At 41.4% G+C, this 108435-nt stretch overlaps 2 long non-coding RNA genes across 4 annotated transcripts; one reads left to right on the forward strand and one right to left on the reverse strand.

Moving 5' to 3' along the window:
* Positions 1-359: 359 nt before the first annotated feature.
* On the forward strand, positions 360-106926 carry LOC106843964 (uncharacterized). 3 transcript variants are annotated; one of them, XR_011495049.1, is made up of 5 exons: positions 360-602; positions 30510-30623; positions 84440-84540; positions 86823-86893; positions 106527-106926. It is a non-coding gene; the product is annotated as an uncharacterized lncRNA (long non-coding RNA). The 3 variants fall into 3 exon arrangements; XR_011495048.1 differs by lacking the exon at positions 360-602 and adding an exon at positions 22295-22605; XR_001401326.3 differs by lacking the exon at positions 360-602 and adding an exon at positions 25393-25530.
* LOC123278029 (uncharacterized) lies at positions 16692-25526 on the reverse strand. Its single transcript, XR_006515279.2, has 3 exons — positions 25388-25526; positions 18776-18983; positions 16692-18385 (listed from the first exon to the last, which is right to left on the reverse strand). It is a non-coding gene; the product is annotated as an uncharacterized lncRNA (long non-coding RNA).
* Positions 106927-108435: the final 1509 nt, after the last annotated feature.

Consider the following 108435-nt stretch of genomic DNA (forward strand, 5'->3'; position numbering starts at 1 on the left):
ATGCATATCATTAGGGTCTGTCTATAAATAGACCCCGGGAGTGTGTGCATCGGGACTGAGTCCCCAAACGGGGTTTTCGAACGTGGGTGATGAGTTCTTTGCTCTGATCAGTTACTCAGGAGGTGCCTGAATGTGTGGGGGTGGGAGCGTGGGAGGGGGGCTGCCTCCTCTCTCTCCTCCTTTCTTCTCTTTCTCTGTCTCCCTCTCCGCTCACCTCCCCTCTCTTCTCCCGCTATTCCTCTCTCATTTCCTCTCTTTCTCTCTCTTCTCCCTCTCTCCTTCAGCCTCCTCCCCCCTCTGTCTTTCTCTCCCCCTCCCTCTCTTCTCTCCCCCTCCCTCTGCCCCCCTCCCTCTCTCTTCCCTCTCCCTCCAAGTCTGGCACTGATCGCGAACTGTTTTGCTTTGCTCCGGGAAGAGTGCAGACACATAACGTGAAATCCCGAGCTTTTTGCGTGGTGCATTTAAAATGCTTCCTTATTTATATTACCCTCCTTCCCTCACCTCTCCCACCCCCTCACCAGTCCTTCCAAATTTCCCTAGAAATCTGTGTAAAGCGTGCCGAGGGGAAAACATTTGCACAAAAAGTGAAGGAGCTCGCCAAGGTAGGTGCTACCATGCACTGTCTTGTGTTTGGCTTTTGCAAAGTTTATGATGTCAGTTGGTGAATGTTTGGAGGAGTAGATCTATATGACTGGCCATGATTACTGTCTTTTTCATTGAACAATTACCTTTGTACAAATTGCCTAGACTTCTTGAGCAGGCTTTCCTGGGGTTGTGTGTGTGTGTGTGTGGTTTTTGCAGGAGGCACGTCAGTTGGGAGACAATCCTTTGGTGGCAAACTGGGGAGAGGATGCTGTCTTGTCTCTCCCCATCCTAATGTCTTGTGGTAGGGGGGTGGGAGGGGGGAGGGGAATTCTGCAGTGGGCAAGTGCTTCTTCCACTTTGTCATATTTTGGATTGATTCTCATTCACTAAGTGTCTTCATTCTGGTCATGATTTTGCACGTGAAAATGCAGTTCCAGAAAGGCTTCATGAAGTCGGAGCGAAGTGGGGGAATGAGAGGAGATAAGAGAGCCAGGGCATGGTGGCGGTGATGGTACTGATAGCATTTCTTGCCTAGAGCATTTAATCTTCTCTCTTCCCACTATTTGGAGAAAATGCGAAGTCTTTAGAGCGTGCAAGCAAAATAATTTTTCTAAACCCCTATTAGTGAGTAAAATGAAATTAAAAAAAAAAGAAAAAAACACGTTTCCATTGCAAGAGCAGAAACTGCTACAGCTCACAACCACCTGTAGAGGGAAATCTTTATGCATGATTTCTTAGGGCCGGTTGTGTAGAGAAAACCGCCTGAAAAGGAGCCTGGCAAACTTTGCAGCATGAAGACAAGAGAGGCTGAACTCCGCAGGGCGGAGGAGGGTTAAATCGCGGGGGCGGCGGCGAAGGAGGGAAAGGCTGGCGCCCGGCCAGGGACTCGCAGTCTGGGGAGCTGCAGGGTTGGCGGCCTTGCTTTGAGAGGCTGGTACGAAGATGGGCCCAGCTTGAAGTGGAGAAGCTAACTGGGGGCGGGGGCTTGCAGGGTATGGGGGGTGGGGGGGTGGGGGTGGAGGGACGGGGCGGTGTTCTCTGAGGTCAAGGGTTGTATGGTGCCTGGTGTCATGTGGCGAAGGGGAGGTCAGAGGCCAGTTTTTCCAGCCGGGCCCTGGTTTCTCTGCTGCCGCACAAAGCAAGGTGGTTATCAACAAGTGTTTCTCCTGAGAAGATTAGTTTTGACAGAGACTTCAAGGGGTTCTCTAATCTGGGTAAATCCACCAGGGCTTTATTGTGTGTAGCAAAGAGAGTCATTCTTTGTTGGGAAGGAGCTTGGGGAAGAGAGGCGGCGGGATGGAGAGAGGGGACTTTTGAACATCAGTCATTTGACCTTGAGGGCCAGAGTTCAAATCCTCCAGAGGGTTGAAAAGGCTGAAAAGGTATGTTAGCCCCTTCTCCCGCCCCCGCATCTTTCATCCTGAGCTTTATGTTTAATGAGAAAAATTCAGCGCCTGGTGTTGGCCAGACCTCGTCAATGGGAATTCCATGTGTCTGAGAGCAGGATTTTTTTTTTTTTTTCAATCTAGGCAAGCAGGCTGCACTCTCAGCTCTAGTACTGTGTTTTTCCCCTGCAAATGATCTTCTAGGAAAGCTGAATCACCTCCACCCTGAAGAGCAGCCGCTTCTGGGAGGTGGAACACAAGTGTCTTTGGAGGAGGGAATACCCCCTCCCATGGTCATTAAATATAGATGTGGGGGCACTATTTGAATATCTGCTTAAATGCGCTTGGAAATATGGGGAAGGGAAAAAGGCAGTGGTCCCTTGGACTGGGCTGGTGGAAGCGAAGACCGCGGGGATGGGAATGTGATTCTGAAGGAGTGAGTGGCTTTTTCCTCTTGGGGGCGCTGTCGGGTTAGCAAATTAACGTGAGAAGTGAATCTCTTTCAGCAGGGGGTGGGAGATTTGGGGAGGGTGCTTGAAAGTTCGAGTCAGTATGCCCTTGTCACAGCCCCAGAGCTAGAATAACCCAAAAACAAGGGTTATTCTAGACCTAGAAATGGGATTGGAGGTGAGATGGGGCACAGACTAGGACGAAGCCTGCTATTAGGATGAAGCGTTGTGGGGCTGAAGAAAGCAGTGGGTATCTGCACCATCCTTGTGGATCTGCTGCTATGGAGTAAAACCAAGCCAGCATGCCTGACAGCCGCTGTCCACATCACTTACGTGCCTAGTTCAGGGCTGCCCCCTCATTTTTGGTCCAGTGGTGAAAGGGGGGATAGTCTTTCACAGCCTAGGATGCAGTAGGGTCACTTATGTGCCTCTTCTCAGAAGGAAATTGTTTCTGCTCTTTACCTAATTCAACAAGTGTTTGTCTCCTTTTGATGTAAAGGGAGAGGAGAGTGGTTACAAGAAAGATCCTGGAAATACAGGCATACCTTGGAGATATTGCAGGTTTGCTTCTAGACCACCAGAATGAAGCAAACATCACAATAAAGCGAGTCACACAAATTCTTTGGTTTCCCAGTGCATGTAAAAGTTATGTTTTCACTATACTGTAGTCTATTAAGTGTGCAATAGCATTATATCGTAAAAATACTTTACTATATACTTTAAAAATATTTTATTGCTAAAATATGCTAACCGTCATCTGAGCCTTCAGTGAGCTGTCATCTTTTTGCTGGTGGAGGGTCTTGCCTGGATGTAGTTGGCTGCTGACTGATCAGGGTGGTGGTTGCTGAAGGTTGGAGTAGCCATGGCAATTTCTTAAAATAAGACAACAATGAAGTTTGCTGCACTGATGGACTCTTCCTCTCATGAGCGATTTCTCTAGCATGTGATGCTGTTTGATAGCATTTTACCCATAGTAGGAGAACTTCCTCGAAAATTGGAGTCAATCTTCTCAAACCCTGTTTCTGTTTTATCAACTAAGTGTATGTCATATTCTAAATCCTTTGTTGTCACTTCAGTAATCTTCACAGCATCTTCACCAGGAGTAGGTTCCATCTCAAGAAACCGCTCTCTTTGCTCATCCATTAAAAGTTTTCATGAGGCTGCAGCAATTCAGTCACATCTTCAGGCTGCTCTTCTAATTCTTGTTCCTTTGCTGTTTCCGCCACATCTGCAGTTACTTCCTCCACTGAAGTCTTGAACCCCTCAAAGTCATCCATGAGGGCTGGAATCACCTTCCTCCAAACTCCCATTAATATTGATATTTTGACCTCTTCCCACGAATCATGAATGTTTCTAATGGCATCTAGAATGGTGAATCCTTTCCAGAAGGTTTTCAATTTTCTTTGCCCAGACTCAAGAGCAGGATCACTACCTATGGCAGCTGTAGCCTTACAAAATGTATTTCTTAAATAATAAGACTTGAAAGTCGAAATGACTCCTTGATCCATGGGCTGCAGAAAGGGTGCTGTGTCAGCAGGCATGAAAACAACATTCATCTCATAGCACAGCTCCATCAGAGCTCTTGGGTGACCAGGTGCATTGTCAATGAGCAGCAATATTTTGAAAGGAGTCTTTTCTTCTCAGGGGTACATCTCAATGGTGGGCTTAAAATATTCAGCAAAGCATGTTGTCAAGAGATGTGCTGTCATCCAGGCTTTGTTGTTCCGTTTATAGAGCACAGGCAGAGTAGATTTAGACAATTCTTAGGGCTTTAGGATTTTCAGGATGGTAAATGAGCATTGGCTTCAACTTAAAGTCACCAGCTGCATCAGCCCCTAACAAGAGAGTCAGCCTGTCCTCTGAAGCTTTGAAGCCAGGCACGGACTTCTCCTCTCTAGCTATGAAAGTCCTTGATGGCCTCTCCTCCAAATAGAAGGCTGTTTCGTCTACACTGAAAATCTGTTGTCTGGTGTAGCCACCCTCATTAATGATCTCAGCTAGATCTTCTGACTAACTTGCTGCAGCTTCTCCCTCAGCACTTGCTGCTTCACCTTGCTCTTTTAAGTTAGGGAGATGGCTTCTTTCCTTAAAACCTCAGGAACTCAGACTTTTCTTCTGCAGCCTTCTCGCCTCTCTCAGCCTTCACAGAATTGAAGAGAGTGAGGGCCTTTCTCTGGATTAGGCTTTGGCTTAAGGGAATGTTGTGGCTGGTGCGATCTTCCATTCAGAACACTAAAACCTTCTCCCTCTCAGCGATAAGGCGTTTCACTTTCTTGTCATTTGTGTGTTCACTGGAGTAGCACTTTTCATTTCCTTCAAGAACTTTTCCTTTGCATTTGCAACTTGACTGACTGTTTGGTACGTGAGGCCTGACTTTCAGCCTATCTCAGCTTTCGACATGCCTTGTCAACACGCCTTTCTCACTAAACTTCATCGGTTCTAGCATGATTTCTTCTAGAAAGTGAGAGACATGCGACTCTTCCTTTCACTTGAACACTTAGAGACCATCCTAGGATTATTAATTGGCCTGAACCGAGAACACTTGAACACTTCACTTGAACACTTAGAGACCATCCTAGGATTATTAATTGGCCTGGTTTCAATATTGTTGTGTTTCAGGGAACTGGGAGTCCCAGGGAGAGGGAGAGAAATGGCCAGGGGGTGGAGCAGTGAGAACATGCATAACATTTATTGACTGAGTTCGTCATCTAATAAGGATGCTCCAAAGTAATTACAGTAGTAACGTCAGAGATCACCGATCACAGATCACCATGACAAATATAATAATGCTGAAAAAGTTTAAAATGTTGTGATAGTTACCAAATGTGAACATAGAGATAAAGTGAGCAACTACTGTTGGAAAAATGACACCGATAGACTTGCTCGACACAGGGTTGCCACAAACCTTCAATTTGCAGAAAATGCGATATCTGCAAAGTGCAATAAAATGAGGTATGCCTGTATAGCCATGTGTCCTCCAAAGTCCCCCAAGCCCATCAGTATCGCTTTCTGCTCTTAGCTGTGGTCTCCTGAGACCCAAGTTCCAGAAGGATACCAGGCAGATGTATACATATACTCCTTGATACCTTTTTTGCACTAGCCTTAACGGTGTTTCATGTCCATCAGCCAGCCCTCTGAGACCCATGCAAAGACCACCTCTCTCAGGTTATACCAGGTGCCCAAGCACACCTCACATGTAAACACATATGCGTAGTACTCATGCCCATATGTGTGCCAAGACCACAAAAATACACGTGTGCGTGTGGGTGCAGATTTCTCTCCACACGTGAGCTCACAAGCAACACACAAAAGAGTGGACCATCTTCATCTTCTGTCAAGTCTTCTGTCAAGAAGATGCCAGTGGAGAAATGCCGCATCCGGTTTAGGGGTGGATCTGACGTCCCTGAGTGTATGTGGTGAACCTGAATTTGCCTTGGGTTTCCTCATATTCATTCAGGAGTGTCAGTTCCCCCTTCACTCACCGTTGGAGAACATTCCTGCAAGCAGAGTCTACCCATTTAGGAGAAGAATGATGTCCACCTTTGCCCTTCATCACCTTGGATGGGCCGTGGTGCTTCGCCTCTGTTTCTCAAAAATAAAGGCAGGAGCAGGGCCAGCTGCATCATTTGTGGGGCCCAATAGAAAATGAAAACGTAGGGCCCCTTGTTCAAAAAGCAGAAAAAAGTGCCATTAAGACTAAAATATAAAGTTTTTTTCATTTCTTCCACAGTCTCTCAAGTTGTCATGATGTTTTTTATTTGCTGTTTAATATCGTGATAAAAAAATTAAAATTTTTAATTATTAGCATAAATTTTACCCTCCATGTTTATATTGTGCAATGTTAGTTGTAAAGGCATTTAATTCATTTGCAGAATTATTGAAATTACACAATTCGTATTTCATAGGTCATACAAGCATGTGTATTTCATTCTTATCAGAACGATGGAAACGTGGAACAAAGTGAACTGAACTGCTTCTATTTCACTCCTTATTCACGAACGTTCCACCAGTACTCTCCGACATCAGCTTGCTGATGAGTCAGAAAAGACTGAAAGCAAAAGGGACTATATAGATTGCTCTACCCTTCCCTTTCCTTCTATGTCATCATCTTTAGCATGGGGTGGTTGGCAAATACAGGGAAGGAACACGAGTAAGAAATGATATGATGGGGTTCCTTGGTCACAGTATTTTGTAGAACCCCAATTCCTTCTTTCTGCCTATGAAGCAAGTTGTGGTTCAAACAGCATGACCTCGTGCTCCTATCAATGCCCCGCTTGCTCGTAAACTTACCTTTTACTTACTTAGAGTCTCACTGAGCTCCCACTGGAATTCTGTGCTCTCGGGGTACTGCCAACACTCTGGGGCAGCAAGGAGTGGTGAACATGCAAATTGTGCGAATCTTCTCTACTCACGCATTCTCCATTGTCCCACAGACTTTACTTACGAAACACAGTTCAAAGGTAAAGTTATTAAGAATCTCAAGACAGTGACGGCAGAGTATTAAACCAAGCACAAGACCTTTCTGAGCACAGGGCCATGTGTGACTACACAAGTTGCACCCCCATGAAGCCAGCCTGGGCAGGAGGAGGTGAGAGGTAACCCAGATCCCAGACTGAGAAGGCTGTTGCTCATCTTCCCTCATCAAGTGAATAATCCATCTGCAGCAAAAGAACTTCAGCAGCTTCCATTTTTGATCCATTGGGGTTTTCTCCTCTAACCAAGTCCTACTCTGTGAAAAGTCCACCACTTCCTGGTGATGGTGTCACAGCTTTGAAGAGAGAATTCATCTGCCGATCTCTGCTGAGTCTGCTGAAGCCTTGAGTTAGAGCCCAGGCCTTGGAACTGAACTATCCATCCAGTGCCTACCCGCCGCTTTCAAGCTTGGCTCCATCAAGCCTGATATGTGCTTAGATTTCACCATCTACAAATGAAAAAAAGAATACTTAGCTTGCTTCATGAATAATTGTGCTAATTATTTAGTACTTATTATTGTTAGCTATTACTTATCTCACCACTGCTCTGAAGTCGGCCCAGGGATCTCTTGGTCCAGGATGGCAGGCTCTCAGAAATGAATTTGGCAGTAAATTCAATCGATGTTGATATGGAAAAAGACTTGAGGCTTAAAGGGTCAAGAGGCTCTATATTCCTGATGGACCCCAGTAGAAAGGGGATTTTTTCCTTCCTTCATCAGTTCTTCCCTACTCCTTACTCTCTAAGGAGGAAAGCTAGAGGGCACCTTAGAAATGTGAGGTGGAGTGGAGTGGAAATAAGACGGCATTAAAATGCATCCAACCTAGAGAAAGAAGACCCTCCGTTCTGTTGGCTCTCCATCCTTGGTTCAAGGACTTTGCGAGTTGTGTTTTTCAGGCTTAATCTAGTTTTTCTTTCTTGCTTGGTCCATTAAGTGACAGCAACACCCTTTTCTGAAATATTTAGCTTGGACTAAGCCACTCAGAATGCCTAGAGAAAAGAGGAAAAGGAATTACTTTTATTATTTTATATAACTTTTCCTAGTCTTGGAGGCTGCTACAGTGACAGCCCAGTTAGTGGACTGGAAGACCAATCACTGAATAAGTATTTACTGTTTGTGAATGAGCCTAGCACAGTGCTTGATCCATGGTGGGTGTTTAATAAATGCTAGCTGTCTCTATGTCTCATTATTGCGGCCTATGTTATAGTGAAAGCCATGGATTTGGCATCAGACCACATAGATTCAAGCAACCAAGGGGACATATGATCTTGAGCAAATTATTTAGCTTCTTTGTGACCCGCTTGCCTCACCTGAACAATGGGAGTATTCACATTATAATACCTACCCCATTGAGAATGAAATGAGAAGTGAGGTGACTTATCCAAAATGCACACTAGAGTGCTCTACACATGATACGTATTTTTGTGCGTATGTGTGTGCGCAGAGGCAGATGTTAGCATTTTTTTAAGTCCCGCTTTCCTCTTTTTCCCAACTCATTCAGCGATAGAGGCAGACGTAGGGCTCTGATAGGCTGGAGTCTCACAGTGCCCTCAGTAAAGTATAATGGCAAACAGTTCAGGCTTTGCAGCCAAACAGACCTGGGTTCAAATCTTGACTCCTGTATTTGGTTGGTTATGTGACTTTTGACAAGTTATTTAAACTCTCGAAGCCTCAGTTTCTTTTTTTTTTTTGAGGAAGATTAGCCCTGAGCTAACTGCTGCCAATCCTCCTCTTTTTGCTGAGGAAGACTGGCCCTCAGCTAACATCCATACCCATCTTCCTCTACTTTATATGTGGGACGCCTACCACAGCATGGCATGCCAAGCGGTGCTGTGTCCGCACCTGGGATCTGAACTGGAGAACCCCGGGCCACCAAAGCGGAACATAAGAACTTAACCGCTGCACCACCGGGCCGGCCCCTCAAAGCCTTGGTTTCTTGATGCTTAAATTGAGTAGTAATAGTATCTATCTCAAAGAGTTATGATGATGACTCATTAAGTTATTTGCAAAGGACTTGGCACAGAGCCTGATACATACCAAATGTCTGATATGTTACTATTACTTTTTATTGTTATTTTTATTATTATATCTCTGGTCATTGATGAGCCCAAGGAAGCATCAGAAAAGTGACTTGGGAGCATCTTCTCATAGCATGTTGTGGGGTGGCATTCCGACCATATGCCCTTCTTTTCTGGGGAGATTCTTCCATTTCTGAAGCCAGCAAACTCATTCTTAGACCTTTCCATGTACACAGGGACTCCTCTTGGGAAATGCTGGGTAAAATCTATCTTCCTCCACCTTACCCTACTGAAAGCCAAAGGAACTGTACTCCATTGACCCTGCCAAGCAAGGGACAAGCCTGGGAAACTTCCCTGGACCTTTCTCTTCAGCTCAGAGCCCATAAATCCTTTTCCCCTGGCAGCCCCAAGTCTTGAAAGAGGAGGCTTCCAGGTAAAGAGAAAGGTGCCAGTCCAGGCTTAGCACAGTTCTGGATCTCAAGAGTGTGAGTGTAAGAAGATCATCTGCATTTGACTCACTGGAGTCTAGAGGCAAGACTCAAGTCTCCTTCTCTCCACTGGGGCAAATGTTCCAAGTCCTCTTGGACATTGTGAGGGTCCCTCAGTGATTCCTTGGAGGCAAGTATGACTATCTACTCCTCATCAAGGTCTTGATTTTCAATGACCTCATTCCCTAGTGAAGAACAGAAGAAAGTAATCCCTTACCTGGTCTCCATTGCCTCATCAAAATTGGGAACTCAACAAAGATTCATGAAGAGTTCACTAGCTATCAGGCCATACACTAGGCTCTGGAGATTCAGACATGACTAAGACACAGATCCTGCTTGCCACCATGGCACTCATAGTCCAGAAGGTGAAGGAGGCCTTAGCAGCCCACATTCCTCTTTTTGTAAGACCCATACCAACCCTGGGTTCTTACAAACTTATAAAGCCCTTGCCTGATCAATAAGCCATCATAGGCTTCCTTTCCCTGTTCCAAACTTACCTGTCCTGTGTCCCATTCTATCAGGAATCCTTTCATCCATAAGTTTATATGAGCATGTTAATTGGAGTGGATGTACCAATTGGGAAAGAAGAACAATTAAGATCCAGAGACTCTTGGTGAGCCAGGCTTTTGTGGCAGTTCATCCTTTTGGAAGCCCATGGGCCAATTTTGTTAGGGTTCATGGGTCCCAGATCATACAACCTACCTTGACCACCACATCTTGGTATTAAGAACTATAGAGCCTGAGAAGACCTGCTTTGCAGGGAGTGGCCTCAACCTAGCCTCAGTCTTGGGCAGGAGTTAGGATCCCAATTCACTACAAGGGATATTTGCTGCTATTTACTTTTCCACATCAAATTCACACAGATTTAGAAAACAGAAATTATTCAAGGAGGTGATAAAAGAGAAAAGGGAAGAGCAAAATAGCCACTGTCCCTCCCTGAAAACCCTTCATTAGTCACATCCACTAAAGCAAGAGGATTTTTCCTAATCTACATTGACCTACTGACTCAGATTTTTAAAAGCTTAACCACCTATGTCGTCTTCAGGGAATCTGGTGAGCTGGCTACTTGGGAACAGAAATCAATAAACTCATTCCCCAACTCGATCTGTGACCTGGGGCACGCTGACTCTCCCTCCAGGCTTCAGTTCCCCTCAACAGATTAGAGGAACACCTCCCTTTCTTCTTCTAGAACGTAGGGTCTTCAGTAGCCTTCCTCATCAGCAACCATTATATTCTCTTATCTGTCCCCCAGTCCTCAGAGACCCTGTGCTCAGATAGGTTGACTGAACCAGGAGTCAGACCCAGGGTTCTAGTCCAGAGTGTGCTGCCTTAACCTAGTGAACTTAGGTGATTTACTGGCCTCTCTCGACCTCATCTCTAAAACAAGGGGATCAGAGTCAACTAGCCCTATAATTTTTGTAATCTCATGCCTGCAGCACAGAGCAAGTTGAACAATTCTTGTCCTTAAGGAGCTTCTAAGGTGTTTGGAAGAGTAGACACACATGAGTTGAAGGTACTGTTATAAGTCTTTTTTTATGGCCCTGGGTGGAGTGGTCAGTGGTTGCTCAGGCCTCAGACAACAGGTTTCTCTGTGCCCTTTCATCCCCAGGATGTCTGGCATTCTACAGACTATCCATAGCAAATACAACACCAGACTGAGCATGGGTCCCTGTTCATTTGGGACCTATATATGCCCAGCCCCCTGACAGCACCTTGGAGATCATCCCATTGAGAAGTAAGAATCTAGTGTAGAGCTCAGAGTATGAGCCAGACAGCCTAGATGAACATCTTGCCTCCTTAATAGCTCTGAGACCTCAGACAAGTTCTGTAACCTCACTGTTTCCTCCTCTATAAGATGGGAATAATAACAGTACCCACCTCCTAGGGTTATGATGAGAAGTAAATGAATACATATGAAGTGCTTAGGACACTGCCCAGCGTATAACCAGTGCTCAGTGAAGGCTTGCTATTATTTTACTGTTTCCCCCATTCTTAAGGCATCTCTGTCCTTAATACCTCACCCCTTTGGATCCCTCTTGGGAGACTGCCATGCATTTAAAGGGGATTTCAAGGAAAACGTAAATACTCTGTAACTAGTTTGGCTCTGGAGGGCTCTAAGCAGGATGCAGATGAAGCAAGTTACAGCATGATGAAGGCCAGTCTCTGCTAAGGGCTCGGGGCATTCCCAGTCAGGGCCCGGAAGTAAACCGGAACATAAATCCCTAATCAGAATGGACCCCTCCTATGCATGAACCCCAGCACCAATCAAAACATTAGTAGTTTTCCTGAGTTACGATCCAGACCAAAGTTGTGTGTTGATTGGTAACCAAACATATCATTTCAAACCAATGGAAACCTATATATTTGCTAATACTGCCCAGAGAAGCAAGTTATTCCATGAGTGAAAACATTTGGTGTCAGCCCTAGAGATGAGGGAATGAGAAGACAGGGCAGGACAGGCCTGGGTCTGAGTCCGCTCTTCTTCCTGTTGCCAGTGGCTCTCAGGCTCTTCAAGGTAATAGCTCCTTCATTTTTTCTCCTCCTTGTCATCAGAAGCCCACCTTCTCACTGGTCAGCTTCCCTCTGGTGACTTCAGGAAGCAAGGGCTGAAAAGGAACAGCTAAGCTCATGGGGTGACTGAAGGTAGGGGCCCTGTCATCTGCAGTTAAAGAGAAGTGCCTCCTGTGATGTCAGTTGTACAGCCTCTGCTTTCTCTACCTGGTCCAAAGCCTATGTCAAAGGAGCCAACACGGACCCTTAACCAGAGGTGGGGGAATAGAGCCCAGCAAAGTTTCAAATCAGGGGGATGGAGTAATGGCTTGATAGCTGCTCATAAAATCCATTACCTACCCTCCCCCAGATTATTCTCAACAGCACTTCCCAAAGAGTCATTTCCATTCAGACATGGGACCTAAAGAAGTCTACTCTTGAGCTATGTCCCCAGCTGTCAGTCTTCCAGCTTATCCCACAATTATAAAAGCCCAAGGCATTTTCCGATGATGTAATGAGTCCCTTTTCTTCTCTGTGGTTTGGCCAGGTGTCTGAGGGATTATCTTAGAGAGGGAAAAGGAGGTAAACTGCTTCATCCTGGTGGTAATTTTTTCCTCCTGAGACAGGTTGCACTTGCCCTGTGGAAATGAGACAGTGGAACGAGAAGGAACATCAGATGGTTCCATCGGTCCTGGTTGGGACACAACAAGGTGTATCTCGCTGCCCAGGTTCCCCATACCTGTGAAAACGTCTCCTAATGCTGAAGTGAACCAAAATTATTGTCTGTTTGGAGAACCCAGCTAGGGCGTGAAGAGGGGCTGCTCTGTATTTCAAAATACCAGCTACTACGCTTAATAGCTCTTTGGCTTAGAGCAGGTTATTTAACCTCTCTAAGCTCTGGCTTTTCAACTTTAGAATGGAAATTGTAATAGGAACTGTTTTATTGAGTTGTTGAGGCAGCGAACAGGATAATGTATACATACCTCTTAACACAGTACCTGAGATTAATAAATACTCAATAAATATCAGCCATTGTTACCCTTGATAGCATGCCAGCAGAAGGAGGGAAAGGAGCTCTCCTGTGTTTTTAACCTTCTCAGATGGCAAGTCTTTGCTTTATCTGGGTTCCTCCTGAGCTATGTTTCATCCTCTAAGTAGGTGAGGAGGCACAGAGCCCCTTGGGTACCCTAAAAGAAACGAGGTCACTGCTAATCAAAATCAGACTGTGAGCAAACGTTAACTGTAAGAAAGACTGGAAAGATCTCCCACCATCTCTTGGGGCTCCTACTATTGCATTGATTAACTGTGAGCCAGAAAATAAGTGCGAGGAAAAAAGGTTTGTGCCCTGACAGACGAGCCATCTGGTTGACCTGAGGAATCTGAGCAGAGAAGGAACTGTGGAAAAGCTCTGCTCAGAGTCTCAGTGGAGTCCATCTTGACACCTTTTGGCAGCCATTTTAGGTCTTTTCTCTGAGAGGGATGCCATGGCCGTCGTGTAGTTTCTCAGAGGCTTGCCTTTAAAGAGCAGACTCCTAAGGGCAGGTAAGAGCTATTTCGTTCACTTGCTGCTTGACAGTGTCCAGGCTCCAGGACTGCCTTATAAAAAGTTTCTAATAAGGTCCTTTAGGGACTAGGAATCTAGATATTTGTGGAGAGAGGAGGACTAGAAAGCTAGAGCATATTCAAAATTCCAAAAGCTGGAGAAGTGTTAGCTTCAAAATCTCAGTCCCAGATCTCCTGGGACCAGCCCCAATAGGAACTACCCTTTCTATGCCCCATTGCAGCTAGAGCTCAAGAGCGGAACCTTGGCCTGGGACTCCAGCTGTCTCCCAATTTCAGGAACCCCCGCGTTCTCTGAAAGCAAGACTGGGTCCAGGTCTTTTGCTGAGGGTTCCACTTTTCTCTAAGTGAAAAGTTTCTGGTAGAGAAGAAGTCCGTGGCCACTGAGCAGAGATTTGTTTTATAGAGAAACGAAGGAAATGTAGACCAGAGAAGAGCAGTTTTACTCGGGGGCTCCCTCTACTGGTCCTTTGGTGGAAATTCCACAGCAGTGTTCTGCCCAGCCCTGTGGGTAACAGTTTGAGGCATCTGAGGATCCTGGTGCCTTGAACCCGAGGCACCAAAGAAGACGAAACTCCGGAGACTGGTTTCTCCTCTCTCCTTCGTAATTTCATCTAACATCTATTGGGTGCTAAGCATTTTACTCACAGGATCTCACTTAATACTCACTGCAACCCATATGTCAGGGTTTTACAAATGAGGCAGCCAAGACCTGGAGTGATTAAGTTAGTTCCTGGCATTGCCAGAGACTAGCAGATCCCCGCAGTGGCCCTCATTGTTCGTAGAATTCTCCTGAGAACTCAAGAGAAGCAAGAACCAAGGGACCCCATGAAACTGGAAGTGAAACTTGTTCTCATCATTTCACATGAACAAGTTGTACCTGGCTCTGGAGTTGCCCCATAGGCTTCCTGGATCCTAGAGCATTTCACCCTTACTTTGTAAAAAATTTGGCCCACGGGGCAGTTAATTACACGGCAATCCTCGTCCAATCTGTGCTCTCCCTATGATGCCCAGACTGAAGACAGCGGAGTACCTAGCACAGTGACTGAGAAGAATTTGTGTCACAGAAGTGAGGCCTTTTTGAATTTGTGGAACATGTTCACACTCATGCTTTTACAAATAAAATCCTGTGAGGTAGGTGGGGCAGGCAGCAGTACACACATTTTGTAAGTTTGGCATTTAAGATACTGAGTGACGTGTTCCAGATTTTGATTAAGAGCAAACGGCAGAGTCAAGACCAGAATCTTCGCTCTCAGCTTAAGTTCTGACTTTCTGGTTGGCGTCAGTTGAAAGTGAGGTCTAGATTGGGCTTTGTAACTGCAGAGAAGTAAGAGTGTGAAACCACCTCCTTGACTTACCTACGGATTCTGTCCTGAGTCACCGCTTTCCCTGTTTCGAGTTGGTTCATAACTGAGCAGTCTTGATACTGAGTCATTTGTGAATTAGGAATTACACAAGCCACTTATGTTTTTAAGGTTGGTCTCTCACCAGGCCATATTTTAAAGGTATCTAGGTCCCTGGGAGAATTCCAAATATTATTCCAGCTCTCCTGTACCATACAAAGATATAAAACTTTTCACTTCGCGAAGGAGAACCTCAAAGCATTTCCACATTGGTTCTTCCTAGGGATTTGAGACATGGGTAAGTCACAGGATTCCCACTCCTCTTTGGATTGGGTGCTGGTCTCCAATTTCACTGCTGTGCCTCTGAATCTACACAATGGGACGGCAGCCACACCAGATATTACCTGGCTCCCCCCGTCCCTGACTCAACACCTCCTTCCCCCTTCCCCTATAGGCAGAGTGATGTCATATTGGGATCAGAATGGTACCTGCTGATAACACAGCAATACATGAGCAGACTTTCTGCAGTGCCTCCAGAGCAATTGGGCTGTCACTGTCCTAAACAGAGTGTTTGGGTTAAAAATATTTGTCTGTGACGTAATCACCTGGCCCTCAGCTACCAGAGGAAGCAGCCCTCTCTCGTTTGACCTGTTATTACTACAGTCTCTACCAGAAATGTGACTTCTTGATGAACAGTTGGTCCAGACCTGCCAATTTGGAGTGAACTCATATTTGGCCACTTGCTGGTAAGGCTGGGCATCCTTTTACCCAACTGTAGCCTTCAGCATCTGCCCCTCATGTCCCTACCCCCTCCCCGCCAGGGAAGCCAAAATGATACCACCGAAGGAGGGGAGGGGAGAGCCTGGAACTGAATGCTCACAGGGAACTGTGAGGCATGGAACGCAGATTGCTGACACCATATCCCTTTCATTCTTGCTTGTTGTAGGACCGCCAGCGACCAAGAGGAGACCAGATGAGTTTTCAAAGCAGTCCTCAAACACCCAGGACACACCTCATCCTTTGCCTCATGCTTTCTGCAATGTTGCTGCTCACTTCATCTTCCTGTTAACCCTTGTCATAATTACCTGATCACCATCCTTCCTCCATCCACTACCCACTCAGCTCTTTCTCCGAGGGGCCTCTCTTAGGGGCAGTGGCTTTGCTCTCTGTTTGGCAAGTTCCCCTCTGAGTGGTGTCCAGATGGCTAACATTAGTTTCCCTCTCTCCTACCCCTGCCTCATGCCAGACTCAGCCCAGCGTTCAGCCCCCAGGTCAGGAAAACCACAGCAAATCCTACCTCTTCCAAAATGGAGTTGCAAGACTCTCTTCCAGAGCAGTCACACTCAGTGATGGTACCCAAGGTATCTGAGTGTGATGTAACTGAAACCAGATGGAATTCCCTTAATCCCAGTCAGGTGTAGTGAAAGAGCTTACTCATGACTATTTGGACCGATTGAGAGTGTGGGGGTAAGGAGGAGAGAAAGAGAAAGATCCTCAGAATTGCATTGTCCCTGAATACAGGATGGAATCATCTAGATTTTTTTTTTCTCCAATTAAATTTGCATCTCATTCTACCACATTGCAATGGCTTCACTCTAGACATTTTCATTTGAGACCCAAGGCTTTTCTTCATGGGGTCTGAGCCACAGATTCCCGGATGGTGAGGTAAGTGACATTTGCAAGCACTGTCTTGGGTGATTTGTAGCGATCCCAGAAACTCAGTGCTGATGTGTCAGATCCACCCTGTTAGGCTGTAAGACTCGTCCTCTATTGGTTCCTATTGACCCGAATGCCCCTGGGGACCCCCTGCCCAGCCACAGATGTTTGTCTCACCTCATGATGTTACTCTAGACCTCTACAAGACAGAACAGACCCCCAGGATTAACCAAATCAAAATTTGTTGAGGTCCGAGTGCTCTTTTTCTCAAAGACAATCAGTACAAAAAGTATGGTTCTCAGAAAACCCACTATACCTAGAAAGTGCATTTTCTCCACCTCCCCCACCCCCCCATGAATTGCACCTCTAGGGGTAAGCTAGAACTGCTGGAAGATGCCAGGTTTTCATATGTGAGCTGAAGGTCTCTCTTCTTAGGACAAGGTTTAGACCCAATTCGTTATTTAACTCATAGCCTTGCCAATAAGTACAAAACACTGGCCAATCTGGCAGATATGTTACTCCATTCTTCCTCTGTTCCACACCCTATATTTATTTGACTAGGAATTACAGAAATGCAATGCCTACTTTTTACTATTGGCCTATCAGACATAGCAATCCAAGCCCAGTAGGCCAGCAGCTAATTTCAAGGCTGCTTTAATAGTGAAAGGATAAAAAGTTCAGCTAATTCAGACCCCCAGACCTCCCATGAATTTGTGATTGAGTTCCCTGCCCCCTGAGTTCAGGTGGGACAGACAAGTCCACCAACCACAAGATTAAGGCCAAAGTCAAGCAGGAATCTTGAAACACCCCTCAGATTGTTCCTTTTCCCCCCGTGGTCCATGCTTTTCAAGCTCTGGTCCTTTTCCTTTTAGCCTCTGCTAAACTAAAGCACTCTGGCATCCTGAGCCCTACCCCCGCAGTCCCCTGTCATGCTTGCTCTGGCTTCCTTGTCTTTGCTTAGATCCTCACCATGAAAACCACTCTAGATATTCCTGGGTGACCCTCTGGGTCCCCATTCTCCCAAATGTGCCTATCACCTGCAAGGCATGGGAAAACCGATCATCTGGTTCTCCAAGGTGTCCAGCAGTTAGAGTGGTGTAGGGAGGGGAGGGGGGCATTTGAAAGAGCTTGCGCCTTGATGATGGAGATGTGCAAAGTTAACTGTTCTGAAGTTGAACACTGTGATTGCTTCCAGGTGGATAGAGAGTTGAGACTTTTGAGCGCTAATGGCAACAAAAAGGGGCGGGGGGGGGGGGAGATGGAATTCTAGTCACTTTTCTCCAGCATGCAAGTGGTCTTTAAAAATATCACCTTCAACCTCCAAATATGCTGGCTTCTGAGAAGTGTTTCCCAAGACCGAATGTACCTCTTGATCAGGGTAAGTGATGAAAATGTGTGTTTAACAGGGGAAGGGGATCCCAGAATAGCTTGTATTACGCATGCGGTGGCTCATCTCCCCCACTGCGCTAATGGCTTAGCCTCTAAAGTTTTCAGAATCAGCAAAACAACCATGCCGGTTTCTAAAGGGGTGAAGGAGGACTCGGATGCCTAGCCAGCCCAAACGCAGAGTTGCTGCTGTTCTCACCTTAAGACAGCTTTCTTAGAAGACTGAACTGGGGAGTTCCTAACTCCTTCCCAGTGCCATGCAAGGGGCTTCCTCAGTGGAGGTGGAAACATGGTTGGGTGTCGCAGTGAAGTCCCCTGCACCTCCACTCCACGCAGGCTGGCTTCGGACAAATCCCTTGAGTTTCAGACGAGGCTGAACCAGCTGGAGCTTCCTTGGTACAGGATGGAGGGAGCTCTTCTCACAGGCAGGTAGCTTTGCAGGGGAGTGCGTGGGTTCTACTGGCTAAGATGCTCCTTAGGAGGAATAAGTCCGTTTTATTATTCAGATCACTTCTGAGAAAGTCCCAGACATCTCCACTTCCAAATGATGGGGCCTAGAACCGGAAGGTAAAAGAGGAGACATTGCAATAGAGGCAACATGGTGGAGTGGTAGAGGCATGAGGGTTGGAACCCCCCAGGCACGAATGTGATCGGACCCCTAGTTATACAACTTCAAGCCCTAAGACTCTGGGACAAATCACTTAAACTATCTGGTCTCCGTTTCCTTAACTTGAAAGTGGGAAAAATCATAACTAGTATTTTTGGAGTGATTTCTGTGCTTAACAACCCACCGGGGTAGGTAACATTATTATAATAACCCCCATAGAATGGCCTTAAGTATTATATAAGATTATTTATGTAAAAGCACCCAGCACAGTGTCTGGCACATAGTAGGTCCTCAAAGACTGTTGGTTTCTTCTCCCCCTACCCTGTCTCTTACTTACCCAAACAGTTCTGTTCCCTGATGGAGACACCATCAGGCAAAGAGGAATCTCTTTCCCGGACTTTCCCTGATAGACTCCCCTTGGTTGATTTCCTGGGAGCTGGGTTTTTTTCCTCCTCTAAATCCAGGTCTTTACCTCCTGGCATTTTTCTTGGTGCTTGGAGAGGAGACAAGAGACAGAGGCAGGACATTTCTGGGCTTCACTGACCCTGAAAGAGAGGAGACTCAGTTCTTTTCAAGGGCTTTGTGACAGCAGCCTACTCTCACAGGCCCTCTGGGGAGCGTTAGGGAACACGAGTCCTCTTCATGCTTGGGATGCCCAGGGATGGACTGGCAGTGCAGAAGGCGGTTTTCATCTTGGACAGATTCCACATCAGTCTATTAATTCCCCAGGTCCTTAGCTTGACTGCTCAGACAGGAATTGGGCACCACAACTTTTAGCAAAGAATGGAGGGACAGCTCGGAAAGCCAAAGTCACCAGCTGCAGTCCAGGCATGTACCAAAAGACCTGACCGGTGTGTCGGAAAATGGAGATGCTGGCGCCGGAGGACTAACTTGCTGCAAATGAGCTTCCCAGGCAGCCTCCCCGGAGTCTAACTAGTTAGCTTGAGGACAGTTGCAGACAGGGACAAGGCAGAGGGGCGCCCTCCTCTGGACGCCAAGCAGAGACGCTGGGTCCACCAGGTGGCCAGGGTTAGATTAGTATTTTGGCTGCTGCTCTCAAATTTTTGACATGCAGAGTCTGAGCACATTTCTTCTATTTCCAACTCTACCTTATTTGTTAGGGCTGGGTTCAGGGTTTGCTGAAAGCTGACCCTTAAGGGGCCCTCAAAGTGATCTTAAATGAACCTGCCTTGGTCTCAACATCAGACAAAATAGCACCCAACCACCACAGAAAGCAGGTTATGTTATTCTAAATGACCTCTTCTCTCTATACTTTATGTAGCCTATATAAGAACTATATGATTTCTGTGAACGTCCCCACCTACAAGAATTTATGCTTACATATATCTAGTCTCATATCTCTAAAAACATACTCTGTGCCTTTAAAAACACATTTTCATTAATCCAAGAAAACTTCATTGAAGCGTTGCCAACACAGGATGGGGAAGTTATCCCATCCCTCGGCCACCTCTGATGATCCCAGGGGATAAGCCACCTACGGTGCAAAACCAGGGCCACCTCCCTCCCATTGATATTTCTCCTGACTGGACGCCTCCCCACTGCAGCAGCATTCTCACATGCATACATACATGCATTCCTGGAGCTAAAAATAAACAGCTGCTGATCGGCTGCCAGAGGGTGTCCTCCGTGCTGAGCAGCCATCTCCCCGTTTCCCTTTAGTAGGCAAGGCTTAAGCCACAGGCAGGAATTGAGGGTACAAGATGGGCTTAAGCTTAAACCAAAATCTCTAAAGCAAGTTACAACAGCAAGGAGGACATGAAGAGGAAGATGAGAGGATATTAAAGATCATGCTGATTAAAGATCAGCCCTGGGATCACTCTCTCCCAGGCCTTGTGCCCCAAATCCTAGTGGTAACCTCTGAAAAATTGTTTATTGGCCTCAAGGAAAACCATTGTCAGGGAAAGCTGATCATTAGGGTTAATAAAGGACACGAACCATGCATCAAGCCACAACTGTAACTAGCTCTCAGCTTTCCGGCTTTCCCCCCACTCAGGGCAGAGGTGATGCGAAGTGGATCTGGAACGCCGTGTAGATTTGGGGAGAGTGATATGTGTGTGTGATTTTGTTCAGATCTTCCAACCTGCAAGAATTCCTCCCACCTCCATCACTCCAGCAATCCATAAACCCCTTGCCGTGCTGAGGTGTGGCATGTCTTCTGCTGGAAACCTCAGACTCCAATACAACGCACACAGACATGCACACATGTACACACACTTTGTCACCCTCACGAAACAAGCTCTATTCAGATTGGTTTAAAAATAGCACCAATCCATTGAGCTCATTTTTCAGGGACGTTATTTTAAGAAAAAGAAAAATAAGATCCCCTGGTCTTTGAGAGGGAGAAAGGGTAAACCGTCACCTAGTCTTAAAAAGTCCTGATAATGTCGCTGGATATGAAGCATGTGCAGTCTGTCGAAATCTCTCCTCCTTCCAGTCAACTAAAGTTGCTTATTCGCTAATACCCTGCCATCTGGGTATTTATGGGGGGGAGGGGGGGCGTTCCTTTTCGGGTGTTGGGGGAGCTGCGGCAGCAAGCCCCGTCCCTAGCCTCTCTGTCCCCGTCCCTCCTCCCAGCACTAACTCGGAGGCCTGAGGATTTGTGAATCGCTGCCCCTCCCCCCACGCAGGGGAGCCCCTAAACGCTGCTGGCCGTTTGCAAAGGGCTGTGCATATGTGTGTCTGTTTAATTGCAGGTTTATTTCTTCTCACCCTGTGAGTCTGTCTGTCTGCAACTCGGATTATTGCTCTCTGGGAAGCTGTAGCTGCCTGATTCCGTGGGAGACCAAGCAGGATGCGTGGGCTCAGGAAACAGAAAAGGGAAAAGAAGCGGGGGGGAGGGAGAAGAAAGAGAGCAGAGGAGAGAGCGGGAGCCGTAGAATCTGTTATTTGCGTCACTCGAGGAGCCGGGGCTATCTGCCCGACAAACACACAGAATTAATCCGAGTTATAGCCATAGCTGTCTCTGCTACAGTGGCCAGTCGCGAAAGGGCGGGGAAAGGACGTTCGCCCCAGTCTGTGCGGAGCCGAGTTGGCACTGGGCGGCAGAAGGCGTCTGGGGAGGGGGCTGCCCTGCTGGACACGCCCTCGGGGCCCCGCACGCCCGGTGCAGACGAGGCTGCAGCCTCCTCTGCAGCTGCCCAGCCCAAGCCTGGGGTGGCGCCCGCCTTGGTCGCCTGGCCTGCTCAGTGGCTGCGCCGAACACAAAGCGCTGTCTCTGAGCAGAAGCCTCTTCTCGGCTGAACCAGACCCACCAAAGAGGAGAATCTGCACGTGACGTCAGTAGCTGATGACTGACGCAGGCTGGCAAAGGAGACTCAAGGCGGCTGCTCCGCGCTGCCTTCATGAGTCTATTTTCTCCAACCCCGTCGTAGTGAATTACTAGAACGAAAAATACACACATATGCAGCTTTCAAAATATACATTTCCAAAGGCGATGTGTTGCAAACACAGCGCGATTTTGCAAAGCATGGGTGGGAAACGTGGGAAGGGTACAGAAGACTTTTTTTTCCCCCTCATTTGAGAATCTCCACCGTGGATGGCATTAGACTCTAGAGCTTTCCTGAGAAGCTCCTCTGGGGAAGGGGCCTAAGCACTCTGCTTTTCCCCAGCATGTAAGGAATCTGGTCAATGGAGACATGCAGCTCTAAAAGAATACAACCACTCCACAGCCTTCTGCTCGGGGAGACTGCGAGGAGCTTGCAACAGGCAGAGGCAGACGGGAGTTAATGGGAGGGAGGGAGAATATAAGAAATATTTGGGTATGTTTCTGCTTTGAAAAACATCATCTGCTGTAACGCAAGTGAGTCTGGTGGTGCAGGAAAAAGTGGGGAGGGGGCGCTTAATGCACATTTAATGTTTTGGACGTAACGTTCCAGCGAAATGCCTTTGTGTGTGGAGGTTTTTTCAGTACTTGCTAAAAATAGCATCAGGGTTTGATCGTGTTCCAGAAATAGACCGAGGGCTGCACTGGGATAAAAAGCCGGCGCGGGTGGAAGAAAACCTGGACATCACCGCATTCCCCCCGCCCCCCAACTATGTCTGGAAATTAATTGTTGGATTTTTCCTCTCCTGTCTCCCTCTCTCTCTCCACTTTCTCTTCCCTCCCCCTATGTTTCTCTTTCTCTCTCTTAAGGAGTTCCCGTTTGGGTAAGTAATATTATGTCATGTGCATGCCGCAGACTGTGACTATGAGCTAAGGCTTACTTTGTGCATGCTCTGGGGTTCTTTTTTGGCTCTCTTTAACTCTCTCTAAAGAGGAGGGTGGGACTGAGTAGGGGGTGAGGGACATAGCTGCGCGTGTGCATAATGAATTTTGGGCTGCATGCAAAGGAACTGAAAGGGGGAATTCTTGCAGAACCGGGAATCACCCTGACGAATCTCTGAATCAATAGCTGCTGCAACTCGCTCGCTCTTTATGGGTCGGCGCTGTGGAGCCCGGTTCTTTCGACTGCCCCCTCCCCTCCCCACTCTCTCTGTCTTAAAGGGTGCCCAGATACGACTTAATGGAGACGATGCGATATGGATTAAAATTGCATGGATGGGGCTGGGAGGTAAAGAGAGGGGACAATCCTTATTCCTTTGACGAACTTCCCTGCTCGCTCCGGTCCGGGAGCCCGAAGACCGCGACCCTGGTGCCGGCTGGCCCAGGGCGCGGTAGCTGTCCACAGAAGGCAGGTGCTGAAAATTCCTTGGTCCTCAGCGAGTTCAGCTCTGAGCGCCAGGGGGCAGGATTGGCGCCAGCTGCGGGTAGCCCTGCCCTGGATGCAGAAGAGGGATACGGAGAGGAGGGGGTTAAGGATGTTCAAAGGGGATAGTCGTGACTTCGGTGAAAGCTTTGGGGGAAAGGAGGGTTGAGTGGCAAGGAAAAGAAAAAAAGAAAAAAAAATTTAAAGGAGGGGGAGCAAAGTGTTAGATTCGAGGATGAGCCAAGGCCCAGCGCTCCAGGAACCGAAAGCCGGTGGCTCACCGGCTTTCTCCGCAGAGGCCAGGCACTATCTGGGTCTCCATTCCCAGGCGCCCGCACCTTCCCGCCAGTGGGTTTGAAAGACTTCTCTCCGGTGATGGTGACTCTCAAAATAAGAGGCTATAGGTTGCTTTATTCGGACCCTCGTCCCCTCCTACTTGATGCCCCCACGTCCCCCCATTCTGCAATTCCCATGAAGTGTGTAAGGATGTGTCGGTGCATTATGGCATGTTTCTTACTATTCCCCCTTCCTTCACGTCCTAGTCATAGGAGCCCCAAATGAGTTGGTGGAATGAATGATTTAGAAGCCAAAGCACAGGATTTGCTGGTGTGATGCACAGAGAATCCAGGCTTGAGAACATCGTGCGGTGTCTTAAAGCCAAAAGCCAGAAGGGTTTCTGAAAACCGGCTCCATGGGAAACTGGGGAGAGGGGGTTCTTCTCCAAGTTGCCAAGTGTTACTGGGGAGACCATCACCTCCCTGGGGTTATGGGCTTGACCCAGAGTGAGACTCTCTGCAGTCAGCTCCAGACGCTCTGGCCAAACCTGTAGCCAGACAGGTGAGGAGGGAGGAAGGTTATCAGAGGCCAGAGGGGGGATGAATATCACGCGCACACAAAGACATTCATACTGATTAACTCCTCAGAGAGGAATAATAAAAATGCATCCTCAGACCGGCCCACGAGGGTGGGCTGTAGACGGAGGAGGAAATGAAGCAACCTTGCAGATCTGCAGTAAGCTTGTGTGCATGCAAGGGTATTTCCTATATAATTAAAAAATAAATAAACTCCGGACAGTGAGGTAAGTATCTGAGGGCGCTAGCCTTCAGGAGAGAGAAAAGGAGAGCCCAGGCACTCTCTGCTCCCTCTTCCCCATCCTAATTCAGCAACAGCCTCTGGCTTTAGAAACCTGACCCCCACGCAGGACATCCGAAGCGCAGCACTGGGGGGGCGGGGGAAGAAAAAGAGGGTGGGTCGAGCTATTTTTAGCTCAGAAGTAGTCCTTCTTTGGGAAGACTCCCTGGCTGAGACTGAGTATTCGTCAACTCATAATAGTAACAAGGACTGTTACTGATGTTGTAGAGAATAACACAAGTAACGCTGCAACCTACACTTTGCCTTGACAATTCAGCTCAAACCAAAGCTGCTCGCAGCCTCTCGGCCCACCCCTCGGCCTCCTCGTCACTTACCCAGACCTACTTGTTCCCCTTCCCAAGCCTCGCCCCTGTCAGCCCCGCAAATTGCGTGGCTGTGTTTACAAATTCTGCCATATTTACAAAAGAAATAGCTGGGGGCGGGGGGAGCGGCCGAGAGGGGTGGTATCGCAATAAAGCACTTGCAACACGTGGAGAGGTTGGGGAGGGGGATCCTAGAGTCATGAAGGGGGAGGGGAGAACGCCCCACGTCCTCAATTTCCCCCGTACCCCCTCCTTCATCGCTTGGCACAATGCATAAGTTTACCCCCAAACTGGATCCTATTAAATAATTCAATGGTAGCGGTGTAATTTTGGTTGGAACCAGCACGGATTCCCAAGTCGTGACTGCAAAAAGTGAGTAATGCGCGCTGGCTGCGTCATGGCTCTAGTCACAGTTCATTCCGAACTGAGAAGGAATCGTGACTTCGCCTGGAGACGTCCCCTACATGGGAGACGGGGGGGTAGGGGGGACCAAGTCAGGGGGGGACGGGGGTGGGGGGGAAAGACTTATCCAATGAAAACCGCTGCCAGGGGGGCATTTGAACTCCGCCGCTCGCTGTCTCGCTCTCCCCAATCTGCCCGGTGCACTCTCACCCCTCCGGGCCGGCGCGCTCTCCGGCGCGCTCGCTCGCTCGCTCGTTCGCTCTCTCCCCGCTACCCGACGAGTCCTCAACAAGTTGGAGGAAGGCCGGAACGCAGGGGTTAAGCTCGGAAAGCCTCAATTACCAAGATCGTGACCCTCCCACACAGTACAATAACTTATATACTTACCTGGATGAGCCTCCTGTGCAGCTGGGCAAACACTCGTGGGGGGCAGGGAGGGGCAGGAGGGAGCGGGCCGGTTGGAGACGGACTCCTTCAAGCTGGCTGCAGTGCGGACCGGACCAGCGCGCTCCCGAAGCCTCCTGCCCGAGGTAAGGAGAAGAGGGTTGATGCACTGGTCGGCTGGTGGTCGGTATGCTCACTGGTCTGCTGAGCAGAACTTTTTTTCCAGTTGCCGGGCGCCGCCGCTGCGGAGGGCGCGGACTGTGGAGCCCCCTCTGGCGCGGCGGGCGCGCCGACGCTCGGAGGGTGTGTGCGTGCGTCTGTTGGTCGCCGAGCCGAGCGGATCCTGTGGGAGGGTGGGTGGGTCGCAGAGCAGCAGGAGGGTGATGGATGGGCGGAGGGGGTGGGTCGACAGGGACTTCGAGACAGTAACTACTTCGTCTAGATACGTTTTCTCCGAGCATGCTGAGCAAGAGTCTGTGTGCGCGCCCGTGGCCGCCCGCACGTCGATTCCAGGTGGCAAAGAACAAATATGTCAACTTTCTTGCAATATTTGCAACATCCCACCCTGGCTGAGTTTTTCCTCACTGGGGGACTACCACTGGGGAGGGAGACGGTCGGAACGTTCTTTTGCCCACACCCATCTTGGACACTGATGGGGGTGGCAAGAGAGGACACGTGAAGGGTGGCGCTGCACTGGAAAGGAGAGCAACCCCTCAAAGTTTGGATGGATGGGATGGTGGAGGGAGCCTAGACAGAGAGAAGAGGGAAGGAGGGAGAACGAAGGAAAGAGATCTCCTCCCTCCTCCTTCCACCCTAGTCTCCCTTCCCCTCCGGTCTCCTTCCTCCTGAAGATGCTGGAAACTCCCGTCGTTTTTGGAGCCGGCGATCAATGAGGGGCTCGCCCCTTGTTGTTCCGCTCAACATTCTGCAGAATGGGTAGTAGAGACCGGGCGCGGGGTGGGGGTCGGGGGGCGGCTGCAGCAATCAAAGGGCACCTAAGGCGAGTGGGCCATTAGACACCCAATATCTAGACCGGTTTGGGGGAGGGTGCGGAGGGAGGAGCTGCACCCTTCCTATTGAGCATTCAGAACTTTTGGGGGCGGGGACGGGGGGTGGGTTGAGACATTCTCATTTTTCTAGAAATAGGCTGACTAGCGTGGAGTTCGGGTTTATTTCATGTTCATCTTTGCCTGTCATTTTCTGTCTGAATCTCCTGGCTTCAGTCTCGTTGAGAGAGGTCGCTGTCTTGACCCCCTTTTCTCAGTATCTCGCGCCCCTCCGCTCACCTGGGCGGGAATGGGGGTAGGCGTCCTGGCCAGCTTTTTTGCAACAACAATATTTTAACGTGTTCCAGTCTGGGTTTTGGTGAATAATTAGAAATGGAAATATTTTTTTTCCTCCCTCCCCCTTCTGAAAAAAAAAAAAAGGGAAATGTGAGCTCTCTCCTGATTGGTGGGTGACGATTTTAGTCCGCACCAATGAGCTGGCGGCCTCGTCTGTATTTATTTAGTGCTCTGGGGGAGTTTTTCTCTTTACGCAGCGCCTGTAGTCACGGCTGGAACCTCTGCTGGGGGACTAGAAGGGACAAGAGGGGGTTCAGGGGGAGTCCGAACTGTACCTGTTCGGAGATCTGCGACCTTGCAGCCAGGGCTGGCGGAACCCTGCCAGAAGGGAATGGGGGTGACAGGACCGATAGGCGGGGAGGCTCAGGGTGCTGGGGCTACGGGAGAGGGGTGGAGGCTGGGCGCCGTGATCCCTAGTCCCCCTCTGCGCCCCTCTTCTCGCCCTTCACACACCTCGCTTGCGGCTGTGCGGGCTGAGTTGGGGGATCGCGGACGGTGTAGAGAAATGGAGGCATGGGTTGGGGGGCGCGGGGAGGGGCGGGCGGCGCGCGAGGTGGGAAGGCTGAGCCGCGTTGGAGCGCGCTGGGGAGACCCAGCCGGCTCGGCTCCGGGGTTCGGAGACATCCTGGGCTGAAGGCGGCGGCTGCAGCGGACTGAAGAAGCCGACAGACTCTGCCCTTCGCGAATCTTTTTGCGGTCTGGGCTTGCTGTACATAACTCAATAGCCGGAAGCCCTTACCCCAAAAAGCATTCGCGGAGGGCGCGCTCGTCGAGAAGACGGCAGCCACGAGCGATCGCCGAAGCCCGCGCCTTCCCGAAGAGGCTCGAGCCGAGCCTTTCCCAGCCCTTTCCCCGTTTTCCACGGAAGCATCAGTCCTTTCCCTCCCGTCCTTCCCGCGCTCCCTGAGGCTTTGGTCCCCTGCCTGTCCTCTGCTCGAGTCCCCCGCCCCCAACTTTTAAATCGACTTTGTATCACAGGGGGAATTGGAACAGGCGGTGTGCGAGTGTTTTCGGAGAACTGGGAAGAAGCTAAAATACAATAAAAGTTTACAGAAGTTGTGTCTTCCCCCCCAGCCCCCGCCCACACCCCCAATAAGCCCATTCACACGCTGCAAAAAAAAAAAAGGATCTGGTCTTAGGGCCAAATCAGTACCTGGAATATAAATCAGTTTAGGACATTTTCTGGTCATTCTTGACCCTAATGCTCCAAGTCTGCAATATGGGGGTGGGGAAGCCCTTGAGGGAGGGGCAGGAGGCCTCAGCATCCTCTGTCCTAGCGCGGGGGACCCGGAGGGGAGGCGAGCCGCCGTGAATTGGGTAGCCCCGAAAAAGAGGGAAAACACCCAGGCACCGCCCGCTCCCCGGAGTCTCTTCTTCCCCCTGCACCTGCTTCCAACCTAATTTGGGGCGTTTTGCAGCCTCGGGTCTCCCCTATCTCGTCTTTTTCAAAACTAAGTACCTCGGAAGGGGATAAAACTGGCGAAAACTGGGGAAACCCCCGCAGAGAAGGAGCTCTGGAGAAAGGCAATTGCGCCCGACTCAGCAGCTAGGCAGAAGCAGCAGGCAGCCCGGTCCTGGCCTCTCCAGGCGCCCCGTCCTGGGCAGGCAGGCAGAGCTGCAGGATTGGGGATTGTCTGTGGGTCCCTGTACTCCCCTTGCACTCCTTGCAGTAGTGATCACTTCAGTTACAAGTGCACAAATCAGGCCTTCACCACGCTCTGCGCCCCGTGCCCTTCGCTAGCTAGAAACACTGCTAGACGCCCTTAGGGACTAGACCAGAAGGACACACAGACACACACGGGTGCCCAGAGGGATGAACACGGATAGAGGATGAGTCTAGGGATCCGACAGTCCAAGACCCGAGGGCTACGAAGCTTCCCATTTTCGGGGAGGGCCTGAATTACCCCCGCACCCCAAACACCGTTCTTCCAGCAAGCTAAACGCCCACCATCATTCCAGTCTCGGTTAGCTGAACGCCCAGCCTCGACCCTCTCCGGAATAAGGAAAGGGCTACGGAGTCCGAGAATGCTGGACAGAGTCAATCTGTTCTAACGCAGCCTGCGAGAAGGCACCGAAGGCGAGGACTCCACGTTCTGGGGATAAATCAGAGTCCTTCTCCCCAGATAAAGGAGATTTCCCCTCCCTGATTGCTTTTGCTGAAAGAGTAAAAGGGTCCCTAAGATCTGCAAAGGAGAATGGAGCAAAAGCAAAAGCCCTGGGGGGGTTCCTCCCTGCCTCTCACCTGGGGCCGTCTGTGGAGCGATTGCTTCGCGGAGTGAGACGCAGACGAGCCACATTAGATTAAAAATAGCTTCACCCTGTGTCCCTTCAGCTCCTCTTTTGTCTTTTGCTTCTTACATCCCCCTCCTCTCCCCAGCCAGAAAGCTCTCCTCTCTCCAAAAGCCTTAGCCTCCACCACATTGGGGAGGGAGGTGACCTGAGAGAAGTGAATTTGCACAGAAAGGGTTGAGCCACCGGAGCGCAGGCGGCTCGGGGTTCCTGCGTCCCTAGTCCCCTCACTTCTCCCACAGAGGCTAGGTTTGGGGCTGAGACTTCAGAGCCCGGGAGCGCCCGGCCGAAGCCGGCGTCGTGCGCTCCAGAGCGAGTCCTCGCCTCGCCTCGCCTCAGCCAGACAACTGTTGCTGCCTTGGAGCTACTCCTGCTGCAGCCCAGCTGCTGGGGCGGCCGCATGCCCGGGGCTGGCCTCTCACTTTTGATCTGGGCCGGGGGGCTTGCGGAGAGGGTGTCTCATTCCGGATGGGATCAGAGAAAAGGACCCCCTCCCCTTTCCCTTCACAATAAGTGAAAATCTGTGGCTTTGGGTGCGTGTTTCCTTTCCTCCTTAGGGAGGTTGCGTCAGCCTGAGGCCAGTGCGAGCTGATCTCCCCCTTTCTCCCCACCTTGCCTTTGCTGAGGAGGGAGGGCGGCGGGGGTGGGGGGAGGGGTGGATCTCTTTGAACCCTCAAACTGCTAATGCACACCTCTCTTGAAAAAAGCCACGTCATCTAGTAAGCCAGGGGCCTGATGGAAACTTCCAGGCACTTGGATCTGATGCCAACCTCTGGAGCCCCTGTCGGGAAGGGGGCAGCAGCTCAAGACCCTTTCTCACCCAGTCTGCTTCTCCCTGGGGAGGGGGAAGTGTCCAGGAAGCCGCTGGGGAAACTTGGTCCCTCGAGCCCAGTCAACTAGCTTAACTTTTGCTTGTGTTAGAAAATTGAGACCAGGGGTCGGCTCTGGAGCTAAGGAAGGGGCGAAGGCGCCACGGAGCCCCCTCCCCGCTACCTGCCCCCTAGTGGCTGGACCCGGCTAGGGGGTTCTGCATGCTCTCACTCTCAGGCCCACGTCTGGCTGCTCTGCATCTGCACTGCTCCCCTCTGCCTCTACTCCCCTACCCGAGGCTAGAGCCAGATTCCCTCCGTGTGTCTGGGTCTTTGGCCCCTTCTGTCCTCTTTCCAAGACCGGTGGTTGCTTTGAGTCCCTCTGCCTTACCTGTCTTAGGCTGGAGACAAAAGAAGGGATTGAGTCAAAGGTACTGGGCACATTTGCTGCAATCTCAGACCGAGACCTTCTCTGTCCCGAGACTTCTCAAACTGTTGGCATCTCTGAAAAGCTCTCCTCTTGCATCAGTACCTCTGCCTTGTGGCTTTTGGCTCCTCTGCCCTTTTCCTTCCCTTCAGCCTCCCCACTCCTTGAAATGACCTATGAAACGTCCCAGCCCCCAACCTCTCCCATTCTTCTCCCGAGCCAGCAGAGTAACCTTCCCCATCTTTTTGCCCTTTCAGGTGGTCAAACCTGTCTTAACAGCTGGAGCTCTGCATGAGGGTGGCCACTGCAGGAGGGGGTCTCAGAGACCACAGGAGCTGAAGAGTCTTTACCGGTGAGCCCTGGAGTCCCAGGTAAGTGCAGAGATGCCTCAGCCCCCGGCCCCTTGGCCTGGGCAGACGCAAGGGGCCTCCGTACTCTCTCCTCACTTGGTAATGAGACACAGGGAAGCCAGGGATCCAGTGCTTGGGGACTGTCCTTGATGGCTGAGCTTTTGGCAAAGAAAGGCACCCGTGATAGAGGTCATAAGGGAGGGCACAGTGCTCCACGAGGCAGACCCTCCCTTCCTGTCTTAACCCCTAGCAGGACTTTGGCCTGGAAGTTTGGGGACTTCTGAACCCCTAGTACTGAGGGCACAGGCCTCACTCATTGGGCCCACAGTTCCCTCTGCACCCCTGCTTCCGGGGCTGTTTCAGGCCTCTCTGGGCCCAGAGGTGGTGGAGCCTCGAGAGGTCGTTTGGTGTGCTCGGTTTCTCTGAGGAAACCAAAACGTTGAGTTACGTCTCCTTAACTGGAGTTCAACATAGGCTAGGTAGGAAGAGTTTGAGGTTATTGATTTTTCTTTTGAAGGATCAGGCATTAAACTCTAAATACATTTACTTTTCCTATGCACCAGCAAACTCCTTGGCTACAGAGATTTGTTTAGCTGCTTTCTGAGCCTCAGAGTGATACTGTGATTCTTATTGGGGAAGTCAGTTCAGAGCTTGGCAGAGAATTTTGAAAGCCCAGGGCTGTGAGCTTTGTGACGAAGGGAGCAACCGAGCTACCTGGCTAATCCTTGGATGCATGTGAGCAAAACGTAGGAAGCTGCCAGAAGTCTTAGAGGGAGACTTGAGGCTCGTGGCAGAACAGAAGCACGTTATGTGGAAGACCTGCAGATCCTTACAAGTGGACCCATCTGGTATATTAATTAAATGACTGTGACATAGGTTAGGTGAAATGTTTACATTTTGAAAGTGGAGCTCAGATAATAAATAAATTAACTGGAATCCTCTATCATCCCACCATGGAAAGCAAGGGCGAGGTCTTCAAACCATTGACTGGACGTAACTTCTTTTAAATTCTCCTTTTGAATATAAGCATCTGAAGTTTGCAGCATCTGTCTTAGAGCAATAACATTGTTGTTCATTCCAAGAGGTTAATATCTCCCCCTTCCCTCCCCTTTAATTGATATTTCAGTTGTGTTGTAGAGAAATCTAAGAAAATAATATGAGCAGTGGGGTTTTCTTGCCTGTAGGGTAACCTCTTCTAATCACGTTTGAAAAATCTGTTGATGGGTTAAACCTCAAACTTAGATATAATATGTAGCCTGCAAAAGCTGGAAAGAGCTGTAGATGATATAGAGACCAATTTTTTATGTCAAGAAACAGAGGTTCCAGGGCTGGCCCCGTGGCTGAGTGGTTAAGTTCGCGCGCTCTGCTGCAGGCGGCCCAGTGTTTCGTCAGTTCGAATCCTGGGCGCAGACATGGCACCACTCATCAAACCACGCTGAGGTGGCGTCCCACATGCCACAACTAGAAGGACCCACAACTAAGAATATACAACTATGTACCGGGGGGCTTTGGGAAGAAAAAGGAAAAAAAAAAAAAAAAAGTAAAATAAAACCTTTAAAAAAAAAAAAAAAAGAAACAGAGGTTCCGATAGGTTAAGTGATTTTACCAAAGTCACACAGCTGGGACTCAAACCCAGGTTGTTTATTGTCTACTCCGGGATCTTTCTTTTTCAGTAAATATTTCCTAGCACTACAAATAATACAGATAATCGATAACTACAATCCAGGACGTTGTAACAGATTCCTTTCCAAAATGACTTGCATTTAGGATGCCAAGTTTCAAAGGAGAGTTTACCGAAAGTTTCTTCTGCTGGTGATTAGCATTCCAGGGGCATCCCTAGTTTGGGCAGGGCTCTCTTCTCTCCTCTTACGTGGCCGAGACCTCAGAGCCTCCACGTTGGTCTCTGTCTGCTGAGGAAGTCGTCAGCACAAGAAATCTGCTGTGTCATAGAATCCGAGTATTGGTCTCTCTCCCAATCTCCTAGCTGAAGCGGCTCCATGAGACCTAGGCCCCTCTCCCTTATTTCTCTCCTCTGGGTGGCAGTTTGAGTCTCTTCCACCTTGCCTGCTGGTCTTGATTGTGAACTGTTAGGAGGATAATAAAGCCCAGTCTGAATTCTCCCAGGATCTCCTCGTTACTTTACAAGCAAGGAAGACCCTCAAGAGGAGCTTTCAAACCAAGCAGGGGTCCATCTGATTCTGGCCCCAGATATCTCTTGGAATGCTGCAGGTCACCTGCTCATCAGACAGCTGCTTGGCCTGGTTAGTTTAAGATTTTCTGCTACCCCTCCATCTAATGCCACAATTTCAGCTTTACGTATTTCCATCAACGGCAGCCATTTCGATGCCGTATTAATTACGTCCTCAGCACACAGGGATGGTATGTGTGTGCCATCACAAATGAATTATCCTGGCGGCCTTTTTCATCGACTCTCCCCACTGTCTGCTCCCCCACCTCATCTTCAGGACATGCTCTTAGAGGCAACTTTTTACCTAGGAAACAAGATGCAATTCTCTGCTTGAAAAGAAAGGGATTGGGAGGGAGAAAAGTGAAATGGAGTGAAAGACACAATTAGGTTAAAGAGGAAAACAAGAAGACTGACTAGCTGTGGAGAGAATTAAAAGAGCTAATTCTATGAGATCCTGACCACTTAGGTTTATGACCTTTTGAGGCCTCCATTTCTCCGTCTGTAGAATCCAGCGCTTTAGAACTCAGACCCCCTTCATTCATTCATTTATTCAACAAACGTTGGATGTTTGTTCAGCAAATGTTTATTGATGTCCTTCTATGTATCAGCCCTTCTTCTAGGCATTGGAGATATAAATAAATTTTTCTCTCTTTGATAACCTAATGAAGCTATGGACTTTCTTCCCAGAAAAACAAAACAAGCAAAAAAAAAGGGAAAAATAAAAGAAAAACACCGATATTTTACATACAATTTCAGGGAGTTCCTGACCCCCCCTAGGCTCCATGGACCCCAAATTAAAATGTATTTCATCTAGTGTCTTTAACTAATTACAGTTTTACAATATTAAGGTTTGCAGTTTAGGTTGCATCGTTAAATCTTGATTTTTAGCTGCTCCCCATTTTTTTTTTTTCCTAGTAGCCCTCGCTTGCATTTTTATCATGATTTTTGGTCCCCTTTTTTTGGAGAAAGAATATTTGGAACTTAGCTCATACTGCAAATGCCTAAAATAAATGCTGACCAGAAAATCAGTAATTGAAGGACAAAGCAGGCATGGGGCTGCGGGTCAGAAGCCGATGGGAAGTTTTAATGACCACACCTAGCCCAGTCCTGCAGGATTTCAAAGTGACAACCCATCTTTTAGGCTAAGTGCTCTTGGCAAAGTCTGGTGATTTGGTGGAGGGAGGCGAGGTTGGCACTGGAGCTGGACAGTCTAAGATCCCAGTGTGAGGACTAGTAGCAAAGATGGATTTCCTCTGGTGCTTTTGACCACCAGGGAAATCAGAGCTAGACAGGACAAGGATTCCTTGAGAATGAAAGAAACAGTCCATTTATTGGATTAATAGGTTGGTAGACGGGCCAAGGTTGGGGGGCTCTGTTGGGTTTATAGACTGCTTCTTCATAGCACAGCAAGGGGCTTTATGGCTGGCAATTCTGCTGAGGTCTTCAGTGAGGGAGAAGTTGGGAGTCTTTAAGGCCCAGAGTGGACACGGAGAGGTCAGTGTGCGAAGGTTTCGTCCTTGTTCCAAGTGTCTCAGAGCCTCCTTCCTGCCTTCCCTCAGCGCCCTCAGAACTCCTTGCAATGAGGAAGGCTGAGCTTTGTCACTTAGGCCAAAGGGCTTTTACTGACTTTAGTACTGCTCAGATACTGATGCAAACTTGACTTTCGGGAAGGGCTAGATGGTATTATGCAACACTAGCAGGGGGATCAGCCAGTGGAAGTCGCTGCTGGAAGATGACTCCGGAAGTGAAAGGTCTGCATTAGGATCTTAACTTGTAAGGACCTCGTGTTAGACTGTGGGAAGAGAGGGTGAAGTGTGTGAATTTCTACTTAAGCAAGAAAGCCGAAGCTCGCTGCTGCTGAGGTTAAGTACAGAAAAATCCATCTAATTACCAACTGGTCCTTTTCATTGTCTCAATTTCCTCATCTGTAAAATGGGGATAATCACAGCCATAAAGTTCTGGAGAGAATTAAGTGAGATTATGTATGTAAAGTGCTTCATACCTGGTCAGTGCTCAGTAATTGTTAGTTTCTCTTCTTATTATTAATATTATAGTTTTTTTCCTGCCTGACACATATAGCAATGGCATACAAGGCTTAGATCATAGAGTCAGCAGTCATAGGACCTGAGCTGTTTCCCGAGTGACAGATAAAAGATAATCTTTTCTGGAAGCATCTGTCCATTTGCCCTATAGCCTGCCAGTGCCCAGGATTATTCCGTTGGGAGCAAATCAGAAGGGCGGATAGGAAAATCTTTTTCTCTCCTTTATGCGTCCCTACACGAAGATTATCTCTCTGTAGTTTAATTTCTCTTTAATTCCTTCCTTTCAAGTTCTTTTTAAAATCTATTGAATTTAATCACAATTGTTTTTGCAAATAACTCTCTTTATACTTTTTTTTTTTTTAACTTTTTGATCAGGGAGAAAAAGCAATTCACCCAGGATACTTGCCATTCACCTGTTACTTTCAGCTCATATCTAGTCCTAAATTTTCAGTTTAAGAGATTCCCACAAAGGAAAGGAGTAAAGGAAAAAGAGGACAAGAATAGATAATACTGTTTGCTGTCATAAGTGATGTTTTCTCTTTCCTTTTCATCCATATTTTATCTTTGTTCATTCTTTCTTCTAGCTTCACTTTTCACTGTCTTATAAATCTTTTTGTCTCTTCTGACCACCCCCCCTCTGAAAAACGATCTTTGCTCTCCTCCCTTTAATCCACTTAACTTAACCTATCAGGCACTTCTTTTAAGTCTTGGCTGAAAACTGCAGGGGTGACTCTGGGAACAATCTGGTGTGGTCTCTAAATTTCTCGATAACACCAGCAAAAGAGGGCCAGGGCCACCATTTGTACCCCCGAACCTGTCAAGCACTTCTGAGGCCATTCCAAAGAGAAAGGACAGGATGTTTTTGGTTTTTAGTTATTTTATTTAATTTTCATAGAAACTGGAGCTTTCTCCACAGACCTTTCTACATTTTAACCCAGAGCCTACCCATTGCTTCTACTCAGTGATTTTTTCCTCTTTCTTTTTTTAAAAAATTATAACAAAAAGTTCAAGGGACACGTCAGACGCCGTCAACACAGTGGTCCTTGCTGTCTCTTCTTTGAAGCCTTTTACGGGGAGGATAAAGGCAGCGTAGCTGGAGGAAGCAGTAAAGCCTAATGGTCAAGAGCCGTGGGCTTTGAGGCCAGTGGCACCTAGAGTTACTCCCCAGTTCTGCATGCACTTGAGCAAGTTCTTTCTTCGAGTCAGTTTCCTCCTCTGCGAAATGGGGATACTCAAGTACCTATTTCATAAGGATGTTGGGAAGCTGAAATGAAATGTCAGGAAACACACAGTACATACTTCAGGCAGGTGGTATGTACGCAACTGATCTTAACTGTCATTGTTAAGACAGGTCCCTGCAGACCCAGGACTAAATATTGTCCTAGACTAGTGGGAAGAGTTGAAATAGGAGAAGAAAACGGGAAGGTATAGACACCAGGAGTCGTGAGGTGGGAGATGAGGCTGAAGTCAGGGAGCGTCCGGGTCTTACCAAGATTTTCCAGACGTTGTGAATGGGCTGGGAAGGGGTCTGGAGCTGAACAAATGGGGACAGCATGAGGGAACGTCTCAGGGCCTCCCGGCCTCTATGGAGAGCTGGTCGTTCAAGCTGCAACGCCTTACACCATGCTGGCCTGTCCTACCTCAACATGCACGTTACTTCGATTAACCCTGTAAGGGAGTCATGATCCCCAGGGTCAACTCATCTTTAAGCCCCTGATCTTAGGTTAGTAGAAAAAAAATCAAATAAAGAAATAGTTTCACTATTGATTTCAAGGGGAAGTGAATTATTATTATTATTATTATTTTTAATTAAGGGGTCGCCTTCACTCTGAGTTTGTTGCAAGAGCTTGGGGTCAGGGATAAGAAAAAGGGCAGAAAACTTACTTGCTAGAGGGGTTCCATGAGCCAGACTGAAACTGTCTGGAAAATTCCATGATTCTCAGCTGACTAAAGGGCAGGACGTAAATCTGCAGCCTTCAACTTAATGAAAAGAAAGAGTGAGTTACAGATAGCCCTCCAAACTTTATCCTTTAGACCTCCACCACCTCTGAACCTTAACCTCATGTTTAATGAAATAGTATTTAAATAAAAGAGGAATATAATTTCCTCCTTCGTGAATCTCCTTATGCCTGACTTTCTTTTTTAATTTTAAAATATATATAGGTAACGGAGCACAGAAGCTGTCATTTATAATAAAATTTTAAAAGGAAAAAGAGTTTTTATTGATAGACAGTTTCCTGAATTAAAATTTGCTCATTAAAATGTTAAAGAATTAAAATTAGAATGTAAAGAAAACATTTTAGGCTGTAACACTAATTTAGTCTTTTCATATATTTTCAGGCTTATAAAATCCTCCGATTCATAGACATTTCCCTCTTGGAGTTACCCTTTAGGAAGTTTGTCCAGAGAAAAACTCTTTCAGATAGTTTTACACAAGACATATTTGCATTTAAATATGAAGCGGTCATAAAAACAGTTGCTATCTCTTCAAATAACAAACAAATGATATTTTAAAAATACAAATATGAGCTTATTGCTTTTTGGGGGATTAGCTGTTAGCTTTTGAATTTGTTTTTTAATGCTGCTTTAGAATTCTGAGAGAAAAGAAAAATCTTTTTCTCTCAGAAAAAGGAAGGGAAACCTTTTAAAAATAAACTATCCATTTTTTTTTCATCTTGTGATTGAAAATCTTGTTTCTTAGTCAGCTACCTCTCAGCTTATCTGAGATTTAACGTGAAATTTTGTGTTTCTTTTGTTTGTTTTCTGTATTGTCAACTCATACAACACTAAAGACAATTTATCCCAGTAAAGATCATTATTTAACCACAGCTCAAATATCTAAGAAGATATTTTATTTATGAATATAGAACATTAATTTTTCATGTGGCACAAAAGAAATATAACTTTCCACAGAGAGATATGTGATAATTCATTAATATGCTTATTTTGGGGAGGTGTGCCACTTTCTTCTATTTATAAATTCATTCCTTAATTTGAAAATAAGACTTCTTTTTGAGTTAATCTTTTTTAAGTTAGAAATATAATTTTTAGTCAAAATACTTTTCCAGATACAATTTTAAACTGAGAGCCTTTTTTTTTACCAACATAAATTTTAAGAGTTTATGTTTTAGCATGAGGTCGCTTTCATCTCTATTATTCCTTTCTGGATACACTCAAAGATTCTAAAATTTATAGATCTTAATATAACACATCAAAATAGGTTGTTTTATTTATAATATTTATACTTATAAAAGGATTATACGTGACACTAAGTGAGGACTGTTATTTATTTACTGTTTTGCTTTTTGGCAAGAATATTTTTATTGTGTTTTTTTTAATGTAAGAGAGCCTTATAATAAGTTAAAGTAGTAGATTCTGACAGTTGCTTGAGGAGTCAAATTATAGAATTAAATAAAGTTTATGGATATTTCCAGAAATGATTATAATTTTAAAAATCATATATCAAAAAAAAAGTATAAAAACCCAGGACACAGAATTGCTCCAGATTAAATTTTTTTCAAAAATTTCACAAATCTTTCATTGTTTCTCATACCCTGCATCGTGATCACCAACCTGTTGCATTTAAGTGTACTGTGTCTGCCATAGAAAAGAGAAGATGAGATGTGGGATAATTACAATGATGCAATTCCTCGAGCAATTGCTCACCTCCTTCCCACGGCCATTTTCCAGGCAGACAGGGACAACATTGGGACAATCTTTCCGTATACACAAGTCTTTTTCCATTCTCCCTATTGCCTGTTAATATGCACCCTTATGGGAAAAAATATGGCTGATAGAGCTGGGTTTTTTTTAAATGGATGGTTTATGGTAGTCAGGAAGAGAAGTTGATACCTGTTAATTCTTTCTCTTCAAGGGGGTCAGAATTATATTTTTGATGTCACGCACTCTTAGAGGCTAAGATTATGTCACCAGCTAGGAAGTGACTTGGAGGGGATGAAAAGAAGTATAGGGAACTTATTCCAACATCTGAGTTCAGTGATATCATCAAAACCCTGAAACTGTATGCTCGACATCCATCCACATGTTGTTAATTTCATTGTGGCATTTTTGTTTGTACATGTGTGTGCGCACATTTATATCTACTATTACAGGCAAAAACGCCAACCCATCTTTCTCCCCCGGAAGGTAGAACTTAACCGTTTGTATCTGAAGGTGCTCTGATGTTATAACAGAGTCTCATGCTGGCTTAGGCCAACCAGTATACTAGGAGATAGGAACTCCTTTAAATTCCATTTAAAATTAAAGTGGAGTCTACCACATAAATGAACTAAATATTGACATTATTTTTAACATAGGATAGCCTTTTCTTTAAAAGTAGATTACCCTCCACTCTGAATTAAGCCTTAGAACCCTTTTTGCCTCTTTAAAAAGACTGATTATGGAACTGTGCAGTTGTCAGTGTCTGACAAGGCGAAATCAGAACATCTTTAAATAAATAAAATTTTAATCTCCAACCTTGAATATGGGGAAATCCCAGCACTGATATAGGAAAGGCACTATCTAGAATGGTTTAGCATCAGGATCATGTAAAAAAAATTACAATTGTCAAATTTCTAAATCTTGTGAAAAGAGAAACAGCACTGATTTTATTTTCTCTCTGTAAACTAGTCTGAGATCCTTAGCAGGAAAGCAATAGGTAATATAATTATAACCTTCAACATTGCTGTAACCATCACTGTTTACTGATGGTTTTATTATTAAAAATACTGCTAATAAGCAAAAAAGAAAATAACATATATAGCAGGATAATTAGAGGAAGAAAAGGTAAACTATAAAAAGAAAAAGGAAAGAAAAAATCTGACCATAGGAAATTAAACTTGGAGGAGTATTGGAGGTAGATTTAAACACATAGGATAAATATCAAATGAAATGCTTCTCTGTGCCCCTCTCTTTTTCCATAAACCCAAAATTTATACATAGGAAGGTTTTTTTTAATTGATATATCAAGCTTATTTAAAACTTGACTGCTGTTAAATTTGCCATCATATTTTGGTAAATATAGAAATCAGTATTTTCTGAAAGAGATTTCTTTTCTCCAAACTAGAAACAGGATTGAAAGGGGAAAAGGTCAGTTCATCCCTCACTCTGCTTCTGGATTAAGGGCTTTCTGAGTCATAAAAATGTTTAACTTGTAAAAATCTTAATTACTCCATAATGACACAATCCTTGAACAAGTAGTAATCACTTTTAAATATGTTTAATAAAAAAATACGACTTTAGAGAAGGTTCTTTCAGGAAAAAAAAATGCTAGTAATTTCTATAAAAATAAACAAAAAGGTTGAATCTGTTTTACTAATACATTGAAAATATAGATTTGGAGGGAAATGTTCTTTCGGGGTCAATCAGTAAATAAAATACATATTTGATTTTAGGAAGGCATTCAAATATAGTGAAAAGAATACTCCTAAAAGATACTAAAATGTAGAAGGAAGTTGAATCTTAAAAATATTCTATTGAATTTTTTGCTTAAAATTTTATTAACTGATTTGTTTTTCTTTTTTCTTTTCTTTTTTAAAAATTGTGTTGATTTAACAACACTGATCTCAAAACTGTGCCCCTCCTTGTCAATTGGCTGAGTTTGGCGTTATCAGAGCTGGTAAACTGACTGTTTACCTGGAATGTCCTTGCTCTAGAAAAGCCCTCTGTTCTTCCTATGTTTTCATTAAAAATATATTTTACCCTGTGGAGTACCTTAGTCAGTGGTGGGTTTTTTCCCCTTTTCTTTTTACATATTTTCTTTTTCTTCAGAATTTCACATCACTCTGTCCCTACCCGCACCAAAAAAAAGTACCTATCAAAAAAAATGTTTTTGTCTCCCTTTTTTTTCCTATTTTTTTACGATTTTTTTTCCTACAGAGCAAATACTTTTACTTATAGCAAACTAATAGTCCTAATATAGTCAGAGCCTTTTTATTAGGACCCCTGTGGTATTTCTACATTCGGGACCCATTATTACATGGCTTTGGGTAAAACAGTCTTGGTGAAATATCAGAAGTGCACAAAGTCAACATCCGACATAAACAGAGGTGTGAATCTGACCCTGACCCAGCAGGGCTGAAACCCCTGTCTATTCCCGGTTTTCTGTGACAGCAGAGGGGGGCCAAGGACTCCGCGTGTCCTCGGGGATCCGTGGTGGTCTCCACCCAAATCAGCCTGGAGGTTCTCTGGTTTCTATTGCTATGTGTACATGCACATGCTTGGTGTATGAGCTGCGTCTTTTCACCCAAACCTGTCCGAGGAGGAGGTTTAGTCCTGTCGAATTGATGGGTTTGAAAACAATAGTTGAATTCATATCAACCAGTTATTAAGCAGAGAATGATAAGCTTTCATTGATTATCTGACTAAAATCAATTGGTACATGCTCCCTCTTCCCTCTGCAGAAGTTGATGCCACACTGTTGATTTGTTCATTCATTTATTCAACAGAAGATCCTCCTGGATAATTAGTCGGATGTTAGATGCAAACACAGAGAACTTACTTGATAATGTTAATCATTGAGTTCTATAGGTGTGTGGATTTTTAAAGTGATCTTCAACTGTAAAATGAATGTATTTAAAATAAACCTTCCTTAGTTTCCTATTAACAAAAATTGTAACCCCAGGTGGGGAGTAACCAAGCAATGTTTTTACTATTTAGGTATTCATTTGAATAAATTTGAAAATTCTTGAAAATATACTTTCATGGATTGACAGCGTTCCACCTCTTCCCCCAGTGCACACACAGAGAAAACATTCACAGAGCACACACATACATGCAAACACGGAAAGAGACAGACAAAGAAATCTATTGCCCCGTTTACCTAATCTTCCATGTTTTTGTTTTGCAGATTGGCCTGAAGAATGAGCCAATTCTCAAGTCATCTTGTACATACTCATTCAACACAGAATCTTAGAATTTTATAGAGCTGGTTGGGACCCTTGTGGTTATCCAGCCCAAACTCCCCATTTTACACAAGGGAAAACTGAGGAAGAATGAGGGGCACCATCTTGCGTAAAACCCACACAGAATTATTGACTGGTCTGGGGTTATAGCCGTCTAGGCTGATGAGGTCTGTCTCTGAGCAGAACAGAGATGGGGTGCTGAGTTTCTGGGTGGGGCAAAGAAAAACAAGCAGAAAAAAGATGGTGTTGTTTTCTGGCTAGGGCATTTTTGAAGATAGACTTAGCAAAGACTCTATTTTTATCACCCTTTTTCTATGCCCTCCGAGTTGATCAGTCTACCTTTTTTTCTCATTTCTTTCATTTAGTCCCCCAAAGGAGACATATTTTAGTGACCTCCTTGCTGAAGCTCAGAAATCCAACAGTTCCCCTTCTCTTTCTAGAGTAATAGGACAAATATTTATGAACACCTGAAATGTGTGCGCACCCTGCTACATATCAGTGACAGGAGGATAGATTAGATGATGTCTGTGACAGTGCCTGGCACCCACAGTAGTTGTTCAATTAATGTTCATTCGCTTGGTACCTATAAGGACAGATTTAAATCAAGACAGATTTAAACAGCAACTAATACAAAGCAAAATGAATTAAGTCTAACTACAGGTCAAAAGAAATTGCCGTGGCACTGAAAGGAAGGGATGCTTAATTCTGATGGGAGTTCATGGGGTGGGGGATGCATATGCACTGTGCCTTGTAAGATGAGAAGGATGTGAATAGACAGATAATGAATAGAGTCCTGCCTGGCCAGGGAACTCCACAATAAAGGTCTGGAGCGGTGGGTGCATGGTGAATTCTGGAAATACTGGGTTCTATATTGTGATCGGAGCACGAGGTGATTGCAATAAGAAGGAGGATAAGGAAATTAAATAGATAGATAGGGGCCAGATTTTAGAGGAAAGTGAATGTTGAGCAGGGGCTTTGTACTAATTTTTGAAGGAATTACAGAGCCGCTGAAGGCTTTAGACTAGGGAGTTGATCTCTGGTGATAATAGTAGAGAGTGGTTTGGAAGAGGAAGAAAATGGAAACAGGGAGCCTCCAGGTGGCTCAAATTAGTTCTGGTCATTAGGAAAGACCTCCTGCTTTTTTGGTATCGCTTCAAGAAAAGTCAAGATAGAGTGACGGTGTTTGATAGAAACTCGTGTCGGGTGACACCATTCACGTCATCACGGAGCCTGGTGGTCTGTGGGGCAACGTGGCTTTAGTGAGGCTTCCCTGTAAAACTTGGGGTATCCATGCTACCAGTGCCTTCCAAAAAGCAGCCAAGTTATTGGGCATCCTGCTTTTGGGTGTGTTATGAAGTGTCCCTCCTGGGGTGGAAGAGGCTCAAGGCTTGGGTGAAAGAATGGCCTCCGAATAGCCAATGTCTTCACCCAGAGTGATGTTCCGTGTCTTGTGTGTCTGGTCTCCTGGGTTATTCACGTTCCTTTTGAACTGCATCCCCAAGTGAGATAGAGCCTCCTCCCTCAGGGTGAGGAAGCTTCAGCTTCGGCCGGGGGAGGGATTCACTACGTTCAGCCACCCGAACCTGTCAGGTGTCCATGCGCCATCTTGTTCCAGGTGTATTGGATGTCCATCTCTCTGACAAAGGCTGCTTTTTAATCTTGCTTTTGACCCTCTGTTTCCTTGTGCATCTGTTTCTTGAGCTGGGGTCTTTTTTCCCTCCATACCTTATCTCAAGTGAAGTAGATTCGCTCCTCCTGCATCCTCATTTCTGTTCATGCTGGTCCATGCCAGTAGGAAGAGTGTCTTTTTGTGGGCCTCAGAGTGGAAACTAGAGCCTTCTTTAACTTCATGCCACCCTGCAGCTCTCTTCCCTTCTTCCTCCATTTTCTTGCAGTCTGTGCCTGCCTGTTTTCCACTTCTGCTCCTTAGTACTGACATCACTGTCCCAAAGCCCTCTTCCTCTCTCAGTCCTCTTGGCTTCAACTGCCCTTCCTCGTGAAACTTTTCTCATACATGCATCTCACATCTCTTCTCTGCTGTCCCTGGATGTGCCTTCCCTGTCAGAGTGGACCATGACGAGTCAGGCAAGGGAAATTCCTTCTGCTGGTGCAGACAAGACTCAGCCAGACCTCAGGAGGATGTAGGATCCCCAGACGAGAAGGCCGTATGTATGTGTGCCGACGTGGGACTGGGATGTCACATGTACAGAACTACACGACAGTAGATGGATGTAGAGAAACAAGTACCTTCAGGGTGTAAACCCTCAACTGGATGTTTAAAAATTTGGTTCTGATTTCTTACATCACTTTGGACAACATTATGGTTTAGGAACTAAAATGGAATCTTTTTGTTAATAAATAGCACGTGTAATCTCATTCTGTTTTTATAATATTATTTCTGTCTGCTCAACTACCCATCTATCCACTAATTCTAATATCTGGGTATCTGGATAAAAATTCTCTGCAATAATGTTCATTTAATGGCAGTGATGGTTATTTCTGGATAGTAGGACTTGGTTGTTTTTGATTTTTTTAACTTTCTTTTTGATGCTTTTCTGCACTCCTTAAATTCCTAGTAGGAAATCAGGATCGCAGAGTGGAATGAACGTTGGCTCAGATCACAACAGCCTGTGTGTCCCTTAGTACTTAATCTTTTGCTGGTTTGTTGTTGTTGTTGTTTTTGCCGCATAACACAGGAGATTTTAAAAATCCCATTCAGCTCCCCAAATCTGTGATTATAACTTTATTTCTTTATATAAAAATCACTTTACTGTTCTTACTTTTAAAGGTAGTTTATGCTTTTAAAAAATAGTTTGTGATTTTAAAGATTTCCTAAGCACGTATAAATAGAACAGTGGATGGATGGATGGACGGATGGATGGACAGATGGGTGAATGGATGGATGGAGATAGATATGCAAGAAATTCTTACTCATGTACAAAATGAGATCATACTGCTATTTTTAAACAAAATTATTACATTTAATTTTACTTAGATTGAAAGAAGAAAAAGAAATTGAAGGAATTACTAAACTTCAAATAAGCATTTCTTTATCGCAGAGAAATCATTTCTTAAAATATCCCTTCTAGTGTCAAGAAGAGATTATGAAGTACCTTGACAGATTGCAGTCATTGTTTTTTACCCTAAATGATTGCATTTTAGGCAGTATTCATTTATTCCTTGCCATGCAAGAGCACTCTTTCTCTTCCTCCCACCTTCTTCTCCCTCATTTTGATTTTTATTATGTCACTGACATTATTGTATTGTTATTTAGTTATATTGTTATTATTTATATATTATCAAGTTTTGTATCACTTCTATACCCATAATTCATAGCTATTGCTTAGTATGTTTTCTTTTTATTACATATATCTATTTTTTACCACAGCTTCTCCATCCTTGAATTCTTTATTTGGAATTATTGTTTAGTTGGCTGGATTTCATTGTAAACATTTTTTTTCTTCTAAAATAACTCCTTGGTACTGTTTCATTGAGTTATTTGATATATGTTGCTTTTTTATTTGAATAAGCCTACTATTCTTGCATCACGCTTTATTTCTAAAGAACGATGTAGTTACTTCTCCGTTATCTTTCTGGCACTGAATATATTGTGGAGAAGGCTGTCAGCTTGATTATTTCCCATTGTAGGTAATTTACATTTTATGACTGAATGTCTGAAAAGTTTTTTCTTTGTCCTTGATGTTGTATTTTGGCGTTGTGAGTTTTACGTTCAGTATTTCTAGAACGCAGCGTGTACTTTCCAATAGACAGATTCAGTTCTACCTGGCTTAACGTTATTTGCTGTAAGACCTTAGCAAGTTGCCTAATCTCTTTAATGTTCTCAGTTTCTTTATCGGTAAAGTGTAAATAATTCTAATTTCTACCTCGTAGAACTACTGGGGTGATTCAAGTCCATTTGTGTAAAGTGCATAGAACAGTGACTGGCACATCATATGCACTATTTCCAAGGCTACTATATTTTTAGGTGAATTTTCTTATGTTAGGTCTTTTAATACTTTTTTTTACTTTATTAGCTGAGTTTGCTGCTTTAAAGATACCAATTATTATTATTATTATTATTATTATTGATCATCTTCATCCTCTGTGTCTATTAGCTTCTCCTCGATTTGCTTTAATTTGTCTTTTTCATATGCATATAGCATGATTATTTCAGTCCTTTATTCTATAGCTGTCATTTATTTCCAGCTGTGTCTATGTTGTCCTTTGGCATTTTTATTTATCTATTAATTTTTTAACGGTATTGCTTTGGCATCCATTTGTTTCCTTAGATCTGCTATTTCTTTTTTCATCTTATTCTGTTGTTTTATTATCTTATGAACTCACGTTCTTATTAGGTTATCCTTTAGTTAAATGCACATGTGAAGAATTTTTCTCCTCTTTCTTAAGTTACATTTTCTAGGCTGGTTATTTGTGTGCCTTTTGCATGCTGTGTTTGTGCGTGTGTGTGTGTGTGTGTGTGTGTGTGTGTGTGCTTGTGCCTTGCATGTAATCACATTGGTACCATTCCGTTTCTTTTAATCTTGATCATGCTTTGGCAATTCTATCTATATTATATTTTCTCTCTGTTTACTCGTCTAGTGTTAGCAATGTCTTGACTGTCATCTCACAGTATCATTTGTTTTTTCCGTCAGGTCTGCACTTTGAGAGCTAGCCAGTTTTTGCTATAGCCTAAGATCAAGGGAGCAGAGAGGTTCACCTGAGGCGGCCTTTGTTGACAGCTTGGGCTCTGCTCTCCTTTTGGAGGTTTGATTAGTTGTCCTGTACCTGAGTTCACCCCATCTGGTTAGGGTGGGTGTGGATCTTCTTTTGACGGATAGATAACCTCTGGCTTCAGATCCGGGCCCCATTCAGATGCAGCCCTGGGTTCTCCACTTCTACCAGAGGCTGCCTCCTTGTCCACATCCTCTGTTTCTCTCAAGCAGCTGTTTGCAGCTGTTTCCACTACTTCCCAGTGAAGAAGAAAAGCACTAGGACGTCCTCAGTTTGCTTCTCACCAGGTGTGGAATTTTAAGTGAGAATTTTCACGATTGGCTTGACTGTCGCCAGCGCTTTTGGGAAGTCAGGATGCAGTTAGGGGCCTTGCCGTTCTGCTGCGATCTCCACCCCAGAATTGATTTCTTTTTGTAGCTGGCACTTTTCGAGCCATCCTTCTGGTATTGGCGGAGCCCTTTTCCCTGAGAGTCACTCCTGGAGAACTTTGTGGTTATTTCATTAGGTATTGGGGAAGGCGTTTCTGCAAGACACTTCTCTTCTTTCCTCTTGACTCAGGGGCTTTCTCTGGACCTCCTTCAGTCCTCTATCTTTTTTCACTCTCTCAGGAATAATGAGGGGCTGATTGTATAATTAAAACAACTTTTATGGAATTATATTTAGTTAAAAAATGAATACGTGTTCATTGTAGCCAGTTAAATAATACAAGGATGTATAAATACAAAGTTCATATTTTCCTCCCAGCAAGTGCCCCATTTCCATTTCTGTGAGATAACAGCTTGGGTGTGGGAGGTAATGTCTTTAAAAACACAAGAACCCTTTAGAATCAAGGTACAGTGTGAATCCATTGTACTAATAAGGTGCACATACAAATTTCGTCCTTTTGTACAACTAGTTAATTTGGTGATATGTTTCCAGTGTGGTTTTGGGAGACAATGACTTGGGGGAAAATGTAAGTTCCATGAGAGCGAGGATTTGGGCTCCCCCTCCTCCTCCAACACACACTGCTGTACCCACAGTGCCCTCAGTGGTGCCTGGCACTCAGTACACTTTTGTTCAATAAATAAGCAAATGAATGAATAACAGGCTTCAGTTGTTTTTATTTTGAAAGGCATTTATACTGTTTGCCTTATCTCGGGCTGCTATAACAAAGTGCCACAGACTGGGTGACTTAAGTAGCAGACAATTATTTCTCACGGTTCCGGAGGCTAGAAGTCCAAAATCAAGGTCCTGGCAGATTCAGTTCCCGGTGAAAGCCAGCGTCTGGCTGATAGACAGTCACTTTCTCCCTGAGTGCTCCCCTGGCTTTTCTTTGGTGCGTGTGCGAGGAGAGAGCTAGCTCTCATCTCTCTTCCTCTTCTTATAAGGACACTAACCCCATTATAGGGCTCCACTCTCATGATTAGGTAAACCTAATCACCAACCAAAGGCCCCACCTCCTAATGCCATCACATGAAGGGTCAAGACTTCAACATATGAATTTGGAGAAAATGCAAATATTCAGCCCACAACACCATTTGAAAGCAGTAGGTGAGGACTGGAAAATATGATAGCTCTAGGCTATTTGAGTTAATGGATGCAATCCAGCTGTAGCATCTTGATTGTTGTCATTGTGGGTTTGTGCACCGAGACATGGATGGGAAGAAGCACTGGGACGTGGATTTAGGAAGAGATATGAGTCTAGGTCTGGTTTTTCTCTGTCAAGCAGACGGGGTTATTTCCTCTCTGGCCTGGCCTTTAGGTTCTTTGTATTCTGATACTCTTGGGGAGGATCAGGATTCCAGGTACGACCCTACACAGGTTGTTTCCTTTCAAAGACAAGACTCTCATCCTTAGAGCCTCCAAGGGGTTTTTTGCAGACAGACAGAGGCTGGGTGTGAGACTGTGGAAGGCTTTGTGCCCACCCAGCTCCACTACTGGAAAACTGACGCAGAGAAGTTCCATGCATCAAGACTTGCAGAATCGGGGGCCGGCCCGGTGGCGCAGGGGTTAAGTTCGCACGTTCCTCTTCTCGGCGGCCCGGGGTTCGCCGGCCCAGATCCCGGGTGCGGACATGGCATCGCTTGGCACGCAATGCTGTGGTAGGCGTCCCACGTATAAAGTAGAGGAAGATGGGCACGGATGTTAGCTCAGGGCCAGTCTTCCTCCGCAAAAAGAGGAGGATTGGCGGCAGATGTTAGCTCAGGGCTAGTCTTCAAAAAAAAAAAAAAAAAAAGAAGAAGAACCCTGGCAGAATCCTACTTTGGGCAATTTAAGGAGGTGCAGCTGCCTTTGACTCCACTTAATATTTTCTGTTGAGGATTCTTTTTTTCCTTTCTTGGTCCAGAAGGACAGAAATATTGGAAGTATACTTTTGCTGTTAATCAGATTCCATATTTCCTCTGCAGGACTGAGCACACGTCAGTAATGAGTGAAGCAAATCTTAATTTGGTGAACTTTGAAATCTTTTGGAGTGAAAAATGCCATAAAATGTGATTTTATTTTTATTAACCTTCCTCTGAAAAAAACTTAGGTTTGTAATCTAATTTTTGTGTGTGTGTTGTTTCCAAGCATCTTCTCCTATTAGGATGCCATGTCTTTTGTTCTCTTTTAAAAAACATAAAGGAATTATCTTACCTTGGGAAATCATTCCATATAGAAGAACGGATACAGGAGGAGATGTATAAATTTGCTGGGGTTCCTAAAGCACATGCTTGTTGGCCACCTTGAAGAACGATATTCTAAGTGGTGGTTATAGAAATGAATTTGGGATGATTACTGTTTATATTTTGAAACTCCATGGCTCAATCTTAAAAAAAATAAAAACTTGTTTCCAGTTTTTGGTGATTTGAGTTTTTGGTTTTTGAATCACATAAAATCTATGCCCCGATTATGCCATAGTAAGTTTGCATAGAACTTTATTCTAATATGTTATTTCTAATTAAAAAAATCTTTCAAAGCATCAGACCAATATTTTTCCATATTTATTCTTAGCTCAGTGGTAAAGTTATATGAGAATTTAATCCAAATTTGCCTCTGAAAATGTAGCCATAATCTGTTAATACAGAGTAAGACGTACGACTGATGAACTAACCTGATAATTTTGTGGCCGACATTTAAAAATTGTGATGCTCTTTGAGAAATATTTGAAATAAATGAAATAACGTGGAGCTTTTGTGTTTAAATCTCATTATTATGTAACATAGGCTTATTTCAAACTGTAATATTGCAACTACATGTTTTATTCTTCTTATTGATTCCCAGATTTTTCTTACCATATAATATGCACTGTACATGAAAAAATAAATATGTATTATTTTAAATAAACCATAATTCCAAAATTGAATAATTTCTTATTTCTCTTCTTTCAAATTATTGAGAATTTATAATATACAAGTAGATATTTATTTTGGCCTAGACAGTTTGAATTTTGTGATGCTCAAGATTTTCTGGCAAATCATCTTCAATTAAACTAGATATCCCTTATTCTGTAAAGAAGGGTAATGTTAAAATAGCATTAATGGCTTTAAATGGATAAAGGTCCATTTTATTTGGAGTTACTATTGTTGGAATTATGCTGTTTTGGCAATGTAGTCCTATCTGAAAACTGTGGACTTTAGCTTGTTTTTGTGACTTTTAATATGCTTTTCTTTTTTAAGGGCCACAAAAGTCATTTGAAGGCAGCTACTGTTGGTAATAAAATGATGGTGTCAAGAAATTGACACACAAAATGGGAAAAATAGTTAAAGCTAAGATTTCCATCATCACCCACTAACCACACCAACTACGGGATTCTTCTAATGAGTTAGTTTCTTTTCAGAATTCCACAAGCCCCCTGGGTCTGAGATGTGTCCCAGCTCACACTGCAGGGAGAATTTCCACTTCCTATGTTGAATGTAGTTATGCGATCTTCCTTCTGCCTCTTACATGTGATTCGAAAATTGCTTAAAGTTGAGAACTTTTCAATAACATCTTCGAAGTGATGATGCACTCCACAGTGATGTGATTTTGTATTTTCTATCTATTACAAGTCAAGTTGCAACCGCCTTTCTGCAACCTTAGGAGGCTGTTAGTTCTGTGAGTGTTAAGGCAGATAGAAACTTGAGCCTCCTAAAGTGAGGTCCCCCATCTGGGGGTGATCTTGGCAAGAAGATTCCAGGATTTTCTGTGGGGAGCTGCCGTGTATGGGAGATTCCAAGGGAGGGCAAAAGTAATGCTTTGCCAGGTTTTCTGTGGTCAGAACGGGCAGAATGTCTTGTTACAGGAAATCAGGTCTGGCTTAGAGAGAATTACATGGAATTTCTGGGGACCAGAAGGATAAATAGCCATGTGAACACTGGCCTGGACTTCTTTGTCCCTTCTTCTCCCATTTCTGTCTTAGGTGGTCCCCAGAAAGAAGATGGGTTTTTTTCTGTGGATGGTGGAAAATGCTCTGGATCCGGGAGTCAGCTCAGTTACCGACTGGCTGTGTCGTCTCAGTCAGCTTGCCAAACCTCCTTGTCTCCATTTTATCTCTTGTAAAATAGGGAGCATAATAATTGCCTATCCATATTGCAAGAGTGGCTCTGAAATCTAATAAATAGAGTATACAGGAGGGTATAAAGCATTATCTAAATATAAGGTATGTATTAGCATCATAAGTAATAATTACAGCCTTTTCTGGGCAATTCAAGTGCCACAGCCCATTGCATTCTGAGGTATATAAAGGTAGACATGTTCTTTGCAGACTACGCGTGCTTGAAAATACACCAAAGAAATTAGACAGTCTTAACGAGTTGTCTTTGGTGTGAATGCAGCTGATCTAATGGACAAGGAGTCCAGTGCATCTAAATGGGCCGATTGACAAACACTGAGCAAGGACTCTAATGCTGGAACATCATGGCAGGGCAGAGGTGGAAAGGACCCTGGGAGGTCATTTCGTCCAAGCCTCTGCTTCTGGTCAGGTCAGTTCCTGAAACATTCAAGGTAGAAGGACCTATTCTATTTTTAAATAACCAAGGGGGTTTGCAGAGTCTCTATCTAATTCACTGCATCTACTCACTGAAGTTCTTCCTGATGTCTGACTGTACCTATTATTGCTACAGTTCAAGCACGTTTATGCAGAATGGGTGCTTTGAAGATATAGAGGACCATTTATCTGCATCCTCATGGAATCTGACTCTGGGCACATCACCCCCAAAATGACCCAACTCAGATGTTCTCTGAGTGGCATGGATGACTAAGGCTGCCATTTGTGGAAATGGAGTCAGCCATCGCTGTGCGATTATAGCTGAGGATCATCTGGCAGACTTCTTTCTCAATAAACAATGACTACCTCCTGTCTGTATGGTTCATTAGGGTTTATAAGACACTTTCTCAAACATTAGTGCCTTTGGCCCTCACAACAAACTCCACTATCACTGGCTCCACTTTGAATATAAGGAACCTGATGCTTGAAGAGTTTAAATCAAATCACTGTGCTCACCCAGCAATAAAAGAGCCGAAGACAGGACTCAGGCACAGGACTTTTGCCCCCAAGTGTGGAGCTCTAGGTAGGGTTCCCTTGAGAAGCTTCTCGTATTCCCAGAGATTCCTCAACAAATTAAGATAGCCCGTGCTCTATGTAAAAGGGAGCGGAAATACAACTGGGGGCACCAGAGACTTTTAATTTGAGGCCAAGCAGTTAATACTCACTATTCTAAGGATTAGTCCCTTGTGGGAATTGCACGCAGCCACCTAACAAAGGAGTAACTTGAAAAGACATGCCTTCCAAGCATTGCACTGGGGTTCAGTGTGAATAGTGCTGTGTGACCTTGGGCAAGTTGTTTAGCTTCCCCAGGCCTTGTTTTCTGTATCTGTAGAAAGAGAATCACAGTAGTCCCTACTTCAGATGATTGCTGTGGCGTTAAATGGCTTAGTATATGTCAAGTGCTTAGCTCAGAGAGGAGTGTGTGTGTTCAATGCATAGGATATATTATTGTCTTCGTTATTTTGGTGTTGAGATATTTTCCTTCAGTATAGAAATGTCCTGGGTGTAATATCACATCCTAAATCACACTGCTTCCTTTTGTGAACTTTTGGTTATGAGAGCATAGGGGAGCACAGAAGAGAGAAAAGAGGAAGGGGGATGGGTGAGCTGGCACGTACGCCCTGTGTGTGCGTGTGTGTGTGTGTAGCACCCCGTGGTATAATAAGTCCAAGAACCGCAAAGTAAACCAGAGAAGTTTCCAAGAAGAGATAGATGTCAGAGACCGTTCCATAAAGCTCAAGCACTTCACTCATGTGAAGTGCTCATTCAGAGCCCCTGTGGTTTTATTCTACTCTAATATTTTATTTTTTTCTTTAATGAGCACTTATTCACTATTTAATGTGTGCCAGATACTGGTATAAGTGCCTTACAAAGAATAACTCATTTGACTGTCACAACCACCATACGAGGTACGTACGTTAATATACACACTTCACAGATGAGGAAACCGAGGCGCAATAGCACAATATAAATGCATATGTAAAATCACGTAAGAAGCATAAAATAATTGGCGCTTAGATATTTGCGTAGCGCTCCATACTTTCTCAATGACTTTCACAGGCGTTTCTTTTATAAATGATTCTAAATTTTGAAGGTCTAATTTCCCAGCCCACTTTGGATGAGAAGTTGTGGGCTAGAAGTTGGAGTTGGGGTGGGAGGTGACATCAATGGTGACAGGATGGAAGAACTGACTTTGAGATAATAGGAAGACTATAAAATGCAGTCGTGAGAACTCAAAAGTCCACTGATCCAAGACTGTTTAATGCGGTGGAAACAAACCCTATACATTTCAGTACATCCTGAGTGCATAGCCCCCGTCTGAGCAATAACAGGTTCATGCTGATGACTGGGCTGTCGGGAAGATGAAGTGATGCTCCTCTGAAGATGAGAGGAACATACACATTTTTTTTTTTAGCTTGTCAAATGCTTTTTTTAAACTGAGATATAATTGACATATAACATTATATTAATTTCAGGTGTACAATATGATTCAATATATGTATATTTTGCAAAATGATCAGCACAAGTTTAGCTAATATCCATCACTACATGTAACTACAATTTTTTTTCTTGTGATCAGAACTTTTAAAATCTACTCTCAGCAACTTTCGAATATACAATACAGTATTATTTACTATAGTCACCAGGCTGTACATTACATCTCTAGGACTTACTTATTTTATAACTGGAAGTTTGTACCTATTAACCATTTTGCCCATTTCACCCACCTCCCACCTCTGTATTGATGAGTTGGGTTGGTTTTTTTTAGATTCCACAAATAAGTGAGATCATATAGTATTTACCTTTCTTTGTCTGACTTATTTCACTTAGCATAATGCCGTCAAGGTCCATCCATGTTGTCACAAACGGCAAGATTTCCTTCTTTTTCATGCCTGAATAATATTCCATTGTGTGTGTACATTCCACATTTTCTTTATCCCTTCGTCCATCAGTGGACACTTAGGATGTTTCCATGTCTTGGCTATTGTAAATAATGCTGCAGTGAACACGGGGCGCATGTAGCTTTTTGTAGTGTTAGTGTTTTCATTTCCTTCAGAGAAATACCCAGAAGTAGGATGGCTGGATCATATGGTAGTTCTATTTTAATTTTTTTGAGGAAACTCCATCCTGTTTTCCATAGTGGCTGCGCCAATTTGCATTCCCAGCAACGGTGCACAAGGGCTCCCTTTTCTCCACGTCCTCGCCAACATGTTCTCTCTTATCTTTCTTTTTTTTTTAAAGATTGGCACCTGAGCTGACATCTGTTGCCAATCTTTTTTTTTTTTCTTTCCTTCTTCTTCTTCTCCCCAAAGCACCCAAGTACGTAGTTGTATATTCTAGTTGCGAGTGCCTCTGGTTGTGCTATGTGGGACGCCACCTCAGCATGGCTTGATGAGAGGGGCCATGTCTGTGCCCAGGATCAAAACCCTGGGCCACCCAAGCGGAGCGCACAAACTCAATCACTTGGCCATGGGGCTGGCCCCATCTCTTGTCTTTTTGATAATAGCCATTCTAACAGGTGTGAGGTGATATCTCATAGTGGTTTTGATTTACATTTCCCTGTGATTAGTGATGTTGAGCATCTTTTCATATACCTGTTGGCCATCTGTCTGTCTTCTTTGGAAAATGTCTATTCAGATCCTCTGCTCGTTTTTTAATCAGATTGTTTGGGTTTTGCTATTGAATTGCACAATGTATGTATCTTTAAAAAGTAAAAATAACGTCTTGTTAATTTAAAGAGCAACGCACTTTCTCTGGAAAAAAATTAGAAAGTACACTTAATTGAAAAGAAGAAAAAAAACCCATAATCCTACCACTCAGAGGTAGGACCTTAGCGTGTGCATCTGAGTATAGTTTTGCTTGTTTGTTTTACAAAAACAGGCCCATATACGCATCTTTCACTTACCACATTGAGAGCAGTTTTTCATGTAATATCTATTCACTACAACATAATTTTAAACAACTGAGTGGAACTCCAATGCATGCATGTGTCATGATGTACTTAATTTTGTTGGAAGATTTTCAACCTAAAAAAATTTTTTTTGGCTACTGTAGGTAATGCAGCAATGAAAATCTTTGTAGCTAAATCTTCATGAGCATCCCTGATTGTTTCTTAGGCTAAATTGTTGCTAAATTGCTTTTTAGAAAAATTGTTCCAAATAGTGAAGCATTTTGGAAGGCCTTACAACGAAAAGCAAGGTGGTGGGGGGCTGGGAACGCGTCAAAGATCTGCTTCAGTTAACTGGGAAAGCTCCTCTACTGAGCACATCTCGTTTCCAAATGAAGCCAGATACCTAAGGGCCTGCCAATCCTCTAAGGTCTCAAAGAGCAGGGTTGTGCGTGTTGTGCCCTTTCTCTGCCTGCCCCAAGCTCGATGTGTAGGAGTTACGAGAGTCGTGGATTAGAGTTGAAAACCTGGATTGGTGTTCCGTCTCTGCTGCATGCTGTGTGCTATTGGGAAAACTCTATGACTCCTCTGAGTCTCACTTTCCTCATCAGTAAAATGGGAATAATTGTACCCCCTCTTACTGCCTCACAGGGGCCCCCTGAGGTTTAGAATCTCAAAGTAGAGACAACATATATGCAATCCTTTTTAGAACAGTGAAAGCTGTTACACATGTAAGCTATGATAAATATATTTCAGTATATAGTTAATCTCCTGCAGACCCTGCACCCCTGGTCAAGGAAGACAACCCCCAACCTGGCAAGGAGGCACGGGTTCTAATCCCAGATCTGCTACCAACCAGCTCTGACAGTTTAACAAGTCACTTTCTCCCACTGGAACTGTTTCCCGATTTGCAAAATCAAGGGGTTGTCCCACATGGCTTCCATCATCAAGATTTTTTTTTAATATTGAAACTTTTTTTTGTGCTTTTTTTGGTGAGGAAGATTGGCCCTGAGCTAACATCTATTGCCAATCTTCCTCTTTTTTTCTCCTCAAAGCCCCAGTACATAGTTTTATATCCTAGTTGTAAGTCCTTCTAGATCTTCTACGTGGGATGCTGCCACAGCATGGCTTGGTGAGTGGTGTGTATGTCAGCACTCAGGATCCAAACTAGCGAGCCCTGGGCTGCCAAAGTGGATCCTGAGAACTTAACCACTACACCACGGGGCTGGCCCCTTTCATCAAGATTTTGATATGATCTTTATTAGCAACTCGGATAGAACAGGAATTGCTAGTCCCATAAGGAAACAAGAACCAGGAAGCTTATTTCCATTACCTATGGTTGCATAGTTCATATTTTCATCAGCTCCTCTCTGCAAGGCTGGTAACAACAGATAAAATGAGCGTCATGTTTGCTAATTGTTACTAGAAGGAAAAATTTGGAATATGGTTTCCTACTGCTTTTCCCTAAAGAATTCCTTCCCAATTTATTTTTCTCTTTTAGCCACTTGGATTGTTCCATTATTGTTTGACTAGGTTGATTTAGATAGAAAGGGATTTAAAAAAAAATTTGGTGTCACAGAGACCCAGCATAAAACTGAGTTCCTTCCTACTTAAGAAGATCTTTGAGACCAGTGATGTCTTATGCATCTACATATCCCCAGCATCTGACACAGTGTTTGGCACATAACTGGTGATTAATGACTGTTGTTATTAAAGGCAGGGTGGTAAACAGACAGGGGTCCAGACAGAATAGAAGGTGTCTGATTTCTTCTTAATTCTTGGTTTCAGACAACTAGCTCAGTAAGAGTCTTGGGAAGTACTTCGAAGGTGCAAGGTACTTAGGAGGAAGCCTAATGGAGACAGAAGGTATGGGTTGAAATTATGGCTCTGACACTAGCTGAGTGGCCAGAACCTCAGTTTCCTCATATGTAAAGTGGAGCTAATAGTGCCTACCTCATCATCATTGTTATATATATAGTACTAGAATATGGTAGGGTCTTATAACGGAGGAGCTCCTCTTCAGGAAAGATGTCACTAGATACTTTTGGGGGACCATGAGCAGTAAGGGAGGTCATTGGAAAATTTTGTTCTTGGGCATCTTTAAACTAGTGCCGATAAAAAGTTTGCTACGTCCGTCAGTGGAACATGTACATGGACCTTCATGAATACGCTGACATGTGCACCCGCTCTTCAGTCTCTCATCGATAAATGATACCTGGAGAATAGAAAAGGTTTTCAAGAGGGACGTGGTGTTTTTCCTCCTGTGGGCATACTTTTACCGGTTTAGAGATTGCCACTTGGCAGACAGTGAGCACATTTTCTTGGAAACCCATTAGGGAAGTCCAGTGTTCCAAGAGTTTGAAATTTGGCCCTTCCCGAAACCCAGTATATCTGATTTTCTGTGACCTGCCTGCTGATTGCCTATTTGATCTCTAGTATGCCAGACAATGAATCGAGCCTGTCTTCGTCTTCTTCCTGACACCTACAATAACTGCAAAAAAACCGTTGATATCTTTAATCGACTTCTCAGGGAACGCAAATTATGTTAATATCATTTTTTTTTAAAAGAGAAACAACAAAGAAGAAAATAGTGCCAGAAAGGTAAACTTATTTTAAAACTATGTAGGTGGGATCCAAATATTTTGGTTTTATCCTATACTTTCGAATTACTCATCCCATAGGCAAATTTTACCCATCCTTCCAGTTCTAGCTCAGATCGTACTTCTTTGATGAGGCCCTCCCCTCCCCCAATTCCAGACTGATCCATGAGTTCTTGCTTCGGGCCAGTTTTGTGGCAGCTCAGCGACATTAATTTGTTTAATAAGTAAATAGGTACTAGAAGTAAGAATTCACTGTATAAAATTTATGTTTAACAGAGTTGTTAGTGGTTTTATTTTAATCCTTCAGTTCTGCAGACTCCCAGCTTGGGTACGGAGCCCACGGATTCTGGCCTGTCCAGGATACAAATCTCCCCAGGAGTCAGAATAGCTCTGGGCAGGAGCAGCTGACAGCTGGGCTGTGGCCACCACTTTGCTGCCAACAAACTCCTCTAAAGTCTCTGATTTGGGATAATATTAAAAATAGTGGTTAATATTTTCAGTTCCTCCCATGTGCCAACTACCCATTGCATATTATTTCAAATTCTGACAACAATCATGTAAATTTTCACCATTTTAGGGCCGAGAAACTGAGATTTAAAGACGTTAGGTTACTTTCCCAAGGTCACCCGTTATATACTGATTGTATGGCATAACTTAGTCTTCCTTGGGCTCATAATAGGTTCTTAGTAAATAGTGGTTACTATTATTATCATTAATATTATTTTTTAAAGTGATGAGAGTAGGTCTTCTAGAGAATTCCAAATCCTATGTTCTTTCCACTATATCAGAGTTCTTCTATCATCTTTCCTTTGTCTGCCTCCATTCTGGTTGAAAATAATGACAGGAAAAATCATCACTCCCTGTAGTGAATGATATAATTCATAGGAAAGTATGTTGAAAACTGGAAAGTATTTATGAAATTTTAACTATTATAATTATTATTCTAATAATTATGAGCTTTTGATAATATTAGAATAATTGTTAGAATATTATATTCTAGTAATTATTAGAATAATTTAGAGTACTATTAATAATTAGAATTATGTTATGATTAGAATTATTATTATTGGCCTATCTTCATCATTAGAATGTGAGTCCTGCTGGGTGGGAACCTTGTCTTATTCTTTGCATCCACAGAGCGAGGACTTCAGTGATGCTTAATAAATATATTGTGCATAATACAATTGCATTGACTTGCTTTGACAGTGAGACAGGGAAAAGCCTGAGTTCGGTCTGACCCAAAAGGCTGCTTCAGTGGCAACTCCAGCAAGATATATAGTCTGATAGAGTGGAGCTCATTCATTCATTCAAGGAGGTTTATTGAGCATCTAATATGCCAGACACTGCTCCAGATAAAGGGAAACAGCTGTGAACAAGAGAAATAAAGTCTAGCAAGGAGGGAAGATACTGTGTCAGTAGGAAAATTACCAACTGCACTGGGGAATGGAGAAAATGATAATGGCCACAACGAAGGAAAGTTAAGAAGCAGGCCAGAGTCTGTGGCTACTTTAGATAGGATGGCCAAGAGAGTCCTCTCTGAGACCTGGATGAAGAGAAGGAGTCAGCCATGTCCAGATCTGGGAAGAGAGTGTCCCAGGAAACATCAAACCATGAAGCAGAAACAGGACTGGCGTACTTGAGGGGCAGTCAGGCCAGTGTCGCTGGAGTGTGGAGAGCAAGATGAGACAAGGGCTAAAGATGAGGTCAGAAGAGCAGTCAGGAGCCACGTCATATGGGCCTTATTAGCCCCAGTCAGGAATTGGGGTTTAATTCCAAGATCGATGAGAAAACCATTGCAGGATTTTAAGCAGGAGAATGATATGCTCTGACTTGTTCTTAAAAATATCTCTTTGGCTGCTGGTGGAGGACGGATTGAAGAAAAGCGAAAATGTAAACAGGGAGACCCACTGAAAGCTGTCGGAGGTGAGAGATGCCAGTGGGAGGTGGTGAGAAGTGGATGTATCTTTGGTGTATGTTTGAGATACAGCTCATGGAGTCGAGGTTCTCTGTGCTCTCAGGATCCTGGCAGTGATGGAGCATTGTTCCTGCTACTTGAATTTTGTCTAGGGCTAGAAGCTTAATGAACAAATATTTGCCTATTTGGGACCAAAATTGGAATCTTAAGGTTGGAAATGATTAACTTTTCCATTTTATAGATGAAGATATAGAGGCAAAGATGAGGTGAAGTAACAGATCAAAGTCACCTAGTTTTTACTGGCAAATCTAGCATTAAGGCACTTCTAGCCCAGAGCTCTTTCCACTGCAGAACACAATTCGCCCATAGCAGTTTTTTGTCCTTGTTTTGGCCTAAATCCTGAAAGGGTGGGCCCTGAATATTAGGGGGATTTCCTGGAGGTTGTCTACATGGTTATGCAGTTTGGTGACTGGTGACATGGTCAATAATCTGACTGGGCCTGATTCTTGTTTCTAGGACGGATGTCATCCACGAATAAAAACAGTTTTGCTGCTGCTGCTTTTTTTCCCTAAACTTTATGGCTATGTTTCCTTTTTTGTTTGTTTGTTTTTTCTTTATTGCCCTGACTGGGACAATCAGTACAGTGTTGAGAAATGGTGAAAAAACACATTCTTGCCTTGTTCTTGAATTTAGTAGGGTGGGGGAAGTTAGTTGCAGGTTGTTTATAAATGTCCTTTATCAGGTTAAAGAAGTTCTCTTCGTCCCTGGTTTACTGAAACTTTTTTATTTTCATGAATGGTTGTTACACTTTAAGTATTTTTTCTGAATATATTGAAATGATCATGCGACAGTTCTTGATTTTGTAAATGTGATGAATACATTGATTTTCAAATATTAAACCAATATTGCACTCCCGCAATAAGCTCCACTTGGTCATGATATATTATCACTTTTATATATTGTTGGATTTGATTTGCTAATATTTTGTTAAATAATTTCGTCTCTGTTCATGAGAGATATTAGTTGTAATTTTCTTTTTTTATATAATGTTCTTGGCTATTATCAGAGTTATGCTAGCCTCAAAAAGTAAATTGGGAAATATTCCTTCCTCCTCTATTTTCTGAAAGAATTCATATAAGATTGGTGTTATTTCTGTTTTAAATGTTGGGTAGAATTTATCAGTGAAACCATCCCAGCCTGGAGTTTTCTGTGTGGAAAGTTTTTAATTTCTCCTCCTAAAGTAAAGAATATAGGGTTATTTGGATTTTCTGTTTCTTCTTGTATCAGTGTCTAGGACACAAATTCTATTTCAACTGAATTCTCAAATTTATTGGCATAAAGTTTTTCATAATAATCTTTTATTATCCTTTAAATGTTTGAAAGTTCCACAGTGGTGCCCCTCTTTCGTTCTTTATATTGTTAATTCATACTTTCTCTCTCTTTTTTTCTTGATCAGTCTACCTAGGAATATATTAACTTTACTGATCTTTCTCAAAGAACCAATATTTGATTTTCTTGATTTTATGTTTTCTATTTTATTGATTTCTTTTCTTATCTTTATTATTATTTTTTATTCCTACATATTTTGGCTTTAATTTCCTCTTCTTTGTCTAGCTTCTTACATTGTTTATTTTAGATCTTTCCTCTTTTCTAAAATAAGTACATGGAGTTCTAAATTTCCCTCTAAGCATGGCCTTGGCTGCGTCCCACAACTTTTCATATGTGATTTTAAAAATTATTATGCATTTCAAATTCAATTTGAGGATATTATAGATCTCTTTTTGCTGATGATTTATAATTTAATATTTTTGTTGTCAGATAACATACCAAATATGATTTAATCCTTTGAAATTTATTGACACTTGTTTTATGGCCCCATATATGTTCTATGTTAGTGACCGTTCCCTGTGCGCTTGAAAAAATTGGATTCTGCAGAAGTTGGGTATAGCGTTCACAAGTGTTAATTAGATTAAAGTTATTTGATAGTATTGTTCAAATCTTATATTCTCACTAATTTTTTGTTTACTTGTTCTATCAATTACTGTGACAGGAGAGTTCAAATCAAGCAATAATTTTGGATTTTTCTATTTCTCCCTTTGGTTCTGTTTGTTTGTGCTTATTGTATTTTGAAGCACTGTTGCTTGGTGCATTCTCATTTAGGATTATTTCTTCTTGATGAGGTGGCTTATCATTATGAAATTTTTTATCTCTGTTAATATAATCTGATGTTAATATTATTAGTATTAAAAAATATCACACTCCAGCTTCTTCATGATTATTGTCTATACATTATATCTTTTCCCACTCTTTTTTCTTTTGACTAATCTGTTTGGTTATGTTCAAAGTACAACTCTTTAGCATATAGTTAAGGCTTGCTTTCTTATCCAGCCTGACAATAACTGTCTTTTAATTTGAGTGTTTAATCAATTTACATTTAACGTAATTTTTACTAGACTTGGAGTTAAGTCGACCATCTTATTTGTTTGTGATTTGTCTCATCAGTCTTTGCTTCTTTTTTCTTCCTTCTTCTGTAAGAATTTAGTATTTTTAAGCACTGTTTTATCTCCTTTAGTAGATTTTAACTATACCTGTCTGACTTTAATTTTTTCTGGTTTGCCTAGGAATTATTATTTGCATTCTTAACTTATCATAGCCTTCGATGAATTAATATGCCGTTTCATGTATATTGTGAGAATCTTACAATGTGATATTTTCATATATTTTACTTCTGCATGTATTATAAATCACACTTTTACGTAATTACCTTCAAGGAAATTATGAAATTAGGAAATAAAAATTCTTGTACTTACCCATATATATATATGATGCTCTTCGCTCCTTTGTGTAAGCAATTTTCCTTCAGCCTGAAAGACTTCCTTTGACATTTCTTACAGCGCAGACTGCTAGTGTCGAAGCCTCTCAGCTTTCGTTTATGTGAAAAAGAGTCTATTTACCTTCACTTTTTGAGAGAGATTTTCACTGGATGTAGAATCCTCAGTTGGCAAGTAATTTTTTTCCTTTCAGCACTTTAAGGTGTCATTCCATCGTCTTCCGGCTTTCATTGTTTCTGATGAGAAGTCAGCAAACTTTTAATTTTTGTTTTTCTATATGTGTTTGCATGGCTATTTTAGAGGTTTTTCTGTTGACCTTTGGATTCAGCAATGTGACTACAATGTGTCTGGGTGTGGTTTTGCTTGTATTTTTGCTTCTTGAGGTTTGTTGACTTTCTGGGATCTGTGGATTAACGTTTTTCACCAAATGTGGAGGGAAAGTGAGTCATTGGGTCTTCAAATACTTTTTCTGACTCAGTCTCTTTTTCCTCTCCTTCAGGGACTCCAGTGACACCTACGTTAGACCGTTTCACATTGTCCCTGGGATCTATTCATTTTTTTCAGTTCTTTACTTTCTGGGCTTCAGGTTCCTTAGTCTCTACTTTTACAGCATCCAATTTGCTGTTAAGCTCATTCAGTAAATTTTTTATTTTGGATATCATAATTTTTACTTTTAGAATTTTTATCTGATCATTTTTATAGTTTCTGTTTCTGTTTCTGAGATTCCCCATCTGTTCACCCATTACATCTAGTTTTTGCTTTAAGTTCTTGATATGTTTTAAAGTCTTTGTCTACTAATTCTAGCATCTGTGTTGGCTCTGGGTTCTTTTGCCTTTTTTTTCCCCTTGTTTATAAGTCACATTTTTCTGTTCTTTTGCATCGCTAGCAATTTTCATTTTTCATTGTATACTGGACATTGTGGATTTTACATTGGTATAGAGTGGATTTATTTGTCTTCCTTTGAAGAGTGTTGACTTTCTTTTCTGTCAGGTGGTTAATTTACTCACAGGTTAGCCTGATCCTTTTGAGGCTTATTTTTAAAGTTTGTGGGGATAGTAGAGAGTAGCCCTTATTCTTGAACTAGAATAGCCCTACTTCTAAGACTTTGCCTTTCTCAGATATCAGTTGAATGCCTAATATGTACAGTGAGACCTCTCTATCCTGGCCAGTCAGATCTCCGGTGTCTCCAAGCCCTATGTAATCTCTGGAATCTTTGCTCAGTTCACAGTTTCTCAGTAATTATTCTCTGCCATGGCTCACAGTCTTTACCTATGCATGCACAATTTAGTGAAAGACCAAAGGAGACTTTTGTGCATATTTCTGGAGTGTTCTTCTGTCTCTCTCTGTCTCTCTATACAGCCCCTTTCTCTCTGGTACCCACCACACAAGTTTCAGTCACCTAGGCAGCCTTGAACTCCAATCTCTGCCCCGTCAGCTCAGTGAGATCATTGTGCTTGCTTAAGCTTCCACTTCCTGCATCACCGTCCAGAAGGTGCTTCTAGGCAGAAAGCTAAAGGTGGCTATGGGGCTGATATCATGTGTTCTTCTTTCCTCAGGGATTACATTTCTTCTCTGACTGTTGTCTAAAGTGTGAAAACTTCTGTTTCGGTTTTATATTTGTTTATAGCAGGAGGACTAGTCCAATCCTAATGATGCTATCATGGCTGAAAGTGGAAGTCTAGCACTCATCTAGCTGAATAATTCACATTCAATTGTTCACGCTCCTCCATCTTAGATGGCTATAGTTTTACCTTTGAGAAATGGAATATTTCTGAAAAAGTATGTGAAGTTATATATATTTTATTGATAAAGAGCATAACCAAAGTGATATGTGGAATTCGAGGTGTTGTTTACAAACTCTGGTTTAATGCATTTCCTGTATTTATGATATTATGCTTTTGTGTATTTGTGTGTGAGAGTGTAAGAGTGAGAGAAAATGAGTATTAGGAGGGAAAAAAGAGAGAAGAAATAAATGTAAAAGTAAGGAAGACACACTTATTTAATCTTCATAACAACTCTTTGTGGTAGGTGCCTTTATTAGCCCCATTTTACAGATTAGAAAACTGAGATGGTATAACTTGCCCGAGGTTAATAAGTAAGAGTTGGGATTTGATCCTAGGTTGTCTGCATCCAAAACTCTACATTTTTAACCTCTGTACTGCCTTCATATCAGAAAAGGATCTTGTCACTGTCTTTATTCTCTCCCTCACTCCCCTGTCCTCAAACTAAAAAAGAAAATTCATGTTAAATTTTGGTGAGCTCTAAAGTCCCCACTGAGATGTGGTGCTGGTGAGAGATGCTTGACAATTATAGAGGTAAGCATCATGTTGGTTCACACATTTTTCTCACACTGGACTCTTAGCATCTTCCGTTTCATTGGCTTCAGGACCAATACTTTTTTTTTATATGCAAGTGACTTTCAAGTATGTGCAAAAGTTGATGAGTGACTCAGGGAGATTTTCAGTGCCTATCTTCTTAATCTGGACATCGTCATTGATGGGTGACGATGGTGATGACCCATCTTTCCTGAGATATAAGAAGTAGTTGGAAAAAAATCACTTCCCCAAATCATCAGTAATTCATTCCAGGAGACTTTCAGACTCATTCTGCTTCCGATTTGGGAAGGGTGAGATTGGGAGGGTGAGTGGTGATCCTGATGCAGACTACAGGCACTGGGTCTCCCTACGACTTTGTTTCTACTTCTCTACTTCAGAGTTGATGCATCCCTGGGATGAGTTTTTCCTGTAATCTTAGAGATTCTAGGAAGGAAGGAGATAGCAGGTTGCAGGCTATTATTATGGCAAGATCATTTCTCTTTGGCCACCAAACAGTTGTTCCCTGAGTCACGAAGCACTCAGTTCAGTGGCTGTCGAACTAAACGGCCTTTGAAATTCAGAGGAGAGAGTGTGTGTGTGCCAAAACCAAGCCCCTGAGTCACCCAGCATCCAGACGGAAGACAGTAATGAATAGGGTCGGAAGTCGTTCCAGGACCCATGCCTCTTGCAGCTAGCGTGGACCTTCAAGTGTCCATTCCACAGACATCTTTCCAGGTCATAAAATCTCATGTCCTCGCAGACAGGAGGTGCCTCTGTCTGTTCCCTCTGCTGTCTGAAGGTTCCTCATTCGTGAATCATCTCCCTATCTTTTTACATGGATTGAGCCATGTACTAGGGAGATCATATTTTATTTGTAATGTCTAAGGAAACTGCATTAGACATTACAGTTTATTAAACAAAATAGGTGAAATTTGTATTTGAAAATGTAACATCTTATTTAATAGGAAGACCTGAATTTGGACAGGTCTAACTGGGCCCGTTTTAAAACCAGAAAACTAGTGTCCTTTTTCTCTTGTCAACTAGACTTCTGCAATTATTCTATATAATTGTTATTTTTCTTTTCTTTTTGGAAGGAGTCTCCTGCTGAAGAAAGAATTTAAAGAGACGCCTAAGTTCCAGGGAATTTTCCTCTAACACTAATAACATCAAGATAGCTTTGATTTTATTTATTTACGTTCATTATTTTTTTCCCCATGAAAAATATATGTCATCTTCAGAGATCCTGGGTTAGAATTTTTTATTTTCCTTATTCTAGTTGAAGAAGAATCTCAAACCCTGACGCTGTTTTTTGTTTCTTTCATGATGAATTTCAGATGGTGCTTGACCACTTACACCTCGTGTAAACCCAAGAAATCTTCTTTTACATTGTGTTTATTAAAGATATCCCCCAACTGACATTTCACCAAACAAAGAAATTGAGCCACTTTGCACTACACATTTTTGGTTAAATATTTGAGAGCTATTGTTTTGAAAGTCACCCATAGTAATAATAAACAACTCAAAAAATGTCCTACTGAAAGGTCAGTTAAATTTTGGCTCTATTTCTACATTTGTACCCCATCTCTCTCCCTCTTTTAGTTCTTCCAGAGACAAAACAGAGTGTCCCTCTTCTGGAAAATCGCTTGCAATGTTCCATGTAAGAAAATGCTGCATTTGAAATTATGAAACACCACCATCCGTTTCTGAGGATTACAGGACTAGAACTCGACCAGAAACTTCATGGTTTAGGGCTCAAGAGCCTAGAACATTAACTTCTGAGTTGGAATGGTATTGGCTCCAAGGATAAAAATAGATGACCACTTTTATTGCCTTTGATTATGACATACTCCACACGAACGTCAGTAGGACTCCAATGTTGCATTGAAGGCAGCCAAAGGGTAAATAAATTAAACTGAAGTGACTCAGAAAGCACACAGGGAGCAGAGATGTGCGGCGGTAACAAGAGACTTTGTTCTTGAGAACAGCTCCACTCAGAACTCAAGGGAGAGAGCTTCATTAGAAAACTCAAAGAACCATACCAAAATGAGTTTTATTTATAAGCTTTCTCAACAGACGTGGAAAAGAATATATATATGATGATTTAAGGGGAATGGTGTCTATGTTCGGAAGTTCTGGGCACTTGCCATACATTCAAGCCGATGCACTTTTCCTTTTAAACCAACAGAATAGCTGGACCATATGTACTAAGAATGTCTGTTTTGGTATAAAGACCTTGAGACTTTCCTTAGCCCCAACTACCAGCTTGCTTCTTGGAACAGCTTCCTGCTAAGGCCACGAGCTACGACTGAAGCTCCTCTTTGTAGAATATTTCTTCTCAGTGATTTGCCTTTGTGACTTAACCTTGCTGCATTTTTTCTATACCAGGACAAGGCCCAGTTGTCCATGGACTTTCATGAAGGCATCTGTGGAAGGTTTTGAAGTCCACTGGTCAAGAGGGAAAAGCGTTTTTGCGTTTGATCAGTATGTAGGCAGAAGGTGATTAGAAACAATGCTGAGTCACACTTTAAAGCAGCTGCGTTGCAAACAAAATGAGAGGGCATCATTGTCGGCTTTGAAGCCAGCAAACCTGTGTCCTGGTCCTTGTTGCATCAAAGGCATGCCCCTCTCAGTACCTCTAAGTTTCATTTACCGTCTCTTTAAACACCAACGTTTATTGAGCACTTACTCTGTGCCAACCACAATACTCTGTACTTTTATTTATTTAAACCTCGCAACAACGTTAGGGAGTAAACATTATCATCATCCCCGTTTTACAGATAAGTAAACCGAGGCTCAGAATGGCTATGAAGCTTGCTCAAGATTATACAGCTAGAAAATGAAGAGGATCAAGATTCAGATTCTCATCAGTCTCATTTTGGAGTCTGAGCTTTTAATCACCCTGAAATGGGGCTGATAATAACATCAGTATTGACACTGTGAGGATCAAAAGAGATAATGTTTGCAGAGGCACGAAAGTCATATACATGTGTAAGGTGCTATGATTGTTAGAATCAGATCATTTAAGAAAAGAGAAAGCTGAAAAGCAGTTATATGATGTGGTCACAGAAAAGTACATTCAAATGCCTATAAACCAGAGCTTTCTTGCTCTATGTAAACCAACTTAGAATTTCCTCAATATGTTATTTTTTTGACAGTACTCCATCAAAATATTAAATATGATATGTGACATAAATTAGATATGATGCATGACCATCCCACTTTAAGTTGGATCAGTTTTTAAAAGGCTGAGCAGCCTAAAAGACAAAAAGAAGCCACTCTGGTCCATTCGTTACCTCTGAATCAAGCTGCACTGGTTTGCTTATTTGTTTAGGTTATGAAGACATTTGCACAGAAGTTCAGCTCTGACACCACAAGAACCGTAATGCAGGTTGCCAATAGTCTGGGAAGTGTTATGTGTTTGCTTGTGGAACATAAGAAGATCAGAGTCTATGAAACGGAGACATAATGTTCCTTAAATCACCACCACAATAAAATATGCACACTACCAAGTTATATTTACTTTCAAATAGCAATTTAAATGGACCCCTACAAACAATAAATGTGAAAACACAGTGATCAAAATGCTTTGTAGATTTACAGTTTTAAAAACAGCCCAAACAACACAACACAAGAAAAAAACCAAGATTTTCGAAAGATTTATCCCAGCTCCACATGCTCTTTCTCAGAAACGTATAAAACTCAAGGGTTTGGGCCACAAAGCCAAAAGATACTTTCGCCCGCTACTGGACCTGTAGGTTCCTCAGATCCGCAAAGCCTGCTGTGAACCCTCTGCTTTTGCTCGATGGGCCCGTCTACTGTAGTCGGGACTCTGCTGACAAGTGGTGCATGAGGTAGAAGGGAAGGCTGAGGTCCCTCCTTCACTTCCTTCTGCTGGCTGTGTCAGGGAGTCAACAAGGACCCTTCCGTCTTCCACAGGAAGGCCATGGCTACATGAGCCAACCAGATGGAGTCCGCTGTGCACGCGGCTTCTTAACAGAGTCGAACAACTGACGTGCTTTGTTCTAGTTCCCGTGGTCCTGATGAAATTGATTAAACTGATTGCTTATTTGGAGGTTATGGAGACAGATATGAATATATAATAATAGGTATATCAAGACTAAAGGGCCTGTGGTCACCAGTATGTCCCAAAATGAAAATGTAAACCTCTACCCTGGTTACCGGATATTGTACCCTTTTGGAACCCTGAGGACTGAAAACTTATCATTCATGCTTATATCCTTTATAAAGAAATATTTTCCAAATTCTTAGGTTTGATGGTGACAATCGTTCCCCAACTAGAGATGGGGACATTTTATCTGATGGATGCCTTTTTTCCTGAATTATATCTGTTGATAGAAAAAGTCTTTCAGAGTTATACATTTGCATCCCATTTAGTGCGTGTTTAATAGTTTGTTTTCATTGAAAAGAACAACATTTTCTGAAATTAGACTGCACTAGAAAATCCACACTGAGAGGCTGGCCCCGTGGTGTAGTGGTTAAGCTCACAGGCTCCCCTTCTGCGCCCAGGGTTCGCTGGTTTGCATCCTAGGCGCAGATGTACACATCGCTCATCAAGCCATATTGTAGTGGCATCCCACACAGAAGAACTAGAAGGACGTACAAGTAGGATATACGACTAGGTACTGGGGCTTTGGGGAGGGAAAAAAAAAAAAGAGGAAGATTGGCAACAGATGTTAGCTCGGGGCTAATCTTCCTTACCAAAAAAAAAGCATACCTTAAAAAAAAGAATGTAAAATGTTAAAAAAGAAAAGAAAAGAAAATCCACACTGAATGGTCTTCATACTTACGGGTTCTCTTAGCTGATCCCCATCTGCTGACTTGTACAGGTTTCTCTCCTGGAAACCAGAGCTGCCTTCGTCGGCTAAAGGTTTGGCTGAGTCATAAAACCAGTCATGTAGCTGGTGCTTCAGCCTCTTCCCTTTTGTCCAAAAATAAGGTTTGCACCCTAAACAATTTGAAGTGGCTTTGTAAAGTTGCATGGGCCCTGTCTTTGGAGAGGGTAAATCAGAGGTGGTTTACCCCGGGGATGGAGAGACAGGGTAAGACAGCTGAATGCTCTGTGCAACATTTAGGGGATGGGAGTTTCACTGTTTTGATCCTTATGGAACCCTGTTGATGTCTCAGAGCCCGGAGGTCCCCAGCTACTCAACGATAGCTTTTATTATCTAAAGTTGGACGTCACTTTCATTGTACCAGGCAGGATATTGAGAATTACTTTTAGAAGAAATAGATCACGTGATAAAGAAAGTGACCAGATTTTATCAAGAAAAGGATTGCAACTAATTGATAGAATTTGCAATTTTTTAGAAAAGTGATATTGCAGTCTTACTAGCCCAGCCTCTTTTCTGCTTAATTTTACTAGTTCATGCACTTTGAGAAGGAAAGAGAGCATGAATAAAGAATCATCACATGAGAAATGAAGAAATTAATCACCTTGGGAAATTTTTTTTTTTTAGGGGAAAGGCCTATTCGAATTTATCTAGGTGCGTCCAAGTCAAAATGGCTTAAGAAAGGGCCACCTTCAAAAGGCAATCTCCAATTTTAGCATCGGGGTGGAGTCTAACAGTTCTACTACATTTATGATGAAAATGCTTTTTGTTTTGAATTTTTTTTTTTGATTAGCTCAACTTGAACAGGACCCATTTGTGATGCCAAAGAGCGTGTTTCCAGCCGCCATTTTGTGGGTCTCAACAATAACAACGAGGAAATATAATGGTGCTCAAGTAATGTTTTAAGCCCAATTAATTAACAAAATTCAAAGAGGTGTACAGTTTTTGGATCTAATGCTAAAGCTTTACTTTCTAGCTTTTAATCTGGAGGAAGAGTGAGTAAAAATGGCTGAAAATGAAGGATTCCATACAAGGTCTTTCTTTATCAATATGGCAATAGTAATTGTTGCAGCAATAAGCTAACATTTATTAGAGCTCCTGATTCAATCACGTTTTTTCCTTTTATTTATTTTTCTTTTTTATTTTTTATTTGACTACATATATTGCAAAATGATTACCACAATAAATCTAGTGAACATCCATCACCTCATATAGTTACAAAAAAATTTTTTTCCCTTGTAATGGGAACTTTTAGGATTTACTTTGTTACCAACTTTCATATATACATACAGCAATGTCAACTATGGGCATCGTGTTGTGCATTATAACCCGGTATTTATTTATCTTATAACTGGAAGTTTGTACGTTTTAAACACCCTCATTCCATCACATTTTTAACTCTTTCCAGTCCGCCATTAGCCATTTGAAGAAATGATGAATCAAGCTTTAGGTTTGTTTTTGTTTTTTACATGTTCCTCAAACAACATAATTTTTTTTAAAGTAGCCCAGTTTTTTGTCTTATGAAATGATCAATAACTTTTTTTTAAAAAGAGTTTTAGCAAAATGTAATTGAACAAGTCTTATGTTTAACAAAGTAAATCATTTCTGCGTCCAGTTTTCTTTTCTAAAAAGAGTTACCTTTAAGTAATCATTCGGCAATGTATGTAAAAAGCCACAAATAAAGACTTGGTTTTTTGTATCCAGAGGTAAAACACTTTCATTTGTTCGTGAAAAATGGGTGGGAGGGGAGGTAATTCATATTTTCCTGAATATAAGTGCCAAGTTAAGAAGATCTGTGGTGGGCTTTTAAAAGAGGAAAAGTAAAACAGATCCTGGTAAGTTTTAAAACATATATATGTATTTCTGGATAATGACTGCTTACAATGTCACGAGATTCCCGGAAGGCCTCAGATAACAGCAGTCCGTGTGGTTACACATGGGAGATAGTAAGAATTACAATTCAAAATGCAGTTTCAAAAAAAAAAAGCAGTTTCAAAAATCACAGTCCTTCCAAGCCTTATTCAGTCTAGTTTCCTGTCTAGACATGCAAATTGAAGTGAAGAGTTGAAGCAATTATTCAGATAATTCAAAGGAAAAAAAAATCTTCTCACTGAAAAAAGAAGATTTGAGGAGCCTGCATTATGTGGATTATTTGTCCTCACTGATCAATTCACCGGATAATTGCTCTTCACCCCGAGAGTCTGAAGAGGACCACAGGATTTGAGTCGGGAAGAAATTTCATGAATCTTTCTTTTTTTTTTCTGTGCATTTGACCTCAATGAAATGTGTATAATTTAAAGGAAAAGAAAGTAGGACTCTTGGAAGATCCTCTTTTAAGAAAATCTAAAGTTATTTTTAAGAGGATAAACAAATATTGCATTAGTAACGACTCCCCGCTACCCTCGAAAAAAGTTTTCTCAAGACTAACCTTCTAGGTACCTTTCTTTTTCAGATCAGATCACAAGATTTAACAGAAGAGAAAAGAAACTCCTTAAGCTGGGTGTGATACCCTGTGGTTCTGTTCACGTGGTATTTGTATATTCCTGTGAATGACACAATTAAAATAAAGGAAGGAATTATGACCTGTGTGTCTAGTGCAAACGAGGGGAGTTATTGATAGATGCTAAAGTAACAGCCAAGCTTTGAAATTATCAAGGTGCATAAATTTAGAAGTAATTACACTGATCTGGTCAGCTAAAGATAGATGATGTTTTAAAAAAATCTTTTAAACCCATTACAAATATATTAAAATTTTTTTTAAGTAAATATTCACATAAAGCTGAACTGGGCTGCAAATTTCAGGGTAAAAATTGGATAGATTAACAGTCCCTGAAATATATCAGATATTTAAATTAAAACAAAATTTGAAACTCATTCATGCCAGAAATTACTACTGCTGAGGCCTGTCATAGGTCCTGTTAGAAAATTAGAAGCAGAATATTTAAACCAGAAATAGTTAAAGGGAGCTTAATTATTTACCTCACTTGTTCTTCAAATGTGGACTCGTGGAATTCATTCAACAGAATCACGGTCATTCCAGTGCTGCTTTAAAGAAAGGTTTAGGCACGCACAAAATTTAAAAGACAGTTTTTCTGCAAACAAAAGTATAATCAAAACAGTGATTCCAAATATGAGACATGAAATGGCTATCTGTTTGCAAAAAGCCTAAACTTTATGAAAATAGATTGACAAATGGAAAAAGAAAACATAACCAAAAAACAAAATGTCTCCAAATTTAATTTTTAGGATCTTTCATTACAATTTTGTAATGTCTGAAGATTTTTTTCAAGATAGCACAATTAAATATTTTAAACTCTTAACATAGGGCTTTTATAAAGCCTGTGGAAAATACTGGCCTTAATCACTAAATATTAAACTACTGGTTACTGTTAAAATGATATAATTATACTTTTTTAACTTCATGTATTTTGAGAATTAAAGTAAAAATAGATAATTCTAAAATAATCTGAAAAACTAAACTTCGATTACAAATGCAATTTGGCAACTGACTTATGGGTCAGAAGAAAAAGCAGACATGACTAAAATATTTTCTTTTAGAAATCATATCTTATAAATATCTTGCAAGCGTGCAAGACATGTTATCACATATTTATGTGAACCCTATTTTAAAAGAAACAACCAAATTATAGAAAGAGAATGTTACCCTACAAATTGTACTGTTTAAATTTTTCCCAAGTAGGTACATTTTGATAAAGGCAAATTAATAACTATAGAAGTTCATTGTCAATTTAGTCCTGATATTTGAGCCTTTAATAATTCATAAAAATGTTAAAAAGACCAAAATAAACCATTTTGGTCTAAGAGTTAACATATGATACTGTTAAGAACCAATATAATTCTCTATTTTCTCCCCATAAGGAATCATTGGCAATTTCTGAATTTTAATATGAATTATTTTTAATTCATAAATATTTTTGCTTAGGACTACAATTATTGTAAACATTTAAAACTCTTCTTATGCTTTTTAAAACAGCTTAAATTCTTGATATTTGAAATACTAATATTTGAAATACTGAAAGGAAGATGAGCCAATTTCATTAAAGTTTTATTTCCATGAAAAGCAAGGATATACTAAGAAAGTATTAATTGCTTAAGATTTTGTTAATTTAAATTTTTGAAAAATTGAATTGAAAAAATTCTGCAGTATATGTATTTGTAAAACAATGAATAGAAATTTCATTTTAAAACATTTGGGAAAAACTAAAAGCTATCCTAACTAAATATAAAATTGTAAAAATTATTTTAGTTAAGTTCTTTTTAGATTTGCAAAACAAAATAACAAAATTTGACTTTGAATACTAGCAATTTGGTATTTTATTGCTCATGTTTTTGTACCTTTTAGTTGAATTATAAGCCTTCTATTTACTTCAATTTGCTTATAAATTTCAAAGATAAAATATACATTCTAGAACTAGTCACATATTCATTTATAGGTTTTAAAAATGCATATAAACATAATGCATTTTTGGTTTTACATGCAAATAAATGAACCAGTATCAAGAAAGAGAAACCATATGGCATATTGAACTTCTCTTGCATTTTATTTTTTAAAAGTTGCTAAAATAATGATTTCAGGAAAAGGAATATTTTTGTTTTAACTGAGACTTGTAGTATCATAAGTAACGTTTTCAAAGGAAAATAATATCACTCTTTTTAAATTTTCCATTTTGCCAACTCTTAGCCCTAAATGAAACAGCTGCAGCCGATTACAATTTTGATGCAAAATGTAGCTCAGAACACAGTTGATAATCATATCTTGCTAAACCAAGTATTTACATTGATGTAGAAATAAATATTATACATCTTATGGGGTAAAAAATAATAATAATGGTAATAAAGGGTATCACACAGAACGTAGGAACTACCATAGAAAGAAGCAACAGAGAGGGAAATTTTAATACAGGTTTAGAACCTTCAAATCTGTGGTTAACTAGTTGCATTTACTTTACTTTAGCTCCTTAATTAATTAATCTTACAGTTTTTTAAGTTAAAGAGGGATGGCTTGGTTTCAGAGGATGCTAAAATGCTGTGTGACAGTTCCAGCTACCTGACGTTTACAAACATTCAGGTATCAGGCATCACCCGGGCAACACAGCCCTGTGCAGACTTTTGGTTTTTATCCAGATATATTGACATTATTAAAGCACAGTAATTGGCACATAGTGATTGTATAGAACTATACCAACATCAAGAGAAATCTTAGGGATAAGCCCTGTTGTCTCCTGACTTTGCTATCTAAATGTTTAAGCATTAGTCCTTGATTGAAAAAAAAATAACTTGACTACAATGAACTGCATTTAAGAAAATATAGATATATATACATATGTTCCTGAGTTAAAATAAAATCACATAATTTAACATAAAAAATTTTTTAAAAGCGTAATGATATCTTATTAAATAGGAGCCATAGATGAAAACTAAAATGGCATTTTACTGTTTTATTACTATTTACCATTATGCATTTGCTAGCTACTCAAAAACTTTTTTAAAAAATAGTGATATTATATCTGTTAGCATATAATTTTTAACTAACTTTTTAAAAATTCATAGCATTAAAAAAATCTATATTCCTATCTCTTTAAGGAGTTGCCAAAATCAATAAAAGCTTAACAAGTAGATTGTGTTTCTTTTTAAAATATATTTTCAGATATTCTAAATGATCTTCTTTTCTTTAGGTTTTGATTGAAGAATTCTGACGTAACGCTAACCTTTAAAATCTTGATCATGATAAATAAATCTTCAAGAAGTTTTGATTTTGTCTAATGTTTAAAAAAAATTATCTGTATTTAAAAAGTATTGTTAGAAAGAATTGAAAAACACTGGCAAGATTTTGTTTTTGCTAATTTTAATGTAAGTAACAATAATATTTTTAGGCTCTCAATATTGGTCAGAAGCGTTTGTCTTCATGACTTTATTTTTTCTTTTTTACAAAATGCCATATACGAAGAAATATAAAATTACAGTTTAAAATGTTTGCAACATGCCACATAAAATAAATATTACAAAGTAATGATTTTTTTTAATTACCATAGAAATTGGATCCCATCTCAGGGAAGCTTTATTTTCTCTTGTCAACAAAAATTTTCTTTCTTTTTTTATCAGTTTCCCGTGTCCATTTTACTGAAGAACTTTCTATTTGAAACTTACCCCAAATAAAAAAGATTTAAGCTTTCTCAATGATATCATTATTGGTTCACGCTTGGCAACTATTTGCTATATCTCTTTTGCTAGCCAAATGTTACCAAAAAAACAACAAAACAAACTTTCGGGCCTTGATCACTCTCACTGTCACTATTGACTAGAATTTTGAAAGCATTTTTAATTCTCAAGATTCGTCAGGCATTCAGATAAGCACTGGCTTAAAATTTACAGATGGGAAGGAAATCGGCTACCCAGAACGAAGATGGTACACAAGTATAATTGTCGATAAAAATGGACAAGGAGACCACTTCACCCCCTAGCAATTTTACAGGCTACTTTGATTTAAAAACATTGTGTCCTAGCGCAGATTTGCCTGGATCAGAGCTAGTCTCCAGAGCTGTGCTAACTTTTTTAACCTTTTTTTTTTTTTTTTAATCTGCATTATAGCCATGGACAAAGAAAGGAGAAATGAATGAATGTATGCAAGCATATTCTAATATTCTTTTGTTTTTATATATGTTTTGTATTCACGGCTCTAAGTAAACCGTGATACTGCATTACGTCATGGGTAGAGCCATCCCAAATGCTCTTATTAAAAAGCTCCGAGGTTCAGCTAAGTAGTTTGCAAATAAGCATTGTTGACTTTTGCAACTTCATTTGACTACTTAATCGAAAGTGGTATGGGCTATACAGTATGAACGTTTAAGAACGTCACTCATCTTTACCAATAATCTATACCATTAATCTTATAACCACATTTCACCCAACGTCTGGGTCTATGTTTATAATTAATATAATTAATATAAAGCTGTTACTTGGCCAAACATGATCCCATCCCTACTGATTTTTTTCCATGTTGATGGATTTGGATTTTCCTGGGCATGTTTTTTCCTCTGGAAAACGGGGCTGGAGGGTACCGGGTAGGAAGGGGAGAAAGAATGAAGAAACATCTTTATTCCTCTCTGTCCACACAACCCGGAGACATCTAGTTAACTGCCAATTCTGACAAAACCTATCTGCAATCCCCTTGCATGAAACAAATTATCCAGACTTCTTGAGAATACAATTTTTTTTTTTTTTTTGAGGAAGGTTAGCCCTGAGCTAACTACTGCCAATCCTCCTCTTTTTGCTGAGGAAGACTGGCCCTGAGCTAACATCCATGCCCATCTTCCTCTACTTTATATGTGGGATGCCTACCACAGCATGGCTTGCCAAGTGGTGCCATGTCTGCATCTGGGATCTGAACCGGCGAACCTGGGGCCACCGAGAAGTGGAACATGCGAACTTAACCGCTGCGCCACCAGCCGGCCCCCTTTAACAATTTTTAAAATATTACAATTTCCCAAATGAGCAGTGTCAAATGATTCTAATGGGGTCCTATATCGTTTTGGTATTCAAGCTGTGGTCACCTGTGATAGTTTTGTTCTTAACAGGGGTAAGTCTGGTTCCTTCTCTCTAAATGTACTTTGAGAAAGCTACTATTATAGTTTGGTATGGCCTTGGTGTTTGCTCAATTTTCTCTGCTTCTAAGCTTTAAATGAGCGACTCTAACTAACACAGATTATGGTGTCTTTAGTCTGGAAGAGCTCGGTGGCAGAAGGTTCAAAGCCCTTGGTGGTCCCTTGCGTGGAGTTTGTGGAGTCTGCGTGGGGTAACGTTTCCCTCTTCAGGGGTCTCTTCTCTCCAGGTCTGCACGGGAGGACCTCCTACCTTGGCCACGGGCTCAGTGAGCTTTAGCATCAATTTCATTTGGTGAATTCCTAGTGACTCAGCTTCTTTCCTCTGTTGAATGATTGCTATGAAAGAGAAAAACCCATCGAGCTGGCCTTCCCAGCCATGGCCAAACCTGACGCTAGGTCCAGGAGGGAATTGACAAATCAATACATTCTCCATGACTGTTTAGTTGGGGGGACGCTGTGTTGGAATTCTTTTTTCAAGGTAACTACTTGCATGTATTCTGATCTCCAATTCAAACAGGATGTGTTTATTTTTGTTTGTTTGTTTATTGGGGTACTAAAGAAAAATCAGTATACAAAGTAAAAATGTAGACGCTATGTAAACAGAAACTGTTATTTTCAGACCCCATTTAGGAGAACATCCGACTCAGCGTTGGGAGACCCGACTTTGTTTCTGAGTCTGGCTGTGACTCTTAGTGTAGACTCCTACAGTAATGTCTCTGTCTGGAAAATGAGCATAACACTCTACCGCAAAGATTTCCTTACAGTATTAAACTAGGTGACAAGTGGTTAAACATTTTGGAAAGGTGAAATTCCAGGGCACAGAAAAGAGAAATAGACGTGATGCAGAAATCCTGGATTTTCAGCCTGTGGGTTGTGTGACTTCAGGCACTTCTCTCTGGATCCCACTCTCCTTGTTTACAAAAGGTGAAAACTGGACCAGGTGATCTTTAACTCTCCTTGACAACCTGTCTTTTGGGATGATGATGAACATTATTTTATTTTATTTTAGAAATAAACACAATTTACTTGCTAAGCTTTCATTAATATTGACAACTACTTTAAGAGACCAGAATATAGATTTTTTTAATACTATGAAATTTTTGAAAGTTAATTAAAAATTGCATGCAGGGCCAACCCGGTGGCATAGTGGTTATCTTCACGTGCTTCGCTTTGGTGGCCTAGGGTTTGCAGGTTCAGATCTTGGGCGTGGACCTACGTACCACTCATCAAGCCGTGCTGTGGTGGCATCCCATATACAAAGCAGAGCAAGATTGCCACAGATGTTAGCTCAGCAACAATCTTCCTCAAACAAACAGGGGAAGATTAGCAACAGATGTTAGCTCAGGACCAATCTTCCTCACCAAAAAAAAAAAAAAAATGTACATGTTAACAGATATAACATCACTATTTTAAAAAAAAAAAAAGCATCTTCCAAATTTTTCCCCTCAGAATTCCTAATGGCAACTTCTAATTTGTCCAGAGCATGGTCAATCCTAAAAGGCACCAGCTGCTTCCTTTTGACGCATTCCCTAAAAGGAGACCATTGAAGTTAACACCAGGAGACAGTAAGGTCCCTTGTCAGGAGACTAAATGAACAAGAAAAAATAGGTTTTTTCTCTTTCTCTCTTCTTTTCCCTTCATCTCTTTCGTTGTAAGAATTGTTCTCTATTAACTTCTTAGCTGCTCTGGCCTTAAGGTGTTGTGCAGCTACACAGTGCAATGAGCTACAGATTCTGAGAGAAAGGAGCCACCTTATCAATATTTGGTTTGAGGTGACTCTGTAGGATCTAGACATTTTTCTGAATGGGGGTTTGGACTGTGTCTTGGGCAGTCTTGATGTCCTATGGCCAGTGTCCTGCTCTTTCCCTCTCATCCCTCTTTTCCGAACCGACACCTGGGCTGGGGAAGGTGCCTGGAGGCAGTTGGTTGACGATTACACAGCAGGATGCGTGTGTGAGGGGGTGGGAAGTGTGAGTATGTGGGGGGAGGGGATGGGGCAAATGGCTGGAATCTTTTTCTTCTCCTGAAAACTTATCAGAAAGTACAACTCTTAATTGTTTAGTTTTGGTAGTTATTCTCTATAACGTCCCTGGCTTGCTATCTGGCATTTCCTTCTTTTGAGCTCTTTGCCATCTATTTAAGTAGAGAAACAATTCAGCAAGCCGCATGGCCTTGGTAAGTCATTGTACCTCTCTTGTCTCCCTCTGTAGAGCAAATAAATTGAATTAGATGATCTGTGAGGACCCTTCCAACTTTAAAGACCCGTGTTTCTACTACCAGGCATGTAGAGGTAATCAATAAGTATTTCTCAGATGAGTGAGTGATGCTGGCATTCTGTTTCTCGGACAGTGGAACGCCTGTAAAGGATGGCATAATACAGAACTGCTTAGATCATAAACTGCATTTGAGAGGAATTCTTTAGAGGAAAGATAAATCCCTTCCCTATGGGGCGTGTAAAGTTTTCTGCAGTGTGTTGTGTGTGTTTATTTTGAGGTTGTTTCTTGTAATATGGCAAGAGCAGGAAAGTGTCAACAGGGATGATCACGTGAGCAAGGATGCGTGTACAGCCTGTCTGTCCATCTGCGCGTGCCTTGAGTGGTTCTGCAGCCAATGTCAGAGTCAAGGATGGATTTCCTAGTTTTGAGATCACCGTAGATCCTTTTCAGCTTTCCTCTCCTTCTTGCATATTTGCCATTTTTCTTGCTTTAAAGGCTTTATGCAAAAGAGTAGTAAGGGGCGACGGCCAACAACTACGTTATCTCTCGATTTTTCTGGAAAGTTTTTGGTGACCAAAGGAAGAGCCTGAGGACGGTCTTTGCATTCTAGTTTCCCATCCTGCCCTTTGGTCCCATTTTGGAAGTAGTTCACTTTGACTTCCGCTACATAAATTATCATATCGCATCAAATGTAAACATTTCTACGCATACATTTTTGTAAATGTATACGTGGGCCCGTTGGCACGTCTTTGAGAACAAGCTTCTTAAGGGAGTGGCATATGGCTGAATGTTGAAGGGCATGCCTCACTCAATTCTGATACTACCAGTCAATATTTTCTACTCCATATTTTTGTCATAGTTCCCTTATTAAAGAAGAAAAAAACAGAGAAAAGCATAATATGATATGCTCTGGTTACAGGGCAAAGAAGAGGTATCTTTACCTTTTCCCCATATAGTTGAACCTCAGTGCAAAAAGCAAAATTTGGATTTCCTTAATGAGTTCAGTCATATGTAAATCAATAAAAATAACAATTTAAAAATAATAATAGTACACATTTTTAAGATGGCTTTGTGGATTCAGGCCAAAGGGGAAGATATAGAAGGTAAAGGCTGAGAAAGAATGTTGGTTAGCTGCCCCAAGCAACGTTCTCACCCTGAGCGGCCGGAAGAGCTGCCCTCAGGACGGCTTCGAGTGTCAGAGCCCGCACCACCTTTGACCGTCTTCCCTGGTTTGCACCAGTTTTTGAGAGAGTCATATATAGAAGCCCTTCTCATTTCTAGAAAAGCAAGCAGCTTGCAGATGGAATTGGAGAGACATGATAATCTTAATTCAATTACCTATTTTCTCTATTCTGATTATTTCCTACAAAAGGAGAAGTGAGACCTGTCGCCCTGGTCTGCATGACTGAGCACAACTTAAACCATATGTCAGGTCAGCTTCCAGTCTCCTCCCCCAGCCCCTCAAAGAACCTCTGTACTCCTCACTCCCAGGACATCCAAAAATCTAGTTATTCCACACACCCCTCCGTGGATTATTATAATTTCGCTTTTACCGAGTTAACTAAATGATTGAAGGAAAAGTGAATTTTTTTCTCTGCATTTCAATGAATTTGACTCTATAGAAAATTACCAGCTTTGCATCTTGTGTCGATTGAGCTCTAGAGACCTGTACTGAATGATTAAGTGAAACAACCCCTTTTAAACTATGTGATTATATTTAGGGTTTTGTGGTCTCCTCGTCTCACTCTCTTTGCTCCCCAGTGCACACTGATTCTTGAGGGAAAATATCTATTTGAAATTCCACCAGATCTTCTATCCTGTTCTCATCCGTGTTTGATTTAACATGACGTCCCCAGTAGGTGTAAGAGTAGGGCTGGATGAAACCTGGTGGTCCGTCAGATAATGGGCTTGCAGCAGTCCAGGGAGGGTGCTGCGTCCTTAGCAGACCTGGTTGGAATTAACCACTTTAGGGGTAGCTTTCATTTAAGAAGACAAGTGTACTGTCACTGACGACAGAATGGAGACTTAAGGATATGATCAAGAAATTAGATTCCAACTGGAGAAATTAGACTGTGGCCTGGGTCGTAGGGAATTAATTGTTCATTATGTAGGCGCGATAATGGCATTCTGGTTATGTAGGAAAATGTCCTTACTTTTTAGATATGCACAAATGAAGTCTTTGGGAGTGAAATGCCGTGATAGCTATAATTTCCTTTAAAGTATTTCTGCAAAGAAAAAAAAAAAGAGGGATGGGGGTCTGCCCAATGGTGTAGCAGTTAAGTTTGGCCATTTCGCTTCGGCTGCCTGGGGTTCGCATCCAGGGTGTGGACCCACGCACCACTTAAGAAGCCATGCTGTGGCCGGCATCCCACATGTAAAACAGAGGAAGATGGGCACGGATGTTAGCTCAGGGTTAATCTTCCTCAAAAAATAAGAGATGAGGCAAACGTGATTAAATGTTGATAATTATTAAGTAGAGATGATGAATGCATGGATGTTTGTTATATTCTTTCTTCTTTTTTATGTTTGAAAATCTCCATAATAAATAGTAAAAAAATAAAAAAACAACTTGGGATCCAATGTTTTAATGTTAAAAAATATCACACGTATTAATAAAATACAATCTTATTGAAATAGCGTTTTTTGTGCATGCACAAGAAGGGAGCAAGATTCAAAAGTTCTCTGGACTGATAGGCAAATTCCGTGTTCTGAGGTGGCGCCTTCATTCTTCGGGTATGGTCAGCAACATATAAACCAGTGTAAAAGGAAAATCCTGTGCGAAAATACTATTTTTTTAAAATGCATTTAACATTCTAGAATTGAAACTGCTAGAAAAGCACAGTAGACATTAAAAAATAAAGACATACTCGTTATTTCTTTGCCTGCGCTAAATGCTGAAAAGTCTGGGGTTCTGGCCTCAGGGCCAGGTGGAATGTTCCTCGAAGAAGGTCACGGAATTAACATAATTTGAGGACCCTGGATTTTTGGATAAGAACTTGAGAGGAAATCAGAGTAGCCGGTATCATGGTATAAGCTAACTGAAAGTCAGAAGCTAACGATATAAGTTATGAAAATATAAACAGTACCAAGATGATTTTATTTTAATCCTTTTTGGAATGACCAGACCAATGTGCTTCTTAAAAACGCTTCTTTTGTCCTTTGAATAGGTATTACTACGGTGGCTGTGTTCTAGCCAAGAAATGCAATACCTTTTTTGATATGTTAGTATAGTATTTGTTTATCACAAAATGTGTGTCTTTATTTATTTATTGCCATGAAGACACAGAAAGAAAACATACCTCCAATAGTGATTGTTTCTCTGTAAAATTATGGCGTGCGGAGTCCAGCTTCAGTTGTGTTGACCTTGGGTCCTTTCATTCTTTGCTGTAGACAAATGTGTGCCCAAATGGACTGTCACCACATTTAATATGTCGCGTTGATTGAAAAATATAAATGTTGCGTACACAGCCCTTGCAAGCCCCAGTTTTGTTTATACAGGGAAGGAGACCATTCCTTCTGACCACCTATTTATTTTTCAATTAATACATATAAAAAGGGCTAATTTTCAAGTACAGGGTGTCTCTGGTGAGGAATATGTTTCACCAAATCAATATCAACATTTGAAAAGACGTTAAAGCTCGACTCAACGTGGAGGTGATTTTTAATAGATGGGAAGCCTCTGGTAAGCTTGCTCTTCCAAAAATGGTTAGATGTTGTCAATTTACTGGTAGCAAAGTCCAGCTGTGTGCTAGGGCATGAGGGCAGGGAAACCCAGAATTCTTCATTCCTTGGTATTTGCTTTTTAGCAACAGTAGTGTGGTTCAGTGGATAAAGCCCTGGACTAAGAAACACAAGACGGGAGATATTTTGAAGACTTAAAATTTGTGTGTCTCTGAAATTAGCACTGCATTAATAAACGGTATTTTTAAAAAGAAGCAGGGCGCATTACTTCTGGGTTCCAGTCCTAGTTTTTCTACTAACTACAGACATCAGTGTCTTCATCTGCAAATGGAGGCGTTCCCCATTAAATAATCACAGGCATTTCTTCAAACTATTTCCTCTGCGCCAGGCACTGTTTTGAGCGCTTTACGCTAAATTTCTTTAATTCTCACAACAATTCCATAAAGTAAATATTCTGATTATGCCTAATTCATCAGTTGGGAGACTAGATATTCTGACATAAGCAAGTGCTGGGTAATTAAAGAATGTGAGAGGTGGGAGGGCCCATGGAAATCATTTAATCAGAGAGGCAGTGCATCACGGTTTAGGGCGCATGCTGTGTACCCCACATGTGTGCTTTTCAAACTTGGATCCTTCACTCACTAGGAATACACCTTGGGCAAACGGCTTAACCTTTGTTGGCCTGAATTTCCTCATCTATAAAATGGGGATGATAGTCAAATCTGCATTATAAGGTTGCTGGATTAAATGTGCAGTATTTAGAACAATGTCTGTCACCCAGGAAGCTCTCAGTAAATGGTCTCAGAGGATGAGGATGAAGATAGTAGGGAGCAGGTGAGTAAACATTATTGTTTTACTTAGAAGAATGTGTTACAGTATTATTAAAAGATGCTCAATTAGGTCAGAAAAAGGCTGCTGTTGGTAGTGATGGTCTTGATGGAAAGAATGGAGTTATCATTATCAGTAATACAGAATGGTTTCTTAGAGAAAGAAAAGAATCAGGTTGAAGAAGCAGAGCTAAGAGGGGTCTGTTAGCCTAGAAAAGCAGAAAAATCTGTTTTCTATTGTAATTCAGCACAAAGTTTACAGAAACACAGTGACAGCACCAACACACATAGAAATGAGGCCCAAATTTGGGTGCTTGTATGCAGTTACTCCAGTTTTTCTGGATCATCATAGACACATATAGAATGTTAGGGCTAAATGGGACCTTGGAGATGGTCCTGTACAACCCCCTCATTTTGCATTTTACATTTTCTATGAGGATAGAGTTTGGTGAAATTTGGCCAGGATTGCAGTACAGTGAAGCCAGGGAAATGTGTGGTGTGTTTAAAGAGGGATTTCAAGTCAGGATGCAGGGAAAGAGGGAGGAAGTTCCTTCAGTTTTAGAGTGGTACCTAGGTAGAAAAGCTAAGTCGAGAAGCTGGCGATTTTTCCCAAATTAAGTAGAAGAGAGAAGGAGGGAAAGAGAGAGAAAACTCTAACTTTATGCTAAACAGTCTTAGAGTGGATTTGTAGTTAACGTTTAAAAGCCCACGATAAGGAAAATTCTTATTCTATTATTTCTAGGAACTTGGTTTCCTAAAATGGAAAGGAAGTTTGGGCGAGAGTTTGGCAGTGCCGATGGTTCCAGCGAATGAAGAATCCATTTGCAGCTGGTGTTGAAAGTGGTAAGCAGTTAATGTTAATCTGTTACTGCTTAGGATAAATATATCTTGGCTTTTGAAAAAAATCACTTTTAACTAAGTTTATGCTTCGTGCTTTCTTTTAAATAACGAAGTGTCTCAATAGGAACTAATGAGTCAGATTAATTTGGCGTGGAGTTCTGAGCAGGGGAGGGGGCAAGAATCCTCTTTCGGAACACTAAGAAGGCTCTGCTCAGTTTGCTGTACAATTCACCAAGCCACGGTGGGGCTGGAGGGAGTGTTCTCTGAGGGGGGAAAGGCTCCCCACTGTGCTTGCTCCCCAGTTACAATAGGACTGGATTGCTGAATGAGGACTAGTGTGTCTGTTTACACGGAGAGAAAGAAGCCAACAGCGTGGAGGCTGAAGCAAAGATAAGATTTTTATGGCTCCGAACCCACTTGTGTATTATTCTTTATGAAAAGCGTTTACCTACCATGTCAGTATTTTAGAAAGAGGCTTTTAGTTTGGCATTTTTTTAATTAAAAAAGAAAAACATTGCCATTATTTCTGACCATATTATTTTCTGCAGTGTTGTAGGATTTGGGGGCTGTTAGAGGCTCTCCATATTGTACCCCTCAACCTAGCCCAATACCACAGTCCACCTCCATCGTTAGGACAACGGCTTTGGGAAAATGGGTAGAGCTGAGGAATAAATGCTTTATTAGTTTAAGTCTTTCTCTCTTCTTTTTGCCTTTGATTCTGTCTCCCCCGGCAGCTCCCACTGTAGCATCATCTTGTTGCATTGAGGGATGGAATCAAGTTAGAGATGAGAAACTGAGGCACAGCACAATCGTATGTGTACCTCCAATCTCTAAGGAGCGTATGACAAAGCAAAATGAAAGGCCAAACTCAAGCTTTTAGTCTGGGTGGACACCTAGCAGAAATGTTGCTTCTGCCCTAGAAATTGGTCGGGCCCCTGCGTGGCCAAGTCCACTACCCTCCGCTTTGCGTTTGTAAAATTGTACCACAAAGGTCACTCCTTTGAAAGAAAGCCTTAGGAAATCACAAGTAGCCAAGAGTGACTCAAGGAAAAGGAATTTGGTAGTGCTTGTGCATAGGAATTTTTTTAAGTTCTATATTGCTCTAAAGCATCAGGTGACGTATGAGCAAGAGACTTTCAGTGATGCGAAAGTGACACCTGTGGTTGGCATTATTCCTGGGCCTTCTAACTCACCTGTGCTCGCCAACTTTATTCATCCGTGTGGAATCCCAAATGGGATGTCCTGGTGAGGAACAGGACATTGCTGGGGTCTGGGGAATGAAAGGTCACAAGGCCCTAGTTTGTTTAGGGTTGGAGTCAGGAGAGGTAACACGAGCCCAACTGTGATCTATGCATCAGAACACAAAAACAAAATCAGAATATGCCCTCACATGTTGGGCAAAGAAATGTTAGACAAATCTTGATATGCTAAAAAAAAAACGCTAAGTGGGGTCTGGTGGAATCATACCGAGGGAGGAATTAGAAAACAGGTCTAGGAAAAGAAACTGGGGGGAGAAGCAGCATAATTAATACTAATTTCCCCCTTCCAGAGTTCGAAATAGTAGATGCTTATGTGAAATTAAGTGAAAATGTAAGGAATCTGAAAATTGTCCAAGCAGAAAATAATTTTTCTTTGGAGAGAAGGCATGTGAGCTAATGAATGTAAACCTGCATTAAAATGGAGAGAAAATTAGGAGCAGAAAGGAGAAGGAGAAGCAAGATAATTGTTTTTAAAAATTCAGCCTAAATCTTACTCTGCCTTGGGTATTTAATATTTCCATCTTAGAGTACGTAGTGTTTTAAACATGTGTTTTTGGAGAAATTAATTTGAAGCTAGAAAAAGCCTTTTGAAAGCTAGAAAGTTTAGAGTTTGGATTTTTTTTTCTTTTACTTGTTTATTTGAAATTTAGGCTATAGAAACTATGTATAAAACAGGTATTATTACGTATTAGAAAACATCTAAAAACAGATAAGGAGAGTTAATGACTTAATTACATTGAAAGAATATTAAAAGTATTGAGTCATAAATAAGACCCACAAGATACGTCAATGGCAGAATAAAATGTGGAACTAAGTATAAGAAACTACGATTTTATTATGGTTCTGCAATAAAATTTAAAACAGAATTATTTTTTAATTGGCAGCATTGATTTAATTTAATTATATTTAAGCCTTGCTGTCTAAAATTAGGACTCAAAAAATTCAAATATCCATCATCCCATTATTGATTTTTCAGAGAGTAGAAGTGATTATAATCATTAACCTGTATCTTTTTCATTTTTATAGGAAAACGCCAGAAGGTTTATCTCCTGAAGAATCTGTGAGATCCTTTTAAAGGTGAAACTTTTCATCTTTAGGTAAGCAAAAGTTTTCTATTGTTTACTCATCTGTTGAAAAGAGAGCATTTCAATTAGACGTACTTAAGCTTTGCTTATCTTAACTCGTATAAAACATTATGAAGATGAGAGAAAGACAGATTTTTAAGTTAAATAAAACAAATTAGTTGGAAAATTTTCATTTAGAAAGATCAATGTGTTGGGGAAAAAAAAAGACCCTTTTTTTGCACTTTCTAATAGACTGACATGATAGTACAATTCTTATCATCCATATTTTCTAAGTATTTAAGACATAACAAAATTAAAATTATATTTAGCAAAATCAGAAACTAAAGATTTTTTTAGACAGCTAAAATATTCCTAAACATAAATGTAAATGTACGTGATAATAAAAAATAGACTATTTTGATAAATTTGAAAGACTGGTCACTGCTTTAAAAGCAGGCCAGTGGATTAAAGTTAATTAAGATTTGGGCAGTAGTAGAGAAGCTTAAATTACGGGACATAATCACATGCTAGGAAAATATTGCTTTGTAGGATCATAATGTAAATATAAACAATTTGTTTAATCAGGCAAGAACCTGTCCTTTGTGTGTGACCTCTTTTCAGTTTTTCTTTGTGTCATACCGGTAATGTAAGAAAAGAATAGACAGACTAACTTTTTTGAGCATATTACAATGTTAGCAACTCATTTTATTTTTGACAGTGTTTCTATTAATGCAGTTTACTTACATGAACAGTATGAACTATATATATGAAAATCAGAGGTTTTAAAGCAGATAAACTAAAAATGCAATTAAAACATCTAAACAAACATTTAGAGATGCTTTTACGTATTTTATAAAGTTAAAAGAATGAAAGAAATAGTTACCGAAATTATACATAGAATCTGATGTAAGATATGCAAATTTGTACAGTCTGGCTTTGTCACCAACACCCCATTTGGGAAAAGAAATAGATTGCAATGTTTGTCCTCTATTAGCATATAGTTTCAAGAGTAAACAAGATTTCTCCTCATTTTAAATACATTAATACAGTTATATATGAATATTTTTAAAAATCATAGTATTAAAGGTTTAGGATTTTAAGAAATATACATAAAACTTCATGGAGTAAAATAGAATCTAAAAATGGGGGAGAAAAATACTAAACTTTTTGGTATGAATTTGAAGAATTCATTTCTAGAATAAATTTGTTTTCTCCTTATAAATATGTTCATATTAATATTAAGTATATAGGTTAAGACTTACTTAAATTACTTAATTAGGATATAGTAAACTTCTAAGTTATCTTTAAAAGGAGAATTATGGTAATCTGAAAAAATGTATAAAATTATTTCTAATGTAATCTTTAAATAAAGTCCTTTATATATTGATTTTTAAATCTTGTATTTTGAAGAATAAAAGGAAAGAAAAAATGACTAACTTCCTAATGGAAAATATAATCTCATAGCACTGAGAAGAGAGCTGTAAGCATGTAATAAATATACGAGGAGATCAATTTCATTTCTGACTTATTTTTGACTCTTTCTTATGAATCATACATTTTAACATCAGGAGAATAATTCATAAAATACGCATTAAATTTTTATGGTCTGGCAGCTATTAAAAAATAGAGGGAAAACAATGCAACTTCTCCCAGCTAAATTCTAACTAAAGTGTTAAGTGAAAATTAGAAAAATACAGAAGCTAAAATAGTATAATAAACTAAAATTCAAAATGTATATGTAATTTTTTATGTCTTGATATATAGCATTTATTTTAATTTTTAATTAAACTACATACTGTAACATGAATGAAAAAATAAATGATGGAGAAGTATTTTCTCGTTATAGTTTACTGGATCCAAAAATTTACTAATAAGCTAAATGTAACATTAAGGGACACGTTTAAAATAGAATGGTGTAGATTTCTGCTGAAGATGTATCTTTCCAACAAGGTTTTGAGGTTTTGTGTGTGTATTAAGATTTCTGAGACTTGTGATTTGAAATTCATGATATATTTTGAGTGCCCTTTCAAATAGCAAATGTTTCTGTGGAAAAATCAGACATTGTGTAGATTTCATCGTATATTTGGGTGTGAGAAAACCAGTAGGTACTTCGGGAGAATTCTAGGTGTTGTTTTCATGCACGCATCAAATACCAAACAATGATTTTGTCTGTCTGTCAGTTACACGTCTGAGCAGGTTACATTTGTGTAAGTACATCTTAGACATTAAACTTCTATAGATGATACAATGATCTCTAAATGTGATTTTCATCTTTACTGAAATGATGGGCAATGTATTTAAAAGAAATGTAGTTTAAACGTTCTTTTTAATTAAAATGACGAAGACCTTGATGTAGTTCTTTCGTGAGTAAAACATGTGATTGTGCATTTTTTTGAAAGAATATTAGTTTATTTTCAGATTATATTAAAATGTTTCTTTACTTGTTTGCTGATATTTTAATGTCAGAAAAGAATAAAGCAGCAGGATATGCTATTTCTGATTATCTATCAATAAAAAAAGGGAAAGCAAAGTATGTTGGCACAATAGGGTTTTCCCTTAAAAAAATTAACTTGAAATTGAAAAGATATATTGCCCGTAACTGATTTTTCTTATTAGGATTTATTTGGAGTTGCGTAAATTTTCTGAGTCAATACATTTGGGGAATTTTGTCTTATAAGGTAGAAAGATTTAGGGACTCTGGGGTCAGTTATAGGAAGTCTTTCTTGCTGATTCTCAGAACTTAGAAAACAGATTTTAAATTAATAATGTTCACTACCAAAGTCTCTGGGCTATCATAATTTAGAAAAATGCCAGAAAATTATAAAGGCGAAGGGGAAGATCAATTGAGGCTCAGTGTACCCCTTACATGATAAACATTTGGCCATGTGAGGAGTACTCTGAAGATAACAAACAGTACTCTGTCAGGCATAATTTTCTAGGCAGTTGAGGTTGTTTGTGGGGTAAAGAAAGGAGCCGAGATAGCATAACTGTAACCACTCGCCAGAATTCCCAAAGTTAGTGTCGAACTGTGAGGGTGAAAGTTGGTGCAACAATTGGGTGTTGGGAGGAGGCGAGGAGCAGGGTTCGCGAGCTCCGGCGCCACGACAGAGTTAACCGCGGCGCAGCCCGGTGCACTCTGGGAGTTGTAGGCCGCGGGCATTGTGGGAGTTGTCGTAAAAGTCGGCTTTCTTGCTGTCATGGCCGCCGCCGAGGCAGGAGTTGGGGATTTCTGCCGTTCCGGACGGCTTGGGGGCTCTTTATACCGTCAAAAGGGCACCAGCAGCCCCCAAGTTGCCGAGGGCCTGTTAATTGTGTGCTTGGGAGGTGGGGGAGCGGTCTGGCGGGTTAATATTGGGGCCTGCTGTCGCTAGATTGGCCAGGGGGCCTCTGGCGGCTCCGGGCTCTTTGAGGGGCTCCAGCCTGCCGGACCCTGGCCGTCTGGCGGTCTGCCTTCGAAATGCCTGGGTGGCCAGCGCCTGAGCCTTCGAGGATGTGCTTTATTTTGTTGTGGTTTGTGTCCTGCACCCCTCCCCCTTTTCTGGCAGCGCTCGACTGTGTCGGACAAGTCGTTGATGTTCACGACCGTATTTTGGGTTCGTTTGGGCCCGCTTTCTTGGGTCTGGTGAGACTATGCAAAAGCTGGGAATTTGGAAGATGTGGACAGCACTAACCTGGGTGGGGTCTGTCTTGTTTGAGGTGTGAGAAATTGCATGGGTTCTGAGCGTCTCCGTGCATGTGTATTTCGCTTTCTCTTGCACGTGGTGAACTTTGCCCTTGTTTGCTAATGCTTAGGGGCTGTGTTAGGCAGTTCCTAGTTGTGAAATGCTTCTCTGTTAACTTGGATGTGTTTTTAAGTCGTTAGAGTCTCTAGAAGACTGTTTTGCGCTTGTCGGTTGTTTGTAGAAAGGTATTGTGTGCAAAAGTGAATTTAAAACATGCTAGCATCACAAGTACTTTGGTTCTAGAGAGTGAGCCCTCTGAGCTGCTCTGGTGCTGTGAAGTTGTTGGGGTACCTTGATGGCGATCAGGTTTGCTTTTAGCTGTGTTACTTTGCTCATGGCTCACAGAGTCCCTTTGCACGTGGAGACACTTTGATCTTACTTGTTACTGGGTCCTTTCTCAACATGAGGCAAAGTGTCAGAATCTCAAGATAACACCAGATTGACAGGCAGGTCAGTACTTGTCTCACCTGCCAGCACAAACCTGCACGTCACCGTTTCTGCCACCATGTACTGCTCCATAAATTCTGCCTTATTTCACAGCCTGGCTGTTGGCTTTGTAATTCAAAGTGTAACTGGGCATGAAAAGCCGTTTCTCAGATAATATTATTTAAAAACTCCCCCCGCCCCCCATAGAACTGATGTCTAGAGCGTTTTTTCACTGGAGTTTGGTGAAGTAGGGGATTTGAAACAAGGTACAATGGTTTTGGAAATCAGCAAACGATTTTTAGTTTGGGGGGCAGGCCACATGACAGAAATGATTTATAGAGAGAGTGAAAAAAATTGTATTCCATTTTTTTCTTGGTATTTTAGAGTGTATAAAACCTGTTTGTCATTGCTTTGGACCGCTTCCCTATATCATTAAAAAGCCCTTTGGTGCTTTGTGATGAAGCGAGTTTTCATAATTCTCTTGTCTGAGTTTGTTTAGTACTCGAGAATATAGTATTGGTAGAGAAAGGACCAAAGCTGGATGGCTGTGTGTGTGCGTGTTTCAACTGAATGTAATTTTCCGGTATAGATTCATAGACTCATAATGTTGGCTTGCTAGTTAGGTCTCAGGAAATTATTTCCTTCCCTCTGACCTGACCCCGATGTGTCTTAGAATATTAACTAACTTGCCAATTGAAAAAAGCTTGGGAAACTTATTTTCAAATGCTCCATGTTGTCCCTGTTTGTTATTGTTTGGTGATATGGTAGAAGACTGCTGAGTTGGTTTTGTATCTGAGGAAAACTGGAATTTGTAGATCTGTGGAACCATTCAGAATCATTCAAAACCAGCCACAACCACAATTTGCTTTGAAAGAAGATGCGTAAATTTTTAATTGCCAAGTTACCTCCCACTTGAGTTAAGCAGAACAGTTCATTAGAGGGTGCTTTGAGACTGGACGGGTACTAACTTTGATAAATTTAGAGAGAAACTTATCTCTGCATTTGCAAAGAACTCTTCTGGACGTCTATGAGTAGACGCTTCTCTCGACGAAAGGGTGAGGTTTTACACCTAGGAATTCTAACATGTAATCCCCGAGGCCTTTACATATTTTGTGCTCTGCTTTCCACCGCCATCACTTCAATTCTGCTGCTGCTGTGAAATATTTTTTTTGTAATACCTAGTCAGTTATAGTTTCAGAAAAAAAATCTGTTAAGATCCACTCCCTTCTGAAGCAGATGATTCCTAAGGTTGTGTATACATATTGGATAGATGTGTCAAAAGCTGTCTTTTTGAAACTTAGGCAGTGCATGGTTTTGATGTAACTCCTTTTAATGAGACATAACGCCAAAGGGTAACTTTCTTGGCCTAGGTGTTATAAATGAAAGCCTTTGGTCTAATGTTCATTCAAAAAAGAAACAAACTTCCTTAAAGTTTTCATTTGAGATTGTAGCCAAAATTTGGAAACACTTGGGGGTTGGGTAGGAGTATCTGTTTGAGGCCTTTACTCCAGTCTTTTCTAACTTTGTTTCCCTGTACACGTTGCTGAAAGTAAGCATTTCGTATGAATGCATTTCTGCATCTGTGAACATTTTTGAGTGGGAAAACTGCAAATACAACACATCACCCATTCAGAATTTGGCCCTGATTTTTCATTCACGTTATTTGAGGAGGAAGAATTATTGATTGTACTTTGTGCACTTGTGTGTGTATTTTGTTTCCTTAAGTTTAATACATTCGTTTTTAGATGTCAGTACTCTTAAACATCCCTCACCTCCATCCCTCACCTCCATCTTCCTGGAGGGTAATAAGGTTTCTGGGAGAAAGAGGGAAGATATTTAAAATTTTTCACTGCCTGTTGATGAATTTTCTGATTCTTCTTACATATACTTCTAGCACAGAATACATTCTCTCTGCTCTGCTGGGCCTTATTTTTTGAAGTCAGTGTATTAATTGTGTGATTTTTATGGGTAAGACACAATAAACCAACAAAGACTTCAAAATACTGTGTATAGATTAAAAGATGCTAATTCATTTCTGTTGGAAAGAAAAAAAAATCGTTTGCATATATTCTGCCCTTAAAGGATTCTCTCCATATCTTAAAGCTTCAAAAGACCTTGAGAGGGGCTGGCTCGATGGCACAGCAGTTAAGTTCACATGTTCCGCTTTGGTGGCACGGGGTTTGCCAGCTCGGATCACAGGTGCGGACATGGCACCGCTTGGCAAGCCATGCTGTGGTAGTCATCCCACATATAAAATAGAGGAAGATGGGCGTGGATGTTAGCTCAGGGCCAGTCTTCCTCAGCTAAAAGAGGAGGATTGGCAGTAGTTAGCTCAGGGCTGATCTTCCTCAAAAAAAAAAAAAAAAAAGACCTTGAGAGATCATTTTGCTTTGTCCTCTGCCTTCCTTATTTTTCTTTTTATTCAGCTTGGTCCCTCCATGTGCCTGCGTGGTTCTAGAACTTAAATGACATTTTTGTTGATTTTGGAATTTCTTTTCCACATTATCTGCTTCAACTTTTAGAGACCATTTTATCTAAAATATTCATAATAAGGACATTATTTTAATAAAGCATTCTTGTTATGTTACATTTTTATAATTTAAATGCTGTGCATATTATATTTCTGTATTCTGGGAAAAGGTGAGTTAATGACGTCCGTAAACCTCAGCACAGAGCGCCACAGTTTAGCCTGTAAAACAATCCAGGATGTGGCTTTAGTTTCCTTTTCTGTTACTAATAGTCTTAGTTAAGGAAGAGACACATGACTTGTCATTTTCAGACAAGTTTTACTTGAAGATAGTGTTACTTGTTGCCTGACACTCTCATGAAATACATATTTGTGAAAGTTTTTAAAGACAATATAAGAAGAAATCCTTGAAATCATGTGAAAGAATAGAAGAAAGCAGTTGTCTGTATGTTTACTAACCTAAGAAATTACTTGTAAACTGGCCTTCATAGTTTGTTTTCTTAACTCTGAAATAAATACGTTTCTGGATTTTAAATTGTTTTTAAAGTTTTTTCAAAGGAATGGGAACCATATTTTCAAGGAAGTTATATTAGAAGAGTGGCCAATTCGTTCCTTTTTATTTTAGTATTAACTGGAGGTATACACTATGTACAGTTTATGAGGGGAAAAAAGGCCCATTGTATTGGAGAATTAAAATGAAGACATCAGTGATTTTAAACTTTTGTACCATTTGTTATTTTTTTTATTATAGAATTTGGTTTTATCATATACTGGGGTTAAGTTTAAGATATTTGTGAAATAGCTTGTTCCTTGATAAAATCTTACATAATTTTTTTGAGATACATAGATTTAAGTAATTTTTTCTTCCTAACAAAAGATTTTAAAAAAGAAACTAATAGTAAAGTAAATGAAACTGACTTCTATTATAGTCTACCTGAGGAGGAAAACTTGGAAAAAACAATTCTCATAAATGCAAAAGGTTGGAGATATGCAATCTAAAGAGTTTTTATAAATCAGTAGGAGAGGATTGAAGGGCTAAGCCATATTTGACAATTCACAGAAGAAAAAAATATAAATGTCAGTGAATAATGTGGCAGATTGTGGTTTTCAAAGCTGGCCACAGCAGGGTCTCCCAGCTCACATGCGCTTCTGCAGTGCGGTGTCATTCTGTCATCAAAAGGTGGCAACTCTCCACTTCCTTGAGTCTGTGTGGGTTCTTTGACTGCTCAGACCGAGAAAACATGGTTGAAGTGATGCTGTGCCAGTCGCAGGTGTTGCTCTTACCTTGCCTGACAACTCCTGCTTCCTGCCTCTTGGAAGCCGGCCACTGTTGTAAAACACACAATGCCCCGGAAATCACTATGTTATAAGAAGCCCTCCGAGAGGCCCTGGAGGATGAGACATGACGTGTAGCAGCCAAGGAGCACCAAGAAACCAGACCTGTAAGTGAAGAAGCCGTTTTGGAAATGGGTCCTCAGCCCCAGCTGCCCTGACTGTTGCTATGAAAATCAGAGGAACTGCTCAGTGGAGCCCTTCCCGATTTCTGACTCATAAAATCATGAGCAAAATAAAATGGTTTGTTTTAAGCTTCAGAGATTTTGGGTGCTTTGTTATGTATCAATAGATAACTGGAAAAAAATACTGAGAAAACATTTAATTTATAATAGATGGTAGTATAGGAGAAGATATTTGCATGTCGAAATCTGACAAGGACTCGTATCTACAATACAACAAAGAATGCCCACATCATCCACAAAAACAAGAGCCCAGTAGAAAAAGGCAGGAAGGTTCCGAACAGGCTAACAACAGAAAGAGATGCTCAAACTCGTTAGTAATCAGAGAGGTTCCGATTAAAGGCACAGTGAAATCTCTCTTTATACCCAGTAGTCTGACAACAGTTAGAAAGATGGATAATGTCAAGTGTTGACGGGGGTGTGGGGCTAGTGCGCTCAGACACTGGTGCTGAGAGGGTGAAGTGGTGGAACCGTTCTGGAGAGCAGTCCGGCAGGATTTACTTAAATGAATAGAGACAATAAATTGTTTCTACGTCCTCTCAAAGTCTTACACAGGTCTCTAAAGGAACAAATATGAGGATGTTGATCATTGCTTTTGGTGGCAGAAGCTCAGAGCCAACCTGGGGTTCTTAATCACCAGGGGGACAGGTAAAGTATGGTGGAGGCACACATATAATGCTATGCATTAGATAGAAGCAAAGGACTCCGTATATCCCCCACATATATCTTAAAAATACAGTGTTAAGCAAAAGTAAGAAACAATGGAATCTGTTTAACAATACCATTTGTGTAAATTTAAAACACATGGACACAAAAATGTCTTGCAAGAAAATATTCAAAAACATGTCAGACACGTTGGCATGGTTTCCTAAGGACAAGAAAAAATTTGCCCACAGAGGGAGAAGGAGAGAATAGGAGTGGGGAATGAGGTAAAAGAAACTAATTTGAAAGGCTAATGATGATGGTGTGATCAAACTTTCTGTGCGTGAGGTCCAACAATACTCCCTCCCCCTAAGAAGGGAAAATTAGAATTCTCCAATAATCGAAGAAAGCAAATTGAAAGGATAGAACTATTTTTTTAGATCAGCACACTTGGAAAAAAATATTGGAATGAAATCAGTACTTACAAGTGTGGTCAAACAGGCATTCTCATGTTTGTTGGATATGTAAATTGCTGTGACCTTCATAAAGGACAGTATTTACCAAGAGCCTTTAAAATGCTCATGTCATAGCAACAAACATTTGTAAGTTGAAATTAAGAATACAAAACCATTTAAATAGCACCACTAAACATGAAATACTTAGGGATATATTTTTAAAAGTATGCACGGGACCTGTACACCAAAACTACAAAATACTGCTGAGAGAAACTAAAGAATGCCTAAATAATGAGAGAGACACCAGATTCATGCATTGGAAGGCTCAATATTAAGATTTCACCTCTTCTCAAATGGATCTATGAATCCAAAGAAATCCCAATCAAAATACCAGCAGGCTTTTTGTTAAAAATAGAATTCAACAGGCTAAAATTTATATAGAAATACAAAGCCTCTAGAAATCTTTGTGATCTTCAGTAATGCAAAGATTTCTTAGATAAGACACAAAAAGTAGGGGGGCCAGCCTCGTGGTGCGGCAGTCAAGTTCACACATTCCTGCTTCAGCGGCCTGGAGTTCACTGGTTGGGATCCTGGGTGTGGACCTAAGCGCCACTTATCAAGCCATGGTGTGGCAGGCATCCCACATATAAAATAGAGGAAGATGGGTACAGGTGTTAGCTCAGGGCCAGTCTCAGCAAAAAGAGGAGGATTGGTGGCAGATGTTAGCTCAGGGCTAATCTTCCTCAAAAAAAAAAAAAAAAAAACAACAACCCTAGGAAACATAAAAGAAAAAACTCCAATACATTGGGTTTCATCAAAATTAAAGACTTCCTCCTCCAAATACGTTACTAAGAAAATGAAAAGGCCAGCCATTGACTGGGGAAAAAATATTTTTTCATCTGATGAAGGATTCCTCTTCAGGATGTATAAAGAACTTTAAGAACTCACCAGTAAGAAGACAGATAACCTAATTAGAAGAATGAGCAAAAGCTTTCTATATAAATGAGCCAAAGATGGCCTCTGTGTATTGGCTCCAGGTTTGTTTATTTCTTCCCTGCAGGCTGGGACCTTCTAGCTCAAAAGGCCACCAGTGCCAAACTCAAATTTTTACACATCCCGTTATTTTAAAAGTAGCCCAAACAAGGGGATTTTTAGCCATTTAGAATCTGCCTGCTTTGCATACCCGGAGAAACCTACCCGTCAACTACTGGCAATGGATAAAATAAGTCCTAGGCCATAAAGGCCCCACGCCTTTACTGCTGCTCTTCAGAGCTCTCCGACACACGGAGACTTCATGCAGCCCTGAAGACACATACAACCCTGTCCAAGTGTCGCCCAGTAAAGCTGGTGTGTTACTGCTTCTTGTGTTCATATCTCTTTCCTTGATCAACTTCTCAATCCGTCAAATCCTCTACAAGACTTTAACAGACACACAAAACAGACTTCGCAAAATAAGAAACAACTGCCCACTAAGCACATGAAAAGATGCTCTTTATCTTTACTCATCAGGGAAATGCTAATTAGAGCCACACTGAAATACCACTACATACCCGCTAAATAAAAAAGGCTGATGTGCTGGGGGGATTTGGGGAGGAAAAAACAGGAAAAAAAAAAAAGGCTGACACTACCAAGTGGTGGCAAAGATATGGAGCAAAATGACACAGCCCCTTTTGGAAAACAGTTTATCGATTTCTTATAAAATTAAACACCATGTCATCCGTAACTCCCCTCCTCAGTATCATTTACTCAAGGGAAATAAAAGCATCTGAGACGTATGTGAGTGTTCCTGGCTGCTTTATTCATAATAGTAAAAAATTGGAAATAATGCAAATGTTCATCAACCAAAGAATGGATAACCAAATGGAATACTACTCAGCAATACAAAGGGACAGGCCAGCAATACACACACCATGGATTCATCTCTGAGGCGTATGCTAAGGGAGAAGCCAGACACAAAATGCTACGTATGGTATGATTCCATATATATGCATTTCTAGAAAAGGCAAACCTAAAGTGATAGCCAGCAGAATCAGTGGTTATGATGGGTGACGGGTCAGGGAGGGGATTGACTATGAAGAAGCACAAGGAAACTCTTGAAGACCATGGAAGTGTTGTGTATCTTGATTGTGGTGGTTATGCAACTGTAGATATTTATCAAAAGTCATTACACACTAAAAACTTGTGAAGTGTATTTTAATTATCCCTCAATAAAGTGGACTGAGGAAAAAAAGCAGTCATCTTTTAACTCAGTAATTGCATTTCTAAGAATTTAATGTAAAGAAATAATCAGAGATGTGTATAAAACAGACTAGAGTGTTCATTTCAGCTCTGTTTATAACAGTGAAATACCTGAAGCAACCTAAATGCCCAGGAATAGAATACAGTTTAGATCTATCTATGATATATTCATATATGGAATCAGTCAAGCCACTAAAATATATAGAAAATATGACTTGGAAAAATATGATTTGCTATTTTAAGTGAAAGTGAAAAGGCAAATTGCAATATAGTATGCACTCTCGCTTTTGCTTTTGTTTTAATTTTGAGCCTGGCAGTTAGTAGAATAAAAAATTGTTGACTGTGTGATTCATAAATGAGGGCGAGTGGGATTTTTGTGATATTATGCAAGTGAGATGTGAAAATCTGCTTCCTCCGTTTGTATTTTTTTCTTCTGTTGGAAATGGAAGAGATTAAAAATTTAGACCAATGTTCTTTAGCAGCAAGATAGACCAAGTTCACCATTTGTTTTCTTTGCTATAAAACAGGGATTATACGCACTCTGAAGGATGTTAACTAACATTTGCAAATCTCCAAGCTGATGCCCTTAGCTTTGACTTGTTAAAAAAAAAATCTCCCTAAATTAGATCAAGAGGGCACTTATCCGTTTGTATCTCAAATCAGAAGATAGTTGAAATGAGATTTTAACAAGGGCAAAGCTGTAATTAAACATGGATCTGCGGTCCATTTTCTGGGGTATGGAAAGGGTCAGAATATGTCATCACATCTATAATCTGCAAGTTAAAAATTTCCCATCTACTGGTTGAGCAGCCCCAGAGCAGGAGTTCAGGACCATTAGGACTACTGAAAATTTCCACCTTGAGGCAGGGAAGGTCTCACACAGGTCATCTGAATAGTATTTGAACCTACAATCAGTAGGAAATAAAGAACCTGTGAAATTCTTTGATTAGTCTCTACCTTGGTGTCTTGAAATTTTCATTTCATGATTAAAGGAGAGAATGGATTAACTCACAGATCTTCAACTTTGCCAGACCCAGAATCATCTTGATGGCCCTAAAAACAACAACGAAACAGCAAGGAAGTATCTGAACAGGAAAAAGAACTATTAAAATAATTGGATATATTTTTCAGCATCAGTTAACTTTTTGAAAGCAAAGTAGGAAAATATTGTTCATTGTAGCATTCAAACATTTTGAACCATGTTTTTTCAATATAGTTGGAAACCTGTACTCAAAAATTATAATTTTGTCCACACATTGTTTTTTGTTGTTTTCTCTATATATCTGAAATTAATTGGATTTCTATAAACAGGGTCTTTTATGTTAAACCCAGTTTATTGAACATTTTGTACAGTAAGAAATCATCTCGGTTTTGGAAAGCAAGTATTTTTAACGTTCCCATTTAAATAATTAAAATATCTCATTCACGAAATGATGAGGGAGCAGCTTATTTATGAGGAACTTGCGAAAATATTAAAATTAGGCCTTTAGATCTCTCTACAAATCCAGATCAAAAAGAGACCCATGTTAAGAAACTCACAGAAAGAATGTTCATTCGTATCCTCATTAAACACACACACATACACATATAATAAGCTGCGGAATATAGTTATAAATAAGAAAATTCTGAAGGAGAAATGTCTGAGAGACAGCGTATGGGTTGGGAATAGAAAACTAGGACTACTCATGCCCTGTGTAAAGGTCGTTTCTCCCTAACTAAAACTAGAGTTTCACAGTTTTGTTCCCAAGTGATTGGTGTCAAAGAGCTTTGTCATTTGCACCCGTGTTTTTTCTTTCCCTCTTAATTTCAAATAATACGAGTGTGCTGCAACCATGGGCACTTTTTTCTGTTTAACTTTAAATCAAGACCACTTGCTTCGTGCTCCAAGAAGGAAGCTGTTTCACCTTTAGGATATTCACATATTCTTTATCTTTTCCTTTTCGCCCCTGCGGAATTCAGAAAGTGGAATGTTGTTTCCTAAGTAGACTTGCTTTGTACGAGTTTCCGATGATTTCTTTCTTTGTGGCGAATCTAGTTACTGAGTTTACATCTGTTTTCAGCAACTCCCTTCCAGTAGTTCTTTGTATTGTTAGCTAGCTATCCATTTTTTGCAGCTGACGAAATCAAAGTACACATTTTTTTCACGTACTCCTACTTTCTTGCTTGCTTTTCCTGTTCATGAAAATGTTCTCAACTTGATGAATCTTCCATGTAGTATGCTTGAAACTTTGCAGGAGAGAAAAGGGATGTGCTGTGTGATTTCCAGGAATGCTCGATTTGGAGATGCTTCAAATTAAAGCACATTAGCCATATCAACAATTGCAAACAGACCATTCAAAAAGGAGACATTAATAAGGCAATTAAAAATTTCGGAATATTTGATGTTATAAAGGAACTATTTTTTTTTAGGTGGGATAATGGTATTTGTTTTTAAAACAGCCATTATAATTTTAGATATACATGCTGAAATATTTATAGATGAAATCATGTTTTTTGGGGTTTGCTTCAAAACAATTCAGGAGGGGGGAGGTGGATAATGGTATAGATTAACCAAGAGTGGATGTGAATTTATAGTTATGGAAGTTCATTATATGTGAGAGTTCATTATATTATTCTGTCTACCTTTCAGTGTGTTTGAAATTATCCATAATGAAAAGGTAAATCCCTTTTGTAAAGGGTTAATAACTTTATACTAATAACCTTTTGCAAATCACTAGGATAAAGAGAAACATGCCAACAAGCAAAAGACATAAACAGGCAGTATGTGAAAGAAAATATGCAAATGGGAGAAGAAGTAGATGAAGAAAACTTCAGCCTCGAAAAATGCAAATTAAAACAATGTGTGATACTGTGATTTATAATGAGAAACATACATCTGGCCTTCATCCACTGTTCATGGCTCACAGCTCCCCAAACCTTTGGCGTTTCCTAAGTGAAAAGAGCAATGGGAGCATCATTTGTTATAATATTTGCTCTTTTGTAATTAGCCATAAAGGTAAAAGGATTGTCCTGTCGTTCATAACAAGCCCCTTTCAATCACACCTGAGTTTGTTAAGGAGGTGACTTTTGGAAAGTTCCTAAGGATGGGGCTGGTTGCCAGGGGAACCAACCATGATTAGAAGGTTTGAACTTTCAGTCTCACCCCTCCCTCAACTTTGCAGAGGGGAGAGGGGTTGAAGGTTGGATCAACTACCAGTGGCCAATGATTTAATCAAATCATGCCTGTGTAATGAACCCTCCAATTGTATGGGGGTCCCAGGGTCTTCCACATTGCTGGTGGATGTGCTGGGAGGGTGGTGCTCCTAGAGAGGCCGTGGAGGCTCCATGTCCCTCCCTACATACTTTGCTGTATGTATCTCTTCCATGTGGCTGTTCCTGAACTATAACCCTTCATAATAAACTGGTAATCTAGTAAGTAAACTGTTTTCCTGAGTTCTGTGAGCCACTCTAACAAATTAATAGAATCGGAGGAGGAAGTCGTGGGAACCTCCAATTTATAGCCAGTAGGTCAGAAGCACAGGTGACACCCTGGACTTGCAATTGGTATGTGAAGTGGTGGCAATCTCATGGGACTAAGCCTGTGGCGTCTGATGCTATCTCCAGGTAGAGAGAATTGAGTTAATTTAATTGCTTGGCGGTGTCGGAAATGAGATATTTCTTTTCACCTGTAGAATTGGCAAAGAGAAAAGTTCAATGATAATAGCCACTATTGACAAAGATAAGGTGAAGCAAATAATCCATCCTGCACCAGTGGGGTGTAAATCCAGTAGGTCCCTCATGGTTCTGATCTGTCATCTCTATCTTCTCTGACAGGTAGGCATTCGTTTTACGTGTGAACTAACTAAATACCAGAATTGCCCAAGGTCACACAAGTGAGGGCTTGTTCTTTTCTGTACACTACTGAAAAAGAAGATTCTGTTGATGAAATATTTTGCAATATAGATGATAATGAGTTGGCTAGAGTTATTTTCTGACCTGGGTGATCCCAGATGATTGAGAAACAGAGCAGACCTAAGTTCAGCTCATGGCCTGGAGCAGAGCCCAGCTGATGCCAGCCAATACTGGCCCAACGCTTGTTGAGCCATGCATGTGGGAGTGAGAAATAAATGTGGTCAACTGTATACCAAGAAGGTTTTGTGGTTGTGTGCAGCCAGCAGCCACCTGAGGCCTCGCTTCCCTCTCTTTCTTCTCTTTCCTCGCTCACTCTCTTCCTCTATTTCCCTGGCCCTCCGCTCCTGCTACTCCTTCCTCCCTGAGCTTTAGCCTAACTGTCCTTAGGCCTGCTCTTCCCTCAGTTGCCCCAATGTCTGCGTGCTAGGAAAGGGAGGCTATTTATTTCTCCATCCTCTACCTTGTTTCAAAGAAGATTTTGAGGTTGCTTATTTAAATTCTCATAATGCAAAATAAAGAAAAATAGAAGGGGGCTAGCGACCGGAAAATATGTTTAGATCCCCTCTATAGATAATCCGAACCTAGTTCACAAACGCGAACGGTATCTATTTCACGGAGGCGTAACCAGTATTCTGTCTTCTCAGCATCCCCTGTAAACTGGGTATCCTGAGGTACTATTCCTAAGACCCAATCGCTCTTGATTAAGAGGTGACAATGAAGCTGGGAGACCTGCTAGCTGAGCCTGAATGACAGGACAAAGAGTAACCACCTGATCGTTTGCTATTAACAGCTTGCTTTTCCCCCTGCAGATAGTAAACAAACTGATTTGGGCTAGGTGAGACAGTCAAGGGTGGCTTCTTTCCATTGTCATACAATTTCAATTCTTGGTTCCGTAAAGGAAAAATCCATGAGTTATAACTTAGGAGAAAAGTAGAATCAACAGATAAGCGATATAGTTTTTAAATTGTGACATTTTGTTTTGCAGCTGGAAGTTATTGCTCCCTGTCACTAACTTTTACCCTTTTCCTCCTCCAATCATAATCCATTGATTTGTTTAATGCATATTTATTGAGAGCCTAATGCTATTTATCAGGGGTACCTTGGTGAATAAGACAATCAGACCTTTACGGTGCTTAAAGCGTGGTTGGTGTAGGATGGACTTTGGTGCTTTTGAAGAATATAGAGAAGGCCTTGAGTGTAGTGGGCAAGACAGGAGGGCAGGGGCCAGAGCCGGGTATGCTCCCTTAGGATACACACACACAGAGTACTAGTTTTCTATTGTTGCTATAACAAATTACCACAAATTAGTGGCTTAAAGCAACATACACTTAAGATCTGACAGTTCTACAGGTTAGAATTGCAACATGGGACTCCCTGGACCAAAATCAAAGTGTTCCTGGCAGAGGTTCTGGGGAAGAATTTGTTTCCTTGCCTTTTTCAACTTCTAGACGCTGCCCCCCAGGCTTGTGGACCCCTCCTCCATCTTCAAAGCCAGCAACATTGCATCTCCTGGCCATTCTTCCTCAGTCACAGCTCTCTTTCTGACAAGAGCTGGGAAAGATTCTCCAATGTTAAGGACCCCCGTGATTAGATTAGGCACAGCCGGAGAATCTTCCCATCTCGAGGTCCTTAACTTAATCCGATCATCACAATATGTTGTCATGTATGATAACATTCACAGGTTCCGGCGGTTAGGATGTGGCTATCTTGGTGGTGGGGGGCAGTCATTACTCTGCCTAGCACACACACACATGTATAAAGATAGATATATAATAAATTTTAAAATTTATATAGGAGTTTTTCTCAAACATTTGAAATAAAGGAACATAAGCAATAAGACTATACCCCCAAACAGAGGCATAATCGCTTAAAAAGAATAAAGTTTTTTTTGTAGATTATTCATACGTCTCTGATGAGGTATTGCCATTGATATTGAAGAAGAAAGAAATGGAGAAACACAGCTACAGGAGCAAGTTCAGTCAGCTCCGCGTCTAGGGCCTAGGTCCTTGCATGCGTTTCCTTAGGGTTGCTGTAACAGGTTGATAAAAACTGGGTGGCTTTAAAGAACAGAAATTTATTCTCTCACAGTTATGGAGGCTACAAGGCCAAAATCAAGGTGTTGGCAGAAGCACGTTGGCAGGGCCATGCTCCCTCTAAAGGCTCTAGGGGAGAACCTTCCTCGCCTCCTCCTAGCTTCTGGTGGTTGTCTTGTCGGCAATCCTTAGCATTCTTTGGCTTGTGGCAACATGACTACATTCTCCCCCTCACATGGCCTTCTTTCCTCTATCTCTCTGTGTGACTCCAAATCTCCCTCTCCTTGTTAGGACACAGTCATTGGCTTTAAGGCCCACCCTTATCTAGTGTGACCTCGTCTTGATCACATCTGCAAAGGCCCTATTTCCAAATAAGGCCACATTCACAGGTGCTGGGGGTTAGGACTTCAATATATCTTTTGAGGGGACGCAGTTCAACCGCAACAGTCAGGCTTCCCAGGAAACAGACTCTGGAATTGAGATTTGCTTGCAGGGGACTTATTTATGGGGTGCTCTGGGGAACTCAGTAAGGGAGTGAGGGAAGCAGGATTAAGCTGGGGCAGAAGTTGAGTTACGATACAGTAGAAATGGAAGCCTCAACCAATCCCACAGGGAGCTCTGAAGCTGGGATGGCCTTTCAGAGATGTCCAAAATTGAGATAAGTGGCCAGGCTTTTGTATTCCTGTATTAACCAGGCATTGGATGCAGGCTGCCCATGGGGAGGGGGCAAAGCAGCTCCCTTTGGCCAAGGACAATTTCCATAGAGGGGTACGGCCATGAGCCCTCAGCAACTAGCACTCTCCTTAAGTGAATGTCCTGGTCCTGGTGGGGGCACCTGGGTTGCATATCCCAGCATCCACTATATTACGGTTCTTAATAGATCTCAAAAATAAGCAAACTAAACAATATATTATTTTATATAAATTTGTGATGAAGTATTTATATGTGTGTGCATATATTAGTATATATATATATAGAGAGAGAGAGACTTTGAATATTTATATCTAAAAGTAGTAGAGTGACACAACATTTAGCACTGCCCTCACTTCCGGAGGACAGGATAGGGTAGACTCTTGGTTTTTTGGTTCTTGAGTTGGGTCGTGAGTTCATAGTTTTTCATTAGATTATGATTTGTAACTAACATGAATTTCTTGCAATCTTTTGTATGTGTCAAATGTATTTACAAATATAATAAAGGGAAGACAGAAAAGAACTAAGCAAAGGTCATAGAAATTGAAGTAGCTAGAAATTCTGGGGAAAAAATATAAGTAAAGATATAAAATCCTGAGTCCATTGCTAAAGGAAGCTTTCAGGTGAAGAAAAGCTTCCCCTGAAATTCCCGCATGTTATTCACCTTAATTTACTTGCATAACCATCCTAAAGTTTTGTCATTTTAGCTGGAAGTGTGATTTCTCTTTTGCTCAGTTTTGAACTGATTTGTTCACCGTGGCACTAATTTTTTTTTTTAAGGGAAACAGTATTTTGGGTAAGGTTGTTGGAATGGTTAATAGATCTGCTGGTACAATAAAAAACTCCAGTTAACGTGCAATATTGACAAGTCACATAGATGTCACTATGGTATTTTTAATGGTATATTGAGTGGAGAAAGAAAGTTATTGGATTATGTTTGTATGATTACAGTTTTTACTTTAAAAAAAAGTGTGTGTATGTCGTATATATCGTATAGCTTTATACGTAGAAAAAGAAATGGAAGAATGCACTGCAAATTGCCAGCTGTGATTACTGGGAACAGATGCTTTTTCATTTTACATACTTCTTCTGAAACTAAAAAATAAAATATTAAAACTATATTTTTAACACTTGTTTCAAAACGACTGGTTTTAGTTTTATATGTTCACAGAATTTTCCATGATATGTGAGCTTAAGTTCTTTTATAAAGTAGGTGACAGAGTAGAAAGGGCCCTGGGTTTTTAGTGCAGACCCCTTGGTTCTAGAATCAGGCCTACAGCACCACAGTGATTCTTAGACGTTCGTTCATCTTGCAGAGTTCATCTTGCAGAGTTGGTTTCCCCCTCGGGAAAATAGGGGTGCTATTGTGATGTTTGAATGGGATAATGTATGTGAAGTCGCTTTGAAAATGAGAATGCAATATCCAAGCATAATAAATGTTATTGTTCATGTCTCATGGCAATATTGCTTATTAAAGAAATGAAATATTAACTTTTTGGAAAACTGTCAGTTTTTAACGCCAAAGATTTCAGTTTCTTTTAAATTGGTTTGTTCATCATGCCACTACTTATTTATTTTTTTTACCCAGAATTAAGCACCTTCTCAACTGAACTTGAAGGAGAGATTAAGTGCAATGTTTTGAGCTACGTTCAAAAGAAGATGAGACAGAAGAAGACAGAACTGTTAAAAATATGTAAGTTTTATTATACAGCCAAATGAAGGATTCAGTGCTGTTGTAATGGTATTCTTAAAAATCTCCAGCTTTATGAAATCCCTTAATTATGGAATTTTCTTTCATTATATTGAACTACTTGCTGATTTCCTCATGAATATCTGATCTGAAACTTAATTTACAAAAATACTGAAAATGAATTTAAAATTAAATGGGAACATTTGTATACTAATATGACACAATATTGTTGATTCACATTTTTTCCATATTAAAGACTATTCTGAAATTTAAGTCTTTTAAATAAATGAGACTGAAATCCAATGTGGTTGTGTCTGAATATGTTATTTGTGAAATAATCAAATATTTCTAGATACTCTTCTACTCTCCTCCCTTAACCTTTTTTTTTTAAAGATTTTATTTTTTTCCTTTTTCTCCCCAAAGCCCCCCAGTACATAGTTGTATATTCTTCGTTGTGGGTCTTTCTAGTTGTGGCATGTGGGACGCCGCCTCAGTGTGGTTTGATGAGCAGTGCCATGTCTGCACCCAGGATTCGAACCAACGAAACACTGGTCCGCCTGCAGCGGAGCGCGCGAACCTAACCACTTGGCCATGGGGCCAGCCCCACCTTAACTATTTTTTTTTTTTATAAGGAATGTATTTTTTTATTTTTATTTTTTTATTAATGTTATGATAGATTACAACCTTGTGAGATTTCAGTTGTACATTATTGTTAGTCATGTTGTGGGTACACCTCTTCCCCCTTTGTGCCCTCCCCCCACCCCCCCTTTTCCCTGGTAACCACCGATCAGATCTCCTTATCAATATACTAACTTCCACCTATGAGTGGAGTCATATAGAGTTCGTCTTTCTCTGACTGGCTTATTTAGCTTAACATAATAGCCTCAAGGTCCATCCACGTTGCTGTGAATGGGCCAATTTTGTCTTTTTTTATGGCTGAGTAGTATTCCATTGTGTATATATACCACATCTTCTTTATCCAATCATCAGTTTTTGGGCATGTAGGTTGGTTCCACGTCTTGGCTATTGTAAATAATGCTGCGATGAACATAGGGGTGCAACGGACTCTTGAGATTTCTGATATCAGGTTCTTAGGATAGATACCCAGTAATGGGATGGCTGGGTCATAGGGTATTTCTATTTTTAACTTTTTGAGAAATCTGCATACTGTTTTCCATAGTGGCTGTACCAGTTTGCATTCCCACCAACAGTGTATGAGGGTTCCTTTTTCTCCACAACCTCTCCAACATTTGTTGCTTTTGGTTTTGGATGTTTTTGCCAACCTAACGGGTGTAAGGTGATATCTTAGTGTAGTTTTGATTTGCATTTCCCTCATGATTAGCGATGATGAACATCTTTTCATGTGTCTATTGGCCATATTCATATCTTCTTTTGAGAAATGTCTGTTCATGTCCTCTGCCCATTTTTTGATCAGGTTGTTTATTTTTTTGTTGTTAAGCAGCGTGAGTTCTTTATATATTATGGAGATTAACCCTTTGTCGGATAAGTGGCTTGTAAATATTTTTTCCCAATTAGTGAGCTGTTTTTTTGTTTCAATCCTGTTTTCCCTTGCCTTGAAGAAGCTCTTTAGTCTGATGAAGACCCATTTGTTTATTCTTTCTATTGTTTCCCTCAACTGAGGAGTTATAGTGTCCAAAAAGATTCTTTTGAAACTGATGTCAAAGAGTGTACTGCCTATATTCTCTTCCAGAAGACTTATTGTTTCAGGCCTAATCTTTAGGTCTTTGATCCATTTTGAATTTATTTTGGTGTGTGGTGAAAAAGAATGGTCAATTTTCAATCTTTT

The sequence above is a fragment of the Equus asinus genome, chromosome 17 (genome assembly GCF_041296235.1).
Source record: "Equus asinus isolate D_3611 breed Donkey chromosome 17, EquAss-T2T_v2, whole genome shotgun sequence".
Lineage (NCBI taxonomy): Eukaryota > Metazoa > Chordata > Mammalia > Perissodactyla > Equidae > Equus > Equus asinus.